Here is a 131,296-nt window from a genome sequence, read left to right on the forward strand (position 1 = left end):
AGACTCATTCTGTCACCAGCTTGCTGTCTCCATTGGGATGTCAAAAGCTTTGCGAACTTGTCATGTATAAGACAGAGTTCCTGGCTTTCTTGGCTTTCTTCCCTGGACCTGTTGCTCCGCAGTTGGAAAACGGCGTTCCGTCCTTCCAGTCGTTCAGGTCAAAACCGTTGGATTCGTTCTCGGCTGCCATTGGTTTCACAGCCATTTCCAACTTCGCCACAAATCCTGGGGCTCTTCTTCAAAACATCCCAAATTTGAGACATTCTACAAAATGTATCTGCCTCTCCGCTTCAGTTGTACGGATGTGTGAAAGTTGGGGGAAAAAGGCTTAAAGAACAGCGTTACTCATCTAGGTGGAAAGAGCTTGAGGATTGTGCCCCCTGGTGGGATCCTGCCTGCCGGACCGCGGGACAGTGTGCCGTGGGCATCAGGCGGGTACTGTGGGACACCGGGGATCCGAGGGACCTTGTCCAGGAGGCAGCCACAGCGAGGCTGTCGACTAGTCCGGATTGAGAAGTGCTGTACGTGTAAAATGCACTGGATTTCAGAGATGTAGTATGAGAAAGATGTAAAATATCTCAGTAATGTTTATGCTTACATTTTGAAATATTTTAGATAAAATACACATCCCCTGTTCTTTGATATTTTAAAAACAAGGTTACTAGGAAACCCAAAACACCTAACTCAGCCCTTTTTCAAGATCTGTGTACTTATTTTTGCTTCTGTGTGGAATGTTCTTCCCAGATAAAATGATCCACACTGCTAACGCCGTTACTCCTCCAGGCAGTCCTCAGTGGCAACCCTTTGTGCTTGGGGTCTTTGACCTCATCTCCCCCTGCCTTTATTTTATTTACAGTAGTGGGGATTGAACCCAGAGGCACTTTACCCATGGAGCTACATCCCAGAGTCGCCGTAAGTTGCTGAGACTGGCCTCAAACTTGCGATCTTCCTTCCTCAGACTCCCAAGTCACCGGTGTTACAAGCGTGCACCAAACACACCCAGCTAATCACTCCTGTCTTTTTTTTTTTTTTTTTTCTGCAACAAAATACCTGAGATTAAACAACTAACAAGGAGAAAACATGGTTTCAGAGGTGTCTAGTCCGTTTTGGCTGCCTCCCTGGCTTGGGCTGTGGCAAGGCAAAGCATCGTGCTCTCTAGGGAGGGCATGTGGAGGAAGGCCACTCAGCATAGGCAGCCAGGAAGCCAAAGGAGAGAGAAGGGTCTGGGGTCCCATCGTCCCCTTCAGGGCCCCCAGTGACCTAACTTCCTTCCACCAGGCCCCTCCTCCCGAAGGTCCCGCCACCTCCCAATAGCATCATGAGCTGGGGCCCAGGCCTTCAGTCCATGAGCCTCTCACAGGGACTTACAGAGGCTGCCCTTGCTAACAGCAGGGGCTACTTAGGCCCACAAATGCCCTGCGGGTAACTGAAGGCAGGACAAAGCTCAGCGTCTCTGCCTTCGTCCTGTGCCTGCATCCTTCATGACCTTGAACCCGGGGCCAGGTCCCTGCACACAGCCATGCTGATCATTTAAGACACATTCATCTGAAAGCTGATAATGCCAGGCTCGTAGCCCTAAGCTCACCTGACCCGCCTTATTCCCGCTGGACCTGAGGTCTCTAGGCCTCCCCACTCTCAGGATCACAGGTCTGGTAGATGAATGCCTTGACGGGCAAGCGGAAATTGTCCCCTTCAAGTGATAAAGAACTCTGGAGCCACCTGCCTCACACAAGGGGATGACCCGCCAGGCCGTGACAAGACCGTTGGATGAAGTGGACCTCTCACCCTGCCTCTCCTCATCTGTTAACTTAAGGCTCCCTGGATGCCCTGCAGACAGGGCTGAGACACTTGTTTTGCATATGGCCAGTGTTTTAGCCAGTTTTGCCATGTTGGACCAAAAGACCTGACAAGAACAACGCAGAGAAGGAAGACTTCATTTTGATTCACAGTTTCAGAGGTTCAGTCCACGGCTGGCTGTCTCCATATAGCTCCGGCCCAGGGTGAGCAGACCATCAAGGCAGAAGGATGTGGCAGAAGAAAGCCGTGCAGGACGCGGTGGCCAGGAGGCAGAGAGAGCTCCCCTCACCAGGGGCAGAATGCACACCCCAAGGGCACACCCCCAGGGACCTACCCCTCCAGCCACACACTACCTGCCTCTAGTTACCACCCGGTTAACCCACATCAGTGGATTAACCCACTGACTCGGTTACGTCTCATAATCATTTCACCTCTGCAAATGCTCGCGTCGTCTCATACGCGAGCCTCTGCGGGACCCCTCGTAGCTAAACATCCTGGCCATGTTGATCAGAGTCCTTTTCACCGCTACCTTTTCTATTTGGTTTTTGAGGCAACTGGCAGGACCTGATTTGTTGGGACCTCTGGAGGCAGGTTCCTGGCCTAGGACTTTGGTAATGGGCACTTGGGGGACTTTTAAGATCCAGATGATGACATTCTGCCTCTGACCCCACAAGGTCACATCCACCTCACAATGCCAACGCATTTAGTCCACCTCCAGGAGTCCCCAGCCTTAACCGTCCCAGCACGGCCGAAAAGTCCACGCCTGGTTTCCTTTGAGACTCACGGCAAACTCTCGCGGTGAACCCCTATAAAAATTGAACGAACAAGTCATATTGTTCCAAGATACTATGGCACAAGATATGCATTTCAAAAAGGAGGAGGAGGAGCACAGAAAGGAGGGACGGGAGCCAAGCGACACTCAATCCCAGCTGGGCAGACATTACACCCTTTAGTTCTAGTTCTGTGTTCAGTGTCTGGGGCACAAGGTGGCATGAGGGCAGCTCCACGGTCGCGGGCAGCCCTCCCCATGGCTTTGCCGGCTGCAGCCTGCGTGCCTCCCTGTTGGGCTGCCTGCTCACTGCCCGCATCTTCCCGGGGCAGCTCCAACTCCCCAGAGTCTCGCTGCAGCTTTGTCTTCACTCACCGCTTCATGCATCGCCCTCTCAGGGGCTCTTTGCGGGCACGTCGACCCTCCCAGTATTCCCTGGCCTTCCTCTGAAATCTTGGCGGAAGGCTCCATGACCCCACAACGCTTCGTCCTGCATGTCCACAAGACCAGCATTAAGGGACGCTGCCACAGTCTGCTGCTGGCTTGGGCAGCCGCCAGGCCCACTTGGACCCCAGTGGTCGCTGAGGGCTTTGACGGCAGAACGTTGAGGAATTCGTCCCAGGGGAGTGAGTTTAGGTGGCCTTGTGCAGCAGGGCTCTCTTCTCAAGGGAAAGCCTTTGAAAGAGGTCACACTTTTACACCCTGAACTTGCAACAGTCTTGCCAATTTCTGAAATGGCCTCGAACCATCTTTTCTAGTCTCTCATTGCACCTTTCCTAGTCTCTCGTTGGTTTCTTTTTAATGACTCTGATCTTTTTACAACCATGCCTTCCTTGGCAGGGATTTTAAATGAGTTGTTTTTCTGGCCAAACTACAAGTTTTTCAAATCTCTATGAGATGCTTTTTGCTCCTGATTCTCACTGTAAGTTTGGCTGAAAGAATCTAGCAATGCCCACGTCACTGCTGAATGCTGTGCTGCCTTGAGATTGTCTCTGCCAGATTAATTAGTCCATCGTCTTTAAACTCGGCTTCCCACAGAGATTCTGGGAAGGGACAAAACGTAGGTAAGTTTTCTTGTCAGAACAAGCACAAATGGCCTCTGTCCATTCCCAAAGGAGTCCTTGTTCCATCTGAAACCTCAGGAACACAGTCTCTACTGGTGTGTTCCTATCAGCATTCTGGTCTTCTGAGCTGGCATTCCAGACTTTCTCTAGCTCACTTCTTCAGACTTTTCCAGATTCATCCCGTGAACCAGTTCCGAAGGCTTCTGAACCGCACCTGTAGGTATTGGTCACAGCCACGACCCCACTTCTTGGCACCAGTTTCCTGTGTTAGCCAAGTTTTTGTTGCTGGAACAAGATACCTGAGATGAACAACTTAAAAGCAGAGATTTATTTTGACTTACAGTTTCAGAGGTATCAGTCCATGGTCAGCTGGCTCCTTTGCTTTTGGAGAGAACATCGTGATGGGGAAGGTATGGTACAGCAAAGCTGGTCACCTCATGGTGACCAGGAAGCAGAGACAGAGTGAGGGACTCAGGTCCCAATACCTACTTCCAGGGCAGCCCCTCCCCCAGTACCCTAACTTCCTTCCTCCGGGCCCACCTGCTGAATGTTCTACTCCCTCCTGCCACAGACTGGGACCAAGCTTTCAGCACATGGGCCTTTGGAAGATATCTGAGGTCCAAACCATACCACTATACAGGGTGCACTTAGAACTTTCTCAAAATATTCAAATGCTATTATTTGTTTAATACAAGGTACTTTTTCCAGGAAAATGTCAGGGATCGAAAGTGATCTTGTTTTCTTTTTGAGTAATTTGCTTTTTCTTATGTATTAAGAAGTGCTGCTATTTTTTGCTGAATTCAGTTTTACCATCTTACTTGATGATTTTGTAAAGTAACGAGGGCAATTCAGTTAAGCAGTATAGCAATAAACATATAGGCAAACTCTTGGCTCAGTAAAAGCAATAAATGATATTTGGTGAACATCCCAGAGTTGAATATCAGGTCCCTGTGCTGCTGCTGCTGCTGGTGGTCTGGGGTGGGAACAGTCATGAATGAAGGCTCCCTCTGCCCTCAAGTTGTTCAGTCTGTGGTCATGGATACCATGTCCCGGACACATAGCTCCCAACCAATTAGCTTCACATAGCTTCACAACACATCTGGGGTTACTTTGTTAAATCGAACTTTTGAGGCTAATAGGTCTCTGAAAATAGGGTTTGTTGAGCTGTGTAGATGCTAGCTGAAGGGTGAAGGGCCAGTGGGACACATTCCTAAGCCATCTGCAGCAGGGGCAGATACAAACTGCAAAAATGTCCACCAGACCTAAGGGGCCAGGGTAATCTATGATAACATTTTGGGGAGAAGAAACATAAATCATTTACATGGAATCTACTTTTGACTATTCAGAGAGGAGGGAGGGACCACGGAAAGCAGGCAGTCAAGGGACAGGAAGTTAGTCCACGAAGAGAAGATGTTGCTACTTTTTGGTTGGTTGGTTCCCAGAGCAAAATGTGCCATGGTGGTTGATCTTCAGCACATAGGATAGGAACATAGAGCACTTGATTGAGCTCAAAGTTCTGATTTAACATGGCCTTCTCCTCTTCCCTCCCTCCATTCTCTGTAACTCAATTTAGGACATTTCAGAATTCTTATCAAGTTACTTTCCCTATTTATGTAGGTGAAAGTTCAAAATCAGAAGAGGCCTGAGTTGAGAATGAGGTGCAGTGTGGTGTGGATACCAGCTGAGGAAGGCACGGGAGAAAACACACCAGACTCTGCGGAGACTAGTCATTACAAAATAACTTTTATTTTAACTTATATGATTGAGTGATGAATACAAATGTCACAAAACTAAAAGCACCCCCTAACCCAAAATAAAATGCAGAGGTGAATACAAAAGATGTGGAATTAATTACTCATGCAATATTAAAAAAAATTAAAAACCCCAAACCAAGAAACCCTGTAACATGTGAGACTTGATTTTCTATAGAAAGAACCATTTCAGTCATTTAACATGGACTACAGACTATGCCTACTAACTATAGACTGTACAATGAGCCTTTAAAATGAAGGATGAATGCATGTATAATATTTATAAATATACAAATATGTACATCATAACTTCACAGTTGAAAGAACTATTTTACCAGAAGCCTGGCAGATAATTTTCACTTTAAAATGAAATGAACTCTTTTAAAAAGTCGTGCTAAAATGTGAATACTTAAAATGACAGCCAAGTGAGATTTATGCAAGCATGTCCAGAGTACTGCTGACAGACCACAGTTTAAGTCACACTCACAGGTATGGTTCCGATACCCTGGCGTAGCCCACCTGCCCCTCTTACAGGGAGAAAAGTCATTCAGAAGCAGTGGCTCTGGGCCCTTCTGGTGGGCCTGCTGCCTGCTACTGAAGCAACCGTGGGAGCTGCCATTGAGGCTGTTTGGCCAGGGATGCTACCTGGTGGTGAATGGCTTCTGGGGACTTTCCACCCCTCAGGGAATCCTTCTTTCTAATTTTGTGGTGATTTTTATAGACACAGGAATGATTGTTAGTGTCCCTATGGTCCTAACCCATTAAGGAGTTCAGGTTCTTCCACCTTGAAAGAGCATCACAGTTTTCTGAATCCATGACTTCTGGTTTTGATTTGTCTTAGCAGCAAAATACCTGTATGGGAAGAGTCTAATCAAAAAATGGCTCTTGTTAGGAAAAAACAAAACAAAAAAAAGCTGTCGGGCACGGTGGGGCATGATGCCCTACAGTCTCAGCAATGCGGGAGGCTGAGGCAGGAGGATCACAAGTCTGAGGCCAGCCTGGGCAACTCAGTGAGACCCTGTCTTAATATAAACATAAAATGGCTAGGGATGTAGTTCTGGGTTCAGTCCCATCAAAAAGAAAAAAAAAAGGCTTAATGAGATTTTGGTTTTTGAAAGTATGGGTATAATCTTACTAAGGTAGTTATTAGTAACTTAGTTATCTTTTTATTGTAATGAGAACATGATTTGAGAATTTTTAGGATGGGAAAAAAGAAAGACAGCACTTTAAAAAGTAAAATACAAAAATTAGACTCTCACAATGGGTCATTTTGCCACATTCTGCAGGCAAACGTTATTTGAAGAAATTCTTTTTTTGTGCTTGTATTTAAAGTAAAATTAGGTAGCTAAGGACCACTCAGCCCTGAGAACACCACAGAGAAAAGCTGCAAGGCATATGGTATCATCAAGATACCACAGGACAATTTCAGCTTATTCAACTTCCGAAAAGGTACAGAGATGGCCGTTTTAAGACCCCACACTTGTTAAGATAAGGTGGGTTCACTGACACTGCCGGACAGTCGACCACGGGAGCCGAGTTCTGCACAACCTTGTTCCTGTGGCCCAAGGAGGAGCAGGGCTGGGAACCGGGCTCAGTCTGTCTCACGTGGCAGGAGGTCTTCGCGTCCTCTACGCCTTCCAGCCGCGTCTGGCACGTCTTGGTGGAAAGGGCCGGAAGTTGGAACAGGTCAGGCAGTGCTAACCAGTGGCTAAAAGGCTGTGGCCACTTCAGCTCCATGACGACCTCCGACTTTCACCTGATCTCGGGGAAATTTGTCCAGCTGCTCGTAAGCCAGCCGCCCGTCTTCTCCTGGGTGGAACGGGAACATGAACACCATTGTGACTTTTTACTCGTCATTCAAAGTAAATTCACACCATGGCTTTGGGTGTGGGTCACTAGGTTGTGGTTTTTTTTTCTCCCCCAATGCTGAGGGTCAAACTCAGGCCCCTGCATATGCTAAGCACGTGCTCAGTCACTGAGCCACAGCCCAGCCCTGGATGGCTATTTTAAGCTATTTGCCATGGTTAGAAAAATTGGCTATTATTCCTAATTATGTTACTGACTTCTAAGGGATGTTTAGAACAACCACGAACTTTTGAGCTAATGCCAGATACCAAAAGAATGCCAAGGCGACGTGAAGTAGAAGCCCTGTGGCCATGTGCCTCTGGTAACGTCACACAAGAGATTTACTCCTGCACTACACTTAGGTGTGTCAAGGATCTGAGTGTAGCTTATCCTCCTTTTGTGCTTCAAAGTTCCACAGTCCTCTCTTGCACAGATTGCATACTGACACTTCTAAGTGATCACTGGCACAAGTCAAACCTAGGTTTTCCAAAGGTAGCGGAAAATTGCTCTCTGCCTGGAAACCCACGGGATGGCCTTCTTCCAGTCTGTAGCTGTCTCAGTTTGTCTGCAGCAACATCTTGAACAGCCTAGATATATTTTCGAGTAGCTCAATATCTATTTTTCCTGTTCAAAAAAACTGATTAAAAATAGGGGAAAGAAGGATGGGGATGTAGAGACAGCACACGGGTCGCACGCATGTGGCCCTGGGTTCAATCCCAGGGCCAAAAAAGAAGGAAAAAGGGAAATGGAATGCAGCGACCGTGATAAGATAAAGGCTTTCCTACGCTTACTAGAAGTGAGTCAAAGACAGAAAAAGTGAGTTGTGCTCAAACAGAAATTCACTGTGCAGGAAAACAGAAGGAAAAAAATTAAAAAAAAAAGAAATCATGAAATACTGGAAATACATGATCTTAGAAGGAGTGTAATCTTGGATTTCATAATGTAGTCACTGCAAAAAGAAACCTTTTAATAAACCAGAACTCTGACTTAAAGTTTTTTGTTATTGTTTCTTTCATGTAACTTTTTCAGGAATAGACATTTGCTTGCCTCTTAAGAAGCCCTGCCAGTGGACTCTTCCATTAGCAAAAGCCTGCTTTTTTTTGTTTTTTGAGGTACTGGGGCTGGAGCCCATTCCCCTGGCACAAGCTAGCAAGTGCTTGCCATTAAGCCACGTGCCCAGCCCAGAAGTCTGCTAATCTGAGACGTTTGTTAACGGCCTTTTCAGACCCTGACTTTTAGAGACAAGCAATATTATTTCCTAGTATGATATTCTCAACTTTTTCTTACTTTGGAGCAGAAACTTTGATTTGAAACGAAATACTTATCCAAAACTCTGTAATATCGAACAGATTAAGACAGGGCCTCATAGATGACGGCCAGGGAGATGAAGAGAGAGGCTTGCTGGGCCTGCTGGCCACCTCCTGCCCTGCCTCCCCCTACAACCGCGGACACCAGCTCAGCGCCTGGCTTGCTCAGGAACCCTCCAGCATGGAGTGCTCAGTTCTCCCCCAGAGTCTGGTGGCCTAGAGGGTCAGGACTCCACCTACTGGGGGGGAAGCTGGGTCTGGGTGTCCACTGGCAAGTCATGCAGCCTGCGTGCTACTGTCTGGATCTCCAGTGTCCCCCAGAGGCCCGTGCTGAAGGCTTGGTTGCCAGTCTGTGGTGCTACTGAAAGGCGGTGACCCCTTTAGCAGGTGGGGCTAATGGAAGGAAGGAGGTCACAGGTGCGGGGACAAGAAGGGGATAGGAGACACCATTCTCTTCCTCTCTTTGCCCCCTGGCCTCTGTGAACAGAGCGGGTTTCTTTGCTGTGCACTTCTGCCATGATGCCCTGTGCACCACAGTCTCAAGGGCACTGACCAAGTGGCCATGGACTGAAGTTCTTGAAACCACAAGCCAAAATCAATCTTTGCTTCTTTAATTTGATTTATCTCATGTTTTTTGGCACAGCAACAGAAAGGTGACCAACATCCTCAGCATCCCTTAGTGTGCCCCCATATAAAATGGGACTGTGCTTCTCCCCTCACTGAGCTCTGGGAGGGACAGAGGAGCCCTTACAACAGAGCCGAGCACAAAGCTGGTCCCCCACACAGCTACCCAATACTGGCCGAGCATCCCTACCCCTAAATCCAAGATCTGAACTGTCCCCAAATCCAAACCTTGTGAGCCTGATGTGACTCCACAAGTGGAAGACTCCACACCTGACCTCAGGAGGTGGGTTCTAGGCCGAATATGAGTGAAGTAAAAAATGTTGCATAAAATGACTGACTTATTTTAAAGCTAAATATATAGTAAACAGGTGCATCTGAAATATAAATGACTTTCATGTTTAGACTTGGGTCCTGTCTCTAAGACATCTCAATATGTATATGCAAATATTCCAAAGTCCAAAAAAACCATGAAATCAGAAACACTTCTGATCATTCCAGGGGAGGGCCACTAAACCTGCCTTATGACAATGCCGACCAGGGCTGGCCTCAGGGCATCTCACTGGCATGCAGTTGTGGGTGGGCTCTGCTCAGCGTTAGCTCCTCTGCCTCGAGCTAGGAGCAGAGCTTCAGAGGAGGGGGCGCCTGGGTCTGGGGGGTTAGTAGCGTGGCTCCGGTCAGACCGGGTCCCGGTGGGACCCACCGGCACGGCCACCATTGTGATGGAGACGTCTGTGTCGATAGAGTGGCCACCAGCACACATGGCTATTTAAGTTTATATCGCAATTTCTCAAAATTAAATAAAGTGATTTTTAAATTTCTATGTTTTTGTGGTGCTGAGGATTGAGCGCAGGACACTGCATGGGCCAGGCAAATACTCTGCCACCAAGCTGGACCTCCAGCCCCAAGGAAAGCTTCAGTTCCCTAGTGGAGAGCCAAGCTTGGGTCGTGCAGGACCACCTCTGTTGTAAAGGGGGACGGGAGGCACCCCATCCCACAGAGGCATCCACTGGACGGCCCCAGGCTGACACGTTCCTGACCGCGGTACAGAGCTGCCTGAGTGCCCGTGATGACTCTCGGACCTTTGTCATGGGGAGATGCATTAATCCCACAGAAAACACCACTGTCACCAAAGCAGTGCAGCCACCTGTGTGAGAAAGGTGCACCCGTATAGGGTGTCAGGGTGAAAGAGGACTCACAACCTGAGCTGAGTCCAGGCTCTTAGACTTCATTGCACGTGAGAACCGTCTGGAAGGCTTTGGGAAAACCCCACACGTGCTTCAGATCTTTGGGGTGGACCCTGGACGGGCGCGTTGCTTCCCCTGTGAGTGTAGCGTGCAGCCGGTGTTGGGACCCTGACCTGGGGGCACAGGGCCCGCAGCTGGCATGGGTGGCATATGAAGAGTGGAGGAAAGCAGGACGGTGGCCACTCCTGGAGATGCTGCTGTGGGTGCAGCTCCAGAGACCAGGCCAGCTCCTTGGGGACCCTCTCTTGGCTTATGGTGAAGACAGCAGCATGGCGGTCAGGTTTACACTTCTGTCTCTTTTGCTGTCGTGGTTATTTCAGAACAGAAGGGATAAAGGAGTCTAAACTAATAACACCCCAGCGTCATTTAGAGCAGTAAACACCTTTGATACCTAAAATGGCCATTAGGAATAACTATTTTATCCTTTGAACAAACATACTGGCCAAGCTTTCTGAGCAACGAATGATACACACAATAGCGGGACGGAGTCTTAACCCCGTAACTGTAAGGAAGGGCCTAACTGGGAATGGGATTTCCACGGTGGTTAAAGTGCCACGAGATTCCCCTTCACATGGGTAAGACACCAGAGTCAAACCAGGGTGATGTTTTTCCCAGGTGGTTTTAGGGACGGATTATGTTTGAAGAACTTCAGAGTATTCCTTTTAGAATGTAAAAGTGTGTTGCTATGGTAAAATTATTTGGAATGATTCATGCATTTTTATACAGCACTAAGAAAAACTACAAAACGTGCTAGGCAGGGACCTCATGGAGTAAAGGGGGAGGACTATCTGGGTATTCCAGAATTAAGACATCAGCTCTTGTCTTTGGGGTCAGGGCTCCGTTTGGCCTGGGGGGCAGCCCAGGAGGAGGTGTGTGGCACCTCGGCCAATCACTGCCTTTTGTGGTCGCCAACCCACACTGGCACCCCATCTGGATGTCCACACCCTCCTCTTCTTGGTTTGACGTTCGTGTCCTTGATCCCAAGTAGGACACAAACTGATAAACCAGGACAGCGTGACTCTGAGAATAGCCTCGCTCTCCGCATTCAGAGAGAGCGAGGGACTGGGGGAAGGATACTGATGTTCCCCTACTCCGCATGTGTGCGTAGACAACATGTGGGGGAAGTCGCTGAATCAGGAGAATGAAACTCTTCTTCTCAGCTCCCTTCGAGAAAATCAGAAGTAAGCAATAACATTTGACAAAACAAAACAAAACAAAACACAAAACCCAACTCACCAAGAGACAAGAGGGTTTCTGAGGCCACATTTCTGATTTCTTCAGTATCAGACTGGCACAACGTGACCAGCATTTTAATGCTTTCAGTTGCCTATGGGGGGAAAGTAGTTTAGCGCTCTGACATTTACTCTGGGGTTCCCTGAGACAGCATTTCATAACTTAGAAAATCTTACTTAGGGGTCCCCAAACTTAGTAGAGTGTCAGGATCATTTAGTGAGCTCCCTTATCTGTGCAAGTTCCTGGGTGCTGCTCCAGACCTGCCATGCTGGCATTTCCTGGGGGCGGCCTAGGATGTGCACTGTAGACAATCTGAGGAACAGCTAAATCCCCCTTTGCAGAGTACTCCAGGGCTAGAGTCGAAGGTGAGTCTCCTGCTTTTCCAAGACAGAACCCATTTCTTTTCCAAGACAGAAAGCAGTGCTTTCTGCTGCTTTCCACAGATTCCAAATAGCACTGGGAATTTCCACACCTGTATTATTGAAACAGCACATTGTGCCTGATAAATATGCACGATTATTATCTGTCAGTTCAAAATAAAACTTAAAGACAGAACTCTTATTCAGTTTATGCACTGAAATAGAGAAGGAGAGTTAAAGTCTATGGTGGGACGTCTTCTATTTGTCCTGTGAGCAGCTGCTGAGCACTCTGCGAACCAGACAGTTCTCAAGCCAGGGGAGAGTCTATGGTGACCCCGACACGGTCCTGGTCCAAAGAGTCTATAGTCCAGTGGAAAGAGAGATTGTCACACGGGCACTTATGATGAGTGACAGCCGAGTGAGGTGCTGGGGCAGAGCGCCACTGGGAAACAGCCTGCCAGGGAGGGATGTCCCCACGGAGAGGTGGCCTGAGACTTGTCAGCCAAGTGTGGGGGTGGGCGGGTATGTGTGCTTGGGGCGGGGAGAGCCTGGGGTGTGGAGGAGGAACTGGTTCTGGCAAGGCTAATGGTCTGCGGCAGGGCCAAGTCCAGAGGTAGCCACAGGGGTGTTCAGAGAAGGCCTGTGTCTCATGAAGAGGAGTCTTGTGAGCCATGTAAAAGGCTTCTGGTTGAATCCCAAATTCACAGCTTCATCTGGGTCTAAGTCTGAGATCTAAGATCGCAGAGGCCCCTGCGGAGCTTTGAGCAGATCTGTGTTTTGTTCGACATTTCTGATGTGGTGGCAAGGGTGTTCTGATGCGAGCTCAGGCTGTAGTAGGCAGGGGGCTCCCACGCAGGTGACTGGTGCAGACGGGTGGCTGATAAAGCAGAGGGCACAGACTGGAAGTGGGGTCCCAGGATGGCGGGATGAATGGCCTGGGAGAGGAGGTGGGGCGGGGTCACTGTCGACTCCGGGCTCCCAGGGCCTGGTGTAGGGCCCACCAAGGCACGGAGGCCGGGGTAGATGCAGTGTGAAGTGACTTCCTGCCGGAGCTATCTAACAGCAAGCTGGTGATGGTCAGCATGGACCTGGACTGGAAGTACTGGGGTCATCGGTGCAGAGATGGCAGTGGAAGACTTGGAGGTGACCTCCCATGAGACAAAACACCTCTGCTGAGCTGCTCGAGGAGCTGGGCATGGACAGCGAATTCTGTTCTGTCCGGAGGAAAGCTGGGCTTGTGAAGTAGTAGAGGTGGACAGGGCGCCAGAGAGGGACAAGCAGAGGGAGCGGCCTGGGGCACTGCAGCCCATCACAACAGGTGGGAGACCTGAACGTGGCCACTGGACTTGAGGACCTCGATTCCCCAAAGTTGTTTCCAGGATGATTAAGGAACAGAAAAGTGAGAAATTTCTGCCTGTTACCATTAATTAAAAATAAAATAAAAACTCCCCCATAAGTCAGCTAAGGATCGTAGGTTGACGTGGGTGAGTGACGGATCTGCACTGTCTTGCACAGGGGCCGGGGGGCTGTGGGGGTCTAGGCAAAGGCATCTCATCTGGCAGAAAGGGTCCTATCTTCTAGGAGAAGAGGGAAAAAGGAGGATCTGGTGCTCCCAGACGTGGCTGTGCGGGAGTGGGAACGGAGGGTCTGCTTTCACCTTCGCAGCCTGCGGGTCCGTGAAGACCCCGGCGGGCCTCGGGGTCCTGCCCGTACTGGTGCGAAGTCTGTATCACAGGCATCCAGCCCTGTGTGTGTCACCGTGTGTCAGGGACTGCCCAAATAAACAGAAATCACCGCAGGCTTTTTTCTGGCCACCTGAAAGCCATTTTCTGACCAAGTAACAAGGAAGGCAGACTTTCCCACAGTTGTTTTTCTTCACAGATCATTAACTTGCCTTTTGAGGAGTTAATCCCTTTCTTCACGTCCCATCAGGCCTGCAGGTCTCTGCCCTTGTCCCAGGTGCCCATCTAAGACTTCGGCAGATTCTAAGGTGTGGCCTCCTCATTCTTTTCTCAAGGCCCATTCGTCTTATTTTTGTGATACAGCAGGTCAGACATTAAACCCAGCCCAGGGAAAGGGCGCCTCTTTCATGCCGGGGATTCTCAACCTTTTCATCGTCCATTAACAGTTCAGCTCTTCCCTCTCTGCTAGCTTCCTTCCCCCTCACAATTAAGGCTGGCTAACTGTGTACAAAAATAGACCATGGGAAAGGATTGGGTGGAACCTAGGGGCACACTGACTTTAGAGACTTCTTTGCATCCCTTCTATCATCCCTTGCCATTTGTTTTGCACATTAAATTTTGGCGAAATCATCATCTCTTTTTTGGAATAAAATATTTTCCTAATACCGACCCAGAGGCAAACTGATTCCTAAGGGCCACTGCAAAACATGATTATTTCTTCCACTTATTCACTTTAACAAAACAAAGTCACATACAAGGGAACAAGGACCCCATGTCTAACAACCAGCTGCAGGGAGAGCAGCAGGAGGTGCTGGGGGCGTGGGAGGGGCTGCGGGCTCCAGGGGAGGCCGGGCCTTACCTCCAGGCTCCGCAGGGCCAGGCAGGCCGCCTTCTGCAGCTGCAGGTTGGTCTTGGTCAGTGCTTCACAGTAGTAGAGCAGGGCCTGGGGGAGAAGAGGGACACTGTGAGGTGACCCAGGAGTGTCCTGGAAGAGGTGTGTGACACTCCCCTCCCTGAGAGGAACCACAGCACCTCTCCAGGTGTTGTGAACCACGGTCACAGAGAGAAACCCGGTGAAATTCAGGTTGCTTAAAAGATCAGTGTATTCAATAAGGGGATCCTTCATCTTCTGCCAGCTCACAGACTCTGGGGAACATGAAGTTGGGTGATACAAAGTTATGCTATTTTCAAAGATTGATTTTTACTCTTTATTCGCCAGTTTCGAAAACAATGAAATGGTTTGTTAGTAAACCCAACGGTGATGCTTCATTTTTTAAAAATGCATTATTATTTAAACATTTTAAATGGGCACATGTTTGCATGGGTCTATGGGGCAGAGTACGCTAACTCAGTATGTGTGTACAACATGTAATGATCAACTCCAGTGATCCACGTTTCCATCGTACTCCAACATCTGCCACTCCTGTGCACGGGGAATCATGGACTCTTCTCTCCTAAATATTTTGCAACAGATGATTGACTGTCACAGACCAGTCACCCATTGTGCTGCTGCACACCAGGACCAAGTCCTACCTCTCACCTAAGCTCTCTGGGACTGTCACAAACCACAGTCACCCACTGCAGTGCTGAACACCAGGACCAAGTCCTACCTCTCACCTATCCTCTCTGGGACTGTCACAGACCACAGTCACCCACTGCCCTGCTGAACACCAGGACCAAGTCCTACCTCTCACCTAACCTCTCTGGGACTGTCACAGGCCACGGTCACTGACTGTAGTGCTGAACACCAGGACCAAGTCCTACCTGTCACCTAACTTCTCTGGGATTCTGGCATTTACGGGGTCTCAGATCTAAGGAGAAACCCCAAGGCTGCTCTGAAGGAGCTTAGGCAGCAATGTGTCATGTTCCAGGACGGAGCCTGGGGAGGCCGTGTAAGTCAGTCGGGGAAGGGACGTCTTCTGGGTACCGGGCAGGTTTAACAAAATGATGTCTGGGGGGCTGGGCTATAGGCTCAGTGGTAGGGTACTTGCCTAGCATGTGTGGCACTGGGTTCGACTCTCAGCACCACATATAAATAAGTGAATGAAATAAAGGTCTATTAACATCTGAAAGAAAAATATGATGCTTGAAGTGGTCCAGAAGGGTGGTTGAGGTTTCAGATGGGACGCTGGGGAGAAAAGGGAGTTTGGACGGCGGTGAGGGGGGCAGGAGGAGGCAGTAAACTACAGTGAGAAGGGCCGCTCGCTTGGGTGCAGGGCATCTGGGTGCTGTGTGTTAAGTTCTTCACAGGGCTGGGGGTACGGTGTGGTAGAGTGCTTGCCTGGCATGGTGAGGGCCTGAGTTCCAGCACCAGTACCACCGGCCCCCCTCCAAAAAAACTTCATGCGAAAGTAAATTTTCTTAATCACTAAGCTAATTTCTTCCTGAATGGGTTATTGACTTGTAGTATTTAATGTGAGTTCGGATGGGAAGAGTCACCCTAAGGCATCTGTTCACAGGAACCAATGATGACTTCCGGAGAGAGGCAGACGGGAAGGACTGGTGCTCCATTTCATAGAGACAGACCGCACAGTCGCTTGGCTACTTGCTGAGTGGCTGTCCTTTTAAAGAGCAGAACTCAGGTATGGTCACTGCGCTCTGATCCACAGCGGCCAACTGACTCACCGTCACTCACACCACGGGGCTCCTCGGGCTCGCTGCTTCCCACGGCCTCGCGTTTCGCGGAGGTCACGATTTCATGCCTTCGCCGTGGTGTGGCATGTCCACTCTGGGGGCTTAGGCAGTGGGAGCTCATGCCCCCTAGCACCCACCCTTATAGGACAGCCCAGCGTCTCCTCTAAACCAATGCCTCCTTGGGGCTTCCTGAGGTCCAGGAGCAGCTGGCCCCATGGTGGACCCTGCACCCCTGTTCCTGCCTGCCCAGGAGGGCCCCGGGCCCTGCACTCTGCTCCCAGAACTCCCCGTCCCCTCTCTCCGTGGATCTTGCTTCTGATTGTCCTCAGAAGGCCTTGAGCCCAGGCCCCACTCGTGGCCACCTTCCCTTCTCGTTGCTCTGTTCGCTGTCCTGCTTGTTTATCTGGGGTGCTGGGAGGAGGCCCAGGGCCTCACACGTGCTCGGCCAGCCCTCTCCTGCTGAGCCATGGGCAGCAGCCCTTCCTTGTGTTTTCCCACCGAGTCAACTACCCGGACTTATTTGCACTTGAAATTATAAGTGCAGTATACCTGACGAGCAGTTCAACTTTCTAATGTGATTTTGGGGCACATGATGTGACTTCCTGGGCCGCAGTCTGCTGATCTATCGATGGTGGTGAGACCCGCTCACAGGCTTTCTGACTCCGCTGTAGTGAGACTTACAAAGGTCTGGAGAGTCCTTGGCACAAAGTAAGCCCTCCGTAAACACAGCCACGGTGATTTTCACATGCATCCATGTGTGCACATTTGTTCACTGGAGAAATGCCAGTGACCTCATTTATGTTGATTTTGTGTGTGTGTGTGTGTGCTGGGGACGGGACCCAGACCTCGCGTACATGAAGCCTGCACTCTACCACTGAGCTCTGGCCCCGTCCCCCATCCTGAAACTCTTTGAAGATGTCTTGTTTCTCTTAAAAACGTATTCAGCTCCTTTGGCATCTAGAAGGATATTCTGTACCTAGTGAGTACCATTGAGTTGGTAGCAGCAGAGGCCCTGGATGCAACTGCTCGAAAGCATCAGCCCTTAGTGACGGGCAGGCTCGGGAGGTGCCAGGAGGCTTTGCCATGAACAGAACAGCAAGGCCTCTTTGAAAAACGATGATACATCTTAGCACAGCATAACACAGGAAGGAACAGGATTCGCTGGAAGCTAGAGTTTCATATTCCAATATGGAAAAGACAATTATTTTATAAAAGAATATGTGCTAAAATGCTAATAGTAAACCACAGAAAACTAACAAGTGTCTGGTTCAGGGGCCGAGATTTGGCCTCCTACCTTTTCCCTGAAATGCTCGTTCTTGGAGGCTGCTGCCAGGTAGAGTGTCACGGCCTCACTGACGTCACTGTCGTCCCTGGTTAAGAGCAGAGCCAGAGTCCGGAGCACCTCTTGCTGGGCCAGGAGGCTGCTGGGAGCGAGGTCACCCATGGCCTGCTGCAGCTTCTCATCTCTCAGGGACTGCAGAGTCTGCACCATGGACACTAGAGGGGCAGAGGAAGGGCGGTGCGTACAGCACAGCACAGTCATTGAGAACACATGTGGAAGGTGTGTCTGTGACAGATCCAACATGCGCGGCAGTCTAGCGACACGTCACACAGGGAGCGTGTGTCTCTGTGATGGATCCAACGTGTGTGGACAGTCTAGACACGTCATTGAGGACACACAGGGAGCGTGAGTCTCTGTGACAGATCCAACACGGAGACCGTTTACACAAGGCGGTGTTTCCAGTCAGTGAGAAAAGGACCGAGGGATGAGTAACTGGAGTGCAGAGTGGGGGAGTCAGGGGGAGAAAAGGTGAACTGGAGTCTGCCTTACGGTGGACGCCCACACGCTGTGTCGACAAATTGGACAGTCAATGAAAAACAGTGAAGAAAAGATAAGGAAGAGCGTGTGCAGTCTCTCTGGAATACGCGCAGCAAACCCAGCTGCCCGATTTTTACTCAGACCGTTTGTCAAGATCCTACTCCTAGGCGAACCCAAGACTGCGCTGAGGTAACCCAGTCCCTGCGCAGAAACTCACTTTGTTGACTGGAATATGGGGTAAGACCACAAAGAGGGCTCTGCGCCCCACGTGGCCCTGGCTGTATTCTGTGAATGCGCGAGTGCCCCATCCCTAGCTCAGTGTGCAGCAGGGGCTCCACTGCAGTAGACTAGAAGGCCCGCCTCACCTTGCCTGGCCAGCTGGCACAGGTGGCTCTCCAGGTCGCTCACACTGTGGCTGGTGAAGTAGCTGTGGTACTGGAAAACCGTGACAACTTCGGAGGAGAGGCTGGTGGACACCAGAGGCTCAGTTCGGTCCAGAATTTGGGAGACCAGGGTTCGAAACACTGTTTGGAAGGGAAAGACCCAAAGCGGCTGAGGATCATGCTGCCATTCACGCATTCTCTAATTGCAGCGCGTGTGTGAGGGAAGTGGACCCTCACTTGTCCACCGTGCACGACTCGCCACACGGGCAAGTGACTCACGTTCTCACACACCTGCATGACTTCCAGGCACGTCGAGACCCGGAAGGCCCTCAGCACTCAGTCTGGGCTTCTTGTGCCCCTTCCTCGTCCACAGCTACCCCCTCACTCCCACCATGGGAACTAGTAACCTGTTCCTGTCTGCATTAGTGCTTGACCTTCACAAAACTTCTGGTTCCTTCTACCCCACAAAGCGTCTGCGAGATTCCTTCAGATTGTTGCTTGTAGCAGCAATATATTCTTTAAAAAGTGCTATGCAATACCCTGAAGTATTATATTATGATTTATCACGGGCATTTGACATGTTCCCCAAAACTTCTGGCTCCTGTGAACGAAGCTGCTATGAACTTTCTTCCACAAGTTCTTCCTCCTGAACATAAGCACTCGTTTCTCTTGGTATTTTCAAGAGTAGAATTTCTAGATTATGGGGGAGGGGCATATTGAGTTTTAGTAGAAACTGCTAGTATGTCCTCAAAGTGGCTGTGCCATGTGACACTTCTGTACCGGTGGCATTTGATGAAAAAGGTATCCATGGGTCCCACATCTGCAGATTCAACCAACATGAATCAAAAACATCCGGGAAAAAAAATCGTAGTGAGCAGGCAGACATTTGAATCTCACCATCATTCCCTAAGCAGCACGGTGTAGTGACCCTTCACACGGCAACACGCTGTCTCAGGTGCTACGAGGAACCCCGGAGTATGTGAGGGTGTTCGTGGGTTATGGACAAACACCACGGCATTTATACCAGAGACCTGGCATCTGCGATTCAGCTGGGAGGGTGTCCTGGAACCAGTCCCCACAGACGCCCAGGGAGAAGACAGACACGTAGTACTTTTTAAAAAATCGCTGGGGACACTCTCAATTGAAACCTGCTTGACATCTGTCTTTTCCTAACCCTGACTGAGTGGTGATGTCTTCCCTGGGCCTGAAGAACTGAGAGCACTTCTTTAGGCCCAGCTGCGGGACAGGTGCAGGGGTCCAGCCGCACCCACTCTCACACCGAGGGACAGAGGGTCTCCCGCGGTCCCACCTGGGTCCGCAAGTCCTGGGTACTCGGTGTTGACGGTCCTGGCGAAGCTGGCTTCCAGCTGCGTGACCACCCGGTCAGCTGAGCTGTGGTAGACACCGGCTGGCCCGCAGCACTGGGTCCAGAAGGACAGCAGGGACAGCTTCTTGTGAAACTCGGGGATGGCTGGAAGAGAAGAGTGGCCCAGCTCACGACACGCTTCAGTGGGGGGACTGAAGAGGTGCACCTGGTGGGGCGGGGGCACCAGCAGGGCCTTGGGCTCTGAGTGGTTTGTGATTGGAGCTACCACAAGATTCCTCCGCAGCCAGCAGGGGGACAGGTTAGGAGGAGGAGCTCACCCTGCCCAGGAGTAGAGAAAACAGAAAACCAGGCCTGTTTGCTTTCAGTGACAGAAGGCCCAGCAGTCCCCGTTGGGGGTCACCGAGGCATCTCATGTCCCCTAACGTCACAGGAGCAGGACTCACACTGCCCAGGGTTCCCTCAGGGATACAGCCCTGGGGCCTGGGGGAGTTTGCCCTGCCTGGGGGGCTGTCAGCCTGGAGAGTGGACAGCAGAGGGCAGGCTGTGTGGTCACCACTGCACTCTGAGGAGGGGACAGTTGCTTGTGGCCTGAACGTGTGTCCCTCTCTTGCCTCTTAGGGCTCTGCCAAGGTGCCTGCTCCTGGGACCTACGCCTGAGGCCGACACCAGGGAGAACCAGGGGCTCAGGCCTGGTGCAGATCACCCAGAAGACCCTGCCTCCTCCCACCTCTGACGTGAAAACAGAAGCCCTCCCGAGGGAGGCCACAGGCGTGCCGGCCGCCTCCTCACATCAAGACGCCAAGATGCAGCCAGGGCCTGTCCTGCAGGCCCGGGTCACCAGCTCTACCTCTGTCTCTTGATGGTGCTATGGGGTCATGGCTGCTGCACAGCCAGACCCCAGTCACCTGTCTGCAGGGACTCTAGACGCTGCCTGGAGTGACGCTGCCTCTGTGCACACAGGAGCCCCTGCTCCCCAGGGAGGCCCTGCAGAAGACGCCAGTGGTCGGGGTTCACCCAGAAGGCTCCTCAGGCCGCCAGGAGCCCACAGCCTGGGCACCGCCTGCTGCCGCATGACCCACTGCTTCCCTGTCTTCCTGACGAGGCCAGAGCAGCGTGGGCGGCGGGCGGGCAGGGGTGCCGCGCCCCACAGCCGCGGGTGGAGGCTCACCGTGCACGACAGAGCTCAGGCTCCCCGCCTCCTCGTCGCTGACGGCCGCGAGTCTCTCCACCACTTGGATCTGCCTGGAAAGCTTCTCTAAGAGGTTTCTTGCCACAAAAGGGGTTTTGCTAGAGAAAACAATTTGCTGATAAAAGAAAAATGGCTGTTTCAGTTGTGTTGTCGGGAGTGTCCTCGCTCCCCACGGCCCCCTTCCAGAGCGCGCGGCTGATGCCGAAGGCACGCACGCAGGGCTGTTGTTCCCGCCAGGCGATGGTCCTCACTCCCTGCCAGGTGAAATGTCTGACCAAGGCACAGCTGGCCTGTTTAGACCTTTTCTCTTCTTTTTGTCCTTCGGATTTAACCCAGGGGCAATTTACCACTGAGCCACATCCCCAGTCATTTTATTTTTTATTTTGAGACAGAGTCTCCCTAAGTTGCTGAGGGCCTCTCTAAGTTGCTAAGGCTGAACTTGAACTTTCCATCCTCCTGTCTCAGCCTCCTGAGCCTGTGGGATGATAGGCATGCACCACTGTTCCCAGCTAAATTTTTTCATGCCTGTCTATGTACCCAGGAATTTTATCAGTAGTAGAGAGGCAAGCTGCTGTGAAGTTGCTGTCCCTTTTCTGTATTGTAAATCTGGTCATCCTCTTTGAAACTCGGAGGGCACATTTAGGCTGCGTCTTGGTGTGTAAGCAGAAAAAGATCTGTTTGACAAAGTGCGGTTAAGGTTTCACAGCACGGTTTTGTTTTTCAAGTGAAACATTAGGAGCAGACTGTGTGATGACCTAACTGCCATCAGAGCGGTCTCTTCACACTGAGGGAGTGCTCCCGAGGACTGGGCCTCAGCCCTGTGCATGTGTTAGCTCGTGGTGCTTCTCACAGTGACCCAATGCAGTGAGCCGACTGATGTCCCCATTTCACTGACGAGGACACTGAGGCACAGAGAGCTTAAATGATTTGCCCAGGGTCCCACGAGTGGTGTTTATGTCGTGTGCAGGTCACATGCACAAGGAGGTGACATGAATCACTTGGTGTGATGTCCCTCCTCCTTTCTGTGCCTCTCAGGACCTGCCTGGTCACCCGTTAGGCATGCACAGGCACACAGGACACAGAGAAGTGCTGTATCACCTAGAGCAGTCCCACTCTAAACAAACAGGTCTTCAAACTTAAAGTCCACAGTCATGTGCTAAAGTCTTTCGTGTAAGTGAATAAAGTAGAAGTATATTTATTTAAAAATAAGTATAGCTGTTACGATTCTTACGGAAGGCCCGTTTTTTCTCTCTTGAGTCATGCCAGTGAACATGTAAACTCACTGATTGAGGAGTGAGCGCAAGTGAGAAGCTAGGTTTGCAACGTCCTCCCCTTAGCCTACATCTTTATACCCACCCCTTTGCTTTTCTAGCCTGGCTCTTCCCCACGGAAGACTTGGATTGATCAGTCTTTGGGAGAAAACCTCACCCCTCATGGAAGAGAATTCTTGTGTCTCTCGGAGTAACTGTTTTACCTCTAAAAAGTAAACAGGTGGTTTCCTTGCACGGTGTCAGCATCAGCAAGAACAGAGAGTATGAAACCCTCCCATTCAATGGTCGGTAAATAATGAATAGCCATAAGTAAATAAGAACGCTTGTCCATTTCCATCAGAGAGGAATATTGCACCTGCTGCCTGGATGGTTTTTGGTATTGTGGTTTCTAACCTTGACACTCAACAGGAGAGACCAATAGGGTGCTGGCCAAGTGGTAATTGCCAGCCAGTTTCCCAGAGCACACAAGCTGCCTGTGGTTCCTGCAGGGTTCTTCATACGTGTGGAAGACATGCTCCTCTGTCTCATCACAGATGTGGCACTGAGGAAGCAATGCCGCCCCAGGCCCAGGGCTCCCTGACTCTGCACTGTCCCCTGCCTGCCAGCGGGCCCGCTCCCTCAGGACCTCGGCTCCTCCCCTGCTTGCACCCCTCCCTTTCCCCCATGTCCACATGCATCCGAGCAAGCCGAGAGAACAAGAGCGGGAGAAGAGAAGCCACCAGGCAAGGAGGCAGCGTTTAAGAAGGGGCTCTGGGGCAGAGGTTTGTTCGGGACAGCTGAAAGTCTTCCTGCAGCAGAGGGTTTCAAGACCTTGGCTCCACTGCTGTGAAACCTTAAAGGGCCGAGTTTGAAATGAGAAGAAACACCAGCTCCATGCTGCCCCAGAAAGCGGGCTCGCTGGTGATGGCCAGACCCAGAGGAACGTGGCTCTGCTGCTCAGAGGTTGCCAGTGAGACCTGGGGAGGGGGCTGCCATCTTCAGCCTTTGCTCTTGGCTCTCCGGGGGGAATACGCATGTGACTTTCATGTTAGTACATGGTCACCGTACTGCTTTTCACCTCCATCTGGATGCAGAGACCTTTCCCCTTAAACACAGTCCTCTCAGCTACTGCCAAGAGATCTAGAAGGCGAGCAGATCATGTTCGACCTGCGACCCTTTGAGATCTAGGTTCTGAGATAGCAAGCCCAGGGCTGAGGGAGGCAGGGCGGCCATCAGGGCGCTTGAGGTGGTTCAGACCCAAGCGGGACTGTTCTCTTACTCCGAATTCTCATCGGCCTGCAAAACCGAGAGCGGAGGCCTGCTCTCCAGCCACCGGGGCCGCGTCCTCGAGCGCGGGCCAGCCGCGCTTCCCACCTGGACCAGCTGGGTGCAGTGCTGCAGGTGTCGCACAATGGCGATGTCCAGGCTCTCGTTCCCCGTGGTCAGCGGGAGGGGGCTGCCTGCCACACTGGTCCCGACGCCTGTGTCTTCCGTCAGTGCTTCACTCAGGTGGCCCCTGGCTTCTGGGTGGACCGACCTGTAACTGGTGAAGGGGGAGGTGGGTGAGATGTGTGCACAGGCCTCGGGCCGCGTCGGCGCGGCTGGCAGCGGGCCCCACGCACCCACTGGAATCCTCCTTCCCTCGCCTGCTTTAGAAGCACCCCGCTCAGCCTGAGCTGGGCCTAGCATTGGAGGCCCAAGTAAACGCTTTGTTTCTAGGGCCTCCGCTGCCTCTCTGGCCGCAGGCCACTCGCAAGGGGCCTCTCGAGGTCTTTGAAATGGGCCCTTATTGTGCGTTGGTCACACTTTCCTGCTCTGTTGACAAGGCGATTTGCCAGCTTTTCTGGCATCAAACTGTCCTCTATCTGTGGTTGCCCAAGAGGAATACCGTTAAGGAATCATCTGTCACCACCTTTTCCTGGCCCCAGGTCAATTGCTTCTTGAAGACAAGGCAAAAGGAGAGTGGCGGCCGGGGGGGGGGGGGGGGGGGGGGGGGAGGGGAGGGGACGTTCTGTAGGGACAAAAGCTACGAGTGGTGAAGTCCGGAGCCCAGCGGGTCCTGCCTTCCAGCACTATGGAGCCTGCGTCTCCCCGAGTCTCATGGTGAAGGCACTTACGTTACCCTGTTTTATTCTCAGAGTGAATCTGCGCTTCGGAGGGACAGAGCAGGGAGCCCGGAGAGCGCCTTGGTTTACCCGCTAGGCGCCAACAGACTGGCTTTTAGCCTCCTGCTCCCCCCTCAGTGCTCATGACGCAAAAAGCCCCTCACCCAGGCTCAGCAGCTTTGAGGGCTTTGCTCTGCTTCACCTTTGCCTCCAGGGAAAGATGCTCAGCTGTGTACACACACACACACACACACACACACACACACACACACAGATTCTTTTCTAATAATTCTGATAACATGCAGTAAGACTGATTGAGTTAGGTACATTTAACATTAATGTTCTGCAAAATGTGCAAAAGCCATAATGTTTTTTGTTAATTAAAATGCCTCTTTTAGCACGAAGATAAAAAGTTTAGACGGGCGCCTGACTGTGATGTGTCATGTAGCTGATGAGTTCACAGAAAAGTTTTGGTGAGGAAGTATTTCATGAATTGTCAGGATAGAAAACATGCAGAAGCTGAATTAAATATCACATTCGTTCGTTAAATTTGCTTTCTTTTTATTCCCAGTTTGCTCTGAGGAACACGCTCTAGTTCTCATGTTGTGTTTTGCTTTGTTGGTGTTGTTTTTGTGTTTTTCCTGGTTTTCTCTTAGAAAAGAGCCCCAAAACCATAACTCCTCCCACAGAGAGGCCTGTGGAGGCCGAGCACAGAGCCTCGAAGCGCATTCCTACCACGTTGTCCGAGAGGAAGAGAGCAGTAGGAAGCGCACCTCTTCCTCAGGGAGTGTTTGTGCATCTTTCTCGGTGACTGAGGGCCAGGCATGCTCATGGTGCTTGTCTGCTCTGCTCTGAAATCACAAGACGGACCCCAGGACCCGGCTCAAAGGACCAGGCAGACAAGGTGACCTTTCACCTTCATGATCCCCCACCCAGAGGTCACATTTTCCACCCCAAGCCCAGCCTGCTGTGGACTCACTGGGCTGAAGGGCAGGCGGAGCAAAGCCCAGCAGAGCCAAGGCCCTGGGAGGAAGAGGGCTCCAGGCAGGACGGGGCCCAGCAAGCTGGAGAGAACCGCAGCAGTCGGGCTGCAGACACGGCCCGGCACCACGGGCCTCCCCAGGAGGCACACGGCAGCCATCCAGCCGTCCCCTCACACCAGGGAAGAAAGAGGTCAGTTCTCCCTTAAGCAACTCCAAGGAGGTGAAGCTGTGCGTAACGGTAAAACTGCGTGCAGGGCCGCGTGGGAGCTGTGTGCCAGGCCCCCTCAGTGCCCGCGGCGCTGGCCTCAGACTCACCTGCTCCTCTCTGGCTCGGTGTCCGAGAAGACCGAGTCAGCACCCCCGCCAAGACGTGCCTCCTCCCCGTCCTCCTCCTCGTCAAAATCGGAGGTGTTCAGGAAGTCGAAGCTTTCGAGAGCGCTCTCCACCGTGAGGCTGAGGCTGGAGGCCCTGCTGCGGCCGGCCATGGGCTTGCACTGCAAGGCAGAGGGCGCCGCGTCAGCACCCTGGGAAGGAGGAGCGCCCGCGCCACAGGCCACACTCGGCTTTCCTTTTGTCAGGCTTTTATTTTTTGTTGGCATTTAAAATCTTCGTATTCCAAAAAGAAGTACAACCACAGGTAAAAATGGCACGGTATCTGGGGTCAGCTCCCAAATGATCCAGAGGGAAATACACAGGTAGGAGAAGGGATGAAACAAGACGGGCGCGAGCTGACGGTGGAGGTCGCGCGCGGATGTCGGAATGGGCGCCTTGCCTTCTGCTTGAAAGTTCTGTGATAAATGCTTGCTAAAATGTCAACCAGAAAGTCTTGGGAAACAGAACTGCTCTGTTCCCCTCTGCCTGGTGCTCACCCCTAAATAATGCACAGCTAGCAAGCCAGGGGCAGTGGCACATGCTCATAGTGCCAGCGACTTGGGAGGCTGAGGTGGGAGGATCCTGTAAACTCACAAGTTCAAGATCAACCTGGGGCCACACAGTGAGACCATGTCTCAAGAAACAAGAACAAATCAAAAACCAGCAGACAAATTTTAAGAGACACCAAGTCAATGCTGATTACTAACCAATCTCTAATTACAAGTGACCATGTCCTCAAAGTCCTGAGACTAGAGCTTTCTATCTAAAGCACCTGCTGTAAAGGTAGTCCTGTAGGCAAATCCCAGAACGCAGAACGGTGCAGATTCACGGAGCCCACATTCTCTATGTAAGGAGCCCTACATGGAAGGTCACATGTACAGCGCATGACCTCTTCGAGCACCGACTGAATGAACGGTACCGGCATGACGGGAAGCAGCCTCGCTTCCTGGAGCTCTGCCTGGAAAGGAACAAGCCCGTGGCCTCCCTGGCCAGGCCCTGGAATTGTGGGGTGAACCGCCCTCTGACCTGCAGACTGTGTCGCAGGACATGCACAGAACATGACAAACAGATGGGGCCAGTAGCTATAGGCGCAGAGGGGAGAGGAATCCCAAAGGCTCAAGAGAAGGCTGGGGTGGGCAGAACAGACAAGTCCTGCCAGGGAGACGTGCTACATGTCCTCCATGCTGCTAGGTGGCACTGCTTGCTGACTTCCCAGAGCAAGGCAGGAAGGGCTGGCTCGGGCACTTAAGATGGCACAAGAGCACATGGGACACATCTGTCGCTGTTTTAAATCACAGTAGTTCTGTTCACCCTCAGGGATCTCCATCCAAGAGGCAGCTTCATTTAGTTTCTGATCCTCAAGATGTGTTAGCGCCCTAGGAATGTGAGGGAGGGGAGAGAGAGAAGAGAGCTTTGTCCAGCTGATGCTTTGATTCTGGCCGGGTACAAAGCCACTCGCCCCAGACCTAAACCCTGTGGGCGTTTTCAGTCTCAAGGGGAGAGAGGGAGCTTGTTGGACTCTCTCCTAAGCTAGCTATCTGTACGACTTGATCTTGCAGAGGATGGGGGTGGTTGAGGATTGCACTAGCAAGTTTTAGAACAAATGTAGGCTGAAATAATACCTGGAGAGGAATCCGCGATCTGCAGGTCTTTGTGAGACTAACGGTGGTGTGTTCACTGTTTCTGGATGGACTGAGCTATTTAGCGGCATCCTAGGTGCCTGGAACAGGAGCTGCCACCGCCCTCTAAAGGGTTTGTTTAGGTGGGTCAACGTGGGTCTCAGGTCTCTTCATTCTGAGAGATGGGCATTGAGCCCAGGGCTCACGTATACTAGGCGAGTGCTCATCCACTGAGTGACAGCCAGCCCCTCTCTTAGTTCTTTGGCTCACAAAACAGAGCTGGGCCACTGTGCAGAAAAGAGGCTCAGTGGAGTACCAGACCAGCAGTCTCCACACCTGAGACCTCAGATGACGCTTCTGAGCTATGACTACTGAAGCAGGTTCCAGTGCCCTTCCCTGAGTCTCGGAGCTGTGCCCACAGTGGAGCTAACCTGTCACCAGCACTGGAGGACCTGCAGAGTCAGAGGCTAACTCATCAACTGTGAGGGCACAAGTCCTCTCCAGGGCTGGGCCAGCGTGACTCAATGGAGAGGCATAAGATGGACAGGAAAGCCTTAGAAATGGAGTTCCAGATGCCACTGTCAAGCCACATCTGAAAACAGCCCCACAAAGCCTGCCGCAGCCTCCTGTGGCTGGATTCCCAGTTTGCTGCTGTAGCCTTACATTTAAGCCTCTTTGACAGAACAGGTCCCCAAGGAATTGCTCTTTCAAGAAAAAGGATCCAAGTTCTCTTTCTATAGGATCATATAAATCAGAGTCAGAAAGCCAATAATACAAGAAGTGCCAGTGAGATTCAGGACACAAATTCAAGCTCTGTCTCCACATGCGGCATTTTAAAAACTGTTAATCCAGTGCCGGGTGAAGACAGTAGCAGGGATCATGATCTTGTGCTTAGACCTCCTGCTTGAGAGGAAACCAACTCTCTCTTATCTAATCACCATGGATGGGCGAAAATACCTCTGGTGACTGCCTTCCCTGGCTTCTAGAGTGCGGCATGACGAGTTGCTGGTGAGGTCCCAACTTGCAGAGGGAAGGGTTTCTTCCACCAGGCAGGACCACTGGAGAGGGTACCAGCTGGGGCTGGCCAGCTCCAGCTCCTGCCAGGCAAAAGCCCCCCTTATTTCCTGAGAGGGACCCTGTCCAGTAACATCTGAGGCTGTGCTGGTCACAGTGCCAGCATTTCACATTTGGGATTAGAATGATTAGTTTTAGGACTAGAAGGGTTTAGACATTCTTTTGAGTTTTTAGACGAACTCCTAATCAGTTTAGTTAAGTTGATCTGTTGTTGGGGAAATAAAAATGGATATGCACAAGTGGCATTAATAATCACTGCCATTTAAATGACGACTATCTATTGATCCTGGGACTGGAGGAGGAGAAAAGATGCTATCTTAATAGAAAATTGGTTTAGGGCAGCTCTCTGCAAACCTAATTCAATCTCTCTGAAAAGGCACTTACTTTTAGAATATCATCCAAATGCATGACCTCTTGGTTCAGATCCTGAAACTCCTTGTACTTCTCCTTGTGTGGCTCAAGAGCAAGCAACAGCCCGCTCAGGGCATCCTCTAAGCTGCCCTCCAGGAAGGACTCCCTGCCGGCAGAGTCCTCAGAAAGCAGCTGCTCCGCAGCTACTGGCGCCTCTGCCGAGGTGAGCCTCTTGACCAGCTGTTTTGTGATATTTCCTTCAGAAGTGTCCAGCTCCACTGGCTTCAGCTCCGAGGCCTCATCGGACTCCTGCAGAAGGGCCTCGGCCACTGCATTCTCAAGGAACAGGCGCTCAGTCCCTGCAGCTGTGGCCACGGTGGGTTTCCTGGGCTCCGTTGGGTCTTCCTGCAGGTGGGCCTTGGGCTCCTGGCCTTCTCCTGAGGAGCTCCTGGAAGATGCTGAGCTGCTGTCCTCCTCTCCCTCATCCCCCTCACCCCGGGAGCACGGGCTGGTCTGGCTGAGCTCTGCAGGGGTGATGGTGATTTCTGGATTTGCTGAGCTCAAGCTGGAGGGAGACGCAGAGCTGGAGGGGAGGGCACAGTCCCCATTGGGCAGGTCACAGGAGCTGAGAGAGAGTGGCCTTGGTTCCTCTGCTGCCTTCCCAGTTTCAAAGATGTCATCGGGTAGATTCGCCTGTGGGTAAAGACAGCTGTTATTTTCAATTCAACTGATGCACCTGGCATGCTTATTTTTAGACAAAACCTAAGGAGTTAACATGAAAAAGCTTGAACTTTCATATTAGCATTTTATTTGCTGATGTATACATATGGCGGGCAAAAGAAAACAAGCCCTTGAACACTGTGCATAGTTGAATCTAGGTGCAAGTTCACTGAGCCTATTCTTAGGGCTGACATTTTCCACAAGAAGCATTAGGGGAGGCGCAGGATGGTTGCTTACTTTCTCAATCCTGGATCTCACAGTATTTGGCAGCCATACTTTGAGTAAGACTATGAAATTCTTCTTTTCCTTTTGGCATCTCTCAAACAACTTCCCAACATTCTTGCTACTTTCTTTCAAGGATGTGATGCTTTGTTCTGCTTCGGTTCTCAAAAATTATGTTTTGAAAATCTCTACTCACAGATCCCAGACTCTTGAAATGTTTTACTAATTTAGTAACCATGCCATAAACACTTCACGACCAACAGTACATCTGCACAGCTTGTCCAGGAATAATAGAAAAAGACTAAGAAACAAACACGAGTCTTCCAGGACGCAGAGCCCTCCCCAGCCCCCAGGCTCCCAGCATGCCGAAATGCAGCAGATGCAGGCTGTGTCCGGACAGGCTCTGCAGTGGAGCAGAACTCTGAAGAGGGGTGATTTGTTCACGCTGGCACTGCACTTGCTGAGTCAGCTTCCCTAGGCTGCCTCTGCCCACAGTGGCTAAATGCCAAACGCTGCTCTGTGTTTTCTAGGTATCTGAGACTGAGCCCTTCAGAGTGGTTGATTTTTCTGCATTCCAGATTGGATCCTTAAAGTACAACCAACCCTCTGTGTTCATGAGTTCTGCACATGCAGATTTAACCAAGGACTGGAAATACTTGAAAAACAAATCTGTGTTGAGCACATTAACAGATTTTTTTTTCTTGTCTAGTTCCCTAAACAACATAGTATAAGAATGAAGCCTTTGCATCCCATTAGGTATTAGAAGTAACCCGAGAGGGTTTAGAGAGTATGGGGGATGTGTGAAGTTCATGCAAATGCTGCACCGTGTTGTGGGAGGGGCTTGGGCATCCCTGCACTGGGGTTGGTACCAGGGGCTGGAGCCGGCTGCAGACAGACACCAGGGATGACTGCAAATTGTCGTCACCAGGCTAGCGCCTGCTTTACTTACATATAAAATGACAAATTCTCATAAAACATTCCTGCAAGTCAAACAGGAGCAGACCTAAGGCAAAGGTCCCGTCCACCTCCAGAGGTGTCTTGGCCTGTTGCTCCTGGACATGCCCCTGGGACACTCAGACCCTCACAGGCCCCAGGTCCTGGACTTCTCTGAGCTGAGAGTGCTCCTTGGACTCCTCGGGGTACAGGTTCTGGCTCCCCCTCCTCCCCTCCAGCCTGCTTATTCTGGCTCCTCCCTCTATGTGCCCCTCATGCTTCCAGGAAAGATGACGGGAATGCTTTTGGGGGGTGGATGGGGAGGCTGGAGTCCTTTTGTGGGGTCTCCTCTGTGGGGGCCTCTTAGGCACCTTGCTGAACGCTCAGCTTACAACTGATCCTGCCAGCTGGGCTGTGCAGCACTGAGGCGGGGTGTGCTGGCCAAGGCAGAGGACAGGGAGGCCGAGGTTCTTACATGTCCACCCTGGCCACTTCTCCCATCCTGCGTTCCCAAGCCCAATTCGTACTACAAAAGTACAAATGTCGAGCTGGAATAGGCTGAGATGCCCTGCCCAAGGGACTGACAGTTTCCCAGGGGACAAGTTTACACGGGACATACCCCAGTGCAAGGGACTTGTCCAGGAGGAAGGCCACAGTGGAGCCGCATTGGGTCAGGGCCCTTAAAATGGAGTCATGCCTGGTCCAGGCCCATCCAAGGCTCGACTTGTGAATGGAGCTCTCTGCACACGCACCCAGTACACGCTGACCTCACGCACCTGACCGAACTGGAAAGAAATCCACTCTCCTTTCTAATGGCTTGTGAAACCACTCCCCCTGTTTCCTGAGACTGTCTCCATCCCTTCTACAGAACGGTTTGTTAGAGCACCGATCACAATTCTTGACGAAGGAGAGATGTAATCAACCTCTGCTGGCCCTGGCCCTGGGAGCTGAAGCGGGCATTCCCAAGGCTGCTGAATTCTGTCTCCAGGTCTTGCAATCCTAGCAAGCCCCGAATACACTTCATTTTTCTGTTCTGGACTGGGCTGATTTTACCTTGGCTGACAGAGTGCATAGTGCAACTGAGGCATGTGTCCCAAAATAAGGGTCCCAGCAAGGGGAGAGGTGCTGCCCAAGAGAGGACCGGATCCAGCCTCCATGACAGCGAGAGAGAGGATGGAGGGGACAGGGGCAATGTATGCAAAGATACGAGGTCCTGGAAGGATGTGGCGAGTTGGAAGGACAGCAGGGAGGTAAGAGAGGGGAATGTGGGCCGGGTGAGACAGGGATAGCTGCTTTGGGGATTTCGCATGGTCCCCAGGCTACATGAAGCCATCGAGCTCTAGTGACCTTGCTCCTGTGTAACACACTCTGAAACCTCTACTCCTCCCCAAACCCTCCAACTTCCGGGGTCTGAGTGTGCACGTGCGTTAGGGGGACGGGTGCGTGACGGCTGTGTCCGCTCCACTGCGTTTGAGGTATATTTTCATGCACATTTCCCCATAAATTTTTCTGATTTTCCTCTGAAACTCCAATGGAACTTCCCCTCGTCCTTTCCACCTGGTTTTTTGATTCAATGAATAACATGCAAGTATTCCTATGATAAGGTTGCTAGTAGCCTGAAGACTCCATCTTTTTCTCCCTGAATATTCGAAGATGGCTTTTAGTGTCTGTGAGGAGCAGAATATTCCACGTATGTACAAGTATGCATGTAGTCTCTTGTGACACAACGTGTGATTCATGTGAAGTAGGCTACCTGCTGCACTCCTGTGAATTCAAGGGTTTCTTCTACCACGGCATGAGAGAATGGACATGCTACCAAGACCGACAACCTCTTTAGGAAGACACAGTGCTAGTAGAATTAGTCTAAATCCTTCAGAGACTTGAATGCCAGTCTTTGAAAGGCTGATACTTCTCTAAAATAAAACCTCCTTTGCTTTTAAGGATAGCTGTTGTTTTTAAAAATAAAAATCTTATTACCATGGTTATCTTTGCCACAGTGGAGAAAAATCACAGCACAAAAACAGGGATTATCTAAGGAGGAGTAACACAAGTTGCATGCATAGCCAACCTGGAGAGCAGGACAGAGAAGACAGAGAAGAGACATGCAGAAAGGCATTGGATAGTGGTGGGGGGGAGCGCAGCCTAGCGTGCACAAGCTCCTGGTCCAAGCCCAGTGCTGGAGGGGGACCAAAAGAAGAGACATGCAGAAGCATCATGCAATGAGCCCCCGAAGTCATCGAGTCAAGCACGTCACACCCGGGCAGGCCACACTCACATAGAACTCTAGCATGGCCATGGGGCTCAGGCCGAGGGAGGGCAGGTCCCTCAAAGAGCGGCTGCGGTGCAGCTTGGCAAAGAAAGTGTCTCTGGAGGCACTCAAGACAGACAGCCACCACGGCCTGTCTGTAGAGGCACGCCGCGGGCTCCTCTGAAGTCAGAGCAGGGCGGGGAGTGGGTGGAGAGAACAGGTTACTGCGCCACCCTGGCTGGCGGAGGCGGGCTGGGGCCCTCCCTAGGTCCACTTCTGTCAGTGGCTAATGCTAGACCACCTTTGGAAGCGTCCACCCATTATCATCCAGCAATGGGTAAGACGAGGGAGGGACGGAGAGGAAAGAGGGGGCACCACTGAACCAAAGGCACCAGGGAGGCCACTTCCTGTCACCCCCTGACTGGGGAGACCTGTAAGAATGTGGAGCAGGCACTCCTGAGACTCCCCGCACCGCTGTGGGGCATCGCAAGTGCTGGGCACAAGCACGGCTCAGCCTCGACGTCTCCTCCAGAGTCACGCGGAACTTACGAAGAAGGAGTGGTCTTTGAAGGTGGGTGTCTCCGGGGTGCCCTGGCTGTACATGGACATCCTCCTCTGGAGCGCTGCCGTCTTGTTCCCGGCGCCACCCGAGGAGGGGGTCGTGTCCTCCACGTCGAAGGGACTGCAAAACAGCGGGTCCCCAGGCGGGTCACTGTTAGTCCCTGAGGATGGCAGGAGCACGGGCCAAGAAAGCACCGCCTTGCACCCAGGTCGACTCAAACCTGGGGCGACCGTGGTGGGTTTGGCTGAATGTCGGAAAATAGGCCAAGAGAAGAGAAGGGGGAGCGGAAGACAGAATCGAGACTAGCGCAGCTTCAGGCACGATCAACCTATCCGCCTGGGCGCGTCCGTGTCCTTGTGAGCACTGGACTCGTGGACACACGAGCGCGGGCTCCACAGAACCAGAGGTCGGGAAAGTCTGTGGAAGTTCTCGAGCTCTGTCGGGAGACACTCGAGCAGCTTGAGCAAGGAACAGGCTGCTGTGTGGTTCTGATGAAAACACTCAACAATAACCCCATTCCTTTCGGTAGCTAGAGGCTCCCAAGAGCCTGCTCGCAGGGATGCTGCTGATCACCCTGATGCCCTGGTTGTCCAGCGAGAGTGACTTTGCTCTGTGACATCAGTGGCTGCACTGGAGGAGGCAGAACCCAGCAAAGGCGCTGGCACTACTTCCTGGACAGGCAGCGGGGTCTGGGCAGCTTCCACGCTGACTCTGATGGGAAGGGAAGCCCAGAACCCGCGTGTCCCTGTGTGGCATTTACTCGGGCATGGTCCAGGGACACGGTCCAGGGACACGACATCCAGTGCTGGGAGCTACAGACCTCATCCAGATCCTTCCAGGGGTGGCCCTGGGAAACCACCTCTGCATTCCACAAGAGACAGCTCTTGCCTCGGGACACATTCTATTTCAGTAAAGGACACCTAGAGGGTATTTGCAGTTCTCAAGGGAAGTACGTGCTAAGCAACTGAGATGGCTGGGACCTGCCTGAGGGCAAATCCTCCCTCCCTGGACAGTTTGCTGCAGCTCACAATAGTTTGCTTGGGAGGCGGAGTTCTTGGTGTATCTGTGTGAAGATAGAGAAGAGGGAAGGAGGCAGAGTAAGACGCTCAGTGTGGGGAGAAGGAGAGGTGTGTGGGGACGTGGCCAGCTTATCCACGAGGGCACGTGTCACCCAGTGGGTTGTTGACAGGTGCTCAGGCTGCAGGGCTGACGCTGTGGGTTTGCTGGGTTTGCTCCGACAGACCCCCTGCGGTGCCGATGGCAGCACCCGCCTCAACAGCGGCTGCCAGAGCCGCAGTGCCACGGGAGGACAGAAGGGCAACTTACTACCAGGTGATTTCCAGGTTCAGCTTGATGGTTCCGAGGTCATTGATGTCCACAGCCACCACCTGCGGCCGGGCTGCAAACAGCTCTTTGGTCTCACAGGTCACGCTGCCCACCAGGAGGTGAGTCGCCAGCCCTTTGAGCTCTGTGACCTGGCAGGAAGAGGGGCAGAGGGGGAACCCAGGCCTTCTCTTGTCTTGTTTTCTGAACCAGCTGGTCGCCTGGTTCAGAATCAGACTGCAACCCCAGGGGCTATTTCAAAGGCCCAGCTCTCGGCCGCCCCGCTCACTTTCTCATGAGAGCAGCTGTCCTCCTCACGGACGGTGGGGCAGGAGACTGAGGGGTGGCAGAGGTTTGGGGAAAGGCCCCCCAATAGAGGGTCCTACTTGGCGCCAGGAAGACAAGCGGGCAAGGTAGGTGCTGACCTTGATGGAAATGAACCCCACGACCAGCGGCAGGAAGACGGTCTCCTCCCCGTCCCAGCTCTGCTTGCCGTTGACCTCTATCTTGCCCTTCAGCTTCCACCTCTGCCGGCCGTACTTCATGAAGATCTGGAGCAGACACCACAGGCCTCACACTCACTGCCCGCTGGCTCCCAACACCAAGGCAGAGGGCCAGGCGGCTGGCCCCAGGCATCACCCCCTCCACCCCCTCCTGGTTCCTGGGGAGCTGATGAGATTGGGAAGGGGCACACGGAAGGGGAAGGGCTCTGCCTCCCCAGGACGCGCCCTGGAGGCGCCTCCAGTAAAAGACACGGAGAAGACACAGCCCCGCCCTTGGGCTCCTCCTCTTAGTTCTACGCCCATAGGTCAGCTAGGGACTAATTCTCCAGGGCCCCACCCTGTAGAGACACAAGAGCACATCCCTAAAACCTGCCTAGCATAGAGACCCCCGCCCCTGGGTGACAGCAAGCGGGCAGGACTGTGACCCACTCATGCTCTGGGGCGGGTAGGCTGTCCCCGTCAGGCGGAGGGTGCTGGAGATGGATGGATAAATCATGAGGTGAGGTCCCTGGTGACAGGGAAACAGAAAAGGACTTTGTACTCGGTGGAGTTGGTGTTTATATAGACAGGTCTACATATTCCTCTTTAGTCGTGATATTTAGAATAGGTTGTGATCCTGGATTAAGTCTTAGATCAGGAAAAAATAAAAACTGCTACAAAGTACAGTTTTGGGACACTACTAGCATAATATGAAAGTGGACTATGTGTGAGAAGACAAGAGCCAGAGTGCGCCGCACTGGGAGCTGCGCTCTGCTGGGGGACATCCTTCCACCCTCTGGAGGGCGCCAGGCTGCAGTGCCAGGAGGCGGTATCCCACTCCAAAACAGCGCAGCTAATCGCCACGGCACGATGGCAATAGAGATGCTATGCCGATGTGGCCCATGGTTAAAAAGAGCCAGTCCAGGTGAAGGGCAGATGAGAGGCCTTGCACCCCCCTACAAATCTCATCGGCATAGAATGTTTCTCAAGATAAAAATAAGACACACTCAGGAAGCAAACAAGACCACCAGCGCCAGCCCGCAGGTCTTCAGCCCAACCGTCGGTCAGCAGATACTTACTTCGTACTGGTCTCCAGGGCAGAGGCGCGCAAAGCCAGCCAGACCTGTAGGCAAGCAATTAGGACGTGAGGTGCTGAAAACGTGTCCCCAGAGACTCGGGCCGCATGTGCGAAAATCCAAGTGCAGTGCCAGACTTGGGCAAAGCTCAAGTAACATTCCGGGGTTGTCTGTGTGGAACAGCTTTTTGGGGAATCCCATCTATCATGGTTGGAGAGGACATTCCTTGATGGGCGAGGGGAGAGGGTTTCTGGGGCAGGGAGGCTGTTGGAGGGTGACTTAGAGTCCCAGGCACCTTGGCAGATTCCAGAGTTGGGGTATTCGTGCTGAAAGACGGACTCCGTTATGTACTGTTCCCGTGAACATAAACTGCAGTCTGGTTTCCTTCTGGCTCTAAGATTGGAGACTTCTCCCCGCTTCCCATTTAAGACTCCCCTGGCCTCTCCCAGCCCACTCCTTCCTGTTCCCTCATCCTTTCTACCCAGCACACTGAGGCCACCATCTACTGCATTAGGAAATTGCCCAAATGGGCCGTCATTTACATGCAACTAGTGATTAAGAAGATAAATCAAACCAGCCGTCTGCTCGCCAACAACCTACACCCGCGGTGGGGAGAGGCGACTTCCCTGTCCCGCACCTTCCAGCAAGCCATTCCTAAACGGGGGCGCCTTCCGGCAAGCCATTCCTAAAAGGACACGCCCCGTCGGAGGCTGGTGTGATCTCTGCCTGGCGCAGCTGCAAAACCGGGTCTTGACAGACTACAGGGCCCATCCCGGGACAGCCCTGGGGTGCTGGCTCTGGCCGGTTCCCTTCATTCTTTCTATGGACATCTACTGAAAGCTCGCTGTGTGTGAGGGTCTGAGACAGTCACTGGGGTGATGACTTGGAGATCAGGAGAGGCTCACAGGCCCCACCGTGTGGAACAAAGCCTAGTCAAAGCCCACAGGAGTGAAACGGACAAGACCCGTGGGCTGGGAGATGGACTAAAGCGGAGCTCCTTTCTGTCTTCCTACCAGCTAGCCCGCTCTCATTTATCTAGCTCCAGTTTCTTCACCTTTAAGATAGAGATAACCATGTCCACCTTATAAAATGGTTGGTGAGAAAAAGAGATGGCATCTGGCACACGGTAGGTGCTTAGAATGTGAAAATGTTTCATGCCCATGTATTGAGCACATGGTGTACACTATTCATTTAAAAGATGTCATCTCTCCATGCACAGTGGCACATGCCTGTAATCCCAGTGACTTGGGAGGCCAAGGCAGGAAGATTGCAAGTTTGAGGGCAGCTTCATAACTAAGTGAGGCTTGGTCTCAAAATAGATAAATAAATAAAATAAAATAAAAAAATAAAAGGGGATGTATCTCAGGGGTGGAGGACACCTGGGTTCAATCTTGAGCACAAAACAAATAGGATCCCCAGCAAATTAATATCCATCAGGAAAGCAAATAGCAAAGAAGTAATGGTAAAAGATCACTGCTTTTTCTTATTTTGTGTGTTTATGAGAATGTATTCCTTACATGATTAAAATTAAAAATAAAAAGAGAAAGACTAGACTGCCTTTCACTCAATGTAGGACAGCCCCATGGAGGAAAGCAGCAGAACCTCATCGCAGCCAGACCAGGGCCTCCCTCTAAGACAGGTGAGGCTGAGCGAGTGGGCGGGTGCCCTCCACCATCATTGTTTTTCTTTTTGGGAGGTGCTAGGAATTGGACGCAGGGCCTCAGACATGCTGGGCAAGTGCTCTACCACTGAGTGACACTCCCAGCCCACAATGGCATTTCTTGAACGCCTACTGTGAGTCAAGCATGAGTGATGGGGTGGGGAGGGAGGCAGGTGAGTCTGAAAATTTTAATCAAGGAACTAAAATCCAATAGAAACCAGAAAAAAAAAAAAAACCTGTCACTTTTTAACTTTCTGATTAATAAAATTTGTGATAAAAATTCCAATTAAAAAGTCAGTACAGGTCAGGTGAGGTGGTGCATGTCTGTAATCCTAGTAGCTTGGGAGGCTGAGGCAGGAGGATAGAGAGTGCAAAGCCAGCCTCAGAATAAATGAGGTGCTAAGCAACTCAGTGAGACCCTGCCTCTAAATAAAATACAAAATAGGGCTGAGGAATGCAGCTCAGTGGTTAAGTGCCCCCGAGTTCAATCCCCAGTCTAAAAAACAAAACAAAACAAAACAAAAATTCAGTACAAATGTTTGCAGTGAACTTTTAATAAAAAGTAATATTTATAATTTAAAAATGAGGCAGGATGCAAAGTGTTATGCAGAGTCTGATCTCAACTATACATAAATGTATCCAAAGGAACAAATCTAGAAAAACTGCCCAACTCTTAGAAAGAACTATCTCTGGATGATGGAATCAGGGAGAAAGTTAAATATTTGACAATAAGTTGTAACTTCTATTTGATTTGTAAAAGATCATGTAATTAATTATTTTCTAACAAATAAAAAAAGGATATAAAAGAGCCAATAACACATTGGTAGTCAGCATAAACATACAAAAAAGGCAGGTTGGATATTTATGATCATTTTAACAAAGTTTAGCACTGAGTGGAGTAATTGTGTGATTTCAATTTATGGCATATATTTCTCAATGTTTTAAAAATTATAAGGCACTGCTTTTCAAAATGTTATTACAAAAATTCAAGAAGACCCAAACATCCCATTTCAGTTTATCCATTGACTTCGCAGTTGCAGCCTGAGAGGAAATGATTTTGATGATCTGGGGAAAAGAGCCCTGTGATTCTTAGATCCTTGACACACCAAAGATGTCCAAACAACAAACGGATCCCTCCTCCTCTGCCTCCTCACCTTGACATTTACAACCTTCGCGTTCTGGGTTCTTTATGCATTCAGCATGATTTTAGCCATGTGGAGATGACGGGGATGGTGTCACACAAAATACCTTTCCTTTTACCAAGAACAAGTTGTGACTCCACATGACCCAGCCTGCTGATGCATAGGGCCAGGTTAAGACAGCACAGGGCCAGAGAGGCCCCAAAAGACCTGCTGTTGCCAGCAGCCATCAGTAGGTGGCAGCAACTCGCCAGCTTGTCAAGTCTACCCAGCCAGCTGGCCCATTAGAACAGATTTTATTAACAGAAGGTGGCCAGCCACTTAAGAAGACTTACTGAATTAGAGCAGAATTAGAGAAACCCATTCTCACTAATAATTTGGGGCACTTAGTCCTTTAAAAAATACTTCTGAAGGAAAGCATAATCGGCTGCCTTTCATAAATCCAAGGCTTGACATGTTAATTCTAATAAAAATCCAAAGTGCTTTTAAAGAAAAGCCTGCAAATTAGTTTGGGATTAATTCACTGCCTGTTTACCTGTGCAATTACAATAGAAGCTTGGTTCAAAAGAAGCTGACCTCCCACGGTTGCTAGATAAAGGTGAGGAAAGGGGAAAAAGCTTTCATTTTCCCCCTTTCAATATTGCCCCAAATTTCATATCTGAAGACCCTAACGGAAAGGAAAGAAGGTACACAGTGATAACGTTTTCTTACATAATCCAAGGCCTGAAAGCGCTCCCTGGAGCTGCTGGTAGAGACACCACAGGGGCTCTGCTTATAGCAAGGACGCAGCCTGGCAATGGTAGGGGGCTTGGTCCAAGTTTCCTCAGCTCTCCCTGTGCAGCAGGCGCCCTGCGAAGTGGCAGTGGCAGCTGCTGAGCCCCAGGCCGTAGGTCCTGGCATGCTCTGGCAGGGGCCTACTGCACTCCCAGTGGGGAAAGCTGAGTGCTTTTCCTGCAGTTTGGGCACTGCTGTTGCACTATCTGGGAAGTTTTCCTTAGGACCACCCTGAGTCCTTCCGGTTGAGGCTTGCGTGGGATGAGTGTGGGGACCTCATGTCCACGTGCGTCCTCTCCTACCCTCCGCGTGTTTCCCTGTGCCCACGTGTTGCTGACATACCGGCCCTTCCATAGCCTCAGCTGCAACCCAGGAGCTGCAAGTGCAGGCGCCCACCTGGTGGCCTTTGCTCAGACACCCATCTGCCAGAGAGTGCTTTCCACCGCCTTTCCTGCTTCTCCCACACACACCATGACCTTCCTTCCTGGGAATCACTCCTCCTGCCCAAGGAGAACAGCACTGTACTGCCAGTCAGGGCTTCTCTTCCGGCCTTACTGATTTACTGACCAGCTCTCTGGAGGCCTGACTGGCCTTAAAGCTGTGGGGGACAGCACAAACTTCAGGACACACATGCCAGAAACTTAATTAGCATGAAGTCTTGGGGAAGAAATGTTTCCCTAAGGAACACTCCATCCTGGTCCCAGTGTGGGAGCTAGCGCTCTCTCCCGGGGCTTTCCCAGAATTCCAGAATCTGGCCCTGGAGAACTGCCCACATCTCCTCCCAACAAACACTTCTGCCACATGAGTCTTCCTGGCTCCTTCTCCCCCCACCCCTCTCCTTCTTCTCCCCCCACTCCTTCTCCTTCTTGGAACTGGGGACTGAACCCCGGGGAAAATCTACTGCTGAGTTACAAACCCAGCCCTTTTTAATTTTTATTTTGAGGCAGGTTCTCAAGGAGTTGCAGAGTCCAGCCTTGAGCTGGTGAGTCTCCTGCCTCAGCTTCCTGAGTGGCTGGGGTTGTAGGCATGCACCACCAGGTCTGTCCTGCCATCTTTTTAAAGAAATTTATTGTTGGTTCTTTTAGTTATCTATGACAGTAGAATTCATCTTGCTATGATCAGGTCCTGTCATTTTGATCAGCTTCCCTTCCTTGGTGCGTGCTATTCCAGTCCCGCTGGTTCTACTTCATGGGTTACAGGGGAGGCCTCCCTCCTCCTCCCCCACTTAGCCTCCCCCAGGCTTCCACCGCCATCTGGTTATGCTATGGGTCCAGCTGGTCATTTATTCCATTGAATGAAGCACACTGGCTGGCTCAGTAGCTGCTGAGGAGCTCAGGCCAGGGGCCACTCACGAGGTGCCCAGGAAGCACTTGCTCCATGTGGATGTCACCCAGGGTCTCCCCCCACCCCCAGCAGCTGTCACTGTGGGTTGGGGTGGGGCAGAAAGGGAAGTGGGGAAGGGTGTGGTGGGAGGAAGTTAGGGTTGCCAGGTCAGAGTATTAGGCAACAGCTTCAGTTTGTGGCTGTGTGTTGGGGTGGTTATTTTTTACCAGAACAAGTAACATAAGAAAACCACCATGGCAAAGATCTAGGATTTCTTGGCAGCAGGCAGGCCTTCCCTTGTCCCTTCTGCAGAGAGGGGAGGTTTCCATGGGGCATTACCCTCCAAAGGCTGCATGGATGTGGCCTTTGGCTTTTGTGTTAGATTAGGAAAGCAGAGGTAACAGAAGTCTATCAGTAAAAAAGCGGTCAGCTTCATGTCTGAGAGAGGACCCGGATCCAGGTGGGAGCTCCGCCAGCCCACCAGGAATGGAACTGAGGGAGGGAGGGAGGGAGAGGGAGGCAGAGCTGAAGCAGTGCTGGTAGCAGCAGGGTGGTTACCCCCAGGGGTGGTAGGGCCCCAACACTACCCACAGTGTCGACCAGCTCTGGGGGTGGGGCAGCTCCCTCCCTCCACTCTCAGGGTGCCAGTGTGGGGTGGGGGTCCTCCCCCAGCAGGGACCACCCTTTGAGCAAGAACTTCCTCACAGTGTGTGGCTGGGTGGGGGCAGCAGGAGCCAAGAGCCAGAGTTCAGTTTCAAGTTCAACACCGACTGGCTGTGTGACTTCCGGGATCAGTCACTGAAGCTCACTGGGCCTCACTTCCCATCTAAAAAATGATAAAATTTCCCTCTCGCCAAATATTGAAGCCTCGGGTAACAGCATCAGAAAAGGGAGCCACAGGGTTCTCCCTGTGCAGCGAGCGGCTGGTGGCAGCGTAGTGCCTGACTGTGTTTCCCAGCTGCAGCAGCATCCTCAGAGTTCAGACCATCCGCTGGGACCCCACCCCAGTGCCATGCACTCTGACTTTCGGCAAGGGGCCCCAAGGAAGAGAACAGAACCGAAACCTGGGAAGGTGCAGATGCCCAAGGCAGCAGTGTTCTGGGTTCCAAACCCCGAAGAGAAGCAAGCAGCACCTGGGGGGCTGAGGCCAGGCCTTCCTGTTCCAGGTGTACACTCGGGCTCTCGCAAGCCCACTCAGCGTGACGCGCCTCCCGAGGTCGATGACGCACGTGTACATGTGTACACGAAGCTCTCCTGTTGAGCACTTTTAAAAAGTCTCCCTCCTTTACTTCCTTAATTGCAGAAAGTAGACAAGAGGGTGATTAAATCCCCATTAGAACGCAGGGATCAAGCTGCTTAAAAAGCCCAGGAGAAGAAAGAAGTAGGAGCACCAGCCCCGCCTGGCGGTGGGAAATGGACGTCCTGTGGAGCAGCTCAGGCACAGGCCTGGCCCCTGAACTTTGCATCTGGTGACACCTGTGTCCCTTTGAATCCCTTTCTGTTCTGAAGATGCTGTGGTATAAATCAGTAATGCTTCTAGACTGGAACTTTCTGGAACAGATGCCACAAAGTCACAGTCCTCCACGACGAAATGATTGACAGGTAGTTTACAGATGCATGGAATAAAGGGACCATGCAGAGGCCAACAGGCAGGTCTGGAGGGAAACATTTGCACCAAAGGGGCTTCTCCCAGCCCACGGCGGAAAAAGAGGGCATGGATTTGCTTCAGATTAAAGGAAACCTAAAAGATGTACCCAGCTACTAATCAGGATGCATGGTCCTGATCCTGATTTCAGCAAACCGACCATAAGAAGCATTTTATAAGACGACTGGGGAAATCGGATGATGAAGTGGGTCAACATCAGGCCTGCTGACTGTTAGATGTGGAGATGGGACAGGACTCAGCACTGCAGCCCTAAGAGGGCCCTGTTCTCTAAGAGAAGCAACTGAAGCCTCCAGGGCAGCCTGACAGAACTGGGTTTCATTTCATCAAAGGACTGCTAATTCATCAAAGGGAAAACAAAGGCAAGAAAACAGATCAGGCAAAGATGTGCTAGTTATTAAATCCAGGTGATGGCTTTATGAAGGTTCATTGTAATGTTCTCTCCACCTTTGTGTGTGTTTGAGGTTCTTGGATAATGAATGCACTTTTTAAGTCTGAAGGCGAAGACTCAGGAGAAGCATCGATATACTAACACCGTGGGTAGGGCTGAGCGTGGGCAGCAGTCTTTGCAAGGAAGCAAGAGCATTTCCCTGGCAGGAAAGCATTACCTTTCATCTTGATGGAGAACTCCCCCAGCAGACCCTCCAACTCCGCTTCGATGGCGCACATATTCTGTGGGGCAGAAAGCAGAGGGGCATCAGAGTGGGTTTCCTTCCATGCACTTGAAGCACAGGTCATTTTAATAGCTCGGCAGCCCCTGCATGAACTACAGGAGTCCTTTACCTGCTCTCCAGGAGTGGCACAGCACAGCCTTTGAAACGTTCTTGCCAAATGTTTAACCTGAGGCTAACTGAGACATGGAGGCACTGACGGATGAACAAGTTAAATTATACCCCAATCAGACAAATCCAGAATGTGGGACAGTCTCTTAGAACTGGCTTGAACTAAATCAATCTATTTATCTATCTCATGGGGAAACAAATTCTAAAGAAAGGATAGAGACATAGTAACCAATTGCAACCCCTTTACCTTGATTACAACCTGGTTTGAAAGGTAAGCAAATAAACTAAAATAGCTATAAAAGGCGTCAGTGGGGGAAATCAGAGAAATCTGGAAGTGGACACGATGTTGGATGATTCTACAGCATGGCTGTCAGTTTTCTTAGTTGCAATGGAATGTGGTCATGCTGAAGAGACACTGTTACCATTAAGACATCCACGGCCCCTGGGTTCAACCCCCAGCACCGCAGAGAGAGGGAGGGAGAGAGGGGGGAGAGAGGTGCAAGCTTAGAGTGCTCGAGTCATCCATTCTACAATATACGTATCTGAAAGCATAATGCTGTATACTGTACATGAAGTTTTTACTTATCAGTTAAAAAGGTTTTTAGGAAGAGATCCATGCTAAAATACTTATGAAATGAAATGTCATGAGATCTTATTCTGGAGTGACTTGGAGGAAAGACTAGTCCTATGAGAGGTGACAATGTCGAGACGTCACCCAGGGAGCTCTAGGCACAGGCATCTCGTGCTTGCTGCACTGGTCTTTCAACTTTTCCACAGGTTTAGATTTTTTGTTAATAAAATTTAGGGCAAAAAGAGCACAGGAACTCAATTCTGCCAGAGTGAGTGAGGCAGACCTGCTGCAATGCTACAGCACCCCAGAAACGGCTCCCGGGTCTGGTGAGGTCCTCCCCTCACACTAAGGGTGAGAGAAGTGAGACAGCAGGATCCACGGGGCCTGTGGTGGGGCACCCGACTCCATGTCCCACCTCCCCAGGGTCTGAGGACCTGACAGAGCAAACAGAGTGGGCAACTCAGACGGAAGAGCTGCAGGGTCTGTGTCCCCAGGGAGGCCCCTGTGCAGCTGAGCCTGGGCCCACCTCTGCTCTGCCCAGCAGCACCTCCATCGCAGTCCCCGGGGGTGCCTTTGGGCTTTTCCCCAAGTAGCTCCTCCATGGATGCTGGGCTGGGGAGGCCAAGGCGTGAGCAGGGCCTCCCAGGGAGCACCGACTGGGATTTTGAATTCTGGGTGCGGAGGACACCAGGAGCCTTGTGTGGGGCCAGGGCCTCTGATTCTCATTTGTTCCTTAGTTCTGCTCTGGATGGCCACTTTCATGGGATGCAAAGAGGAGGGCCTGCCTTTTGCCTTGCAGGGGCTCGGGGCCTCATAGAGCAACGAGTACTTCAAAGTTCAGAAAAGCAGGTCTCAGCGGTGTGACCATTTGCCTCTCAGGGCCCCGGGCTCTCTGGAAGGAACAATGTCTGGAAACACCCGTGTCCTCGTGCCCGCAGGATTGCCACCATCATCTGAGACACTTGGGAGGCAGCTCGGCTACCTGTCAAAGGCATCATGCTCACAGTTCTCTGCCACCCCACCCACGCAGCTGTCCATGGTCCATGACCATGGCCACACATGCAAGTCCTCAACGCCTTCTGGCCCTGCACCCTCCGTAATAAAAGCCTGGCTTCTGTGGTTGCAGAGCATACGCCACAAGAGGGTCAGAGAGGTGTGTAGCCCTGTAAGTCCTGGATGCCTTCCTACTCTAAGGCAGTCCTTCCTTTCGCTGAAATTGAGCACCGCATCTTTGAATCTGTGGGCAAAGTCGCAAAGCCATGCCCTGGCACCTGAGCCAGGCTGGGTGTTTCTGAAGTGCCCTCTGTGTGCTATGAGCAGCCTCTATAATTGGGAACTGCTGTTTTGATGTGAGAGGCCTATAGAAACAGGTCTCAGGAACTAGGAGTGCTTCTGAGCTGGGGGTCTCAACCTCTGGTCCCATACATTTGGATGGGCGGGTGGGAAAAGTCACATCCTTAGTTCCACTAAACTCTGCCTAAAATTTGCCACATCCCCATGCCATAAATGTAGAAATAAGCCACAGCCGTATCAGTTGTACAGTGTGTGACCTTGACACCAAGATAGCAGGCACACGTTGGTGTCACATTATGTACTACAGATAACTTTAAGCATATATATTTTTCACTGCCTCGAAATCTTAGTAGCTATTAGTATTAACAGAGCAATAGCATCATACTATACCACACGTGACTTTTAAAATATTTTGACAACTGTATTGACAATATTGAAATAACTTTTTCAATGTATAATTTTGTTCTTTGAATTCCTATCCTATTCAGGCATTGAAAACATTGTTTGGAAAAGGGAAGTTTAGGCAAGAAGGGCCCTGCTCTAGCCTGTAAGAGTGGGCAGCACAGGAGGTGTGCACAAAGCCGTCTCGAAGCAGATGCCCAGCCTGGGGCTTGTCTAGCATGCCCTGGTCAGGCCAGGCCAATGACTTCATTCATGAAATCAGATCTCTGAATAAGGACCCAAGGGATACTGAGAAGTGCAGTCTTAATAATTCAGTCACTTCGTCAAGGACACTGGTATCGGGTGACCCAGGAGGGCTTGGCCCCAGACCCAGGCGCTCACAACAGCACACTTGTCATGGCTCTGTGGCTTGTCTCCTGGAAGATAAACATGGCCCTCACACACAGAGCTGTAGGCAAGAGCTTTACTGACACCCAGTGCTGACCCCGCAGCAGTCGCCGGGTCACAGGGGTAAAGCGAGGTCAGAATGTTCACTAGAATATTTGGACGTGTATGGAAGTGACAAAGAGCACTGTTGCTTGCTTATATTTTTCGGGCTGACCATGACATGATCTGTCTGGGGAGTGGAGGGAGTGAGGGTCCCCGTTTGCCCTGGTGGCCACTGGGAGGGCCCGACCAGGTGAGGGCTGGTGGAGAAGCGGGTGGTAGGCACACGCACCTCCGTGTACTCTTTGTAGCTCCGATGGATCTCGGACAGACTCTCCCGGGCGGCCTTGCTGGCCGGGGATGCTGCGAAGGCCTGCTTCATCTTGCTGGCCCCATCTTGGAGGCGGCGCTGGATGCAGTAGGCTTCATACAGCTCGTCCACCTGCCAGGGTCCAGCAGAAACGCAGACAGTCAGTGTCCGTCAGGCTGGAGGAAGTCGCGTGGGGCAGTCAGGAGCTTCCGGACTTCGTATTTCTGGCCTCCACAAGGAGAACCTTGTAGACATGTTATTTTTTTGAACAGAGACCAATCACTTGTATTTTTACTATGGTGACCGTTTTCTCTCTCAACAAAGATCTCACTCTGATCCTGCTTTCTAGTTCACAACCCTGTGTCTTTTGGGGGGCTGTCATTGAAATTGTTTAAAATTACTCTGGCTGGGCTTGCTGGTCTGGGGTGGACTCAGTGAGCTGCACCTCTGGGACAGGTGCCTCTGTTGGTGGAGCAAAGGGCTGGAAGGAGTTTTAGCTTCAGTCCTATGGTGAAAACTGTCGCATACGACCCACCAGCTTATCTTAAGGTGACCTACACATCCAGATTCAGCATTTTATTAAAAACAATCTTTTGTTTAAAGTCTTGGCTCAATAATTAGAAAAATAATTTATTAAATGGTTAAGATAGAATTTAATTGTTAAAATGTATTCAATGGAAACATAAGAACTGTGATCTCTTATATACAAATCATACCACAATTCAAAAATACGTTGAAAAAATGGACACGACCCCCCCCCCCTTACTACACTGTGCTTCTTGTGGTAACAGACCCTCTTAAAATGACTCGTCACACTAGGCAGACACACCTGACAACCATTTCATGCTCCAAAGGCAGTGCTTCTCTATCAGCCCAAGGTGACTTGACCTGGGTGTCTATGGGCACAGAGGGGGCAGAGGCCAGGGGTGTGACCACTCGGCCCCTCTCACAGAGGACAGCCGCACAGTCCTATGAATGTGTCCTCAGGGCCGAGCCGGAAAACGTCCTGGTCATTCCCATGACGTCTGCAGTCTTGACCCAGCCACAGTCACCGCGTAATTGTCAGGCAGACAACACGACCAGCTGGGCATGGGCAGAAGCACGTGAAACCTGCCACTTCTGAGAGACGGTTACCTGCCGACCATGATGTGGGCCTTCACTCTGGCATGAACTTTGTTTCCTCAGACAGGTGGCTTATGCCATAGATCAGAAGCTGAAATGTGAGCAGCAACTGTGTTTCACCCCGAAAGGTGACTGTCTGAAAGACAGTCAGAGTTCAAGATTCCTCTCTATTGCTACTTATTTCCAGGATTCACTCAACTCTGCTGAGAGGAATCCCTAAACTCTGAATATGTTCCATGGACTCATCTCTGATTAAGAGGGAGCTGAAAGACTCAGGAGCTGGTTGGATCTCTTGGTGGGTGACTGGCGCACAGTGTGGTTCCTGTGCTTTAAAACTAAGCTGGGACTCTCCTGCTGAGCGTGGGGAAGTGCTGATGCCCAGGCCCCATTCTGGTCCAGGAGGTTGGGGCTGGGCCAGGGATCTGAAAGGTTAAAAGAACACCATGGGTGTTCTGATCTAGAGATCCCCAGACAACTTCTAGAAACAGTGTGTTGATACCTCTTCCAATGTAGCCAGGCAGGTCCCTTCTGATGGATACCATTGCTTTATTTATTGAGTTTGGCAGAAATAAAAGCAACTTCAGATGTGCCCAGGTAATAAATATCTTTCAAAGTGGGAACACACACATACATCACATTCAAGTTTCAAGCCAAAAGTAATCTTGGGATCAGCTAGGCTGGATATGTGCACCTCCCCAGCCCCATTTCACTGAGAGGAAAAGCGAGTTCCACGCAGGGACAGAATGAGTGGGCAGAGCTGAGGGCGAGTCCAAGGCTTCTGACTCCTAGCAGGGAGACCCACTAAGATCCTCCAGGCCTTCCACTGGTAAGAGAGGCTGATTGGTGTGGGTGAAAACAAATTGCTAGTGGTTGTGATATGTCCCCAAAGGGGAATCTCTAACTGGCATTGATGATACCCCATAGCGTCCAGAACAAAGGGGCGACAGGCCTGTCCATCATACTAGTATCTCTAGGGTTCAGGGCTGGATGTCAGAGATGTTGAGACCAGGGCATATGAATGGAAGAAGCTTGAGAAGAGTTTGAGAAATACTGAGGCAGGCACATGGGCAGAGCCTTTAAACAACTGCAAGTCTTCAGGGAGGAGCTGATGGGATGCCAGGCTGTACATGGGACTGGAGTGTGAAGTCAGACAGGGGGAAGTTTTTGAAGGGGCCAGTTTGAGCCCATCTTATGTCTATGCATACCCCGCTGAGCCTATGAGTTCTCCATCAGCCCTGTGAGTGCCACACAGGAAGCAGGCCTTCAGGAGAGACCAGGACGCAGTAGAGCCAAACCGTGCAGGGCTCTCAGGCTCTGGGCTCTCACTGCCCACCTCTCTGCTGCTTGTTGTAGGCCTTAATTGCTAAGCAGCTTAGGAGTCAACTGGGTAAGAAATTCTGCTTGGTCTAGGTGCTACGCTCAGGCCAAAGGTCCACTGATCAGTCACTGAGAGCTGAAAACCAGGAGCAAAGACAATGGGCACTTCCATTACCTTACTAATGTGAAACTCCAGGCGCCTCATGTATCTCTCGATCGTTTTGATTTGCTGGAATTAAAAGAAGTTTGAAGAAGTACAGTCACTCACAATTCAAGTGATTTAGGTTTGTGAGAAAGAATATTTCTTTTTGTTATCTCATGCAAAAAAAGAAAGAAAAACAGCCAATGCTGTTTCTTCTCTCCCATTTTTGTTGCTATTTTGGAGATGCTCTAATATCAATTTGAAAAATATTTTTCAAAATATCAGATATTCTAAGGTGAAGTTGAGTTAATTATTGTGACCTTTGTGTTCAAGGTCAGGGAGGGCGACCCATGGAAGATGTCGGATTTCTGGCAGGATAGTGACAAGCTGGACTATATTTAAATATTCTTATAAGATATTCTCTCTGTGCCACAATGGGCTTTTCCCCTTCACATTTGAGCATCCAGGAAGTTGGGATGCACTTCATAATTGTCACTGGCCAAAGGCAGGTTGCTGCCTATGTGTGCTCGTAGAGAATTAGCATGGATCATGTGTCACCTCTGAGTTAGAGATGTCATTGTTTTTCTATGCACTGAGTTTAATTGCCCTTAAATATCTTCAGAAAGAATTTACTGTGATTCATCATTGAAATAAAATTATTGTGTACATAGAAAGGTGTGGCTACAGAGCAACTCCTATGTAGCTAAAAGGAAGGAAAGAAAGAAATCCATGTCTAAAACAGCATGAAAAGGTTCTGACAGGGCAAAATACAGATTTTAAGTGAAAAGAAAGAACTGTCCAAGTTTAACTGGAATCATTTTTATTTTCTTAGTGGCACATAAATTAATGTTGCATTTTCTAATCAAAGAAGTCTTAGCTATGATCAAGTGTGGTAGTTAATATTTAAAGACTGTCCAGCTAAAAGCTCCAAAACTTCGAAAGTCCTCTAACTTATCAAAACCTGGGAAGACCCTACAATACGGCAGCATTTCTATGGAGGTGACCCTGAACACTTTTTTGAATCTGCAGATCATGATGTTTATCATGCTTATTAGACAAAAGCATGAATTTTTCCACGATTAGAAAAATACCTGGTTCTCTAAGTTTTTACTGCCCTCGGGTCTCTCATGAATACCTCAAGGACTCAGTTTTATCTTTCAAAAAAACCCCAACAAGAACCATCACTTACCTTGTCTAAGTCATACAGCACACCCTAAAATAAAAAAAAAAGAATTATGTAAATTAAAACATATCTTCTTCAAAAATGTCACCAACATTAATAGTTCAGCCTGCATTTCCACATTAGCTTGAAAGACAATGATCAGTCCTGCAAGATTTTACTGGGAGTTTGACATTCGCATTAAAAGTGTTAAAATCTGATTATTTTAAATACGGGTAAAAGTAGTTTAAAGAGTGAATATCTGTTTGCCCTGAGTTCCCAGAACTGTACCCAGTTCTCTCCGACTCTTGGGGTATTTGGGGTTTTCTTTTGCCTCCATCACTCCTCTCCCATGCATTGAGGGGTATGTGGATTCATGCTCATTTTTAAAGTCTTAAAAAATGAGTGATGACAGGCTGGGGTGCAGTTCAGAGGCACAGCACTGGCCTAACATGTGAGAGCTCTGGGTTCCTTCCCAGCACCATGAAAGAACCAACAAAAATAAAAAGTGATATTAACATGAAATGTAACAATGGTATATATGTTGAAAAAATACTTGCCTTGCTGTTTAGACAAATAAAATTGGTACTTCAGAAGCATTCCTGAGGGTGGAGATAATGCTTTTCACTAATTGTTTTTCATGCAAGCTCATTTCCTGTGTGCTCGCAATATCACAGTATAATTGGTGCTCCGTCCCTATGTCCTCCAGCTGAAGGCTTTTTATGGCACATGAGGTCCTGGTGGAAGCTCCTCCACCCATTCTCCATTGTTCTCCAGAAGGCCCATTGGCTGCCATCTTGGATACTCAAGGGCATCCAAGAAGGGTGAAGGCCATCCCACAGGGAGCCCCAACCATGGGGTGATTTATAAAACACTAGTAGAAAATAAAAGCACTTAATCTTGGTAACACCTTTAACCTGGGAGCCTTTGAGAAGGACAATACACATTTTAGCCCATCTCCTAAAAAGGTAAAGGACAAATTTTTTCCATGTATAGCTGCACCTCTGAGGCACATGTGGTCTTTCCTCAGGTTTTCTGATGCCTTCCAACATTAAGGTAAAATAGCGTTAGTAGCGAGCAAAATCATTTACACTAGCGTAGGCATCAGGAATACTTTTTCAACCAGACAAGTGCTCACAGATGCACTAGGATACAGGAAGTTTCCAGCACGATGTTCAATGGGCCAGTCCGAGGACTCCTCTGACCTCTCAACCCAGTTACCTCCTGGGGCCTCTCTCACTCCCTGGCACCACTGAGATATATATTTTTTTAAAATTGGTGATAAATGTTCTAGTTCCTGAATTCTGAATGCACTAACACCATGCTAGGAAAACTCCACTTTTTCCTTTCCTTACAGTATTTGGGGGCTGGGAGGATTTAGGGGATTTCTCATAAAGTGTGTTCCTGATTATAAGCATGCTTGGAAAATGCTGAGAACCTTGGGAATAGACCACTAAGAGGAAAATGCTCTTCTTCCTTCTGAGACACACAAGAGCAAGCAGGTGGTGGCACCTTGCCCCTTGGATCTGCTTTTCTTCAACACTCCTCCCTCCCCATCCAGCAGGGAAGATGCTAAGCCAGAACCCCACGGTGGGAGCTCGCTCACCACTGGGGAAACCTACCAGGCGTGAGTTTCTTTTCATGTCTCTTAGCTGAGTCGTCAGCTTGTCCAGCTCTGTCTGGTGAACATCCAGATACTCACTGCAAAGACAAGACGTCGCTGTGAACTGTCACTGCTGGACGACTGCCGTGGCCGCTGACCTTCTCCTCTTGACTGGGGGTCAAGAACTGAACCTTGGCTGGGGCGTGGCTCAGTGGCAGAGCGCTGGCCTACATGCGGCAGGCCTGGCTTCCAACCCCAGCTCTGGGAAATGAAAGAATCTGAACACCGTGCGTCAGGGGCCTTCTACCTTCCCAGTCTTTGAAAGCTCTAGCAATTGCATCCGATCCTGTCCAGGTTATCAGAAAGGACCGCACGTCTGACAGTCGGGAGATGAAGAGCCCTGGCGGGGACGCGAGGCTCCCGTGGTGGGTCCTGACTCTCAGACTCCTGTGAGCACAAGGCTGAGATGCCTCACGACAGGCCAGGCGATCTCACTCTGGGCACAGTCCCTGCAACCTGCTCAGGGAGGTCTGAGAAGCCCTCTGCGCCAGCCTCGGACGGTCAGCCTGTGCGCACTGCGGCCTCGAGACCCACACGGCCGCGCCCCTGGGCGAGGACGGCTGGGGTCTCCCTCCGCGTGGAGGATGGGACATGAACCCCGACCTGCCCCGCGTCTCCAGGATCATCACAGCTTCCCAGAGCGGAGCAAGAATGACACACCCACTAAGGAAGCAGCCTTCCGGAAGTGACCTCACGGGCTGGCTCCCTCCCGGAAGTGACTTCATGGGCCAGCTCCCCTCCCAGAAGTGACCTCACGGGCTGGCTCCCCTCCCGGAAGTGACCTCACGGGTTAGCTCCCCCACCCTCCTCTGGTCCTCTTAAAGAAGGCAAGGGTCCCCTTCTCCGCCGAGGGCCTGGTCAGGGCCAGTGCTCTTACTCGAGTCCCTTTTTCAGGGCCCTGTAGACCTCCTCCACCCTCTTAGGCTGCGGCTCTTTGGGAGGGTTGTTGTTTTTGTGTCCTAAGTTGTGCATTTTCTTCAGTTTGGCCTGGGGCTTCTTGAGAGCTGAGGAATTTTCAATGAAGGAGTTACACCTACAGAAAGAAAAGAAAAGAGATTGGGATCCTCCAACTTCCAAAAGGATTTGATAGTCTTTCCATTCACGTGACTGTCCTTTGAAGACGGATGCGTGCCCTTGGGTAGGGACAGGTCTGAGCCTCCTGCATTTAGATTTTGGCATTCAGTGGGTCAAGTGTGGAATCTGGGAGCTTGGCGGGGCAGAGGCCACCCTGGCGCAAGGCCAACCTTCCTTGAAGTCACCTGCCTTCTGAGTGAGCACTGCCTCACTGGAACCTCAGGAAGACCAGGGGAGCAGGTGCAGAAGGTGCAACCCGATGCCCACGGGGTGCAAGGTCAGACAGCCTCTGTTAAAGGCAGCCTGACTGTGAATGAGATCCTTATGATGCACAGCTGGCTGACAAGCGGCTAAGCCCATGTGGCATGAAAGAGATGCACACACAGCAGTTCTGATAGCCTTCCTTAAAGATTATTTGTTTTAAATTATGTAGCTATAATTATAAAAACTCAACACCTCTACTGACGGCAGACACGTAGGGTACAGGGGTAAGGCTCCTGGTGACTTCCGCCCACACTATGGGTGGTCAGGAGACCAAGGCAGATGCTTGCTGATCTGCCCCAGTGGGATAGCAGAGACAGGAGAATGTGCTGTCCCTAGGCTACTACGCTCTTCTGCCATCACTGTCCCAGGCCACAGCACGTAGGTCCTCCGGGGGACTTTATGACGTCAGAGTCACTGAGATCAAACGTGACGGCGTGCTGCCTCTTTGCTACCTGGGCTTTCTAGGGAGAGCAGGAGACACTTTCACAACCTCTGACTGAGTGACATCTGGTTGTCGTGTCAATCTGTGAAGCTGCATCTTCATTGACTGCATAACTTCATACCAAACATAGTCTCCAAACTCTGAGTGTAATGAAAAATGTGCTTCCGGAGGGGTGGGAGGGGGGGAGATGGAGAGGGCCACACGCAGACCAGCACCCCCGGCCCTCTGTGCAGGAGGAATCCAAATGACAGGAAAGAAGCCATAGCACTTCATTTGGGGCACCTAAATTGGCACAGGTGTGTGTGCATGAGCATGTGTGTCTTGGCAGGGCTGCGTGCACCCACGTGTCAACAAGCCCATCCCAGGGCAAGATCCCTGCACTTGCCTGGATCGTCTTTCCTGAAGGCCGCTGAACCCCGCGAAGGACTGGCTTCTGATGATCCCATTGGGCCCTCCAGGCGGGAAGGACTGGGACCCTACCAACATGATTTCTGGGAGTCGGGTTGGCAGTCCTGTAAGAAAGAAGAAAAATCATGGAAACTCCAAGCGGGTTCAGATGGAAACACGCAGCTCGTCAATAGTTCGAGGTGTGACACAAGGTGAAGTGAGTCTGGAGGTCCTTGTCACCAGGGTTGTGAGACATTGGGGTGATTTTTTCCCTGTAGCATGTCCCCCCGCCCTCAAAGTGTTTAGCTCTCAGGTTAAAAAAAAAAAAAAAAATAGATACCTATGTACTTAGACCAAAATAAATAAAAATTACATGAAATTAGCCATCACTTTAGCTTTCTTTTAGCAGTTCTTCTTCTCTTTACAAGGGCCAGTCACACTTTCCCAAATATGAGAACTTCAGCCACCCTTAACCTCCATCCACCGACAATGAAAACATACAAGGAAGCCACTGGAGCAGAGCACGGCCAGCCTGCAGGTAGAATTCCACACTCAGAAGTCACGAGGCTGAAACCCAAGGCTGCTCAGAGATGCACTGACTGAAACGTGCTGCCCGGCCTGCCCTGAGGGTGCTCTGTGAGGCAGGACTGTGCCAGGCCGAGGAGGAGCCAGGAAGAAGGTTAAAGGAGCGCTCACAGAGGAACCACAATCAGGTTAGCTCTGGGCTGGTGGAGCCCCGGGAGGGGGCAGGTGGGAAGTGCCCCAGCCCTGCCCCCGCCTCTAGCCTGGCTTCCCTGGGACCCACTGCCACAGCTGGACAGAGGCCCAAGGGCAGTCTTCCCTGGACTGCCCTAGATGGTGCTCTCCTTTGCAGACTGTCACAGCCACGTACCATGGTCTCACCCCTTGACTTCCGTCACAGAGGCTTGAGCTAGCAGAGAAAAGGGAGACTGTCCAGACTGAAGCCTTCCCCAGGGGCAGACCCCAAATTCTGTCTGAGGAACATCAGCAATGTCCCCCTTAAATACCCAATGTGAAAGAAAGAAAAGCTAAAAAAAAAATTAATAAATCATAATAGTAACAGCAGCTCCTCCCCCACGCTGCTGGTGTTAAATCCCTCCCCGCTCCTCCCTGCCCAGGAGAAAGCAGCTCTGGGATTTGTGTGCATTCTTTTGGGGTACTGTTGCTGACTCGCACAGCAGCAGATCTGGAAGTGGCCAGTGGGCTCGCTCTTTGACCTGTGTGGGATGAAGATCCCATGCCTCTGAGGAGGGAGGGGAAGCTTCGGTTTGCGTCTTTCTTTTAGACTTTTAGAAGTGATGAAGTCAAAGTGTGTAAAAGGTTAATAGCAGCAGTAATGCACGTGTGTGGCTCAGGCACAGGCAGGTGCAGAAAGCGCCTGGTCACTCCCCCCCACCCCCAGGGTGTGAGAATACCTGAATTCCTTCATTCCCTCAGGGAGAGGGCGTCAGGTGCTCTCTGTGGGTGACAGGGGTCTGCGTTTCATTAAGGTGCCTCCCTGGTAAAGCGGAGTGTCAAGAAACACTGGCTTGGGTTCCTTTTTGTATCTACTACTTTCGTTTTGTTTTTGTTGCTGTGCTGGGGATCAAACCCAGGCCTAGGCAAGTGCTCTGCCCCTGACCTGCAACCCTGGTCCTGTGCTCAATAATCTGATCACCAGATCCCTACTTTGAAATCTCAATTTAGTAAGTCATATTAGTATTGCGCTTATTTTGTAAATTATTGCCCAATATGTCTATGTTCGTGAACATTCTCTGATCACAGAAAAAGAGAGTATTTAAATATTGACTGTGTCTTCTTGTGCTTCCTGAAAGTGTATTTCTTAAGCCAAAATCATGTATTTTTTCTTATCCATTGGATCACAGGAATTTACTTCAAAACTCCCAGGCTTTCTGCTTTAATTAATATGTGGTGTGACCTGGGTATGACTTTTAAAAGGTCCCCAGATGATTCTGATATTCAGCAAAGTTTGGAAGCCACTGTCTTAGAAGATTTGATTACACAAAAAGAAAAGAAGACCGAGTGCTAGGGGAAGAGGAGAAAGAAAAGGTGCCAGTTTGTTGAAAATTTAAAACTTCCGGGAATAAGAGTCTTGTACAATCTACCAAACCCAACTTTTAAAAACCGGCATTCAGTCTTCAACCCTCCTCTGCCAATCTTAAGCATCTCGTCACATGGACACTGGAGAGTAAGACCTGGGTCCTTTCCTTCGCTCTTTCTGTCACAGGTGAGAAAGGCTCTGAGACTGAAAGACTGCTGCCCAGGTTCTGAGCTGTGAAGTGCCCTGGGTGGGGCACGTCCCAGAAATGCTCCGACACCATTTCCTGGCGGCAGAGTGAGCAGGCTTGCTGATGCTCTGCCTTGTGGTCTTAGGAATGATCATCATCTAAAGTGGGAAAGACTTTGGCTGGGAGCTGCAGGCTGAGACCTCTGTCCCACCAACAGTGTCCCTAAGGGCGGACACCAGTGCCTGAGGAGGTGCAGGGCGATGACGGGGGAAACCCAGACCCCTGGCTCCCAAGTGTTGTTCTTTCCCACGCCCCTCCCCCTGCCCCCCACAGGGTTCCATTCAGACCACCCCACTCTTGGTGCCCCAAGTCCTCAGGCTGCTCCTGCCTCCTGGGAAGTCCCACAGCCTGCTGTCTTCCCAGCTCCTGGCTCCCAGAAAAATCACCCTGATGCTACTTTAAGGATTTGATTTCATTCCCCACTGACAGAGTAATTTGCATTTTAATACCAGGTGCATCAACCTTCCAAAAACCTTAACCTGAAGATGGGACTAGCAGATGGCAGTGTCACAGCTGGTAGGGTGAAAAAGAGTAATGAAGTTCCGGAGGACAATTCGGCAGTATCTGTTAAAAATGTAAAACTCACTTCTTTGGTATCTCCTCTAGACAAAAACCCAGGTGCACTAAGAGGCATATACAGGGATGTTCGTTACAAGCAGTGTTTGTAAGTGGGGGATGAGGCTGGGGCACTGTGTACTTGTAATCCTGGGGGCTTGGGAGGCTGAGGTAGGAGGATCACAAGTTCAAGGCCAGCCTCAGCAATTTAGCAAGGCCCTAAGTGACTTAGTGAGATCCTCTCTCAAAATAAAAAATGAAAAGGGCTGGGGATGTGGCTCAGTGGGTAAGCCCCACCCCCCGGGTTCAATCCCTGGTACAAAACAAAACAAGACAATAATTACAGGAATGGAAGGATGTAAAAATATGTAGCAGTTAACAATAATATGTCCACATAGAAGGATTCCCAGGACAAGCTACAGAACACACAGTTACAGATACCTGGAGTGTTAAAAACAAAGCTGTACAAAGCAATGCATATTCATAGGGATGTCCTGAAAGCCACAGGCAGATGAGCTATGGAGAAGTGCGATGGAGTGATAGTCAGCGACATTTTAATATTTTATGCATTCTATTAATTCTGATAGAGGAAATGTATTCATGGATTATTCATAGATGCAAAATTCTTTTTGTAAAAAACTGCAGCCACTTGGGAGTTGGCAGTGTGGAGGAGAGGGCTTACATACAAGATCATTGTGTTGCATAGCAATTATATTTATATAGATGTTTATAAGTCTTGCAGGGGAGAAATATGATTTCCAAGAAATAAGGTTTCATAAATTTTGATTACATTAGAATAATTCAGATTCCCCCAGGAAGTCCTTGGGTCCTAAGCTATATGACAACTTCATTATTTTTATTTGCAAAACTTCAGTGACTACACCCGATACCTATTGCTGAGATCACCATATTCTGTAGCTAATATGCAAGAAGTTCTACGGAAAACAACTCGTCTTGGCTGCTACTTAGAACTGGGCTTTGAAAAATGTTTCCAGTCCATAGCTGTTGACTTCTCCCCTGGTCTTTCTGAAAGTTCCTGCAAAATATTCTTGTTTGTGTGTGTGTGTGTGTGTGTGTGTGTGTTATACTGGGGACTGAACCCAGGGGTGCTCTACCACTGGCTACACCCCAGCCCTTTTTACTTTCCATTTTGAGACAGGGTCTCACCAAGTTGTCCAGACTGGCCTGGAACTTGTGATGCTGGGATTGCAGGCAGGTTCCATTGTGCCTGACCAGAACATTGACTTCGGTGTGTTTAAGCCCAGCTAGTATTTAAATCCTAGCCAGATGGTGTGGTCCGCACTTGGCATTGTTGCAGAAGCCTCCTCTGCCATACCAGGCAGCTGCCCCCACCTGCCCTTCCCACAACCCAGGATAACAAGAGGATCTTTCTGGAAAGAATCCTGGCCACCTTCACTGGTGGCGCATGCCTGTGATCCCAGCAGCTGGCGGGCCTGAGTCAGGAGGATGGCGAGTTTGAGGCAGACTGGGCAACTTAGCGAGCCCCTGTCGCTAAGTAACATAAAAGGGGCTGAGGGCACAGCCTAGTGGTAGGGCAGCCCTGGTTTCGGTCCTTGTATCGCACATCAATCAATCAATCAATCAATCAATCAATCAGTAGTTGAAAAAAATGCTTCCATTCTGAGCGGTGCCTCAGAAACAGAAGCCTGAAAGCCACAGTGCTCTGTCCTCTGGGTTCAATGACAGCCACATCATCTTCCCTAGCGGTGCAGTGCCAAGTTCCAATTAAACCACACTAAGGCCTTTGAAGTTAAAACAGGAAGCAGGCTTTACATGTTATAAACACAGGGCCTCTGCGGACGCAGAGCGTCGCAGCCTGACCTCAACAGAAGGAAGCTCAGCAAAGCAGCAGGCAGGTTTGGGCAAGAGCCCCGGGCCTGGAGATGGGAGGCAGAGGAGATCAGGGGTCAGAAGACCCCCCTCATCCCCTGGTCTCGAGGTGCGACTGGACTGAAATGACAGGTAGAATATGACTGTGATCCAGAGGAGGTCATTTCCAGCCACCTGGAGAACCCAGATGTAACCTGACTCTGATAGGAATCAGCCTGGAGGGGCTGCTCCAGATGGGCCAGGGAGGAATCCACACAGCAGCCTGGGAGGCCGGCCCCCGAGGCACACCGTGGTACCACCCGCAGCTGTGGACACAGGGATGGCGGAATGTTTGGGGAGCCTGTCTAGGTGACGGCTCCACACACCGACCCCAGGTTTTGACCAGCTGGCACTGTGGTTTATGAAACACCCTTGTGCGTGTGATTAGCTTGGGTGGCAAGTCTCACTCTTTGGATTTCAACAATTCCTCTACAGGATGTGGGGGCCAGGTATGCTAAGGTCAGGGTCCTGACGCCCAGCACTTGGCTGGCCTTCAACACCACCAGGCTGGACGCTCCAAACTGACTAGCTCAGAGCAGAAGAGCTGGAGGCAGCCATTCATACATAAAACAACTGGCAAGCAGCCCTGCCGGTTAGAATGTCAACCTTGATGGTTAGAATTAAGATGCTCAGACTTGTGGAAGGAAGCAGGAACCATTAGATTATTTGTAGTTGTTATTAAAGCATAAAATCACTCTCCTCTGTCAGGAAAATATAGGAAAGTAGAACAAAGGCAGCGGAGACGGGGAGAGAGGATCCATGCTGTTTAAACCAACCAAAGATCCATCAGCAGGGTTTTGGTGGGTTTGAGATTCTTCAACGCTTCCCTTTCCATGTACGGCACAATCATTTGGGCGTTTCGCATGCTAAACTTTGTATCCTGCTGTTTATTAGATTATTTTTTAGAGCTATGTTGAGGAGTCTATACATTAGCTTTTCTTCAAAACCATTTTTAAAAGGATACTTAGGCCAAGTCCATATTCCCTGTGCCCCTTTGGTTAATAAAAGAAATACCAACCAGTCTACACTACGTATGATTTTTATTTTTGATGTTAAGATATAATAGGTTTTGGGAATTAACCCAATGAAGGATGTGAAGGACCCCTACAATGAAAACCATAGAACACTAAAGAAAGAAATAGAAGAAGACTTAAAAGACGGAAAGATCTTCCAGGTTTTAGGATAGGCAGAATTAATATGGTCAAGATGGCTGCACCACCAAAAGTGTCCTACAGATTCAAGGCAACGCCCATCACAATCCCAATGACATTCTTCCCAGAACTAGAAAAAAAGCTCTTTTAAAATTCATCTGGAAAAATAAAGAGACCCAGAATAGTCAAAGCAATCCTGAGCAAGAAGAGCAAAGCTGGAGGCAACACGATTCCTTATCTCAGATTATATCAGAGAGCCACAGTGACAAAAACAGCATGGCAGTGACACAAAGAAAGACCAGTGGAGAGGAACAGAAAGCGCAGAAACAAACCCACATACACACAGTTACCGAGGCTAGACAAAGGTGCCAGAAACATGCTGGAGAAAAGGCCGTCTTTTTAACAAATGGTGCTGAGGAAACTGGAAGTCTAAATGTAGAAGCTGGACCCCCGTCTCTCACCCTGCACGAAAGTTAACTCAAAGCAGATCAAAGGCCTAGGAATGAGACAGAAACTGCACCTGCTAGAAGAAAATGCAGGCCCAGCCGCCCAGCATGTCATTGCGGGAGCCCACTTCCTTAACAAGACTTAAAGTGCAAGAAATGAAACTGAAAATCAACAAGTGGGACGCCATCAAACTAAAAGGCTTCTGTGCATCAAACGCAACAGCTCGGAGGGTGAAGAGAAGCCTGCAGGGTGGGAGAACTTCGCTTCTGCTCCTCAGCACCTTCATCTCCAGGATACAGAGAGAACGCGGGGCGGCCTGGGGCTCAGGGGCAGAGCACCTCCCCGCACGGGTGAGGCACTGCTAGAGCCTCAGTGCCACATAAGAATAAAGAAACAAAACAAAGGCCAGCCGTCCATCCACAACTACAAAAAACAAAATAAAAAATAAAGAGAACTCAAAACACTTAACGCCGAAAAGAAAAATCCAAACAATAAATGGGCAAAACAACTAACCAGACGTTTTTCAAAAGAAGAAATTCAAATGGCCAATGAATATATGAAAACTCTAGCAATTAGGAAAATGCATATCAAAACTACATTGAGATTTCAACTCATTCCAGTCATAATGGCAATTATCAAGAATACAAATAATAATAGATGCTGGTAAGGATGTGGAGAAAAAGGTGCACTCATACATTGCTGGTGGGACTGCAAATTAGTGCAACCACTCTGGAAAGCAGTATGGAGATTGCTCAAAAAAACTAGGAATGGAACCACCATTTGACCCAGCCATCCCATTCCTTGGTTTATATCCAAAGGACTTAAAATCAGCATACTACAGTGACGCAGCAACATCAGTGTTCATACCAACACAATTCACAATAGCCACACTATGAAACCAACCTAGGTGCCCTTCAACAGATGAATGATAAAGAAAATGTGGTACACATACATAATGGAATATTACTCAGTCATATAGAAGAATGAAATTATGGCTTTTGCGGGTAAATGAATGGAACTAGGGAGCATCATCCTAAGTGAAATAAGCCAGACCCAGAAAGTCAAAGGTTGAATGTTTTCTCTGATATGTGGAAGCTAGTCTGAAATAAGGGGAAGCTGGTCTAAAATGGGGAGGAGGGAAGTCCATCAACATAAAAGATTGGGGCAATAGAAGAAGGGAATTGGGGAGTGAACCAACTTTCCAGTGCACCTGTGTGAATATACCAGTCTATTCACATCGAGCATATCCACAAGACGCTGATTTTGACAAATGTGAATGAAGAGAAAGATCAGTAGAGTAGAGAAAAGGGAACAGGAGGAGGGAGGAAGGGGAGGGTAAGAGGAAAAAAAAAGGTGCAGCAGGTTTGGCCCAAGGTGAGACTGCAAGGATGAGACCAGGGCTTTTCTCTGGGCAGTAAGAGCCGGGGAGCCTTTGAACCTCCTGATCTATAGGAGACCAAATGCCATGAAATGAAAAATGAGAAACATTGAGCTGTGATTGGTTTACCTTATGGTGTTGTCTTTTCTGACTTAACCAAATCCTCTAATAAATACATAAGCAGGGAACTGTGAAAGGGCCTTATGATGCTGGAGGACGCAAGACATCTGTGCTCTGAGTGACCCTAGTAGGGTACTTTGGTTTTGGCCAAAGCATGTCCCATGGGGGCAAAACCCCAATGAGAAACCTAGAATTATCAGAGTTACCAAGCTGTTCCTTCCCCACGAGCTAGACCAGACCAACTCTGAGTCCAGACAGAACACCCAAAGGTGGCTTGCTGGGGTGATATGCTGTGCTGCAGAGTGAACTTTAGCTGGGTCCCCCGTCCTCACCATCCAGGAGGCGGAGGCAGGAGGATCGTAAGTGCCTGGGCAGCCTGGGCAACTTGGCAAGACCTTATCTCAAAACACAAAATAAAAAGGGCTGGGGATGTAGCTCAATGGTAAAAGCGTCCCTGGGTTCAATCCCCAGTATCAAAAAAAAAAAAAGAGCAAACTTTCTAATCAGTCTAAGCACCTGCCTGAGAACAGGGGAGGGAGCAGGCAAAGGAGGAGAGGGGACTTTTGGGGAGTGAGGAAGTGCCCTAAAACTGCATTGTGGTAACATTTGCACAAATGTATAAATTTATTAAAGCGCAAATGGATACCTGAGTAAACTTTATGGTAGATGGATTTTATATCAATAAGGCAATTTTTTTTTTTTAAATCACTATGGATTTCCTGGCACTTTCTAAGAGGAAGTGCCACGAAATCAGACCTTGGAAAGGAAAAGCTGAGGCAGGAGTCACCCCAGAGCTGATCCTTTGTCTCAGCAAGTCCATGTCAGATGGAGCACACAGGCCCACTGAGCTCTGAGTCTTTTCTCCATGCCAACCTGGGATCCTCTTTCTCCTTCCCTAAGCCATCCTGTGTATGCTCCCCCACATCCTGGTCAAGAGCAGGAGTATAATTCAGTTGTCTGCAAAAGCATGTGGGCCAGATGCAAATAGTCTGCTATGCTAAATGATTATTTGAGATGAATCCTAAAAATAGGTGTCTGCTTATTATATGGTTACAAGGTACCTATTACAGAACAGTTGACTAATCTTTTAAAAAAAAGAGTAGATTTATTTAAATCATTGCCTATTTTTTGTGTATGGCTGCTTTAAAATAAATCAAGGCAATGGCAATATTTGCTTCTCAGTTGTCAACACTGTCTGCTAACCAGTTGATAAATATGCACATGAGACTTGTGGTGATTGACTAAGATAAGGACTGCGAATGGGGGAAACAACTTATAGAACAGCTCCCCACAGCCTGAGTCCTCAGCAGGGAGAAGGAAGAACCAGGTCAGGTCTCCCAATGGGCCGTCAGGCAGGCACCACACTCCAGTGCAGATTCTGCGTCTGAAGGATAAAGGTGATCTCCCCCGTTTGATGGGTGAGCATTGTAAGTCTCAGCCAGATCACAGTGTCATCGTGTCATCCAGCCCTGCAGCCAGAGACTGCTTCCGTGTCTTCCACACTGAACACACCATCCCTGCAGGTGGCAGGGTGTCTGTCCACAGGGAAGGTGAGGAAGTGCTTTATCAAAGATCAAGTGCCTGAGAAGCACCACCGCCATGCTGAAGGTTTATTTTTAACTGAATTGACTGAAAGAAAGGAAGAAAGAGGAAAAAAAAAATAATTTCTCAGCATCTCTGGAAATAGATCTTGATGACTTTCCCTCTTTTTTTTTTTTTTTTTGTACCATTGGACCACTGAGTCACATCCCAGCCCTTTTGATTTTATTTTAAATTTTGACCCAGGGTCTCGCTAAGTTGCTTAGTACCTCACTAAGTTGCTGGCTTTGAACTAGTGATCCTCCTCCCTCAGCCTCCTGAGCCTCTGGGATTTCAGGCCAGGGCCACCACACCCACTCTTTCTGTGTTCTCTAAGAGCCATCAATGAACATGTGATTTTTTAAAAATAATTTTTAAGTATTTTAGTTGTTGATGAATACTTATTTATATGTGGTGCTGAGAAACCAACCCACTGCCTCACTCATGCTAGGCAAGCACTCCACCCCTGAGCCACAGCCCAGCCCTGACCACGTGATTTTATAAGCGTGATACTGCCAGGGTGCTCTGTGTTTTGTCCAACACCCCAGAGAACCTGAGGTGTGAGAACCTATGTCTTCACACACCCAGGAGAGCAGGGTGGCAGGAAGGTGGGCTCTCAAGGATGGATCTGGGCTCAGTTTCATTTCTGCTGCTTACCGCTCGCTGTTTTAAAGTGTGCATGCTTTCTAACTTCTCTGAATCCTGTTTTCCTATTTGTATAAGAAGGTTACTCAGAAGATTTTTGTGAGGTCTCAGGGAGATAATATACACAGACCTGGCATATAGTAGCTGCTTCATAAAAGTAATTAATAGTATTTTAGAATAACAAGAAATTCTCTCAAAAAAGAGGGGAGAGAAATGTGACTGGAACGGCCAGGAGGTGTCCCAGAGAATGCAGAACCCCAGCAGCCTGAGCTGAACGCAGTGGCCAGGCAAGAGTCAGGGAGCGCATACCAAGGGCAAGTTTTAGGTAACTAAATACCACCAACTGAGCAGAAGGAAAAACGTGGGTACTTGGGAAGCCCAAACCAAAGTCAATAAAAAGTGTGATTTTGAAATCATTTAAAACTTACAGAAAAATAGCAAGAAATGCACCCAGAGCTCTCATGTCTTTGCAGGGCCATCGTGGGCTGACCTCTGCCTACCTCACTCTGTCATTCCCCTCCGTAGACACGCAACCCATGTCTCCTGAGTCCTGCGAGAGTTTGTACACACGTAGTTTGCGTACGGCTACCTCCCCATGGATACATCTGAAGATGCGATGCAAACTTACTCTTAAACAGTTCAACGTGCTTCCTAAGAACATGGACATTCACTAACATAACCACCGTTCAGTGATCGATATCAGGACACAAAGTGTCAAATAATTCTCCTAATGTATAATAAACCTTATCCAAATTCCAGCAATTACGCCAGTAATATTCTGCATACTGTCCCCCAACCCTGATTCCAGGAGCCAGTCTAGGACCACAGACTTCCTGTTTTGTCCTGTGTCTCTCGTCTCTAATCAGGAGCAGTTCCTTGGCCATTCCTGGTCTTCGACATTGACATTTCAATAGAGTGCAGGCCAGCTGTCTGTGGAGCGCGCCTTACTTTGGTTTGCCTGATGTTTTCTGGGGATAAGATTCGGGCGAGGCCTGCTCAGTGGGGACACAAGCAGCCTCCTCTGGTCCCACTCACAGTCATGTGGCCCTGGTTCACGGAGGCAGTTGTCCCAGACTGGAGAGGTCAACGTAGATCCCTTGGTTAAGGTGTTGTTGGCTGGTTTCTCATCTCATAAATTACTATTTCTTTTTCTTTGCCTTTTTTATTGGGAAGTGGTTGGTAAGGAGGCACTTTGAGGCCTGAGCCCAGGAGTTTTAGCATCCATTCATGATTCCTGTCTGAATCAATTATCATGGTAATGGTGGCAAAATGTCCCTCTTTAAACTCCATCATCCTTCTGAGGCAAGGAGGAGCTTTCCCTGGGATTTTCATCCACTCGTCTGTTTATTTGCTCATTGTCAGTCTGGGCTCCTGGATTCTTGTTTAATCCAATGGATTATGACTGGTACCATCATCTTAGAGAAAGCTTCTGTCTCCTGGGGCTCTCTCCGAGCAGCACAGCCAGAGAGACCTCGTTCTGTGGACCGTGACACTGGAGATTACTGGCGGGCAGTAACATGCTCAGGGACTGCTTGGACGATGGTTGTCTTCCCAAGTGTCTCATCTCCAACCAAGCTACACCCTTCCTGAGGGTGGCTTCCAGCTGTCTTTCAAAACACTTTGCTGCCCAGTAAGACAGAAACAACACTGGCTCTAGACCCAGGTGACCCAGGTCCCCCTCAAGCCCCTGTCCTCCCTAAGCCCCTATTTTTCTTGTCAATCAAGTGAGTGATAACTTCCCCAGTTGCCATGTTTGTTTTGAGGATAAAATGAGGGTTGGTGTGGAGTAAACGGCCTTTTCTGGAACCAGACCTTGCATTCAGAGGCATCTGACTTTCAGCTGTTGAACGGGACATGCTTATTACAGACTTGCACATGTCACAGGTGACAACACACAGGGATGCAGTGTGGTGACATTTCTGCTCTCCCTTTTCTCTCCTTCCATTCAAAGAAATGACAGCAGGGCACGTGGAAGCTATTTTAAGGGCCTGATGCAGTCATTTGAAGAGTAACGAAGAAATGTTAACAGCATCTCTATTCACTGGGCCAGTCAATTGTAGGAACTTCTTGAAAATTGACACTGTTCCAGCCCTGGGGAAAATGAAAATTCTGTCTCTTCTTCCGTTCTGGTGGGTTAAATAAATGCAGGGAGCAGCAGCTGGCCTCGGGATAATTAGAAATGATTCAGGACACAGAGCTTGCCGGGATCTCTCAGGGGGCTGGGTTGATTTTGACTAATGTTGTCATCGCTCGTGTTAAAATGCAGAGCCTGGAGAACCGTGCACTCCGTGGTGCGCACGGCCCGCCGGGGCAGGCCAGGGACGCGCACCGAGCACCACGTGAGGCCCAGGTTGGCTGCGACCACAAGACCATTGACCTACGTTTCCTAAACCAGCAGAACTCATGGACATCAAAAGGGAACATCGCTTGGGAACACAGTCTTCAGAGACAGAACGGCTGATCCTGCTGAGAGAGAGACACCCACCACAAACCCTCGTGTTTTGATCACCAGATTGGAAAACAACACTGCCACCAGGAGAAACCAGCTCCTGGGGCGCCTCGCCCTGCAGGCAGCAGGTCCGGCCCGAGCAAGCGCGCCACTCCTCCCAGCCCATCCGAACCGTGGCTTCTTTAGAACAGCATCAAACAGATACCGACCTTTTTTCTTCTATAGCTCTTTGGCTTTATGAAATGGGCCATTTTAATAACCTCGCTTTTTAAAAAAGTTGTTTGCACCAGAAATGAGCTGCGTTTTTGGAAGCCTTAAATGGAGAGAGCCACTGGGTTCCGGGAGCATGTACCCAATGTGTGCTGGGGGCGTGGTCCTCGGCCGTGTCTGCTCCCCTGCCCACGTGTACGACTAAGGCTGGCAGTTGCTCGGGCACCAGGGGCTGTGGGGAGCGGGACCCTCTCATCAGCCAGGAGCCCTGCTGCCATCCAAGCCACAGGAAGTTATCTGGAGAGAGCTTTCCAGAGGCGGCCGACGCACTCGAGCTCAGCTCTTTCCTGGGCTGCTTTGTTTCTCTGCCCACCTTAGCAAGCAAACTGGCCAGAGGAGGGCGATGGGCAGGTGGGTCATAGCAGACGGGCAGGTGGGTCATGGTGGACGGGCAGAAGCACTGACTGACTTGGTGCTGCCCTGCGCTCCTGGCCTTCTCTGAGCAGCGCAGGGATGGCGAGGACTGAAAGGAGGGCAGGCCTAGCCAGCTTGACTTGCAGGCATCGTTTTATTCCGTTGTTATGACAACACTTTTGAAAAGCTGCACTTCGAGTGTTTAGCGTTCTGCATCTTATTATAGACTTGAAGGTAATACGCCAGGGTGTTGGCGCTACCCGAGGGGCTCGGTGAAGGCCCAGTGACCGCCAGGGGCCAGGCCAAGACGCCGCGCTCCTCTCTCGGCTTTGGGCCTAGAGCTCCCCACTTGGTTTTTTCCCCCTCCCCTCAAGAAGGTGAAGGTCCACCCAGGGGAGGGAAGCTCTAAGGATCATGTGGGAAGATACTTATTATTATTCACCGTCTCTATTCTTCGGCTGCATTTGTGAAAAAAAAAAAAAAAAAAAAAAGAGATTCTTTCAAGGCCTTCTGTGTTTCATTTTCTTGATTACAGCCTACGTCACGCAGCTTTCAGGAGCCGGAACATGACGCGTGCTCTGATGGATCTCATGCACTCATTGCAAGCTTCTGGAATGATCCACTTATGTAAACGCAACTTTATAGGAAGAAAGGCGTCTCAAACCCGCAATTATTTGGAAAAGTAACCATCAATAAAGAGCTATCTTTACTGAACCTGAGACGAGAGTCAGGAACTGGCTGTGCTTGTGCTAAGCCGATGAGAACAGAGAGGGTAGTTAAGTTCCGGAACTGGAATTGCTGTTGGCATTAAGCAGTAGGAAGATGCTGCCGACCAGCGAGCTGGCTGCACGGTAGTCCTTTTCTATTGTCATGTTTGACCAGGGAGAAAAATGTATCTGTTGTGTTTAATTCTCCATCTTGAAAGAAATTTGAGAATTTTATCCTGTTCTTCCTAAATCTGTGTGTTCTGTTTGCAATCATGTAAATTATTAATGAGTAAGGTTGACCAAAAAAAAAAAGGGAGGAGCAAAACTATAACAAATGATTAACCTGGCGTGAAGGCTATTCCAGGGTCAGAAGCCCGGGGTGGCGCTATGTATGCATGTGCCGTCACATGCCAGCAGCTTCAGAGCTGAGTGGCTTCCAGAGGCCTGCACACATGTTCTATGCATAGTAATTTTAGCAAATTAAGGGCTATAACAGGGACAGTGGCTTCATTACTGGTCCTTGCTGCTGCATACCAAGAGGGGCCACATGCACAACATCTGCTGAGTTATTTTTGGTTACCAAAACCAAATAATTTATCAGCAGAATGCAAAGCAGTTAGGCACAGCTATGTGCAAGCCCTAGATTATCAGCAAGCAGGATGGCATTCTTTCAAAATTGTATATCAAAGGCTTTTAATAGTTTCTTGCTGTCCCCTGCTTTGCCCAAAGGATTTGAAGCTGCAAAACAATAACGAGGCAAAAGCCCATCTAATCCTTAGCTGCAAGCACAGTGCAGTGTAAGACAGCGAGTGTTTATGCACCAAACTCTGCATTCACCGAGGCACGGCAGACTCCAGCACCAAAGACAAAGGAATACATTAAAGACTTATTTGTACACATGTGGAAAGCCTAGTGCTGTATTCCCAGGCCAAGGTGGGTGGCACTGTCCCCACAAAGTGCCCACATGGCTCCTCTGATCACACCCAACTCTTTCGGGCTTGTGCTCATCTGCTTCTCCCACATCCACAACCCTCTGCCTGCCCACTGTCCTTAGCCAATCTGTCTGGATGGGAGACACATCCATTTCTATTGAGCAGGAAATTGAGGAATTGGAGGACTTTCCCCAGGACGCCTGTGGGACTCCCGCACTCCTGGACTGCACTGCTGCCCCGGGCTGCGATCACTGTCCGCTCCTCCACCCTTCCCTGTGGCCTCACAGACCACTCCATCCTCCAGACCACACCAGAACTGTTGGAAGGACCCCTTCTGATTTTCTGGGGTTGCACCTCACTCCTCAATGCCCGACCTTCTTTCCGCCCTTCCCTTTCATTCCCCAGCCTCTGGTTCACTGGTTTTCACTCGCTTTCTTGAGTGAAGCTCTAAAGAGCAGAGGGAGAGATGCTGAGTTCCTAGAGAACCTGGGAGAAACGGAGCAGGGCTGGGACTCCTGGTCCACCAACTGCTGCACCCCCAGGAAGGAGGGTGTAGGAGGGACAGACAGCCGGCCAGAGGCAGCGTGGGAACCCTGTTTTGACCATGATGGTGACAGACCAACTGCAAAGTCACTTTTGAGTCTCTGGGGATTTTGATATGGATTAGATATTAGAAGATGGCCAGGAAGCCTTACTCATTGGGGTAGGCATGACACGGCCTTTGGGTCATGCAAGAAAATGTCTGTGCTTCTGAGCCCAGTACTGAAGAGAGCGGCAGGGAGGTAACGTGAGCTCGGGTTGGCGTTAGTATGTTCCGTAGCCACAATAACCAAGGGAGAGACAAGCACGTCAGGGAACTCTTGACAAGTGTTGTGCTGGACGGTGACTCCTCAGGACCTGTGTCCTGTCCACTCTCCTTGGTGCGTGTTTGAATGTCGTGCTAGTGTGTGGGTGTCGACTGGCAAGCGCGCAGGCACACAGGCAATCCCCAGCGCCCTGGGAATCAGGGTGGTCACGCAGTGAACAGCAGGCCGATGCAGTCCCAGGGATGGCCTTAGTCTTTGTCCTCATGGGGACACAGCAAGCACAGGATGGGAGGAGGGTGCAGACAGTCCACACAGAGCCCCGTCCTCCTCAGAGTTGGCAAGAGGGAGGCCAGTCAGTGTTCTCTCCAAAGAGAAGCAGAATTGGTCTGGCCTTTGAGCTGGCTGGGACTACCTTGTCCAACTTCAAAGGAGACAAGAAGCCACACTGGTGGTCATGTTAACTGGCTGTAATGAGATCCAGGTCCACCTCATTTCCCGCTCTGCCCAGGCCGGAATCTGTGTAGACACGGATTCCTGAGGGGGGACCAGCTCCCCTGGACCTGGACAGACTGCCGAGGAGGGAGCTGTGCTGGGAGGAAGCCTCTGGTTTTGCCTGAGTCCTGGGGCAGAAGCTCGTGGGAGTGTCCTGGGACTTGGGGACTTGGAGGCCTCAGGCTGACCCGGCCTGAAGAAACGGAGGCACACTGAACACATTGCGAGTGCTGGGCCACGCCTGCTGGGCCACGCCTCAGGAGCCCTGGGAAAACGGAACGAGGCAGGAGTCTCTGCGTAGGGAAGTCGGTGCTCAGGCCGACGGAGAGCAACCTTCCACCACAAGGAGTTCACCGAGAATCTGGCACCAGGGAATGTTAGGAGCAGGTACCTCACTAGAGAGCAAAACCCCAGAAAGAACGGCTCGTCTTTTGGTGGCCACCCAGTTAGGGGACTCAAATGCCTCTGCCAGAGGTGACTCCCAAGAACCAGGCAGGCAGCTTGCAGATGGCACTTTTTCAAATGCTTTGACAGTGGCCCTGTGCACTGGGGGTGAGTTATCGCTATCCTGCCTTACAGCTAAGGACACTGGCCTGTTGGCAGCACTGAACCCGAAACAGGCTCTCCTCCTGCCAGCTGTGGCCGTTGCTCTTCACCTCCACTGCCCTTTAGCTGAGAAGGCAGAGCTGCCAGTCTTGGTGAGGTTCTCCATCCAGCCGAACTGGAGGGTCTTTGGTATCCAGGATGCCCGGAGGCCCACCAACATGCCAGCCCGTGTTCACCCAGCACTCACCAGTTCTGAGGTCAGCTAGCTGCCCAAGCCGTTACCCCTTACCCTCCGAGGTGCCAGGGAAGTGTTGACAGCACAGTGTAATTATAACAACAGCCTTCGGCAGTTACAAGTGGGCCGTCTTTGCTGCTCGGAGAGCAATGTCCTGCACCTCATTCTCCTGTGGTCAAATCCACAAAGTCATGTCCACCAATAGGAACTGGGTTATTGGGTTAATTTGAATACATCTGCTATGCTGAAATAAATATTCAACTGTGTCCCAGGCCCAGCATCTGCCCCTGGATGAACCTGTCAAGAACCCTAATGAGACATACTGTCTAATGGGGGAGGGTCCTCAAACCCAGCTGCATGTTAAAATTACCTGGGGAGCTTTTCAGAAAAGTTGTCTGAGCCTCGTGCCCAGAGATGCTTGCTTAGCTGATCTGGAGAGGGACCTGGGCCTGGGGACGTTTTGTTCAACTTTCTCAGGTTCATTTTTGTGCATGTACACAGTACTCAGTCTCCACTGCCACATCTGCCTCCCTTTCACATGATATGTAAAAAGACCAGAGTCATCAACGTGTTTTAGTTGCTTGACTACAAAAGATATCTGAAAAAAGCTTTGCAAGTCTTTACCCGAAAAGAAGGCTAAAACCGTTTCTCTTGGAACAAAGGAATGGCTCTGAAAACGATAAGATTTAAAGGAACTTCCCCACGGTTGTGAAGATTTAAGGAGCCATGTGTGAGGACTGGACCTGTGGTCACCTGTCCTTGCTTCCCGGTGCTGCCTGACAGAGTGAGTGCCTGCCACCCCAGGCGCTGATGCCAGAGTCCAGGCTGCTGGGTTCCTGGAACGTGGCTCCGCTCCCATTGTGTGGTCTGCGCTGCAGCTACGCAACCTCCCCAGACCTCCCTGTCATCTGTGAGGTGGGTGATAAGAGGACCAGACTCAGGTTGCCGTGAAGGTCAGGTCAGTTCATGATACAGGGAGCCGTGCACAGTGGGTACACTCCTTATCTTCTTGTGGCAGAGAGGAGGACACAGCATCGGGGCCAGTTTAAGAAGGTCTAGATGGAAACTGCTGCGCATCCCCAGAGGACAGGGATTCAGAGGAGGCTGACTCCACCAGCTCAGTGACTTCCGGGCCCTCCTTCATAAGCTTTGTGCTTTCTCAGCGCTCCTGAAAGTTGGTTCAGAAACGCCAGTGAGGCTTCTGTTGTCTGCAGAGGAAGAACAAGTAGTTGGTTCTTCCAGTTCACAAAACGGCAGGCTTCCTGGGTATTCCAAGAGCCGGTTTTCCCTGGTGTGATCTGCCGGCTGTCAAGCGGATCCCCTCCAGACACTCAGCTGCTCTGAGCCTTTTCTTTTTTGAAGGATGCCATTCACACTGCGTGTTTCTCGAACTTCGTGGCAAGACTTTGGATTTGAAAGCAAAGAACATTGACTGTGGGTGTTGAGGTGATGAGATGGATGAGGAGAACTCAGGCTGTGAACTAGGCGGTGTCTTTCAGAATGACATGCATTCACAGAAGAATGTATTGTGATTCCTAGGAGGGATGGGATTTTTCTCTGCACCAAAAATACACCCTTCGGCAGGGTGTGCCTATTGTTTCTGAATCAGCAGTGCGGGTGTTCCAGCCCCGGGAGCAGATGCCCTCCAACTGTTCAGACTGGGGTATTCAGGGTGAAGAGAGAAGGGACTGCAGATGGACAGGTGGCCCGCCCAGCCAGTCATTGCACCCCTGCGCTGCAGAGTAGAATTCCAGACTCCACTGTGTGACACAATTAATATTCCCAGCAGGAAAGGACAAGAATCAGAGGTCCCAGCCATCTTCTGTTGGCACTTCCAGAGTCAAGGCGAACTGTTTAAGTCAGAGCATTTGTGTTAGCATCTGGCTCACATATCCAGTACCTTCCTCCCAAGGAAGAGGCAATTCCACACCATCACAGCTCAGTTAGGAGACAGAGAACCTCAGGGAGATCACATCCAGTGTGTTCCATCAGGGCTACAGAGAGGTGGAAGTAAGAAAGTAGCAGCCTGCAGAAGGTGAAGTCCCCGCACACGGACGTCCTGCATCGAGAGGCAGCTCGTGAGCACCGCACGTCCACAGGACAGAGATCTCATAACACTCGCGTCCTGATTTCCAAGGACCGAAGGCATCCTTCTGTAAAGGGCACCCAGTGGCACGCAGTCACACCCAGGTCCACGTTAGCATCGTCACCATCACCAGAGTCCAGGCTGAGAAGACACGGCCTTTCCCGAGCAGTGAAAGCACCACGTCGTTGTGCTGGACACTCAACGTGGTCTTAGCGGAACCTGAGGCTCCAAGTGGTAAATTCTGGCACCACAATGAGGCTGTTAAGGAGTCGTGACCCCACTGTCCGCACTGGGCTCCCCGTGGGTGGGTGTGGGCCTGGGGATCCTCACTCCCCCTGCTGACATTCGCTCAAGACAAAATCTGGTTATGGCACGTAATTCTGGCTTAGATTCAGTCGAATCACTTTTTCCCAAAAAGGGCAACTGAGGGATTCATAGAGATGTTTCCTTTTCTTTTGCTTCCCTGTCTTTTGTAGCCACTTTTAGGTCTTTGGAGGAGGTTGATGGACAGGAGAGAAGAGCAGTCAGGTCAGCAGTGCAGTCTTGCCTTGGAACTCCCTGCAATGCCTTGGTCAACCAGCTGCATGGGACCTCAGGGGGTGTGTCCCTTCAGAGAACGTTTCATACATTTCAGGGGAGATTTGCTGCCTGAGAAATGGCTGCATTTTGAATGTCCATCTTTCTGATTGCTTAACTGATAACTTCCTATGTTCCCCTTTTTGCCTGGCTACTAGGAAGCTCAAAGCAAAACCAATTGCTCAGTCAGAGCAAGTACACTAGTTCTTTGCAGTTAGTGTATTTACTTTCTCCAGCTGCTCGACTGGACACCGATTTTCTCTTTCCTGTAGGCGGTTATTGGCCCAGCCTCGCTTCAACACCAGGGAGTACAGTTTTTTAGGTAAACTGTAAAGGACTCTCTGTCTTCTCTCAGCCACCATGTGTGAGTTCAAGGAGGCTTTTGCAGCCATCTGTCACTGACAAGAGTCATGAGAAACTCTCCATCCATGTCCATCTACTGCTGTTGTTGGCTTCAGTTTTTGGAAGCCACTGCACCACAGGGGTTCAGGGACAACACGGGAGCTGGAAATGTGACCTTCACGGTGACATCTCCCCACTGTGAATCTTGATAAAGACAGCAGTCACCACTCCCAGTGAGTTATCCTCCTACAGGAAATCATACCTAAGGGCTAACAGGACCTTGAAGATACCTTCTCTTGTGCGGAGGTGAAATGTGGGGATTTCTGGAAAGGATCGAATAAGAGTTAAGTCAGTGAGCCTCAGCTGTCCTTCTGGAAATTTTATTCAAATCTAGTCTGGGCGCATCTGAGAACACTGATTGTGATGCAAATCAAAGAGAATGATACTTGTGCTTTGTAAGCAGGGCGACAGCGCCCGCCCGTCCCGCAGACTGGTTGCCACTCCAAGTCTCTGCTGATGGAGACAGAGGGTAAAACGCGCGTGTGCTAATCACGCCTGACACCGGTCGTTTTTCTTCAGCTTCAGGTGATTAGCCTGCGTAGTTCTCCTGTGCCCGCATCAAAGCTGCACGAATGCACAATGAGCTTGTTTTCCTACATTTGTTAATTAACATTTGAACAGATCTAGGGATACTTCACATCTGGGCAGGGGCCAGACAACCCCTGTCCTCACAGGACAAAAGTTCCCAGGCTTGTGTCTTCTGTATTCCCCTCCCCTCCGTGGGGCTGGTGGACCTCTGAGCCTCCGAGAGAGGCCGGGCTTGCCTGTGACACACATCATTTATCAGACATGTTTCTCGCTCAGAGGAAAGGGACGTTTCATTTCCTGACAACGGGCACCTCTGTGGACACGGTGGACGCTTACTTGGCTGGAATAATGAATCTGTCGCCTGGATGATGTGGGAAAGCCTCTCATGGACAATGAGGGTCCGGAAGAGTCTCATTATGGCCTGGATATCCATTGATAATCTCAGCCTGAGTGGACGGACTGCCAGGTGAGTTGCTGAGCCACTAGAGCTGGCAGCCACCTGCTGCGAGGTTGGCGGGAGGGTGCAGCTCACGAGACCTGCTCCTGGCCAGCAGTTGCTGCTCTTGGAACCCTGCATGTGGACAGCCAGGACTCTGATGCCACACAGCCTAGGGCTGAACCTCAGCCCTGCGTCCTAAGACTTCAGCGAGGCCTGCGCACGCTCATCTATAAAGTGAGCTCATGGAGGTAGTTACAGTGTGCTGTTGGGAGGACTCACGGGTCGTCACAGGAGCCTGGCATGCAGGACGTTCTGTTGAATGCTGGTTCTTATTAGTATGACTATGCAGCTTCCTTTAGGTTCACCACAGAAGAGGCTCTGGGTCCACATGCAATGCGAGACTGTGTCTGCAGTTCAGAATCTGCATTTATCTTTAAAGATGGCAGTGGCTTCGGTCTCCCTTGGTGTCCAGGAAGGCCGAGTCTCTACTTGCCTGCATTCAGGACCCAGGATGTACCCAAAGGGAGGTGACAGGGAAAGCCATTTCCCCACCTGTGGACTCCTGTGGGCAGCAGTTGGCCAGGCTCCTCTTTCCCCAGCTGAACTGCAGAGTGAGGCTGGTCCCCTAAAGGAGACATTGCGTGCCCCCCACGTGTCTTTTCCGCAGCACCTTGATAACCTTGATAACCATACCCACGTTTACGCAAGCACCCGAGTCCATGTCAGCCCTTGCCTCCTGTTGCTTTGGCTATTTTCTTCCATCAGTGGGGAAAGAGCCATTTTGCAACAGAGAGCCAAAAAGTCTAGAAATTACATCTGGAAAATATCTTAATGTGAAGAAACACACACTGAAGATCTTAAAAAAGAAAATGACCCTTGCAAAAGAAACACCACGTGTCGTTTCTGTCCTATTTTAGGCCAAAGATCATTGTGACAAGATTCAAAGGGCAAACTTTTTTTTTGGAATGTCATGGGAGCCTGAAAAGGGAGCACTTCTTGACCTTTCTTATGTCACCAGGGGCAGGTTTCCATCTGTAAAACCAAGTGTCCACGGAGGGCATTAGATAATAAGAGCAAGCAGCCACATTTCAGGCCCCCTGTCAACTCTGGCTTCAAAGTGGCCACATTTTAGTGGTTAGAGGAAGCGGCAGGCAGAACAGAGTGCCCTGCCCTCTCCAGCGTGAACTTGGGGTGGGGAGACCCTGGGGGAGCCAGACGCCCGGGGCCCCCGCCGCCGTGCCTGATCCCGGGAGGACCAGGTGACTCTCCACTGTGTCGCCTGATTGTGAGGTAGGAACACCGAGGTCATCACAGGGCCGTCTCTGGTTCAAATGGGACAAGGGAGAAAAGGGCCGTTGCACTCTCCGAGAGCCCACCCAAAGTGAGGTCCTGTCACTTGGACCCAAGTAGGATTATGCACTACTCTCAAGCAGACCTCGGACCCAAGCTGAGGAACAGCAGATGCTAGGCCACCAGGCAGGTGGCAGGTGCAGGCAGAAGAGGTAGAGAAGGAAGCGGTGGGTGGCTGCGGGCGTGGGCGCGCCTCGCCTCTGTGCCCTGGGTCGGGTGCAGGCACAGCGGTCAGTCCAGCTACACTTCCCTCTCTCTCCATCTCCTCAGGGGGCCCTGATGTGAGGACAATCCCCGAAGTAGAGGTGTGCAGCACCTGCGCTAGCGACCGCTCTGCTTTTCAAAGAAGTTGTTTGGACTCCTGCCAACTCAAATGCTGGATCAGCCCCTTTGAAATTCCTCCTCAATGCTATCAGCTCCACTTTCCTGAATCCTCCCCAACACACCAGCCAAACATGTTTGCTTCTGATATAAAATTAAGAATGTGCTCCTTAGGTCAACACGCAACCAGAGGAGGAGGTGGGTTGTAGATTGGTTAATCTACCAGTGACTACTGCCGTGTTACTTGCCTCACAGTGAGAACTTTGACAGGGAGGATATGAGGCTGTGGTCTCAATCTCTTTCACAGCTGACTGTATGGACCCACCTCGTTATTTATTTCTGGGAGACAAATCTCTCTCAAACTCCTGACCTCAGTGGCTCGAGGTCAGGACAGTGGGTTGGGAACTGGAGAGCTCTGGGACAGTTCTGGCTCAGGTCTTCCATCAGTAGCCAGACATGGAGGAGCAGGGCTGGTTGCTGAGCAGCCACCTCCTCTCTCTTCCCTCGGGTCTCTCTGTGGCTGGCTAGCTTGGGCTCACAGCGTGGTGGTCTCGGAAGAGTCAGAACTAACGCGGCAAAGCAGCTCCTAGCTTCAAGAGTTGCTGCTCCCACAACAGTAGAAGGGGGCTGTCTGCTGTCATCTACCCTCGCTCCACACTCTGTCCATCAAGAATGTCCCTATTCCGAAGGGATGGGACATAGACCCCCAGCTCTTCATGGGAGGAGCAGGAGGGTGATCTCGTTGGAGGGTCCTGTTGGTAGGTAGGAAAGATGGCTGAGGTCATCTCTGAAGCATCCAGTCTGCTCTATGGAGGGCCGTGGTTAAGGATCGAGCTGTGGAAAGTGTGTCTTCCTGATACTGACATTTGTTTATAATCTCACCTTAAGCCCCAGACAGGGGCTCCAAACCTGTTTTAAGCCCCAGCCACCCTGAGGCCCCTTCCTCCCTACAACTCCAAGGCCTCAATGTCTAAACAGCTCCTGCTGAACTTCCTCAACATCTCAGGCACCCGCCTCTGCTCTGCCACACGCCACCACCCTCAGAGAAGGGTAGCTAAGAGAGCCGGGCACATCCTCCTGGGCCCCCGGCTCCTCGTCTTTCCGCGGCAGCTGTATGGGGTGTACTTGAGGGCACTCGGTGTCATTCTGACCCTAGCCAGAAGCCCTGCTTCCCAGTACCGCCGGCAGCTAGGATTTCGCAGGTGAAGCGGGGCCCTGTCGAGGCACCTGCACAAGATGAGGTGGGCATGAGAGGGAGGATGTGCAGATTCCTTTTCCAAGGCAGCTGCAGCAAATGCCCACAAATGTGGCTTAAAACAAGACACACGCACGGCTCTGGAGGAGAGAGGCCGAAACGAGTTTCCCTGACCCCTGCGGCGGCACAGACGCACTTCCTTCTGGAGACTCCTCAAGAAAATCCTCCTCCTCATCTTTTGGGGTCCTGGGGGCCTCCTGCATTCCTTCCCCTGTGGCCCCTTCCTCCACCTCCTAAGCCACAGCCCTGGCCCTCCCTGACCCCTCTTCCTTAGTCACATGGCTTTTCTGCCTGTGGGGAGTGGCGGACTCGGCCAGGCCCAGGTGGATCCAGGACGCCCTCAAGCCCTGCGCTGAGCCCCACCTGCAGAGCCCCTCCGATCACATGATCACACCGGGTGGCGAGCTCGCGGTCCAGGGATTAGGACGCGGATGTCCTGGAGCATGATTCTGCTGCCCCTCTGCTTCCTCCAACGTCACCATCTCCAGCCTCCTGCACAGAACACCTGTCTTTTGCTGTGGTGGCTCTGGGCAGGCTGTTCCCTGACCAGGGTGGCGGGAGCTCATTCTGGAGCCAGGAGTTCTCAAACCACCAGGCAGCTTCTGGACTCTAGATGGGGCAGTGGGCCCGGTGGCACCCCGTTCCACACTGGTCTTCCAAAAGCCAGCCTAGGGCCTTCAATGTACCATGTTTCCTAGGCTTCCTGACCCCACAATTCTGAAGCCATTTCCATTTCTATCTGCTCTGCTGAGTGGACCCTGCATTGAAAAGTCTACTCTGAAGATGAAGCAGCGCCCAGACAACACTGAGTCAGACGGTAACCTGGGAGGACAGGGTCTCCTCAAAGCAGACGCTGCCACCGGCCTTTCCAACCAGCAGCACGGTGTGGTCTCCCACTCAAGGGTTGCCAGCTGGCCGTGGTCTGGAGTCTTCATGCAGGATCCATCAACCTCTAACCTTGGCCTCATCGGGATACCTCGATGTGGGGACATATTGACTGGAAGGTAGATGGTCACAATGAAGGCCAAGGTCAAGTCATCCCCGAACTTCACATGTAGCAAAAGTCAAGGAAATGAAATGCCACGCTGGAACTGGCCTCCCGAGATGGCCCTCGCCCCTGGCACTGTCATTCTGAGTCATCCCTCCTCTGAGGCAGGAATAGGGTGGTGCTCCATGGTCTATCTGCTCTTCTTCTGAGTTTCTAGGGTTCCCTTCTCCCGCCTGCCCTCACTCCCTTCCAAGAGTCCCGGAAGACAAGGACGGAAGGAGACGAGCCCCAGGAGAATGGAGGCGTGATTTCTTCAGTCCCTTGGGAAGGAAGAGCCCACGTCTGGGACTGGCGGTGAGGGCCAGCGGCATTCAACTCCAAAGGTAAGGGACAGATCCAGGAGGGACTGGAGGACGTGCTTCTCGCCATGAGGCGGTTTTTGGTGTGGCCCTGGTTCTGCCGCCACTGCCACGTTCCCAGCAGTCTGGCTCACCATCCTTCCCCTGGCCTTCCTTGCTGGCCGGGCTCCTCGCTGTCCTGACCTTTCCCACCTGGAATCTCTCTCTGACCAATGTTTGCTGTCTGCTCCTGGTGGGCAGCCTGCCATCACCGAGGCCTCAGGAGGAGACGAGCAGAGCGGAACTCACGGTGCTGGGCCTCTGTCTGCGCAGGCCCCCTTCCCTTCCATCCATCTGCGAAGTCACAGGCACACTAGAGAAACCATCCCTGTCCAGCCACAGCCCCCTGCTTCCTCTGACCTTCCTCAGCTGCTTTTTCTAGAGCCTCATGTGACTTATTATCTAAACCCAGACACTTCTGAGTGGAGGAAGTGGTATTAATAATCACGCTGCCTGCCACACAGGTGCATGTTGGGTTTGGGGTGGCGCAAGAGTCCCTGGTGATTATAGGCTAGTGTAGTCTCCAGGGTGGCACTATTGGGAGGTAGTGGAAACTTTGGGAGGTGGGTCAAGAGGTCCTTGGTCAATTGAGGGCATGCTCTCCAAGGGGACTGTAGGACCCCCTGTCTCTCCCTGTTCCTGGTCCAAGAGGTAATCCCTCCTAGCTCCCGCTAGAGTTCCAACTATTTGCTGTCTGTCATGAGGTGATGGAGTCAAGAGGTGGCCCTCACCAAGCCTGCAAAATGCCATTGAGACGTTCTGCCTCCAAAACAGTGAGCTAAATAAACCTATCTTTATTTCATAAATATCTTGTGTCAGGTATTTTGTTATAGTGACAAAAAGCATACCTGGGGCAAACCAGGCGTGTGGTCACCCATAGCATACCGTCCTACATTGGTTCCTTCTTTTTCCCTGTCAGACTGTACTCTCTGAAGGTATCTTCAATATCTTACTCATTTATATTGGATGAGAATCTAACTTTGACCAGATCCCAAAATAGTGCACACACGCTTAAACTGAAAATAAAAAAGAGTGATATTCGCTTAAATTACATAACACTGTAGGCTTAGACTCAAATGCACCTAAGGATTTAAAATGATTGTTAATTGGTTCATTGTTTTTCGAATGCTAAACAATGTGAATAACGCTCCCTTTGTTTAAGACGCCTCCCTCCCTGGTCCGGCGGGGACTTCATTTTTATCTTATGGGAAACAACACAGACATATTGCACCTTATTTGCTTTCACTGTTGAAAATATTCTAATTTCCTGTTTCATTAGTGTAATGAAGGTGTGAAAGCATTCATCTCCCCCACAGTGCTCCTCGGTCTCACAATAAAATAAACCAAAGCAGCTTCTTTTCTCGAGGGTGCTCTGGATTTCCTTTGGGGAGGGCGGTCCAGCACAGAGCCACGTGTAAGATGATCTTTTCTAGGTAGCCTGCCACACTCGGAAGAACATCTGTTACTCACAGGGAACACTTCCAGCCAAGTAGGATGAGTGTACTGTGACTAAACCAAACCAAAACCGAGGCCTGGACCCTGAACCAGAGAGGAAGGGCAGAGGCGGGAGGAGAGCCACACGTTTGCAGTAGGTCGCGAGGCAGGAGGGACTCTCTTCCATTGAACCCACACGAAGGCACCCTTGTGCTTGAGTGAGGAATATGTCGCTTCAAGAAACCACCCGCCAGAATAGGATCCGAAAGTAGAAAGGGGGCCAAAGCAAGTGCTGCCGGTGGGGGTGGGTGGAAATACTCATCATCTCTTGCTTTTCCAGACAGATCTGCTAGTCGCCAGCGGGGTGTTTGCATGGCAACTGCTTTGCGATACCGTTCCACACCTAGGTTGTCCTTTGGGAACCAATGAAGGGCTGCGGAGGGCCATCCCCCGCCCCGCCCTGCCGTGCGCCCCTCCATTGTCTGATGTGGCTGGTATTCTTTTCTGCTTGAATGGCCACGAACACAAGCCGTCTCTCTCCCCAGCTCCTGGACCTCTGCCTGGCAGACAAGCAACCCTGGTAACCGAGCTTCACAAGCAGGAGCCGCTCTCGGCCACAGGGCACAGGAAGCCCCACTGGAAAGTCAGATCTGCCATGGCCCCAGGAGCACCATTGTGTACATAAAAGGGCTTTCGCTTCCACCACCGCTTCCTCCCAAGAAAGCGAGAAGCTGGTGTTAGACTTCTAACTTCTTTTCAGAATTAAAACAAGACAGCTTTAATTTTTTTTTCCCCAACACATTGAATGCAGCGACTTATAAAGTAAAACACCCATTTAGACCCAAGAGCCTATTGTCTGAATGATCAGACCATTTACTGCGGAACCACCGTCCACAGCTGTCTCTGCTGCGTTTTGGTCCCTTGACAGAGGGGTGAACTAATAATCCCTGAATTCACCCAACTTGTAACAGAAATGGCTTGGTTACATTTCCAAAGGGCATGTGGCTGGTATCTCAGCTGCACTGTGGGATTTTATTATGGTAACAATGTTTCCATTGCAATGACCTCAGGTTTAGTGCGGGACACCTCGCTGCCATCAGCAGGGCCCCACTGTGTGGATTCTGATACCCAAGCAGGGACTTTGCATGCAAGTTTAGCTACCAAAATCTGTAGACATAAGCATTTCCTCCCTGGTCTCCTGGACGTCTTTGGGCCACCCTTGAGATGGGACAGGGCCCTTCTCTGCTGGAAATAACACTGTCAATAACAAAGAAAGGGAGCCATTTCTGGAGTCTGTGTTTGGGTAATCAGAATTCCATGCAAGTCCCTGGTGGGCACTTTCAGTTTTCTTCTCTAGCTTTGTATATCTTTATATTCATACTGAGGATAAAATATTCAAAGCAAAATCGCACATTAGCATTTCAGGGGAAGAGGGAAACAACACCAATTGGGAGTCTTTTGGAAAAACCACATATGCAGGATGCTTTTATTAACAGATCCTTCAGTTAGGGTTTTGGAAGCATCACATTTTTGGACAAATGCATTGTCTTCCAGGGGAAAGGCCACCATTTGGAAGGACCTCCACTGAAGGGCAGCTGAGCACAGGAGGCTGACCCCCAGGGCTGGCTAGAGGGGCACAGAGGAGGAGGCCTTTCCTCTAGTAACTGTCACCCCAGGTAGATGTGTCCCTGCAGTTCATCCCTACTAGGTGAGGGCAGCTACTGGCTACTTCCTGACTGACCACTAGAGACTAGCTGTGCTGTTTCTGGTTCTGGGGAGTCCATGGTTGACATTCCTGCTGTGACAGCAGGTAAAACGCAGTGTGGCGGACCTAGAAGACGTGTGTGGACAGACCCTGGAAGAGCAAGCGGAAGAGAAGTAAACCAGTAGGAATATCGGGGATGGGGGTTGTCCTCAGACCACACAAACCTGAGATGAAACCAAAAGGAAGAAACGACTGTGTCAGGTGATTATGGGATGAACAGCTGCTCACAGGTGATGCACAGCCCCCTCAAGGGGGGCATGCAGTGTCTGTGGGAATGGGGGCAATGAGCAGTCACAATCCTAGACCTGCAGCCAAGAGCAGGGGCACAGGCAGACTGGGTGGGGTGGGGGGGGGGGGAGGGAGGACTAGCCCAACACATTTCCCCAGACCGGAAGCTCATGCTCTCTCTTCTGTCACTCACACCACACACAGGCACCTCAGCTGCCAGGTACTCTGCATCACCCCGCTGCACAGGGCCAGTCTGCTTCTCTCGGCTTCCCACTTGCTGTCTTGCTCCTGAGCTGTCACTTTGCAGCCCTTCTGCCACCCTAACACCTTCATGGCTTCAGCTGACTGAATTTCAAACAGCACCCACTCCCTTCTCAATTGAAGGTTCTCTACCTGATGGTCACTACCCTGCAGGAGGAGTCAGGAGGTGACAGTCTTGGGCAACACTGTGGCAGACGCCTCCTTCTGGGCCCCCTCCTGCCAAGACACCTGCCGGTGGCTCCTGTCCTCAGGAGCATCCCACGTCCCCATCCTCCCAGACGCAGGTCCACATCAAGGCGACTCGCTTCCCCTCTCTTGTCCCTCTTCCCAGTTCTCATCGCCCCCCCCCCACCCCACCCCAAGGCCCATGTGGAATTCAGACGCGGTGAGGAGGGGGCTGATTCACAACCAAGCTCAACTGGTCAGCCCGGGGGCAAGTGACGCCCCTGGCCGGCGATCCTCCCCTTAGCTGGATTCTGCCAGAAGTCGTTGGGCAGCCGGGGCCGCGCCGCCCCCGTCCGCCAGCGCTCAAGCACCCCTCCCCACCTCCGGCCGCGATCCTGCAGTCGTGCGTTTCCGGGCCCCAGAAACGCTTCTGCCCGGGCACCGCCGCGGGCTCTCTGACCTTCTCGGCCGCGCCTCCTCTCCCCAGGGCATCCTCCGGTTCTGCCTGCAGAGTGCGTGCGCCCCTCTCGCTCAGCAACTTCCCTTCTCTCCGCGGAGGGCATCAGATGCCCGACCCGCCAGGGTGGCCGAAGCCCGGGACGCCGGGTCCGCACAGCTGCCACGCTCACTCCACGCTCACCAAGTCGAGGACGCCCTCCCTCCAAATCGGAAGCAAGAGAACAAACGAAGCGGTGCGCCTACCTAAGGACGAACGCTCCTGGTCATGACGGGAGCTCGGCCCCCGGCGCGTCACCTCGGCGCCCACACGATGCCGGGCTGCCTGCTCGCGGGCTCTGCCCGCAGCCCGAGCGGCTCGCGCGGGTGAAAGGGAAGGGCCGCGGTGACAGCCGTGTCCCCGCGCTGCTGTCCCGGCGTCGCTGCCCCGGGCCAAGTTGCGGGGCGGAGCGGGGGCGCGGCGGGCGGAGCGCGGGGCGGGGCGCGGGCGGGGCCGCGGCGTCACTGGAGCGGGGCGGCGACGCGCGGGGGACAGCTGCCTGGCCGCCGCCCGACCGGTGCCTTGGGCAGCTCCCGGCTCCTTGCGCCCGCTGGTGCCGCGGCTTTGGAGCGATCCTTGGAACCGCGCTGGGGCTGGAGCGGCCCGGGGCACGGAGCGCACGGAGGGCGGGAGGGAAGCCAGGCCGGCGGCGACCGGACCTAGCGGAGGCCGCTCGGGAGCGGCGGGCCCGAGGGCGGCGGCTGGGCAGGGTTGCTCTGGGAAGCCCTCCGAGAAGCCGGGTGGCCCACGGGGCTGCACCGCGGCGTGTGTGGACAGCCGCCTCATCATGATGGGGTGAAAATTAATTTTTAAATTTTGTTTTGGTGGATGTGAATGATAAGTAAAGATTTCCTTTAGGAAAGTCTGGGTCTGCTCGACAAAAACAGTTCATAAGCAGGTCTCAGAGACAAAGTCTGCACTCTGCCCACTCCTTCCGTAGGCAATCCCTGCCAGGCCCCGGTTTCCTCGTCTGTAAAACACCCTGTTGAGTAAATTGTTCATTTAGAACATATTAAGTAGAGCGGTACCCACAAAATGCGCCCACCCCTCCCGCTCCTGGGGTGCAGGCACTTTACCAGGGCATTCGGAAGAGTCAGTGAGCTTGGCAGCTGTTCCTAGGAGAACTGTCAAGTCCCTCTCAGTTCTGAAGGACCCCACCTCAGGCCTGGAAGGAAGCAGCCAAACCACAGCCTAATCATCACACCAGCCTCAGCCCAAGAGCCCCTCAGGGCCCAGGAGCTGTAGGGTCTACCTGAGACCTGCAACCAACACCCACAAGCCAGCTCTGGTCATCACACCTGTGCCTTAGACCACAGCGGGTGAACAGTCCAGACCTTCCTTACAGCTGCTTTTCCCAGTGACCCACCTCACTGGGTTGACAGCGTTTAATCTTCCCGTGTATGTCTTTCCCCAGAGGAGAAACCCTATTGAGCATGTGAATAAACAGGAGTCTGTCTGGCCAGGGGCTCTTCATGTGTGTGCAACATTAGGATTCTGGCCAACATGCAATATTCAAGTCTCCAGTGAGCTCGGTTGACTTGACTCAATCCACTTGAACTGAATACTACAGAGTATTGACCACCTTATTCTATCCTCGGGCTGCAAAACAGATACTTTATAGCACTGTGCCATTGACTTCTGACTACAATCCTGCAGTAGAAATTATTATCCCCATTTTATAGATGGGGAAACCAAGGTTCAAGAGACTTGTCCAAGATGACATGGTTTAATTAACTTTAGATGCACATGAAAAAAACCCAAGTTTGGGCACCTGCAGAACACAGCATGTGGTGACTCTACCATCATGTCTCCCGTCCTTCAGAAGTCACGGTTAAGCCATGCCTGTGTTCCCAACCCACAGAAACTGTGGGATAATAAACGTGTGCTCTTTTAAATGGTTAAATGTGTGGCAATTTGTTACGCAGCAATAGATACCTGCCTACCCTGCAGGAAGAGTGACCTTTAAAAATATGAACTGGACTGTGGTCCCTCTCCTGCTGGTTCCCCCGTCAGGCTGCAGAAGAAATCCCGGACTGCATCCCTCTGCTTGCAAGTCCCTGAAGAGCTGTCCTCTCCAGACTTCCACCCTCAGTTGTGCCTCTCTCCTCCCGAGCTAAAGCCACCAGCGGCCACCAGCGCGTCCTTTCCTTTCCTTCTGCCTTCATGGGGCACAGCCTGAGGACACCATGCAGACCTCCACGCAGGAGAGCTTCTGCTCACGGCTCCCCAGGACACCTGGCAGGGAGCAGCCTGGTGCCCACCCTGGAGGGAGGCCCACTTCCCCTCACTGCCTTCCTCAGGCAGCTTGTGTGGGGAGGAAGGGGCGGGAGGCCGACGGAGGTGTGGGGGCCCTCCTGCCAGGACCCCCCGGCCAGCCTTCTTTTTCCACTGCTGCCTGGTTGGAAAGGTAGCCGACACTGATGCTCTGAGAAGCTGGGCAATAACCTGCTCACAATCACAAAAGCGAAGCTGTAATTCAAGGTCAGGTGTGAATCCAAGTTCAGAGCTGTTTTTACTTAGAGTCTTCCACCACAACGCACTCCCAACTTCCCCTCTGGGGCTGAGCATTGCCCCTGCTGCAGTCTCTGCTTTTCCTGGGGCCCCACTCGGCCTCCTGGGCTGAACTGCCGCTCTGGGCAGGACCAGGAGGTTCCTCGGGAGTCGTGCCCTCCGGGAGCTGGCTCCCTCAGGAAGGAGCACCACAGGCGACCAACGGCTGGAGCAGGACAGAGTGCGCTGTTTCCCTCACTGGATCGCTGTGGGATCTGTCCTGGGGACTCTGCAGCCCCCACAAGTGTGTGAGCAAGGGACTGCGGCACAATCCTTACTGGTCCGTTTCTTCTTGTCCCCACCCTCTCTGTTTCCTACCTTCTGGATTCCTAGTGTTCCCCCAGCAGGATTCTTGTATTCCAAAAGCTTGACTGGGCAGAGCCCTCGGAGACCACGGTGGAGCCCTTGTGGCACAATCCAGAGCAGTAAAGCCCAAAGCCTGCCGGGCATCAGGGATGGTGATATTATCGAACATCCCGACCCCTGCCCAAGATGAGTCTCTCACACTGCTCTTTCATATGAACAGGAAGAACCAGTTCCTTCCAAACCAGAAGCAACTTGGCACAAGTAGGGGTTCGCCCTCACATAGCAATGGTGTGGGGGGCACTGGGGATTGAACCCGGGTGCTCTACCTGTAAACTACAACCCCAGTGACACTTTTCTTCTTCTTCTTTTTTTTTTTTTTTATTTTGAGGCAGAATCTCAAACTGGTCTCCAACTTTCGATCCTCCTACCTCAGCTTCCCAAGTCCCTGGGGTTTCCAGGTGAGCGCCACCATGCCCGACTCCCCTCTGTCTATTAGTCTTAATCGGAAACTCTCCTAAGTATAAACGATAGATATTATTTCAACAAGTAGCTGAAGGCAGCTCGGGTGCAGAGGGAAGCCCAGCAGCCTCACCACCTGCCTGTGAGCCTGGTGCTGGAGGTGGTTATAAATAAGTGAGGTGTGTTATGGAAGAGGAAGTGACACGGTGCCATGGGAACCACAGTTATTTTTGGCATCACAGGACGGTGTTTGAACTTGGGCAGCACCAGAAAGGGTCTCTTTCCATAACTGATGCTATGCTGTCCTCCCCTCACGGGCCCTCATGAACCAGTGTTTGGAGGGTGGACATGGCCAGGCCAGCCTAGATGTTCTTCCTGCCATCAGTGATCACAGGAGACAGCAGGAAAGCCCCCAAGACGCGGCCACTTTGCTCTCCTGGCTGAGAATCTCCGATGAGTACAGAGCTCTCGCCTGCCCAAGGACCACACTGCTGGGAAGTGGAGTTGTCGCTTCATCAGAAGGCCTCGGAGAGGTGTTGGCACTGTCCACACTCTCCACTTACATTCCTAAACAGTCCTCGTGCCTGCCCTGCTGGTGGGTTCTTGGCCTCATTGACTCGCCCTGGAAAGAGAGGTGACCAGGTCCACCTGCCCCTACGGTCTTCCTAATTGTGATGCTCCATACCTACACGGACAGCAGATCCAATGCCCCAGATCTGCAGTCCCTCCTCTACCAGAATGAGCTTTCCGTAGAGGGTGGCCACCCAAGTGCAGGGCCCAGATCCAGCTTGGACTGCCGCCAGTTCTACGACTCTTGATCTCCTCTCTCATGCTATAACTTGTTGCCCTCCACCTTGACCCCATCTGTTGATTTCTTCATTCGTTGTTCTGACCAGTCTTTCTTCCTCTCTCTGTCTTCAGTTTAATAATTTATGAAGTACACAAGCATCATTCTGGGAAAAAGTCTAGATTTTCAGGTCACTTCTCGTCGTTTTATCAAGCACAGGAGGTTCTCAGAGTCCTCTCAGTGGACTTGGGAAGCAGTGGTCTACAGAAAGCCCCGAGAGGCATCCAGCCCCATCGGTGCTGCACTGAGCTTCCGGAAGTCCTTCCGGCTGTGTGCCACTCTTCTGCCAACCACACACGCAGGGGACGGCCCCGGGAAGAGGCCTGGACACTGGGCTGAGATCCTTCAGTTCTATTTTAGTGTTTCCAATGGAGAACTCGGCAACTCTCAGCGTTTGAGGACCTCTGTGTCCTCACCTGCCACAGTAAGGTCTGGACAACCTGATCACCGAGCTGCCTGTTGCTCCAACAGCTGACATTTCCTGCTTCCTTCTTTTGGCTCAAGTCATTCTTACTTCTTGGAATTCTCTGCTGAGTCTTCTCCAATCACTTTTTCTCCTACCTCTCAGGTTTGTCTCTAAAGATCCTGCCTGGCCTGGAAAGCACGGTCCACGCACTCCCTCCCGGGTGACATGACATCCGTCGCCCTGTGAGTCCTCTGTCTCCAGAACACAGCCCTAAGCACACACTTGCCCTCTGTGGAGACTTGGCGTTCTCCTCACAAGGTCACAGACTCCTCCACACAGGGCTGAGCTCTGTGTCACATGGAGGGTGAGAAATACGTGAACGAGCACAGAAGGTCCAGTGAACACCACTAGATGAGGAATGAACACACGCTGCCCCTGCTGCTGGCTGTCACCCTCTGTCCTGGAAAAATGGTGCAACAAGCCTGCATTTATTAGCATCCAAGCTGCACCCACGGTGGCGTGTTTCCACCGGGGGGGGGGGGGGGGGGCAACAGCTATGCCTTGCTCAGCCGAGAGCGAGACTCCTGGTCCTGCCCCTATCTGTGCCCATGGCCAGGTCCTGGGGCGGAGACCCCTCGGGCTGCTTCCTCTCCATCACCTTCCACATCTGCTGCACAGCAGAAGCTTGCTTACCGCCATGGCATGTTAATGTGTCCTAGGAATGCATGACTCAGGGCGCTGACGTCAGGCGGTGTGCTCAGGCGGGTCACCCCATCCCAAACCCTACCTGCACCCCACTTCCCGCTTCACTCCAAGTGCCTGGCAGGCTGCGTGGACAGAAGTAAGCAGAATGTTCAAAGCTGATGGGAAATTAAATGTGCCCTAAATGCAGTGCAGCCTCCTCTCCAGAGACTTGAATTCCATATTTCATACATTATTATGACGTTACGGACAGAGGTCATTTTCTGAAATAACATAACTAGACCAGTTGTTCCAATTTTTTGGTCAGTCTCAACACCTGTTCATACAATAACATAATCTACAGCAGTCATTTTCAAACTTTTTTGTTCCAAGACCATTTTAGTCTAAAAAATATTGAGAAGGTTGGGAACTCCAGAAAGGGTCTTGGAAACCTCAGGGGTCCTCAGACCGCATTTTAAGGACCAGAGATATAGATTGACAAAACTTTAGGCAAAATGTTAATTTGCAAATCTTTATCATTATGAATGCCCAAAGCTGAAAGTAAATAGCTTACATTTAACCAAGACGTATTATTGATCAAATAATGCTTATTATTAAGTATTAGTAAGATAGTCACCCGAGCATAAAGCAGCTCACAGTGAAGCAGAAACGGCTGGAAACTCAGCGTTTTCATTCACGCAGGATGCCAGGTTCTTGGCGTGCAGGCTCCTGAAGGTTCGACATTAACTTTCACTATGCAACATCCCCTGCCTTGTCTCTCGTCAACAGGGGAAATAGTAAAGTGAGGGACACTCAGGTTCCCCACAGGGACTGTTTTGTGTCCTGGCTGGGATGGAGGCAGCCCCTGGCTTGCAGGGTCTCCTGCTGCCTCCTGTTCTCCAGCCTTCTCCTCCGCTCTCTGCCTGAGCCCCCCAGGGACCAGTGGCTGCCTTGCCCTGAGGTGTCCACTAGGTCTGGCCAATGGAGCCCAAACAGGAGGCAGGAGCTTGCCACTGGCTCCTCCCTGTGGGGTCACCTGGGGCTGTGTCCTTCACCGAGGTTGACTGCTCCCCTCTGGCAGCCCCTCTGCACGGCTCTCTCTCCTGGCAGCTTTTTCCTCTCTGGTCCTTTGGGCCAGCAGTGGTTCTGCCATGTGGGGCTGGGCCAGTCATGTCCTGCGCCCGCCCCTCCCCTTTGTCACTCTTCTCTTTATAAGCAAAACATCCTAGACTCATTCTAAGTTGAGGGAGCCATCGGTGTCTCAGTAATGCCCTGATTCATACTTATTAAAAATTACCTAGAGATCACTGAAAAAATTTTGAGTCTGTCCAGTCCACTCCTGTGCGGTTGCTCCTGGCTCCTGGCCTCCTCCCTGGACTCCCAGGATCCTGTCACCAGCACTCCCAGGCTGGGTGTGAGAAAGTCCCTCAAGAGAAGCCAGAGGACCATGAGACACTGCTCACCCACCACCACTGCAAACACGCCATCCTGGGGGGCACAGCACACAGTGGCCCAGGATGGACCCCAGGGCAAGGGAGGTGGGGCACTGGAGTCAGCCGGAAGGGGCTCCCAGAAGAAGGTTTGAAGCTGAGGCCCAGAAAGTGAAGAGCTGGGCTGGGGCCTGGCAAGTGGTGAAGACCCGTGGTAGACGCCAGTGGGTGGTGGAGACCCGTGGGTGGGTGGACCCCATGGGTGGGTAGACGCCAGTGGGTGGGTGGAGACCCGTGGGTGGGTGGAGACCCGTGGGCGGCGTCACACACATGCACACGGGATGCAAGATTGGGTGTGGTCGCCAGCCAGGTGGTCAGCCTAAAGGGCCCAGATGCCCTGTTCCCTGCCAACTCTGCGGCTGATGTGAGGGGGTGAGAACAACCAGCCGCCCGGGCTCCTCACTGCCTTCCAGGACGGGGCTCTGAGAGGCCAGGGCTGGAACCATCCCGGGATTGGCCTTCTCCCAGGAGGGCTCATCCAAGAGCAGATGAAAGGCATGTGCTGCTTAAAAATCACGAAGAATGATCATTTTTAAAATCTGCTTTTATCCACTCATTTATATTAAAAAAATTCTTATTCAGGAAGCTCCTATGATTTGACATTCATTCCTCCTTCCATTGTAGGTCAGAACGTTGTTCTACACGATCCTCTTTAATTCTTCTCCCTCCAGTTCCGTCCCCATTCATAAGCCGAGGAGATGACTTCAGGAGGTGGCTTCAGGGGGTGGCTTCAGGGGGTGGCTTCAGGGGATGGCTTTGGGGGGTGGCTTCAGGGGGTGGCTTCAGGGGGTGGCTTCAGGGAGTGGCTTCAGGAGGTGGCTTCAGGAGGTGGCTTCAGGGGGTGGCTTCAGGGGGTGGCTTCAGGGAGTGGCTTCAGGAGGTGGCTTCAGGAGGTGGCTTCAGGGGGTGGCTTCAGGAGGAATTGCAGCCCCAGCAGCTCTGTTTCTTAGAACTGTCACTGCTGGTTAACCTTCTCCATCTGCGGCACATGGTTTTAGAGTGTGACTTACATCTGGAACGGAGGTCCCTGGGGGTTAAAGGAGCTGCTGCTACCAGGGAAGCAAGCTGAGAAAGCTGCCGAGAGCTGCAGGCAGCAGGGCAGCCGGGGCCACCGGAAGTGGAGAATGGGGTCCTCCTGGCTGTGCGCAGATTCTTCTCTCAGCAGCCTCTCCCTGCCCTGGGCCCAAATCCAGTGGTCTCTTGGCGACTTGGGGCCCATTAGACATCCCAGGTGGCTCTGGTGTCTAAGGCCTCTTCGTCCCAAGTCCCTGTTGCAGCTGGCATGCATTTTATGCAGAATCTGGATCCTGGATCCAGCCCAGGCCCTGCAGAGCGTCCCTTGCAAAGGTGACAGTGAGGCTGACTCTGGCCCACAGCTTGCTGGGCTCACAGAGCCTTCTTGGTGGGAGCTGGAGCCAGACGCCGGTGGCCTTTCCCCTCTGCCCCGCTCTGCGCTCACACACTCCACATCCCTGGCAGCTTCGGATAGGAGCTGTGACAACAGGACCGAGCCCTGTCATCCTCCATAATTAGCCAGGCTAGCGAGGCTGCTGTGATATCAGTGCATCCGCAGCGCTCTCGCACCTAATAAATTATTCACGCCGCTGAAGTGTAATCGGCTGTCACGTTCAAAATAGGTCATTCGCGCTAAGGCTGCTGGAGGTGAAAATTTCACAGCAATGGTAACAAAGCCAAGTGCTTTGGTTTAAACAAATCTCCGCAGAAAGTGGCTTCTCCAAGCAATCCTGTATTAAATGTCTTTAGCGGAACCCCAGCTATGGTTTCATTAGCGGCAGCAGGGCCATCCAGACAGCCATCTGCGTGCAGCAGTGAGACCAGGGACGGTCTCTGCCTTAGCCTTTTCCCCTGTTGACACTCCCCAAGGAGCCTCCAGGGGCTGCTCGAGAAAGATAAATGTGCGCACGGGCCCCGCCCCCACACGCGAGGCTCAGTCAGACTCAGCAGGAAATTCGAGTCCCAGGCCGCAGGCCAGGCGCCCCTGCACTTCGGTCCTCGTTCACGGACACTTGGCCTCTTCACCACCCAGAAGACACCTGCCCTCGTGTTGGTGGTGGACACGTCATTCCGCTCCAGTGTCCCATGGAATCTGAGCAGGGGCTGCTCCCTTAGGACCTGGGAGGGTTCGTGGCGTGTAAGTGGGGGCTTTGAGGACATAAAGGACTGTCTCACAGGAGGAAGAGCGATTTCTCCTAGGATTAGATAAAGACGTGATGGAACACATAACTTGAAAGGTTTGAGTTAAACTAGAGTGAGCGTGCGGTCGCGGGCTGTTGGCTGTTGCCTGGAAGTGTGACCAGGGAGGCTGCCCCAGCTCCTTGGGAAGGGGAAGGAGCAGGGGCAGGGAGGGCCTTCAGCCATGGGGTGGACCCTGGCCAGCCTGCTGGGAGGAGTCTATGGACCACAGCCTGGACACAGAGGGCTGGAGCAGGAGAGAGCAGCCAAGTGCAGGAGAGCAGGAGGAGGCAGAGCTGGCCTGTCACAGCCCTGCTCCCAGGGGAGCCAGGCCCTCACCTCAGCCATTCGCCCCGGAGCCGGCCAGGCTGCCCAGCCCTCCCTTGGCCCCTGTGATGGCCCTGGAGCGGTTGCATGGCAGGTCTGTGACCAGCCCCCAGGTTCTGCTGCCCCGTCCCCACAGGCTGGGGCAGAGTCGGTGGGGGATTTTCACCGCGTCCCTGCAGCTTTGCAGTCAGAGGGCAGAGTGTTTCCAGTGCCCGTGCTTCGAGTGCTCAGACAGGCTCACAAAGCCACCCGCTATTTGTGGACACGCTGTAAACTTAACCGTCCACAACTGGACTCCTGCTTCCCACTGCAACCCCTGCTCGGCACAGCCTGCTCCTGCCCAGCTTTCCTCATCCCAGGAAAGAGTGATGTTTTCCCTGCAGATGCCCAGGACGAAGGGTCGCCCTGGCCCACTACCCTGGTGTTCCTGAGCACAGGCTCCCACCAGCTCTGCCCCGGAGCATTCCAAGTCCCCTAACCAGCCTCTCTGCCTCCACTCCTTGCATCCTGTCTCTGTTTCCAAGGCCACACTAGAAGGATCCTTTCGCAAGGCAAGCCAGAAGACGTCTCTTCGGCAGATGCACAGAGAATAAAAACTCCAGACCTCCCGATCTCATCTCCGACCACCTGGCCCTGCTCCCCCTATGCTTGGTCCCGGGTCTCCTTGCCACCCCTGACCCCCACAGGTTGGCCCTCAACTGCCCTCAGCCTGTGGCACCTGTCAGCATAGCCTTCCTGCCCTCCACCACATGCACCTCCCATCCTGTGGTGTTTCTACGGGGTTGCGGATCCACCTCCCTCCGGTGCACAGCCCAGTGTCGCTCACAAGGCTGAGCCTTTCCTGTAGTCACTGCTGGGTCCTGAGAGCCATAAGAGAACTGAGCCCTGCTCACAGCAGGCTTTCAGCAGGTACTCTTGGAAGAGCCCCATGTAGTCTCACAGATGCGGTTAGGAAGAAACGTCTCTCTAAGAGTAAGCTGGATATACCCAGCCTTGGCTCGGTCTAGACCAGCTCCTTAGAACCTCCTCTATCTTCTGTGGAGATTTGGTTCACTCCTGGTAAGGACACATGGTTTACGGAAGCGCAACTGCTCTGCAGGATTTTAGAATTGCCTAGGAGTTTCCTATTTTGGAATACCCATTCTGAACTATTTAAGTGAGGAGATCTATACATTTGTGAGTCTGCATGTGTTGTGGTCAAACACATGTAACAAAGTTTCACATCTTAACCATTTTTAAGGGTACTGTTTAGTAGTGAAAAGTACATTCCCATTGTTCTGCAATTGCTTTCATTTTGCAAAACGAAACTCTATGCTTATTAAATAAAAATCCTCCTTCTCTCCTCTTCCCTGCTCCAGGAGACTTCCTCCTACTTGCTGTCCCAATGATGGCTCTAGGTACCTCATATAAGTGAAATCACGCAGGATCTGCCATCTTGGAGACTGATTTTTGCTTCGCGGTGTCCTTAAGTCTCACCCCTGTGGTAGCCTGTGTCAGAGTGTTACTCCTTAAAGCTGGAGAGCACTCCATCCAGGTCTGCGCCACATTCGCTCTCAAGGTACACTTAAGCTGCTTGCACCCCTTGGCCGTTGTCAATGACATTTCAAATACAGTGCACACGCATCTTTTCAAGACCCTGCTTTCAATTTCCTTGGGTATATACCCAGAAATGGGATTGCAGGATCATATGGCAATGCTATTTTTGACTTTTTGAGGAATTGCCACACAATTTTCCATAGCAGCAGTACCATTTTACGTGACCACTGTTTTGGTTTGGATCTGAACCGTGCATGTTCCCCACAGGCTCATGTGCTGAATGCATGTTCCCAATGCAGCCGTGTTCAGCGGTGGGACTTTTAGGCAATGACTGGATCATGAGGCTTCAGCCTCATCAGTGCATTGATCCATTTGATGAATTAATAATCTGAGTGATCTTGGGAGGTGATGGAAACCATAGGCAGGTGGGGCCTGGTTGGAGGAGGCAGGTTTTAGGGGTGTGCCATTGGGGACCGTATCTTGTCCCTGGACCCTTCCTTTCTCGTTCTTTCTCTGCCTCCTGGCTGCCATGAGATAAGCAACTCTGCTCCGCCACACCCTTCTGCCATAATGCTCTGCTTTGCCTCAGGTCTGAAGCAATGGAGCCAGCCAACCCTGGACTGAACCTCTGAATCCCTGAGCCAAAATAAACTTTTCCTCTTTTAAGTTGTTTATGTCAGGTGTTTTGATCACAGCCATGAAAAGCTGACTAACTCACCACTAATTTACATTCCCACCAACAGTGCACCAGAGTTTCCTAAGTCTTTTTAGTAGAAAGATTTACTTCCCCCTACAGCAAGCCAGAACTGCTCAGAGATGCCTAATAGAGCTAAACATTCCTGCTTCTTCTAATGCTTAGCAACCAGGAGCTGAACAGCCCCTGCTAAATGTGCACGGGTGTGTGGCAGTGCTTTAGCTCTCTCCTGTCGTGTCTGTTTTCAAAAGGCTTCCTTGTTCTTAAATTAACATGCAGGCTGAGCAGACTCACGCCGGTCTGCCTTACAGACTTGGGGCAGTGGCAAGAACCAGCACTGTTTTTGGAAGATCAAAACTCTACTAATCCCATGTAATCTTCTGAAATAAAGGTAATGTATTTCCAGTCTGTGGTGCTTTGGGGAGATGCCCTCTGAGGCCTGGTGCCACCGCTTTCTGTGAACTAGAGGACTTGGTGTGTGGGAAAGCCCAGAAGACAGTCTTGGGTCCTGCTTGCAGACCAGCCATTCATTATGAGTGGGCCAAAGAGCTTCTGATCTCACAGACCAGTGGGCCCTGGGGTCTCCTGGGAGAGAGGCCCCTGGACTCTGCTGTGACTGTCTTCCTTCACCTTGTTTACTGTGGGCTGGGAGAATAGATCCTTGGCCCTTCACTCCACCTCCAGCCAGAGCATTCTGTCTAAGGCCACTCATTTTTGTCACCCTTCCAATTGATGTTACAGAGAGATATAAGGGGCTGATACGCACTGTCTCTACGAGGGTATCGACATAACCATGGGGGTGAATCCCTCTTACCTAGGGACTCAATAAGGAGAAGACCCTCCCAGCAGACGTGAAGAGGGGCTCAGGAAGAGATGGCTCAGAAGTTCTCAGTGACTTAGGAGGGAAAAGGATCTGGAAGCTGATGCCTCACTCACGGGTTGGCAGGCCTTCTCTCGAAAACGCCAGATAAGAAGTATTTAAGGTTTTGTGGGCCAAGAGGTAAAAAGAAGGAAATTATGTAGATCATATAACCAGAAAGAAAGCAAACTTTCTCAAAATTTTTATTGACATAATTAAAAATATAATAATTGAGCACCTTTTTTGGGGCAATAATGGTCACTAAAGAGAGGAATGGAATGTTTTATCTTCGAGATAACATTTTCCGTAACTGAGATCAGTGCAAGATTTGTACCTTGCGCTGAATCAATTGCACATGTTCACTCTCTTGCTGCCAGCCGGATCTGGCCTGCAGGCCTTGGTTTGTCAGCCCCTGCCTGGAACAAGAGCAGGGCAGAGCCTCTGACTGGCCACGGGTCAGTCCCCGCGTTACCGGTGGGCTCTGAAGGCCTTAACCGAGGTCTTTCTGGGCTTATTGTCAATGTTAGGAAGACATAGGGGTTTTCTGTCCTCTGCGTTGTGATCCCTATGCAAATGACAAGATGTGCTGTGTTTTCACATACGGAAGATGGGGCCTGTGACACACCACCTGCTGACTGCCAAGCGTGGAAGGTCAGGTGGTCCATTGCTGATCGGTCCTGCTGTAGCTGCTATTGCTGACCTCACTGGCTGGTGGGGAGCCCTGGCCAGAACTTTCACGAGAGGAGCTCAGTGAATGGTCGGTTCCTGGAGGGCTGATTCTATGCACCTGTCCTCTTGCCCTTGTGGTGGTGTACCGAGGACCAGGGCTAGAGTTTGTCCTCCTGTATGTCTGCGTGCCGTGAGCATCTTCACATGCCAATGCACGTAAGCAGATTGTCATCGTTCCCTCCAGGAGATCTTACCAATGGAAATATTTAAAGATCAATGGAAGAGAAAATGAACACAAAGGGCCTTCAAAGGGGAAAGCGGAGAGGCTGCATTTGAAATCTTAGTCATTGTCCCAAGAGGGTGCTGTGACATGAGTGTGTGTGTGTGATTATATATGTGTATACATATGATAGAAGTTCTCGATGGGTGCTGATTTCAACCTAGAAGTGTTCAACACACGTGGAAAGGTCAGCCTTCCTCAGATCACCTTTCTAAAAGAGCTCTGGGGAGTGGAGAGAGTTGGCAGTCACTGTGATGCATTCGCCACGGTAAATATTTACCCAGGAAATAGGTCCTGCTGAAGATGCTGTCAAGGGGTGATTCTTCACCTCCAGCATTCAAGGACTAAGCAACGGGCCCCTCTCCACAAGAAACTTCCATCGTGTGGTTACCCTTCAATACCCAGGCAGTCTCAAAGGAGAGCAGGTTGTGACAGTGACAGGAAGTAGGGAAGAAGTCGTGAATGAGCCTGTGCCAAGCTGGGAGGCTATTCCGAGCCCTGCCTCGGTCACATGGTGAGGATCAGAGGGCAGCCAGGCTTGCTGTCCATGAGCCAGAGGCATCGCTAGAGTCCTGGGAAGTGAGCAGTCTCAACAGCCCTGCTGTAATCAGCTGTGTCTTTGATTAAGCTGGCTCACCCTGTGACAAAAACCAGGAGTAGGAGAGGGCAACTACATCGACTTGGAAAGCTGGGACAGCTGAGACAATCCCAGTTAGATGAGAGCTGACATTTGTGTCATGAGCCCTGAATGATTTTCACTTGCATCATACATTATCTCCTTTACCCTCAGCCATTTTTTGAAGGGACAAATGTCATCATTGTTATCATCATTACCACCATCATCATTATCACCAACACCATCACCACCACTACCACCATTACTACCACCACCGTCACCACCACCACCACCATCACCATCATATCACCAACACCATCACCACCACTACCACCATTACTACCACCACCGTCACCACCACCACCACCATCACCATCATATCACCAACACCATCACCACCACTACCACCATTACTACCACCACCGTCACCACCACCACCACCATCACCATCATATCACCAACACCATCACCACCACTACCACCATTACTACCACCACCGTCACCACCACCACCACCATCACCATCATATCACCTACACCATCACCACCACTACCACCACCATCACTATCACCACCATCATCATTATCACCAACACCATCACCACCACTACCACCATTACTACCACCACCGTCAACACCATCACCACCATCACCATCATATCACCAACACCATCACCACCACTACCACCATTACTACCACCACCGTCACCACCACCACCACCATCACCATCGTATCACCAACACCATCACCACCACTACCACCATTACTACCACCAAAGTCACCACCATCACCATCATCATTATCACCAAAACCATCACCACCACTACCACCACCATCACTATCACCACCATCATCATTATCACCAACACCATCATCACCACTACCACCATTACTACCACCACCATCACCACCATCACCATCATCACCATCATATCACCAACACCATCACCATTACTACTACCATCATCACCACCACAATCGTCATCATCACCACCATCACCATCACCATCACCACCACTACCACCATTACCATTACTACCACCATCATCACTATCACCACCACCATCATTATCATCATCACCATCACCATTACTACCGCCATCATCATCACCACCACAATCGTCATCATCACCACTATCATCACCATCACCAACGCTATCACCATCACCATTACTACCGCCATCATCATCACCACCACAATCGTCATCATCACCACTATCATCACCATCACCAACGCTATCACCATCACCATTACTACCCCCACCATCATCACCACCATCGCATCCTCACCTCGTATCATTATTAATATCATCATCGCCACTACCATCATTATCATAATCCCCATGTGGAAGGAGGAATTGAAGCTTCTGAAGGGTTAGATAATTTTGACTAAAGTCAAACAACTAGTAAGTTGAACTTGGTAGTCTGAATTCAAATACTTTATCCATTCTGTAGCCTATTGCTACTTTCCCTCAGTTTGGAGTCTGAATAGTAAAAATCAAAGACTGAAGAACAGCAGTAGCTTCAGTTTCTGTATGCAGAATGCCTAATATAGCACCAGGCTGGGGAAGGTGCCTGGCCCTGCTCTGGAAACTGCTGGCAGACTGAGCCACGATACGCGCCCCGATTGCAGAGTGCACGTCACTGAGAACAGCAGTGCTTCCTAAAGAGGCTGTTGTTAGGCTTCATGGTGAGACTTTAAGTTTTGATGGTTTTTGATTCTGAGAGATGCTAATGGAGCCCATGGCACGTGCGCCAGAACTTGAGAAGAGTTTGTTTCCCAGGGTGTCAGTCACATAAGCTGCCTACGGGAGTAAAGAGCACCTTCCGCAAAGCACACTTGCACGTTGAATCTCGGGCATGTTTTCTTACATGTCACCCCACAGTACCTCATGTTGTTATCGATGGACGGAAAGGATCCTACTACAGAAAACGCTCCGTGTTTGTTCCCGCTCGGGGCTTTCCGAAGGCCAACTTCCAGAGGACAGAAGGCCGAGTCGACAGCTCAGCCAGCTGACAGCTTGCGATCTGAGACGTCATTCTCCCCTCATGGAGCTCATGACTGCCAGCTCTGAATAGATGATACAGAGTGGGGTCCAGCGGAGCCTGAGTCCCAGGGTGCAAACAGGGCCGCCCTCCACTCCCACAGGCCACACGGGAGGGAGCTGCACAGAACACGAAGACCTGCGGACCACCTCCCCACCCGCCAGCTCCCCCATCAGTGAAAACCCTCCCAAGTCTGATGTGAGTGCTTTCTCTTCCATCACCGGAGAAACAGACTCGCCGCCCTCCCCCACGCGCTCATGGTCGCCTCGCTTTTATATTCTACATTTTAAGATCTGTACCTTGTATCCACCATCGTCTCCTTCACCTGTTCTATCCCATCATCCCTACGTGGGACCCCTAAAAAACCTAAACTCACCAACAAATATACTATCTATAGTACCCTTGAAATAAATATCTGTGCTTTTAGAGTTCTAAAAAGTAATAGATAAATGATTAGCAATAATATTCATTATTATTATTAATGATGATGTCACGTAATAAGCTTTCCACTATGATCGCCAACCTATTTCAATGCACCCAGGTCAAGTTCATTGAAATATCTGCAGAGATCTTCAACTCTACTACACAGCAATAGTAACAAAAATGGCATGGTATTGGCACCAAAATAGACAGGTAGACCAGTGAGTGGTACTGAAGAGAAGACAGGGAGACAAACCCACATAAATGCAGTCACCTCATACTAGACAAAGATGCCAAAAACAAACAATGGAGAAAAGACAGCCTCTTCCACAAATGGTGCTGGGAAAATGGAAAATTCATAGGCAGAAAAATGAAATGAAACCCCCACCTCTCACCCTGCACAAAACTCAACTCAAAATGGATCAAGGACCTCGGAATTAGACCAGAGACCCTGCACCAAATAGAAGAAAAAGTAGGTCCAAACCTTCACCTTGTAGGCTTAGGAGCAGACTTCCTTAACAGGACTCCCAAAGCACAAGAAATAAAAGCAGGAATCAATAAATGGGATAGATTCAAACTAAGAAGCTTTCTCTCAGCAAAGGAAACAACAATGTGGTGAGAGAGCCTACAGAGTGGGAGGAAATCTTTACCACACACACTTCAGATAGAGCACTGATCTCCAGAATCTATAAAGAACTCAAAAACTTTACACCAAAATACAAATAGCCCAATCAATAAAGGGGCTAGTGAACTGAGCAGACACTTCACAGAAGAAGATCTCCAAGCAATCAACAGATAAGTGAAAAAATGTTCAACATCTCTAGTAATAAGAGAAATGCAAATCAAAACTACCCTAAGGTTCCATCTCACCCCAATTAAAATGTCTATTATCAAGAACACAAGCAATAATAGGTTGGTGGGAAGGATGTGGGGAGAAAGGTACACTCATACATTGCTGGTGAGGTTGCAAATTAGTGCAGCCAACTCTGGAAAGCAGTGGAGATTCCTTAGAAAACTTGGAATGGAACCACTATTTGACCCAGTTATTCCACTCCTTGGCCTATACCCAAAGGAATTAAAATCAGCATACTACAATGACGCAGCCACATCAATGTTTATAGAAGCTCAATTCACAATTGCTAGATTGTGGAACCAACCTAGATGCCCTTCAATAGATGAATGGATAAATAAACTGTGGTATATATACACAATGGAATATTATTCAGCCACAAAGAATAAAATTATGGCATTTGCAGGTAAATGGATGGAGTTGGAGAATATCATGCTGAGTGAAATAGGCCAATATCAAAAAACTAAAGACCGAATGTTTTCTCTGATAAGTGAAGGATGATAAAAAATGGGGGTGGGGAGTGGGTAAGGGAAAAATGGAAGAAGGATGGATTGTGTAGAGGGGGTAGGGGGTGGGGGGAAAGAAAGATAATGGAATGAGACAAACATCATGACCCTATGTACACGTATGATTATACAAATGGCGTGACTCTACTTTGTGTACAACCAGAGAAAGTTGTGCCTCATTTATATACAATGAATCGAAAAAAAAAAAAAAGAAAAAAGAAATATCAGAACTGAAATCTTGGGACTTAATGGATTAACTGTCGTTTGCCTGAAGCCTACGTTAAGTTGAGGCATGAAAAGCTTGAGTCCACCTGTGGAGGAGCGAGGATGATGTAATTAACACTGATGCACCTTCTGCAGCCAACTGGACATCACCTCTGCCTGTTTCGTTTCTTCATGATACTGGGGTGGAACCAGGTGCTCCACCACTGAGCTGTATCCCCAGCCTTTTCTACTTTTTATTTTGAGACAGTGTCTCCTTACGTTGCTGAGGCTGGGCTTGCTTATATCCTCCTGCCTCAGCCTCCTGAGTCTCTGGGATCACAGGCGTGCGCCACCACAACTGGCTCCTTATCTCTGCCTTCCGATTGCTATTCCAGCATGGGTCAGACCTTTCTCTTACAAACATGGAAACGTGAAGGAGTAGCTTGTTGTCCCCAAGACAGGAGGCCCCAGGTGGTGGGTGAGATGTCTCTGTCTACACCACACAGCGGAGGTGACTCAGTGTGTGACCTGCGTGGCACGCTGGCTTGGAGGGAGCTCAGGTTCTCCCCTTAGCCTTCTTTCCTCCCAGGGTGCACAGGTGCCTCGAGACTCCCAGGCCCCCAGACGCCCGGGGAGCAGCATGAGAGAGCCTGGACTCCCGCTTCATGTGGGGGACATGGGGTGTGTTGGGGTCCCACCTGTGCCCTATGTGGGTCTCTTTCTTCTTTCACTTGACCTCTAGGACGGTCCACTCATTTGTTTTTTCTTCCTGTCCAATTGTCCTGCTTTCCTTCTAGTCCTTGAAACAGTCATTTTAATTTGGCTCAACCTTTTCCTCCTTGAGAATCTCTTCTGGAATCAACTTAATAGGCAACTTCTTAGTTAAACCCCACGGCTTTTGGCAAACAGTCAACAGGCAAAATCTAGCCATCCAAAAATAAGCCAGAGGCTGAACAAGCTGGCACTTGCTAAGCACAGGAAGGCACACGTGGCCTGGTGAACTGGATGGGTCTCATCTTCAACAGGCCTGTTGGCATCAGCGAATGGCTTCTATCAAGAAGGAGAAAGAACAGTCCTTGCCATTTACCTCCATGTGGTCACAGCGACCGCACATTTCTTTTCCTGTCTTTCTTTACAAGATCACCAGGTGCGCGATGGGCTGGCACAGACTCCCAGGGTTCAGGCCGAGTCCTGCAGAAGCACCCTTGAGTGCTCCTTCCACTTCGCCTGCGGAGCTCAGACCCGGCTGGCTGCTCGCGGAGATATTACCCTGATCGTTTAAGATGCCTGGCCTGTACCGGGGGGCCCCTTTCAGCGCTGGGCTCATCTGCATAGGTTACCCTGAGGTCACTGAGGCCATAAATCAGAGGGGGACTGGTGGCTAGACAGCCTGCATAGCTGCAGTGTGAGGCGCTATTTTAGTGTGTGTCCCCAAAGTGACACCGAGTCTTTGGCACCAAAGAAAGCTTCCTAGACATCTATGGGAAGAGAGTGTTTTCCAGTCATCCAAGGCTGAGTCAGTCTGGCAAGAATTACCGAGGGGAGGTCTGTGTGCCGGTAACCCGGCCGGAAAGACTCCCAGCCGAAGTGTATCCAGGAGCCCAAGGGGGGGTGGATCCAGCCATCTTGGCACACAGTGCCAATTCCCTTCAGCCCAAGAATCTAGGCCAGCCTCACCTTGTCCCTCCTGCTGTGCCACTACTTGGGTCCACTCGGGAACACCAGATATTCCTTGGGAAAGATTTGACACAGTTAAGGAACCACGATTGTTTTGGCTTATGTGATGCCCGCCGCCTTCGGCCCCGCCGCCTGCACTTTTGGGTTCTATTTCTCTGATCTTTTCCGTGAAGGGGTTGACAACCAATCTAGACTTTCACGACTTACTGGCTGTGTATTCATGTCTGTATTTTCCTTCCTTCCTTCCTTGTCCCCTATTTTCCTTTGGGGATTGAACTTGGGGTGCTCTACCACTGAGCTATATCCCCAATCCTTTCCATTTTTAAATTTTGAGACAGTGTCTCACTAAGTTGCTAGGACCTTCATAAGTTGCTGAGGTTGGCCTCAGACTTGTGATTCTCCTGCCTCAGCCTCCCCAATCGCTGGGATTATAGGCATGCACCTGGCTTGCTCTTTTCCTTCTCTCTCTCTCTCTCTTTGGGGTACCCAGGATTGATCCCAGTTGTGCTTAAACATGGAGTCACATCCCCAGCCCTTTTTTATTCTTTATTTTGAGACAGGGTCTCACTAAGTTGCTGAGGCTGACATCAAATTTGCAGTCCTCCTGCCTCAGTCTCCTGAAATGCTGAGATTATAGGCTTATGCCATTATGTCCAAATCTCTTTTCTTTCTCTCTCTCTTTCTTCTAATTTTGGAAGGGGCAAATATAATTCAGTATACAGTATCAAAATATACCGGATTTCAACAGATTGTGTAATTGTTTACTTATTTTTTAAAAACTACCTTGGCTTCATAGCAGTCTCTAAGGACACAAAGTGGCCAGCACCCTGATGGCAGTTCTTTCTTGACAGGCCTTTTGCAATCCCACTGCCTTCTCGGAGTCCACGTTCCCTTTGAAAGAGGAAGAGTCTGACTGGCAGCCTGGGGAGAGGTAGCAACTGAGTCAAGAGGTGACCTTGCACCCGCTCCCCTGCGGGTCTCTTCAAAAGCCGCCTGCAGCCCGGGTCCACGGACTTCCCCTGGCCAGCTCACGTCTCCCTGGCAGGCTCTGCCTTCACAGGGGAGGTGGTCCTGACTTTCTGGGACACTGTCACTCAGGAGAGGGCCTCTCTGTGATGCAGTGCCATCCCAGCTCCGGGGCATTTCAGAAGATGTGGCACGAGTCTCGCTGTTCCTGTGGCCACAAAGCGGGGTCTTAGCAGGTTTGCAAGGTGCAGGGAGCAGGAACCCAAGGGTCCTTTGCACTTGTATTGTGAGCCTGCCATGCCTCGTGCTCTGCTGGCAGCTGGACAGTGGACCCCTGAGCAGGCTGCAGTGCAGTCAGCTGGCCCGGCCTCTGAGGAAGGAGACCACCGCGGCTCTAACTTGCGCTCAGGAGTCATCTCAGCAGCGAGACGCAGACTGACCAGTGCCAGGGAACTGTCCCCCAACACGGGAATTCTGCTGGCTCAAGTCTGCTCAGGCTTCCGGTGCACGGCCCTGTGTTTTCCTCAGTGCCCACCATCACCATGGCCATTACCGTCACCATCACCTCAGTCACCCATCTGGCTATTTCTGACGTTCACCAGGCTGGCCGTGAAGATCACACAGTGATGGAACAGATAAAAGCCCTTGAATTTGATAAGTTTGAGGCAGCCAGGGGAAGAGAGACTCTAAATCTAATTACTGTTTTTTGAATACCCTGATAATCAAATCAGTCATTTCCCAAGAAAGATCGCATCTATGATCTGAATGATATAATGAAGTTGGTGGTGCTCAAAAAGCAAACTGAAGGCTGTGTGTGTGTGTGTGTGTGTGTGTGTGTGTGTGTGTGTGTGAGAGAGAGAGAGAGAGAGAGAGAGAGAGGAGAATAAACACCAGGGTTGGGGTGTGGTGTGTGGGTGGAGGCTGTTTCTCGCTCGCTTTCTCTCTTCCTGTGCAACCTGCTGTAGAAAAGACCAGAGTTACACACCAGTGCTTCCTTGCTCTGTAAACCTTAACATTTTCTTTAACCACAGAAAACAATAGCTGGAGCAAACAAGATTCGGAGAGGCAGAAAAACATCATAAGTATGACACACCCCACCCTCAAGGTCTTTATGTGGTCTGTGTATCTAAACAAATCAATCAATCTATCTGTCTATCTAACTAAATAAACCTAAATTCTAAACCTCTTCCTCTAGGGGACAAAGTTTCCTTTAAAAATGTGTTGGCTGCAAGGGCATATCATTGCCCTAGTGATCAGCGTCTGGGCTTGTTCTTCCGTAGGATGGAAAGTGAGCCAGTCCCGTGGATGAGGCTGAGAGCAGGCACCAGGTCTAGGAAGACATGTCACTGCGCAGAAAAGAATAAGTAGAATTCTGAGGTTTTAAGAAGCGAGATCTCAGAGAATGCAGTCAACCCTCTGGTTTGAGATGAAGAGTGAGGCTCAAGAGGATGAAGACCTGCCCAAGTCCCTGCAGCTCTGTCACAGCAGGGGTGTGGCTGCTGAGCAGGCAGGCAATGACTACTCCAGGGCTGTTTCCACCACATTAATCTCTGAAAAGTTACCTGCAAACTGATGTTCTGTAAACAAATCCTGCTTTGAATCCATTAACCAGACATGCGAAATTTTTGATGAAAACATTCCTTGAGATGTGGGAATTAGCATCTATGAGTACTTCCACCTGTAGGCACCGTTCTCTCTCCCCATGAGAGCACTTGTTCTGCACACAGCCCCACAGGGTCTGCCGCTCTGCATTATGAGAGAGAAGCTAAGGTGCAGAGAGAGTAAACAACCTGCTTAAGGCCACATCGTGAGCCCAGGCCCTGCAACTGCAGAGCTCACGATATCTCCTGGCATGGAGCTTGCTAAGAGAGAGGCGCCAGCTGGCCGAGCTTCCTCCCACCAGCCCTGACTCTGAAAGCTGAAGAGCGATACGCTGAATGTCAGCCTTGCCAGGTTTCTCTCTCTGATCGCCAGGGATCAAGGCAAATGAGACCATCGGTTCGGACAGGGGCAAGCACACCACCCTCAGGAGCAACGAGAACATTCGGAATCTGCTGGGCAACCCAATAGCTCGCTGTCCACGGCACCATGGAGAAAGCCCAGGAGGCACAGGCAGCATCAGCAGTAACAACTCCAGGCTAGATCTCCTCTGACTCCCCACCTGACTGTCCAGCCTGGCTGCCAAGGTTACAATCACCCTGCAATCGTGTGCCCTGGAGACGGTCCATACGGTGCATCAAGCCCTGCTCTGTGCAGGTCTTAACCCTCCCTTCAGGAAGAAACCCCACCCCCGCTCCCAGAGCAGGATCCCCAGTCTGTAGAGGGCGCTCTTCAGCTCTGTAGCTAGCCAAGAGGAAAATCCCTTTGGGAAGGAAACAGGATGGACATTCTGAAAAACTATTCCTGGTCGGAAGAGTGGGCTAGTAATTACCAAATTGTCCAGCCCAGGCCTGTCTTCCCGCTGGCGCACATTCGTAAGAGTGCACGAGTGTTAGCATCTACGTGAACAGAGCCAGAGAAGACATCTTCAAGTGGAAGCCAAAGCCAAAGAATGGAGCTTAAGTCCGACCTCGACGGTGGCCCTCGGTGCCTGTCGCCTGGGTGGAGCCACAGACCGACGCGGCGAACAGCAGCGAAGCCTAGGTAGACATTCTCCCAACCGGGGTAAGTCGTGATAAAAACCCAAATTGTCATTTTAATTATTTTGGTGACTGGAACAAAATAAGAAAGACAGAAACCAACACTGACCGCAGTAAATCAGCTGACCGCAGGACAGGGCACTCGTACTGTGCAGTGCGCTCTGAGTTTTCTTCGTCAACTCGTATTACTCAGCTAACCATCGTAAGAGGCTCACCACTGTTTCTTTTAAAAACTTACTTGATAGAGTCCTTAGAAATTGACTGGACTTTTTTTTAATGGGAAATAACCCAATTCTCAAGATCCCTGGGCCCAGATTACCACTGACTTAGGCGGGTTCAATTCTAGGAAGGCTCTTGCCCACAGCCCATCTCACGGGCAGTGTTGGCACAGGACCTCTGTGGATTACTGGGTGGGCCACCTGGAAGAAGAGCAAGCTTCCCAGCGCACAGCCAATCTGTGGGAGAGCTGGAAACGGGAATGTGAGACCAGGAGATGCCCGTGGGCGTCAAGTGCTGCAGAGGAGGGGAGCAGGTCCAAGCTCCACGGCATTGGGAGCGCCGTGGCATCCGCCTCCAGCCCCACCCGCAGCCTGGCTGTGAAAGCACCCGGGACAGCTTCCCTCAGGGTGTCAGACTCCACAGAGCCGAAAAGGGACGGGAAAGACTTAGTACTGCTTTCTGACCTACAGCAAACCTTTACCAGCCTGACTGTGCACAAAGCATCAGGAGGAACCCCTCGCAGCCCTGCCCGACCTTGCCCGAGCTCCGCGGTGCCCACGTTGACATCTGCCACAACGACCTCACTCAGAAAGCTCGGGTCTCCTCATTCCAAAGCACCGAGTCCTTGCCCAGCCTGGCAAAAGTTTTCCTTGGTGTCAAAACAAAGCAAAGCAGACCAGAAGGGCTCCTGCCAGAAAGATCATTTACCTTCGCCAAAAATATCATCCTCTTCGTCAGCCAGAGGCTCCTGGACATCGAGAAACTGCATCTTGGGAAGACAGTGAGCTGCAGGAGCCGGCGCCCAGGCTGTCTGGCCGCAGTGCCTGGGGTGATTTCCTTCCCCGCTGCTGCTCGCTGCTCTCTGCTCCTCAGGAGGGGAGGGCCGCTTCCGCATCTGCCCTGGGCTGCAGCTTCATTCACAGGGGAACGCGCTCGGGCCCCTCTTGAAGAGGGAATTCCCGGCGAGGTGATTCTCACTGTTGAGAAGAAAGAGCCATTTGGAAGGGGCTGCGGATCCAGTGGATCTGAGGGCAGATATCGCTCAGTCTAAGGGCCATGAATTCTACTTCAAAGCGCTACCTTTCATATTTCCTTAAAGAGGGAGGTGGGCTCTTAACTCCCTTGCTTATGACTTTGAACACAATGAGCTGTGTTGAAAGAGGGGTTCACATTTCTCCTATCTTGGTTTTGCTTCAATGACAATTTATCTGAAAGTCAAGCCAGCGGCCGGCTGTGCTAAGCCCCAGAGCAGGCCTGGGAGGACAGGACCTTAACTCTCTCTGTCGCCCTTGAATTTTCTCTTTTGCAAGCCTCCAGCATTTGAGAACTGGAAACTGCATCGTTTAAACCAAATTTAATACGGATCCAGGCTCTCAGTGTCCCAGTGAAATCTACCGTCAGTGGCAGATAACGGGTTTTGGTGAGACAACTGCCATTCCACAATAGTTACTTGGTCGGATACTTCAGCCTTTATCAGAAAAGGAGAGAGAAGAAAACGTAACTGGAAACGCGTCTCCTGACCGGGGAGTGGCGGCCGCAGCCCTTCCTCTGCCTCCCGCCTTATCCAGCAGCCTGGAGTGTTGGTTCGGTGCGCTGTGCTCCCATCTCTGAGACCTGTGGGGATGTCATCTGGGACTTCCCAGGGCCCCTCAGGGGGGGCAGAAGCTCAGAAGATGCAACTAGAGGTGTGAGAGGAGCTGTTAACTCTGGCTGTTTACTTCTGGGGCTTTATTTACTGCCTGGTTTTGAAAACACTCCCAGTGCCACCCCACCCCCCAGGCCCAGAACTGTCCCCTCCTCCCACAGCTGTGCTCTCTTGTGCTGGAGGGGAGTGTGGGTCATGGGCTGGAGAAGCCCATCCGTGAGCCACCCCAGAGCCCGGCAGAATTGGCCACTGAGCGCCCGCAGAGGTCTGCCTGTGTTTGGAATCCCCAAAGGCACTCTTCAGGGGGTCCTGCAGGGAGCTCTGGTCACTCTCCACCAGGCTGACGCAGTCCTCAGCAGAACTTTGAAGGCTTGTCACTGGTATCCAAGGTCTTGCTGCCCAGAGGCCAGGGCCAGGAAGGACCAGCTCCCCCAGTGCGCTCAAGGAGGAGGGACGTCTGGCCCCAGGTGGCCCCTGGAAAATTCTCAGGCAGACAACCTGAGACGCCCTGTGCCTACACCTCCTCTGCATCCTGCCTTCTGACCACTCCCTGCCCTGATCTGCACCCGAAAGATGCGTCTGCTTAAGGGCTGCAGTGAATCACATGGACTAATCAAAAGTGGGCCCCAATGCAGGGAAGCAGGGTGGGCTGAGCTCAGGTGGTGTGGCTGAGTGAGAGGCGAGGGTGGGTCAGATCATCCACGGCACTTCCCGGCACTGGGTCCTGGAATCACACCGCCACGAACGCCGCGGACGCCGCTATCCCATTCTACAGACGAGGCCCTGGAGGCTCTGAGGTCTGGCCCAGCTCTCTTGCGATCTCCTGGCAGATGTGGCTCACTGGAGCTCACTTGTTACCTGGGGTCTAGCAGGTTTGTGGAGAGGCCTCTCCGGCCACTTAGAGCTCTTCTCTGATGAAACCTCAGGGGGATGGAAACTGATCAGTCACCGCTCCACTCTGCGCAAACTCTCAGCAGCCCTCAGTCTCCTCTTCTCCAGTTTAGACTCTAGACCGCAGCTAAGAATCTCAGAACAACTCAGATGCTACCAAGAACTCCTTGACAGCAGCAAATATAGACACATGGTGCTTACCCTCTGAAGTTCACAGTGACCTTAGCGGGACAAGGAAAACACGCAGTGAGTCGACTTAGAAACCAAAGAGCTGCAGATGAGCGCATCTATATGAGTGAATTTCCACGACCTGTCCACTAAAATTTCCTGACAAATATAAACAGCATGATTATGTTCACGCAAATGTCCCAAAGTGGGACAAATGTGAAAAACATACTCACGACAGGAAACCCTCCCCCAGCGCCCAAACAGTTCTCTCAAGAGGTGGCAGGAGCCACCCGGGGGCCTGCATCTGGCAGGCGGTGGAGGGGCTGAGGTTGGACCAGGCCCAGAGTCCACTCTTGAACTCCACGCTACTCTGAAGGAAGGGAGGAACCAGAGCTCTCTGCGGCCCCAAAGCAGGCACTTCAAGCTTCTGCTCACAGGACTCCCTCTGCCTGGAAGCTCCCCTCCGCATTTGCTGCCAACCTGAGAACCATCTGCTGCCCTGGAGGGCTGAGTGGAGGGCTTCCTCTAGGGCGCTCTCCCCAGGAGGCCCTCTGACCCCCAGTGGGAACGCCGCCCCTCCCCCAGTCACATATGCATTTGAATACTTATCTGTTTGGCTGCCTTCAGTCCTCAAGGGCAGGGGCCACTTCTTAAATTCTGCATCTTGCGATCCTTAGCACAGGGAGAGGCAGAAAGCCCCTGAGGCACACAAGTGGATCGTGACCCAACTAAGAGGGTAGAAATCTCTGGTGTAGACCGAGTGCCAGAGTGAGAATTCTCATTTAGGAGTTAGTCCGGGAATCTGTAGATGAGGCAGAAAAGCTTCCTCCTTCCTCTTATGCTTATAACTGGGGCCTTCCAACTAAACTGACAATAGATTAACAAGAAAAAAGGCACGCAAAATTTATTAATATGTCTATGTGCAGAGGGTCTTCACAGAAAAGAAGTGCGAACCCCAAAGAAGTGGTTCAATGTGGTGGCTTACATCCCATTTTAACGGAGGGCAGTACTTTGTGAAGAAGGGGCTCTTCAGAGACAGCAGGGCAGGAGGTGGGTTCCCTGTGGCAGGTTGGTAGGGAATGAGAGGTGGTTAAGGGTGTTGTGCACAGTCCCCTCCAGGGACTGAGTTCCCCTCTTCCTGGCATGCGGAGAGGGACACCTGAAACGGAGAGGGACACCTGAAACGGGGAGACCTGTGTCCCTTCCACATAGGGAGGTTCATACCTCATTTTAGGCAGAAAGCGGGAGTCAGAGGGTTATTCCAGAGTCTGTTCTTTCTCAATTGCCTTTAGCCGTAAATAGTCCTCTTGCTAAAGTGGTGTATTCTGCAGGGCACATTCCGGTCCCTTCAAACTCACACTAGAAAGGACACTAAAGCTGGGACAGCCAGTGATTAGATAAGGGCTGTAGGCTACAGAGAGTAATCTTGTTGCTGTCATCTTGACATGGAGTAAGCACCACAGAGTCCCAGCTATTTTTATTTTATTTTTGCATATGTTTTTATTTTAATAAAACGGTACAGTCGTACCCATTTCCAGGGGCACAGGGTGACATCTCTACACCTACACAGCGTGTAGGGATCAGAGGGGGCAGCTGGCTTCTCTGAGTCTGTGCAGAGGGCGGTTGTGGCTGAGAAGTGAGGGGGGGTCTGGAACCACAAAAGGACCTGGCTTTTCGGGGAACCGAGGCTGGCAGCTCCCGGGACTGGAGTCAGCGAGGAGAACGAGAGCGAGGGTGGACCAGGATGAGCACAGGCTGGTCTGCGCCAAGGCTGAGAAGGACGACCGGGGCTGAGTGCAGCAGCAGGACCTCGCCGTCAGAGCACCGAGCCTGGTCACCCACGCTCTGCACGGTCCGTGCCCACGGTGCCACAGGGGCCTGGAGAGGTGGGCAGGGCCTGGCCCGCGCTGCGAGGAACCGCCTGCCTAGCCCTGTGTTCGTCCGTTCATCCCAAAGACGCCCCGTGGGTACCCGCTAGGTTTCAGGAGCCCCGGGCGGCATGAGCCATTCAAGCGAGGGCGCGTGGCGTGCAGGGCCGCTGTCTCCTGGCACGACGACGTGGTCACAGTGATCCCTGACTTACTGATCAATTTAAAACATCTCTGCCCGGCTCGCTGTTTTGAAATCTTGAAATGTCATCTGTGAATCATTCAGAGGAGGAAGCGCCCCGCTGGGAAATCTCCACCCGCAGCGCGGGCCCTGTTCCCACGGAGGCAGCCCCAAGACTGCGCCCCGAGACCTGCCCACGCCCTCCGCAAGGCGCTGCTAAAATGCCCACCTTCCAGGTACCCTGACTTCAGAGCAGGCAGAGGGGTCGGCGCCAGGCAGGCAGAATGTCTCAAACTGAAAGGAGAGCGAGGAGGAGAGAGGAACCCAGGCTGCAGGAGTGGCCAGAAACAAGAAAGGACAACAAGGTGCAAGGGCCACAGGCCAGAAGCAGCCCCAGCTTCGGGTGATGTCGCCAGAAGATGCAGAGGAAATGTGTCCAGCTGCAAGATGCCACAGAGGGAGAGCTGGGGCCAAAGGTGTGTGGCCGTTCAGCGTGCTCCTGGTTCCAGGTGGCAGCCCTCCGGGCCTGTGGCAGTCCCTCCCCACCCAGCTCAGGGCACCCCAGGTGCAGGAGCCACCGAGGGCCACTTACTGCAGTGCTGGGAAGCCTGCAGGACGAGCTGCCCAGAGCCCTGGCCAGGCTTCTCCAGTAGGACTAAAGGTAATGGGGTGACTGCCCACTGGGTCATTCCCATTCCTCAGGAAGGAGGAGAGGGGCCCCTCCAGAATGATCCACAGCAAGACCCACAGTGGGTATGGTCAGCACGTCCCAGCCTTGGGCTAAGGGTATAATTGCTGGGAGGGTTTAATTTGCAATTAGTGACTTTAAAAAATTTCATTCATTGTTAATGAACACTAATTTTTGCTATAAAGAAACAGGAATTAGTTATATATATTCTGATATTTTATTTTACTCGGCTAAGTAGCCAAGTTCACATGTATAAATAAATAAAAATAAAGGGAATTTTGTTATAGTAGTGTCATTCAATTATTTGTGTTAGATATTTTCTAGTGTATGGCTTTAACTTCCTTCCTTATCATTTCTTTTGCTGTAGTCTAAAACTTGTTTTCTTAGTGATTGCCCTCGGGATTACAATTAGCATTCTAGTTTATAACAATCTAATTTGGATTCCCACCACCTGAATTTCAATAGTAAATAGAAACTTGGATCAAGTCCCCTTCCCTCTCCTTCGTGCTCTTATCAATACACAAGTTACATCTTTACGTAGTACATGTCTGTTGACACAGGTGTCGTTACTACTTTATACGGTGGCCTTTTAAGTAAGATGGAAGGAAAAGAGTCATCAACAAAAATGCATCTAAATGTCCCTTACATATACCAATGACAGTTACTTCTAGTGTTCCTTATTTTGTCTTATAATGATAGCTATCTGTACAAAAATTTTAATACTTAAAACCATTTAGTCACAAGAAAAATATATACAAACACACACATACATCTTTTTCTTTCACAGAAATATGATAGACTACTCAAAAACCAAAAAAAACGAAAACAAACTTCCAAGTGTAAAACTACCTTCCATTGAGAGGGGGAATATTGTCCAAATTTGGGGTGCAGGAAAATTTGTTGATGATACCATTAGCAGGGCCTCCTGAAACTTACATCTAGGGTTCCTGGTTAAATGTATTGAGCATCTCTAAGATAGTCCTATCCCTTTTATAATGGTTTCCTTCTTCCTCTTTATTTGTTCTTATTAGTCATACATGAGTAGAATGTATTTTGACATGTTAAACACACATGGGGTGAGCATGACTTCCCCTTCGTCTGCTAGTACGTGATGTAGAGTTGCACAGATCGTATGTCACACGTGCACACAGGAAAGAGATGTCCGATTCATTTTACTATCTGTCCTGTCCCCATTCCGCCCTCCCTTCCCTTTGTTCCCCTTTGTCTCTCTGATCCAGAGTACTTCCATTTTTTCCTACTACCCATCCCCCTTATTGTGAGTCAGCATGTACATATCACAGAGCACATTTGGTCTTTGGTGTTTTGGGATGGGCTTATTTCACTTAGCACGATGGTCTCCATTTCCATCCATCTACTGGCAATCTAATGGTTTTTTGTTTTTTTGTTTGGTGCGGGGATCGAACCCAGGGCCTTGTGCTTACAAGGCAAGCACTCTACCAACTGAGCTGTCTCCCCAACTCCAATCTAATGGATTTTAATGATGTTAGAGCCTTTCTGGAATATCGATTTATTCTAACCTGCCCAAGTTTTAGTCTTATACTGATTCTGATGATCTAAAACTAGAAATTCTTAAAAAACAAAACAAAACAAAGCTTGTCTTTTAATGATGACCTTTTGTTTCCTAGTACAGGCCTCTACCAACAGAGAATGTTTATGGAGCTGCCTCTGGACTCTTCCTCTAATGGTGAGTTTGGATAAAACTTGTTAATTTGTCTGAGGAGTCGTCTTAACAATTAGGATAAAGTTCTGTGGGGGAGACAGAATAGGAATACAGATTCAACAAGAGAAAGGAATAACGTAGATTTCCAGATCTCAAAAAGTATGTCCGCATATCTCAACGGACACTCGGGATGTCACATACACCACTCTATAAATCACACCCTTTCTAACTTGGAACTTGCGGTGACTTTCTTAGATATGTGAGAGGTACGTAGTTTTTGCCTAAACAGGTAAAGGCCACTGGACAGACTTCACACTCACGTTATCTGAGTGAGACCCCTGTAGGGCCTGCCCTGCCAGGTGTCCAGGAGACCCTTAGTGTCAGGTTCGATCTGGATGGAGATGGCAAATGACAGACAAGGACGACCTGCTCCCTGGTGCACCGCCTGCTCTTCTCCAACGTCTCGCTTTGAAATGTAAATCGCAATCCAGAAAGACTGTGAAGATAGAACCCAGTGATAAAGAGAACCCATGTCCTAGAGCTCAGAGGGGGACAGCCCTGCCCAGGAGGGAAGGAGGCACCGCTGCCCTGACAGGCTGCTCAATGTCCCCGCCTCTTCTTAGCTGGATGGTGACTTCTCAGCTTGAACTGGGGCAGCAAAACCTGCTTCCCTCCCCAAAATAGTTGGCAGACCATGGCCAAGCTGGGGGACAGATGTCCACCCGCTGGCTCCTTCCTTGCCTCCCTGCGCTGCAGGGGTGCATTCCACAGAGGTACACCCCAGCCTCTGTGTTTTCTCTTTAAGTTGCCCAGGCTGGCCTCGAACTTGTGATCCTCTAGTTCCAGCCTCCTGAGTCTCTGGGATGGACTGTGTGCATCACCACACCCAGCTTCCTCTTCCTTTTAACTGAGAGAAGAGGCCAGCTGAAGAATTAGGAGGAGGAGGAGATTAAGAATAAAAGAGGATAAGGAAGGGAGTAGGAGGAAGGCAGGGAGGTGGGGAGATGGGGAGGAAAGAGGAAGGGAGGGAGGGGAGGTCAGGAGGGAGGGGAGAGGAGCCGCCGCTCAGCAGGCTCTAATGCTGGGTGTGCTGGGCTCCTGGCCCTCCCTCTTCCCTCTGTCCCCTGGGATGGTCGCTCATGGGCAGCTGTCAATCACTCTGCATATTAAAAAAAAAATCCCCCCCTTTTAACTGTGAGCTCAGGCTGCCCCCAGAGAGACTTTGCCGTGGCCAAGGGTCTCTCCTCCGAGGCCTGGACGGGGCCTTCCCTCCTCTGCTGCTGGTCTCTGATTTCAGTTGAGAGGCCCCTCTTATCTGCACGTCCCAGTCAGTCTCTCCTACTCTCCTCTTCAAAACAAGACCCTTTTTTTCTCTTCCCAGAACTGTATCTGCTGCGATAACAGGCTGAGGAGAGCCACCCATCATCCTCTGCGAGACCACAAGCAGCTGCAGGCAGTGGAGCAGGCTCACAAACAAGGGTGGAGACCAGAGCAGGCGCTGGGGCCACCCCAGCAGGGAGCAAGAACAAGCTGAGCCCCTCAGCTCACAGCCGCGAGCAGGAGGCAAGCAGCCCTCCAGAACCCAGGACACCAAAGACGACCCGCACCATCACGAGGTGGAAGGTTTTGAAGTCACTGTCACTGCAGATTCATTTCAGAGACATCCCCCATGGCCACAGTCCCTGAGGACTGCCAACCCAAATCCTTGCCATTCAGCAGCCGGGCCTCCCCTCTCGGGTTCTGCATGGGAAGGGCTCCTGGCTTTTCTGGACACGCCTAGGGTCAGGTCGTGGCACAGTAAGGTGGGGTCAGCTTTCCTGGGGCTCCAAGGTAAGCAAGCAAACCTGGAGACGGTGGGGCAGAGCGTACTCCCTCTGCGGACTTAGCAGACGCCACCCACTCCTCCTCCAGGGTTGTGGAGACGTGGCAGTGGTGGCAGGCTCACTAACCCCGGAGTCGATGAGCACACCCTGCAGACTGGAAGCTGGGTAGCAGGTGTTCTGAGGGTGCTGCTCCTTTCCCCCAGGGAGAGCCCCAGGGAGTAGCCTGGTCTCTGGAAGAGGCGGCCTGGAGCAACGATGGGATGCTGGGTGAATTGTTCCATATGGTCACCCCGGGTTTTGTGAGGGCAAGGAGGGGCAGCCCTGAGGGCAGGTGCACTGCTACTCTGCACTCACCACCTAACCCAGGGAGGACTAGCAGCTTCCTGGGGCATGTGTGTGTGGTGCTTGTCATTAACGTTAGTGCCCCTGGACCAGCATGAACTGGGTGCTAAGTGCAAGTGTTCCAGGAACAGCTCCTACTAGTTTCTTTCGTTGAACTGCATGTGATAAAAACTACTCAAAAGTAACGTGCTGTGATTGATTGTGGATCTTCTCTGATGATAATAATTCTGGTAGGTTCTTTCTTGGACCAGATAACTCTGTAAGGGGAGAAAGTTGGCAATGCATGTCCCATAAACAACATTCTTTCCCTTTCCTTTCTCCCTCCTTCTTCTCCAACAATCCCTTCTTTGCTCTTGGAAAAATATGGGTCTTGCTTTCCCTTATATTCCTGGGGACCTCCTGGTTCCTTGTGATGGCAATGTTAATACCAATAGAGGTGCTTTTGTTTCTTAAGAAACTTGGAGAGTGAGGGGAAATGCTCGGGCCTGCCTTAGGCCCTCCTGCTGGGTCGCAGGGATCCCGGTTCTCAGGCCTCAGGCACCTCAGTTGTGGGAGAAGCCTCTCGAATCTGCAGTGAAACGACCTTGACCTTCAACCTCCTGAAGGCTTCCTGAAGTGTGGTTTTGGTGTTTGTTTCTTGGTTTTGGGGCGGCTGCTTCCTGTTCCCTCCCACAGTTAGCTCACATCTACCTGGTAGAGAGCGGGCTTGGGTAAGATGGGTCTGCTCCCTGGCACTGATTTCTCAGATCCTGTGCTGGCCTCTGCACGCCCGTAGGACAGAGTCCAGGCTCAGCTGCGAAGCCACGCCTCCGTCCTGTGGACCAGTTTTAAGCCAGATGCGCTGCCAGCCTGTGAGAGCCTGCAAGACGAAGGCCAAGCGAGACCTGGGCTGAGCCCGATGCCAATTGACACTCCACCAACACTTTTCAAATAAGCGAATCATCGCTTCTCTAGGCTTCAGGCCAGAGGCTCTGGGGGGCTCACGGTGGAAGGGGTGGGGTGACTCTGGCAGGGCAGTGAGGTCAGCAGGTCACAGGCATCAGGGTGGAGGGGAAACTACGCTGAACTCTGTCCCACTGCACAAACGGGCGGGAAGAGCCCTCCTCACTGGGCTCACTCTTCAGGGCGTTTGGGAGTCTTTGTGTTCTCCACGTACGGTCAGCCCCCTCAGTGTCCATGTGGAGCTGGTTCCTGGACCCCCGTGGAGACGCCATGGATGCTCAGGTGTCTTTCATAAAAAGGCTCGTTAGTTGTATGTGACCTTCCTGTGTAATTTACGTCCTCTCTGCTCACGATGCCCAGCACCATGTGAACACCTCGCACTGAATACGGTTATGAACGCTAGGTACTGTGCATAGTATATAGCTACACACTGTACTGTTTAGGGGATGGTGACAAGAAAAACTCTGTACCTGTCCAGTATAGTCACAATCTTTAAAAAATATTTAGTGTCCTCAGTTGGTTGAATCTAAGGAAGTGGAACCCGTGGATACAGAGGGCCCAGGGCACTGCCCCCGCCCCCCACCTCCAGGGCATGGGAGAGGGACCAACATTTTCTCAAGTCAATCCATCATCTAATCCAGGAGTGTCGAAGGTGAATGTTTATCTCCATACAGTGTTGTCTGCAACCTATGGAGTAGGAATTTTCGAATTTTGTTGAGAAAGATAAGGCTTCCATGAAATGACCCCTTGAAAGCAGCTTAGTGGAGAATCCAAAGCATGTCTCCAACAGCAATCACTGCTTCTCCACCGCTTTCTCTCTACTTCCTTGGCCCCACGATCTGAGGCTGCTCTTGTTTTCATAGCCCCTATTCTACTTTTATGGACTAAAAGAGAATTGTGTCAGATACACTTCATGGGCACATCAAAAACTGGTACCAAGGAACTAGCATAGTAGGGAGCATTGTGACCGTTGTGTCAAAGGAGCAAGGTCATCGCTACTTCCAGCATTTTCTGGGCAGCATTTTCACTGGTCCCTAATACACAGCATGATCAGCTGTAGTTGTCACCCTAGTTCCCTTTTCTTTACATGTCCTGGGATGAGAGGCATGTGAGAACGGAACTTGTGGTAAAGACTACCTTGCCACGGAAGGCCCCCACCCATCTCACCTTCCGCTGGACCCAGTTGTAACTAGGTAGTGGCTGGTAAATATATACAATGCAGTGGGCATTGCCACACCGGTATCTTCAGTGGAACGAACCAGAATTTACAATTTATACCTCTTTTGAAATGTGATGAAGCAATGTAGAGTTCAGCAACTGGATGAGCACATTTTCTGTACTGTATTGCACTCTTTTGCACAATGTGTAAAAACACAGCACAAGAAACCCACAAGAGAAGGAAACAATGACGAGACTGTGCAGGCTCAAGGTGGAGGGCAGAACTGAGCACCCCACCTGACAACATCCACTTTTTTCTGTTGTTCTCATCTCCAAGTCTCTGCTGCTCTCTCCTTCTAAATCATTCCTTTCTAATATCCATCCACATGTCTATTCACCCAGTCAACCATACATCCGTCCACCCACCCATCCACCTATCTGTCCGTCCATCCATCCATCCATCCATCCATCCATCCATCCATCCATCCATCCACTCGTCCATCCGTCCACTCATCCATCCATCCACTCGTCCATTCACCCATCCATCCATCCACCCATCTATTCATCCATCCATTCATCCATCCATTCATCCACTCATCCACTCATCCATCCATCCATCCATCCACTCATCCATCCATCCATCCATCCACTCATCCATCCATCTACCTACCCATCTACTCATACATCTACCCACCCATTCACCCATCCATCCACCTGCCTTGGCCCATCACACAAGCTGCTGCTGATACAGACTCAGATTAGGGTCCTAGTTCCTGGGTGGGGGTGCTGACTTGCAGGCAGTCTTTACTGCTTTTCATAGTGCAAATACTCTCAAGTTACTAACATGACATTACTGCATGCAAAGCTGTGCAGTAGCATACCACTATACAATGCGATAGATAGAAATAAACTTCAGTGCACAGATGATAGTAAAATACATTGATTAGGAACCGATGAGTTTTAAGTATTTATTAACATCATTTTAAAAATAATTTACTTAATTGTACATTTATAATGTTTAATTTTAAATCATGGTTGTTTTAACAAACGGCTCACAACATTTCTGAAATTTTCACAATGTCTCTTATAGATAAGTATGCACTGACTCTAACACACTGCTGGATAGAGAAAAATAACCCATGTTGTCTGCTTTATGAAAATAGTTTTATATTTAATTTAGCAAAAAGATATATACTATATATGTCAGTAAGTAAGAAGTAGTTGACGTGATAGTGCAGTAGGGGAAAGATTGGGTATAAAATTAGTGGGGAAAGACACATCCAGCCCAAATGCATAATACCCAGTGTGGCTGTATTTGGAGCAAGAAAGTAATTAAAGTTAGCTGTGATTGTAAGAATGAGGCCCTGATCCAACAGGATTAGACTCCTCCCAAGAACAGTCATCAGAGAACCCACCTCTCCCCAAGAACATGCACCAGCAAAGACTGTGAACGCCAGTCAGGAAGAGAGCTCTTGACAAACACGAAATCTGCTGTCATGGCTCAGGACAGCGGCCCCAGAATGTGGTACCATGGCATTTAAGAGCACAGAAGCAGGGAGCTCCCACCTCCCCTCACCCCCGCCCTCTTCTGAAACAGGTCAGAAGATGCTCATTTGAGAAGTATCTTCCCTGTATCCAACAAAAAGAATGTCCTTACTTCTAAAGACACACAACAAAAAATCTGAATAAATAGGCCTTGTTTGGTTCCCCCAGTTGACCCCTTCGATCACGCCCCCTTGTCCATTCACACATGTGCATGGCTGTCTGTGTGGGGGTGTTCATTTCTGAAGGCTCCTGTGTCATGGAAACATATTAAATAATTTTTCATGTCTTTTTTGGGGGAGAGCAGGGGATGGAACTTAGAGCGTTCAACCACTGAGCCACATCCTCAGCCCTATTTTGAATTTTATTTAGAGACAGGTTAGTGCCTTGTTTTTTTGCTGAGGCTGGCTTTGAACTTGTGCTCCTCCTGCCTCAGCCTGGGACAGGTGGAAACCTATCTTGTACCCATTAAGGTCCAGGCTATTTCTCAGGTCCCAGCTGCTGGGATTACAGGTGTGTGCCACCTCACCTGGCTGGGTGCTTTTATCTTGTTAGAAGGGAACTCAGCCATGAACCTATGATGGGAAAAATGTTTTCCCCCTATAGTTGGAAACTTATGTTTTGGTTTGGGCTTGGACTCCCCCAAATCTCATGTGTAGGAAGCATGGAGCCCAAGGCAGCAGGTCCAGAGGTGGGGCTTTAGGCAGTGATGGAATCCTGGAGGCTCTGACGAAGGTGGATTAATCCACTGATAGCTGGATGGACTACTGGGAGGGGAGAGCTGTTGAAGGAAATAAGTCACGGAGTGTACCCCAGAAGGCTTTATATTCTCCCCAGACTCTCTTTCTCTCTCCCTCTGCTTCTGGCTGCCAAGAGTTGAGCAGATTTTCTCCACCATTTGCTCCCACCATGACATTTCTGTGACGGAGTTGGCCAACCATGGACTGAACCTCTGGAACCATAAGTTGAAATAAATCTTTCCTCCTCTAAGTTGTTGTCCTCAGGCGTTTTAGTCACAGTGATGAAAAGCTGACTAACACACTTGATCTTGGACTTGTAGTCCCAAACGCTGAAAGAAAATAAGCCTCTGTTGTTTAAACCACCCAATTTATGGTGTTTTGTCAGAACAGCCCAATCACACTAACGTAGAGCCCTAGAATGAAGTTACCTTGGGAACAAGTTGGTAACTTGAACTCCACGGAAGCCCCTGATCGAGTGCACAGGACTGACTGGAACTTGAGAGGGGGACCCTCCCTGTTCAGATCCATGTTTTAATTGTCAGCCAGTGTCTGCAGATGCAAGCACCTGGCACAACTGCCATCCTTGGCCTAGTGTCTTCTCAGCTTTCTTGCTGCTGTGACTAAGTGACCCAGCACAACTGTGGAGGAGGAAACGTTTATTTGAGGTCTCAGGGTTTCAAAGGCCTCAATCTACAGAAGGCGGAGAGAGGACGGTGGAGGGAAGCAGCTTGCATCCTGGTGAGCGGGAAGCAGATGGACAGAGACTCCACTCACCAGATACAAATACGTGCCCCAAAGCCACGCCCCATTCCCACCTCCTCCAGTCGCACCCCACCTGCCTCCAGTTACCACTCGGTTAATCCCATCAGGTATTAGTCACTGATTGGGTTAAGGCTCTCACAGCCCAATCGTTTCTCCTCTGAACCTTCTTACCTGTCTCACACGTGAGCTTTTGAGGGACATCTCACATTCAAACCATAACACCTAGCGTAAGCCTGGCCAGGGAGATGGGAGAAGTCCAACATCGGAGCCCATGCTGAGAGGGCAGTTCGGGCAGGCAAGGCTGGGAGAGCAGTGGGTGGGAGCGGCTGGTGCAAGTGGGTCACGCTGCTGAGTCCCGCAGGCCTGCTCTCCAACAGTGACTTCTCACCACAACAGAACACACAGCATGCTTTCCAGTTCCCAGGTTTTCTGACTTTGAGAACAACATGTATGCCCTTAAGATGTCTTTAAGATTCTTAGACAACTTGGTGGCTGTGGAGAACCTAAGAGAGTTCTTCCTAAAGTAGAGGTGACCGAATAGCACAAAAACCCCTTAAGAGTTGGGACCATTCACACTCTGATTTATAGATGAGGTGATGACATATCTGCCAGAGATTGTATGTGTCTAGAGAAAAGATGCTGATTGTGACATCAACAGCTGGTTATCTCTGGGTGATACATTTGGGGAGGAAAATTTAGTCCTATATATTTGTTTGAGTTGTTTGTATTCTTAATAATTTCACCTTTTTGGATTAAAAAAAATTAATCAATAAACAATACCTACTGAGTTAGTCAGTTTTCCATTACTATAACAAATATCTGAGATAATAAACTTATAAAGAGAAAAGGTTTATTTTGGCTTATAGTTTTAGAAGCTTCAGTCCATGGTCACTCAGCTTTGGGGACAGCAGCTCAATGTGGTGGAAACTCTTGGCGGTGAGGCGAAACTGCTTACTTTAAGACTGGGAAGTGAAAGAGACCAAGAAGAAGGGCGGGGTCCCTCAATTCCTCCAAGGGCGCACCACCACCTCTTGAAAGTTCCCCTACCTTCCAATAGTATGGCACTGGGGACAAATGGGCCCTGGCCTCTGTAGCACCTGCCGATTTTTAAAAGCCAAGGAGGGTTAAAGAAGGAACTTAAAAATCCAACCCTCTGGCGCTTCGATGGTTAGTGTACAAACTTCCAGCTCTGTCTTGGGGGCAAGTCCTTTCCAGCAGTTCCACAGTCTCAGATAAAGGGTTCCATTTCCAGGGTGGAACTACTGAGCCCTGGGTGGGAGGCTCACCGCTGGCTCACACTCTGACGTCAGGTCAGGAAGCTCACCCTGCTCACTCTTTCTTCCCTTTAACCCTCCTTTTTCATTCCTCGCAATCGTTTCAAAGCCTAAACCACGGTCCGTCTCTCGTCCTCTGCAGAGAAAATACACCATCAGGTGCCCTCACGCTCTCTGCCACCTGTTAATCTTAACCCGCCCTTTCTTCCCCTGGGTGGGACTGAGACCTATCTTTTACCTGTTCAAGTCCATGCTATTTCTCAAAAAACAAAACAAAAACAATTTTTTCCTGGCAATGTAAATAATGATATTCATATTAAAAATTTAGGAAATGTAAGACAATATGAGAAGAAATAAAAACTAGATGTAACTCCAACACTGAGACAATTGACGCTAATATTGTAAATTCTTTGTTTTTTCCATGCATGGTTGTGTGTATCTGTATATTAAATGTGTATTTTTTTTTTATGGGATTGAAACCATTCTGCATATGTTAGATCATAAATATTTTTGCATGACCACAAATATTCAACAATGAAATTTTAAAATATTTTCCTTTCTTTCATTTCTTTTTCTTTTGTTGTTGCTGGAGATGGAACCCAGGACAATGTACGTGGCAGGCTAGCACTTCACCACTGAGCTACACTCCTAGCTGTGAAAATATTTTAAAATTGGAAGTAATTTTTCTTACTTTAAAAATCAGGGTATGCTTATTGTAGAATAGACTCTCCAGTTATAAGGAAGAAAAACCCAGGTACCTATAATCTCATCTCTGAGGTATTCTCAGTCAACATAATTTTTATATACCTCTATTTTACAAAAATCTAAATCTATTTTACAAAAGTAGATCTAGTCTGGCAGTATTCTCTGTTGTTTGTGATACACCTCTGTTGATTGTTCCATCACCTCATAACACCGTGTAGCTGTGACTACAACGACGGTCTCTGTTTTCTAGATAGGAAACTGAGGCCTCGTGAAGCTAAGTGACCTGTCCAAAGTCTTCCCGGCAGAGGTGGGATGGATGCAATCAGCGTGTCCCCTACGCGGGTCCCTGACCCACCTGTGCAGCTCTGAGCTCACAGAGAACCAGTCCACAACAACAGATGTCCCTCTGTGCAAGCTTGCAGAGATCTGGGCCACCCCAGCAGCAGGGGACTGCTGAGCTAGGTTGTCCTGTGTGTGTGTGTGTGTGTGTGTGTGTGTGTGTGTGTGTTGCTGGGGATGCAACCAGGGCCTTGGGCATGCTAGGCAAGCGCCCCACCACGAGCTGCCCCCGCCCTCCTGCGCTCCCTAGTTTTTCCTTCTCGATTACTGATGCCTGTGGGACCCCTTCGGTTTATGCTGAGTGGATTCTCACTTCGGCTCTTCCCCAAAGCCTAACTGATGATCTGAGTCTTTATTTGTTGAATCGCCTATGATATCTCCACTCATTAAGTGCCTTAAGTGCCTCCTTTGTCTTGGCTTCTATTTTCTCCTGCCTTCTTTGGAAACACATCTCATTTATCTTCCCCTCTCTGCACTGGGTCTTGGGACTCTTAGCTGACTCTGAGCTATCCGTGCAGCGCCTAAGGAATGCACTTGTTTGTTCAACTCCTTCACAGGAGACGCAACAGTGACTGAAATACAACATCTCTTGGGACGTGCAATTCAGAGGTGTGTGCAACACTCTTGGAAACACATACTCTGCAATTACACACCCCAACCCCTGTTCTCAGTGACTCACAAATACGGTCTCATTTAACCCTCTCAGCCCGGCTTTGCTTGGGGACTATTTTTGTCCCCTGTTTCTCATAGGAAGCACAGAGAGGTTAAGAAACTTGCCTGAGGTCACTTAACTTTGTGGAGGGCTGAGAAAAGTTAATAGGTAATTCCGATTTTATGCAATAAATGTTTTTTGAAGGGGAAGTACAGGGTTCTGTGGGAACTATTAGCAAGAACCTACATCGGGCTATGGGAGTCAGGAAAGACTCTGGGGAGTGGCTCCTCACTCCGCCCAGAGCTTGAGAGGATGCAGGCTGTGAGCAGGTAGGCAGGGGGGTAGGTGGGTGTGAGCGCTCAAGGACCTGAGGAGAAAGAACGCGGCTGGGAGGAGCCAGGCGTGGGGGGCAGTGTGGGACGGGGGCAGTGTGGGACGGGGGCAGTGTGGGATGGACGTGTATGGGAAGGGGCTGCAGCTGTCCATCATCTCTGGCCTTGTGAGATGCCTGAAGGCATTTTCACCACGCTCTGGAGGAGAGGAGGCCTGGAAGGGCATTAAGCAGGAGAGACATTGCCCTGGCTGCTGGTGAGGGTAGGTCACTGGGGCAGGAACGCGGGCAGCGCAGACGTTAGGGGCCCCTGCTCCAATCCAGGTAGAAACCTCCCTGGCACGAACCAGAGCAGTGGGAACAGGATGGGGACAAGGCAGGTGCAGGAGCTGCTTGGAAGAGCTTGATTGGACAGCAGGCGTAGACAGGGGGGTCGGCGACTATGACCTGGCTCTTCTCTCCACTAACCAGCCTCCAGCACTAACACCCTGGTCTCTGACAAGTGTGGGTAGTTAACAGCTAGGCTTAGTATCCGTACAGACGGGAAAGATGAGCCTGGCCACAGTTGGATCATAAGGTTCCTGTACCTCCCGGTCACCAGGCGCTGCCCTTGGTGGGGAAGGGCTGGGAGTTCACAAAGGGCAGCTCTCCAGAGCGACTCTGGGGTGGGCCGCGGTACATCTGAAACAGGTGTTTATAGGGCTTAATGCGCTACATTCCACAGACCATAGGCTCACCCTCTGACGCGCTCGGCCAGTGCTTTCAGGATATTCATGGACGTGCATCACCATGGCCACGATCTAAGTCTAGGACATTTCAACACCCTGAAGAGACCTGCGCCCACTCGCAGCACTCCCCAGTCTGGCCCCCACCACACCGTTCGCCCGCTCTCTGCCTGGACGTGTGTCCCGGACGTTCGCATAAGCCGCACGCAGCGAGCGGTCTCCGCCTTCTCCCCCTCGGCCTGGCCCGCGCACCAGCAGCTCCACCCGCCCTCCAGGCGGGACTCCGCACTGCGTGGCCACGGCGCTGTGTGTGCACTCTGCAGCTGGTGGATGCTCGGGCGGATTTCACCTCCGACCCGAATGATGACCCGCGAGTCATCACGCACAGGGCTCTTGACTCGCGTTTTCCGCAGGGGCCGCGCCGTCTTGCATTCCTGCCAGGCATGCGTGAGGCTGGGGTTCCACCCCCCCCAACTCCAGTGGGTGCCAAGTGGCATCTCGCTGTGGCTTTGATCTGCATTTCTCTGGGGACTAATGGTGTCCAACGACTCTTTATGGGCCTGTTGGACACTTGTATATCTTCTCTGGGTAAATCTGTATATAAATTATTTGCCCATTTTTAAATTAAGCAGTGTTGGGAAGCATTCTTCACATATCATGAATACAAGCCCCTTATAAAACATGCGATTTGCAAATATTTTCTTGATCATGTCCTTGATACATAAATGAAATCCTATTTATGTGACCTGTGCTTTCCGTATCAAATATGAGAAATCATTGCCTAAGCAAAAGTCAGGAACATTCACTCCTGTTTTCTTCCAGGAATTTTATACTTTCAGCTCTGACCTTAGGCTGTGACCCATTTGGAGCTAATTTTCCGGTGCGGTGTGCAGTCGCGGTCCAAATTCATTCTTTTGCGGTTAGGTATCTACTTGTGCCAGTGCCATTTGTTGGAAATCCTCTTTCCTCATTCAATTGTCCTGATAAGTACAAATTAATTTTGTTCTTTATACCTTTTCTTTCCCAAACTAGCTTTGAGATATCTGCACATGTGCTTAATTATTTAAATAATAATTGTAAACTGGATCAGTCCTGAGTATCCTTGTGGTGCTGGAGATTGGACCCAGGGCCTCATGCGTGTGATTTAGAGCCCAGCTCTTCAAAATCTGATGTGGGGGTGAACCAGCGAGGATCTGGGTCAACAGTGGGGTCTGTTCTCGCCTGGAGGCTAGGCAGGACAGGCCTGAGAGTGTGCGTTTCTCACACTGTCCCTGGAGATCAGCTACTGCTTGTCCTTGGGCCTCTGAACAGCCAGGCCTGTACACAGGGGTTCTCACCTGGACCAGCAGTATCAGCATCTGGGGAGCACATGCAACATGCAGATGCCCAGGCCCTGCCCCAAGCTGTGGACCACAAAAATGGGAGCAGGGCCAGAGAGCTGTGGCCAAACCCCTCAGTACCTCTGAACCTGAGGTACGGCGTGAGGACCAGGCCTTGGAGCTCCCTGATGTCCTCTCACGGTGCTGTGTGACTCGTCTGCAGCAGGAAGGTGGCTGAGGTGCTGTGAGGGGGTGGGAATGAGCTGGGGGCAGAAGGTACCACCTCTGAGAGCCGAAGCCCCTTCCATTCCCTGCAGGCAGTGCGATGCCGGCAGGGACTCTGCGACAGCTTGGGCTGCACGGTCGTCTGTGGCTGGAGGCCATCCCGATCGTCTGGATGTGTGGGGTGAAGCCAGGAGGCAGGTGGGGCGTGCAGACCTGGCAGGTGCAGGGAGATGTTCGCCGACTCGAGTCCTACAGCTCACGCCCGGGTCCAGACGGAGTCTCGGTTCTGCTGAGTCATGCACCACTCGAGAGGTGCCCCTGGCAATCCTTCATCCCCGCTTCCCAAGGTCTGACCATAGAAAATGTCTCCAGACCTTGCCAAGTGTCCCCTGGGAATAGAACTGTCCCAGCTGAAAGCCACTGGGGTAGAAGCACAAGGTTTTGGCAGAGTCTCCTGTTGGAGGCAGGGTCCCCAGGCAGGGACATCAGCAGGAGCAGACACTGAAGTATGGCAAGGACACTGCCCAAGCCCGAGAGGCCCTGTCCTCCCTCTCCATGGCAACAGGAGCTCGGATCTCTGTCCAGGACGGTGCAGCTGAAGGCTGCACTTGAAGAGGGCCCAGAGGGGTCGAGGGGTAAGGTGCCCGGCCTGACCCACACCCGACTGGTGTCCTGCAGCCAAGACACGATGGAGGCCCAGGGCCTCACCTGAGCCCCTGGTCCCCGGGCCTGGGGCCAGTCCTGGCCACAGTCTCTAAGTCACATGACTTCTCTTGAGCCACAGTCCCCTCACCCACAAAATAAAATCACTGAAACTCCCTCCCTTACAGGAACAGCTCGAGGATTAAATCAGGTCACATGTATCTCACAGAGAAGTGATGACTCTGTTCCTCAGGTCATCCTGTAACTTCTCGGGCACCTCGAGTCGCATGAGAAGTGGGCCCAGGATGTGCCAGGGTGGCTGAGTGGCAAGACCACCTGGCTCCCCACAGGCTGTGTGACCTTGACCTCCCTGGCCAGTCTCGACTTCCTCACCAGCAGACGGGGGTCGGAGCAGCGGGTCCCCAAGGTCCTGCTTCCTCCTAACCACCGTGACTGTGTCTGGCCTCAACCTGCCTTCACACCTCAGCTGCCCTGGACCACAGCCTAGACCAGATGTCCCGATCTCCTTATTCCCATTCTCGGACGGCTGCACCCGTCTCCCGCAGATTTCCCAGCCCGCAGCGCGCCCTCCACCCCAAGTCCTGAGGGTCCATGATCTGCTAGCTTTCTTCCGAGCCTTCTCTGGAGCCTGACCAGTTGCCCTAACTAGGTTCAATTCCTGGGAGCTGGACCGGTCATCTCCTTTGTTTGGTCAGTCACTCCAGTCAATCTCTAGAGCCAAGAGGGAGGAAGGCACTCTTGTCCCCGTCTGCCTGGCCTCCAGCACTGAGGGCAGTAGGTAGCCACAGGGCACCCCTCCTCCTGCACCCTGGACGGTTGCCGTGGAGAAAGGCTACCATCTGTGGAGCTCTGGCCACGCACCAGCACTCTGCCTTCGAACCCTTGGAGGACGCACATTTAATTAGACCAAGCTCTCCTCATGGCCCTTCAGGGAGCCAGGGCAGTACGGTGACATCATGCAGCTCAGGGCTCGACTCACCTTACCTGGCCTGGTGGTGTGGGCTCACCTGGCAGCGCCCCACCTGGATCACACCCGGCTCTCCACCCTCCTTCCTCTCTCCCCATCCTTCTGTCTTCCCAGCCAGCTAGCTGACTTCCGAGAACCTCCGCTGCATATCTGCACAAAGGCGCTGATCGCAGTGATTAAATCCATCAAGTCTGATTTCATAATCATCCAGTGTTTAATTGCCCCACTCGTGGTATCCCAGCTGCCTGGTTCAAGACTCAAAACGGCGTGAAAGGAAGCACTTCAGGGAGGTTGGTAATACGTGTAGGCTTAACACCACATTGACCAGGACGATGAAGCTCAGGGCTCTGAAATCTTGCATTGCAACGGTGAAATAGCTGGTCCACGGTTTCCCTGTGTGACTTCCTTCAGCATCTCCAGTATGAAAACACACCTTGCTTCCTGCTCCCCCAGCCGGGGCTTTATTCTCAGAAAGGATTGTATGGTCAATGGTATGCAATGGAAGGATTTTATCAGCCGAGGAAGTCACTCCTGAAAACTGTCATTCAAAGCACTTTTAAAAGCACAGTCACTATAAAAGTACGGCAGGTAGAGTTGTATGAGGAGCCCTGCAGAGAGCTTTATCCAGCTGTCTCGCCTTAGGATCAGGGTGGGCCGTGACTGGTGAGCATCGTGTTTAAGGTGAGGGGGCTCCGACCGCAAGGTTGGTCTCATAGCCTCTGTTCCTTCTCCAGAGTTGAAACTCGAAGTTGTACCCAACCAAAGGAGGTGGAAGAAAGGGACATTCTCCTTTCATGCTTTTTGATCAGCCCCACTGGGTTTCTCCATAAGGCATTTCTTTTCCTTCCATTTCCAGACCCCTGAATGCCTAGAGGAGACCCCAGCAAATGCCGCCAGTCTTCCCAAAGCCTCTAGTGAAGGTGTAAAGTTACGCATCTTCAAAGTGCACATCCCACTCATGATTCTGTGTTTCCAAGGGCTCAGTTCCTTCAGACAACCCTCCAGTCATCTGACAGGCTCCAGGTTTCTGCAGCTTGAAACCCTTGTGAGGCAGGAAAATGAATTAGTGTCTGGTGTGTGATGAGCCACTTGGAGCTTGCTGGTTGGGACGGAGAAGCCCGTGGAGGGGCATCTGCGGGCCTGCCAGAGTTCACTAGAGGCCCAGGGGAGGCAAGAGCTGTGTGTGCCCATCACTGACTAGCCATGGCTTCATTCCCACGGCTTTCTCTGGGTTTTACTTTACAATAAAACATTTTTTTAAAAAGCAATCAATTTCTAAACAATTTGTAAAAGAAACTACAGATGGCAGAGAAAGGCTCATGAAAACACATAAAATTATCAGACAGACTGTAAAATGGTCCATGTTTAACATATTTAAAAAACCACAAGTTTGAAAATACATGCAAGAAATTAGAAATAATATGGAATATTCAAACAAGTTTGAAAGACGATAAAGTAGTACTTGGGGAAATAAAAACATAAAAACAGAATAAAACTCACTGACGTGTTTATCATCAGATTAGACGCTGCTGAGATAAGAACTCGGGAGTTACAAAGATCTGAAGGCAGTGTCAGGAGTCCAGTGGGGGAGGCCATGAAATGGAGAGCGTGAAAGAAAAGTCAAGGCGTGGAGTAGAGTCAGAGAGGACAGAGCAAAGGCGAGGTCTGGGCATATGTACAAAGTACGCTCAGAACTTAAGAAAATAAAAACCTGATTAAAAACTAAAAGAAATCTGAATGTTCCCCACCAAAGAAGACCTATAGACGGCAGGAGACTCGTGAGAAGATATCGCTCAGTGTCGGTGGTTATCGGGAAGACTCAGGCCCAGGGTGAGATATTGATGTTCACTCTCAGAACAGCTCAAATAAAAGCCGCTGGTGACACCACACGCTGGTGAAGATGTGGAGAACTGGATGTCCCACGCACTACGGCTGGGATGCGGAATCCTACAGCCCCTGGAGATCAGTTTGACATTTTCCCATAAAACCAAACTCCTCCTACCACAGGTGCATCCATCACCTCGTCAGCGTCTATGTCACAGAAAGTGAGACCTGTATCCACGCAAAAGCCCACCCACACAGGCCTGGGGCCTTTCCCTGTCACAGTCAAATGCCGCAAGTGACCGACTTCACTCCGTAGGCGACCGGCTGGACGGACACGGCTCTGTGGTCCACTTGTTCTCAAGTGTCCAAAGCATCTGCCTCCAACTGGGAGCTGTCAGAGGGTAAGGATGGCGGGGACTGTGACGGGCAAGGAGGGGGCTTGCCGGGGAGGCGAGGTCTGCGCTGGACTGGGACGGGGGTGGCCCCGGAGGATCTAGCACGTCTGACAAGGTGGCACTGACCACGCTCACACATCCATGTCCCTTGACTTTTGACACTGTGCCCGTTATGCAGAACGTACCCTCT

General features: G+C 50.9%; 1 protein-coding gene and 1 long non-coding RNA gene across 8 annotated transcripts; one reads left to right on the forward strand and one right to left on the reverse strand.

Moving 5' to 3' along the window:
- Nucleotides 1–5,352: 5,352 nt before the first annotated feature.
- On the reverse strand, nt 5,353–109,264 carry RIPOR2 (RHO family interacting cell polarization regulator 2). Of its 7 annotated transcripts, XM_079147559.1 has the most exons (23): nt 107,965–109,264; nt 54,259–54,385; nt 52,971–53,126; nt 52,053–52,131; nt 50,461–50,484; nt 49,305–49,358; nt 46,673–46,822; nt 43,515–43,578; nt 36,351–36,394; nt 35,215–35,340; nt 34,793–34,941; nt 33,454–33,586; nt 32,932–33,084; nt 28,815–29,474; nt 25,681–25,859; nt 23,652–23,820; nt 21,007–21,142; nt 19,821–19,982; nt 18,494–18,652; nt 17,604–17,806; nt 14,535–14,618; nt 11,638–11,728; nt 5,353–7,190 (listed from the first exon to the last, which is right to left on the reverse strand). In XM_079147559.1, the coding sequence occupies exons 1-23, from the start codon at nt 108,149–108,151 to the stop codon at nt 7,090–7,092; spliced, it is 3,390 nt and encodes a 1,129-aa protein (XP_079003685.1). In that variant the 5' UTR covers nt 108,152–109,264; the 3' UTR covers nt 5,353–7,089. The 7 variants fall into 7 exon arrangements, with proteins under 7 accessions (XP_079003685.1, XP_079003680.1, XP_079003679.1 ...); XM_079147554.1 differs by lacking the exon at nt 32,932–33,084 and having other exon boundaries at nt 23,652–23,814; nt 107,965–108,199; XM_079147553.1 differs by lacking the exon at nt 32,932–33,084 and having other exon boundaries at nt 107,965–108,186.
- LOC306666407 lies at nt 86,092–89,276 on the forward strand. The gene is made up of 2 exons (XR_013765302.1): nt 86,092–86,123; nt 86,157–89,276. It is a non-coding gene; the product is annotated as an uncharacterized lncRNA (long non-coding RNA).
- Nucleotides 109,265–131,296: the final 22,032 nt, after the last annotated feature.

This window comes from Sciurus vulgaris (assembly GCF_902686455.1).
Source record: "Sciurus vulgaris genome assembly, chromosome: 7".
NCBI classification, from domain to species: Eukaryota; Metazoa; Chordata; class Mammalia; order Rodentia; family Sciuridae; genus Sciurus; species Sciurus vulgaris.

Excerpts from the sequence above, each read along its gene's own strand:
- RIPOR2 (XM_079147559.1), bottom strand. The coding sequence starts at position 108,151 with ATGCGGAAGCGGCCCTCCCCTCCTGAGGAGCAGAGAGCAGCGAGCAGC. Across the intron at positions 53,127-54,258 it reads CTTCAGGAAAGACGATCCAG|GTGTAACTCCTTCATTGAAA; the intron begins GCAAGTGCAGGG and ends TTCTTTCTGTAG. Across the intron at positions 35,341-36,350 it reads GCCCTGGAGACCAGTACGAA|ATCTTCATGAAGTACGGCCG; the intron begins GTAAGTATCTGC and ends TGTCTGCTCCAG.